The sequence below is a fragment of the Phyllobates terribilis genome, unplaced genomic scaffold, assembly GCF_046119375.1.
Source record: "Phyllobates terribilis strain yellow unplaced genomic scaffold, ASM4611937v1 Scaffold_13__5_contigs__length_258822181, whole genome shotgun sequence".
NCBI lineage: Eukaryota > Metazoa > Chordata > Amphibia > Anura > Dendrobatidae > Phyllobates > Phyllobates terribilis.
In genome coordinates, this window is record NW_027362773.1 from 64,752,904 (window position 1) to 64,896,345 (window position 143,442).

Here is a 143,442-nt window from a genome sequence, read left to right on the forward strand (position 1 = left end):
AATTCTGCTGAAGTTTAAAGATGCTTCGGAACTCTTCCATTGTTTTTGTAATTCTACTGAAGTTTAAAAATGCTTCACAACTCTTCCATTGTTCTCGGAATTCCGCTGAAGTTTAAAAATGCTTCGGAACTCTTGCATTGTTCCCGGAATTCTGCTGAAGTTTATAAATGCTTCGGAACTCTTCTATTGTTATCGGAATTCCGCTGAAGTTTAAAAATGCTTCGGAACACTTCCATTGTTCGCAGAATTTCTCTGAAGTTTAAAAATGCTTCGGAACTCTTCCATTGTTCTCGGAATTCCGTGAAGTTTAAAAATGCTTCGAAACTCTTCCATTGTTCTCGGAATCCTGCTCATGTTTAAAAATGCTTCGGAACGCTTCCATTGTTCTCAGAATTCTGCTGAAGTTTAAAAATGCTTCGGAACTCTTCCATTGTTCTCGGAATTCCGCTGAAGTTTAAAAATGCTTCGGAACACTTCCATTGTTCGCAGAATTTCTCTGAAGTTTAAAAATGCTTCTGAACTCTTCCGTTTTTCTCGGAATTCCGTTAAGTTTAAAAATGCTTCGGAACTCTTCCATTGTTCTCAGAATTCTGCTGATGTTTAAAAATGCTTCGGAACTCTTCCATTGTTCTCGTAATCCTGCTGATGTTTAAAAATGCTTTGGAACTCTTCCATTGTTCTCAGAATTCCGCTGAAGTTTAAAAATGCTTTGGATTTCTTCTCTTGTTCTCGAAATTCCACTGACGTTTAAAAGTGCTTCGGAAAACTTCCATTGTTCGCAAAATTCCTCTGAAGTTTAAAAATGCTTTAGAACTTTTCCATTGTTCTCAGAATTATGCTGACGCTTAAAAATGCTTCGGAACTCTTCCATTGTTCTCGTAATCCTGCTGATGTTTAAAAAGGCTTCGGAACTCTTCCATTGTTTTTGTAATTCTACTGAAGTTTAAAAATGCTTCGGAACTCTTCCATTGTTCTCGGAATTTCGCTGAGGTTTAAAAATGCTTCGGAACTCTTCCATTGTTCTCGGAATTCTGCTGACATTTAAAAATGCTTCGGAACTCTTCCATTGTTCTCGGAATTCTGCTGAAGTTTAAAAATGCTTCGGAACTCTTCCATTGTTTTTGTAATTCTACTGAAGTTTAAAAATGCTTCGGAACTCTTCCATTGTTCTCGGAATTTCGCTGAGGTTTAAAAATGCTTCGGAACTCTTCCATTGTTCTCGGAATTCCGCTGAAGTGTAAAAATGCTTCCGAACTCTTCCATTTTTCTCGGAATTCCGCTGACATTTAAAAATGCTTCGGAACTCTTCCATTGTTCTCGGAATTCTGCTGAAGTTTAAAAATGCTTCGGAATTCTTCCATTGTTTTTGGAATTCTACTGAAGTTTAAATATGCTTCGGAACTCTTCCATTGTTATCGGAATTCTACTGACATTTAAAAATGCTTCGGAACTCTACAATTGTTCTCGGAATTCCGCTGAAGTTTAAAAATGCTTCGGAACTCTTCCATTGTTCTCGGAATTCTGCTGACATTTAAAAATGCTTCGGAACTCTTCCATTGTTCTCGGAATTCTGCTGAAGTTTAAAAATGCTTCGGAACTCTTCCATTGTTTTTGTAATTCTACTGAAGTTTAAAAATGCTTCGGAACTCTTCCATTGTTCTCGGAATTCTACTGAAGTTTAAAAATGCTTCACAACTCTTCCATTGTTCTCGGAATTCCGCTGAAGTTTAAAAATGCTTCGGAACTCTTGCATTGTTCCCGGAATTCTGCTGAAGTTTATAAATGCTTCGGAACTCTTCTATTGTTATCGGAATTCCGCTGAAGTTTAAAAATGCTTCGGAACACTTCCATTGTTCGCAGAATTTCTCTGAAGTTTAAAAATGCTTCGGAACTCTTCCATTGTTCTCGGAATTCCGTGAAGTTTAAAAATGCTTCGAAACTCTTCCATTGTTCTCGGAATCCTGCTCATGTTTAAAAATGCTTCGGAACGCTTCCATTGTTCTCAGAATTCTGCTGAAGTTTAAAAATGCTTCGGAACTCTTCCATTGTTCTCGGAATTCCGCTGAAGTTTAAAAATGCTTCGGAACACTTCCATTGTTCGCAGAATTTCTCTGAAGTTTAAAAATGCTTCTGAACTCTTCGGTTTTTCTCGGAATTCCGTTAAGTTTAAAAATGCTTCGGAACTCTTCCATTGTTCTCAGAATTCTGCTGATGTTTAAAAATGCTTCGGAACTCTTCCATTGTTCTCGTAATCCTGCTGATGTTTAAAAATGCTTTGGAACTCTTCCATTGTTCTCAGAATTCCGCTGAAGTTTAAAAATGCTTTGGATTTCTTCTCTTGTTCTCGAAATTCCACTGACGTTTAAAAGTGCTTCGGAAAACTTCCATTGTTCGCAAAATTCCTCTGAAGTTTAAAAATGCTTTAGAACTTTTCCATTGTTCTCAGAATTATGCTGACGCTTAAAAATGCTTCGGAACTCTTCCATTGTTCTCGTAATCCTGCTGATGTTTAAAAAGGCTTCGGAACTCTTCCATTGTTTTTGTAATTCTACTGAAGTTTAAAAATGCTTCGGAACTCTTCCATTGTTCTCGGAATTTCGCTGAGGTTTAAAAATGCTTCGGAACTCTTCCATTGTTCTCGGAATTCCGCTGAAGTGTAAAAATGCTTCGGAACTCTTCCATTTTTCTCGGAATTCCGCTGACATTTAAAAATGCTTCGGAACTCTTCCATTGTTCTCGGAATTCTGCTGAAGATTAAAAATGCTTCGGAACTCTTCCATTGTTTTTGGAATTCTACTGAAGTTTAAATATGCTTCGGAACTCTTCCATTGTTATCGGAATTCTACTGACATTTAAAAATTCTTCGGAACTCTACAATTGTTCTCGGAATTCCGCTGAAGTTTAAAAATGCTTCGGAACTCTTCCATTGTTCTCGGAATTCTGCTGACATTTAAAAATGCTTCGGAACTCTTCCATTGTTCTCGTAATTCTGCTGAAGTTTAAAAATGCTTCGGAACTCTTCCATTGTTTTTGTAATTCTACTGAAGTTTAAAAATGCTTCGGAACTCTTCCATTGTTTTTGTAATTCTACTGAAGTTTAAAAATGCTTCGGAACTCTTCCATTGTTCTCGGAATTCTACTGAAGTTTAAAAATGCTTCACAACTTTTCCATTGTTCTCGGAATTCCGCTGAAGTTTAAAAATGCTTCGGAACTCTTGCATTGTTCCCGGAATTCTGCTGAAGTTTATAAATGCTTCGGAACTCTTCCATTGTTATCGGAATTCCGCTGAAGTTTAAAAATGCTTCGGAACACTTCCATTGTTCGCAGAATTTCTCTGAAGTTTAAAAATGCTTCGGAACTCTTCCATTGTTCTCGGAATTCCGTGAAGTTTAAAAATGCTTCGAAACTCTTCCATTGTTCTCGGAATCCTGCTCATGTTTAAAAATGCTTCGGAACGCTTCCATTGTTCTCAGAATTCTGCTGAAGTTTAAAAATGCTTCGGAACTCTTCCATTGTTCTCAGAATCCCTTTGATGTTTAAAAATGCTTTGGAATTCTTCCATTGTTCTGGGAATTCAGCTGGAGTTTAAAAATGCTTCGGAACTCTTCCATTATTCTTGGAATTCCGCTGAAGTTAAAAATGCTTCGGAACTCTTCCATTGTTCTCAGAATTCCGATGATGTTTAAAAATGATTCGGAACTCTTCCATTGTTCTCGGAATTCTGCTGACATTTAAAAATGCTTCGGAACTCTTCCATTGTTCTCGGAATTCTGCTGAAGTTTAAAAATGCTTCGGAACTCTTCCATTGTTCTCGGAATTTTGCTGAAGTTTAAAAATGCTTCGGAACTCTTCCATTGTTCTCAGAATTCTGCTGACGTTTAAAAATGCTTCGGAACGCTTCCATTGTTCTCGGAATCCTGCTGATGTTTAAAAATGCTTCGGAACTCTTCCATTGTTCTCAGAATTCTGCTGAAGTTTAAAAATGCTTCGGAACTCTTCCATTGTTCGCAAAATTCTGCTGACGATAGAAATGCTTCGGAACTCTTGCATTGTTCACGGAATTCTACTGAAGTTTATAAATGCTTCGGAACTCTTCCATTGTTCTCGGAATTCCGCTGAAGTTTAAAAATGCTTCGGAAGACTTCCATTGTTCGCAGAATTTCTCTGAAGTTTAAAAATGCTTCTGAACTCTTCCGTTTTTCTCGGAATTCCGTTAAGTTTAAAAATGCTTCGGAACTCTTCCATTGTTCTCAGAATTCTGCTGATGTTTAAAAATGCTTCGGAACTCTTCCATTGTTCTCGTAATCCTGCTGATGTTTAAAAATGCTTCGGAACTCTTCCATTGTTCTCAGAATCCCTTTGATGTTTAAAAATGCTTCGGAATTCTTAAATTGTTCTGGGAATTCCGCTGAAGTTTAAAAATGCTTCGGAACTCTTCCATTATTCTCGGAATTCCGCTGAAATTTAAAAATGCTTCAGAACCCTTCCATTGTTCTCGGAATTCCGCTGAAGTTTAAAAATGCTTCGGAACTCTTCCATTGTTCTCGGAATTCCGCTGAAGTTTAAAAATGCTTTGGATTTCTTCTCTTGTTCTCGAAATTCCACTGACGTTTAAAAGTGCTTCGGAAAACTTCCATTGTTCGCAGAATTCCTCTGAAGTTTAAAAATGCTTTAGAACTTTTCCATTGTTCTCTTAATTCCGTGTAGTTTAAAAATGCTTCGGAACTCTTCCATTGTTCTCAGAATTATGCTGACGCTTAAAAATGCTTCGGAACTCTTCCATTGTTCTCGTAATCCTGCTGATGTTTAAAAAGGCTTCGGAACTCGTCCATTGTTCTCGGAATTCCGCTGAAGTTTAAAAATGCTTCGGAACTCTTCCATTGTTCCCGGATGTCCGTAGAAGTTTAAAAATGCTTCGTAATTCTTAAATTGTTTTCGGAATTCCGCTGAAGTTTAAAAATGCTTCGGAACTCTTTCATTGTTCTCAGAATTCTGCTAACGTTTAAAAATGCTTCAGAACACTTCCATTGTTCTCAGAATTCCCTGAAGTTTAAAAATGCTTCGGAACTCTTCCATTGTTCTCAGAATTATGCTGACGCTTAAAAATGCTTCGGAACTCTTCCATTGTTTTTGTAATTCTACTGAAGTTTAAAAATGCTTCGGAACTCTTCCATTGTTCTCGGAATTTCGCTGAGGTTTAAAAATGCTTCGGAACTCTTCCATTGTTCTCGGAATTCCGCTGAAGTGTAAAAATGCTTCCGAACTCTTCCATTTTTCTCGGAATTCCGCTGACATTTAAAAATGCTTCGGAACTCTTCCATTGTTCGCAGAATTTCTCTGAAGTTTAAAAATGCTTCGGAACTCTTCCATTGTTCTCGGAATTCCGTGAAGTTTAAAAATGCTTCGAAACTCTTCCATTGTTCTCGGAATTCCGCTGAAGTTTAAAAATGCTTCGGAACTCTTGCATTGTTCCCGGAATTCTGCTGAAGTTTATAAATGCTTCGGAACTCTTCTATTGTTATCGGAATTCCGCTGAAGTTTAAAAATGCTTCGGAACACTTCCATTGTTCGCAGAATTTCTCTGAAGTTTAAAAATGCTTCGGAACTCTTCCATTGTTCTCGGAATTCCGTGAAGTTTAAAAATGCTTCGAAACTCTTCCATTGTTCTCGGAATCCTGCTCATGTTTAAAAATGCTTCGGAACGCTTCCATTGTTCTCAGAATTCTGCTGAAGTTTAAAAATGCTTCGGAACTCTTCCATTGTTCTCGGAATTCCGCTGAAGTTTAAAAATGCTTCGGAACACTTCCATTGTTCGCAGAATTTCTCTGAAGTTTAAAAATGCTTCTGAACTCTTCCGTTTTTCTCGGAATTCCGTTAAGTTTAAAAATGCTTCGGAACTCTTCCATTGTTCTCAGAATTCTGCTGATGTTTAAAAATGCTTCGGAACTCTTCCATTGTTCTCGTAATCCTGCTGATGTTTAAAAATGCTTTGGAACTCTTCCATTGTTCTCAGAATTCCGCTGAAGTTTAAAAATGCTTTGGATTTCTTCTCTTGTTCTCGAAATTCCACTGACGTTTAAAAGTGCTTCGGAAAACTTCCATTGTTCGCAAAATTCCTCTGAAGTTTAAAAATGCTTTAGAACTTTTCCATTGTTCTCAGAATTATGCTGACGCTTAAAAATGCTTCGGAACTCTTCCATTGTTCTCGTAATCCTGCTGATGTTTAAAAAGGCTTCGGAACTCTTCCATTGTTTTTGTAATTCTACTGAAGTTTAAAAATGCTTCGGAACTCTTCCATTGTTCTCGGAATTTCGCTGAGGTTTAAAAATGCTTCGGAACTCTTCCATTGTTCTCGGAATTCTGCTGACATTTAAAAATGCTTCGGAACTCTTCCATTGTTCTCGGAATTCTGCTGAAGTTTAAAAATGCTTCGGAACTCTTCCATTGTTTTTGTAATTCTACTGAAGTTTAAAAATGCTTCGGAACTCTTCCATTGTTCTCGGAATTTCGCTGAGGTTTAAAAATGCTTCGGAACTCTTCCATTGTTCTCGGAATTCCGCTGAAGTGTAAAAATGCTTCCGAACTCTTCCATTTTTCTCGGAATTCCACTGACATTTAAAAATGCTTCGGAACTCTTCCATTGTTCTCGGAATTCTGCTGAAGTTTAAAAATGCTTCGGAACTCTTCCATTGTTTTTGGAATTCTACTGAAGTTTAAATATGCTTCGGAACTCTTCCATTGTTATCGGAATTCTACTGACATTTAAAAATGCTTCGGAACTCTACAATTGTTCTCGGAATTCCGCTGAAGTTTAAAAATGCTTCGGAACTCTTCCATTGTTCTCGGAATTCTGCTGACATTTAAAAATGCTTCGGAACTCTTCCATTGTTCTCGGAATTCTGCTGAAGTTTAAAAATGCTTCGGAACTCTTCCATTGTTTTTGTAATTCTACTGAAGTTTAAAAATGCTTCGGAACTCTTCCATTGTTCTCGGAATTCTACTGAAGTTTAAAAATGCTTCACAACTCTTCCATTGTTCTCGGAATTCCGCTGAAGTTTAAAAATGCTTCGGAACTCTTGCATTGTTCCCGGAATTCTGCTGAAGTTTATAAATGCTTCGGAACTCTTCTATTGTTATCGGAATTCCGCTGAAGTTTAAAAATGCTTCGGAACACTTCCATTGTTCGCAGAATTTCTCTGAAGTTTAAAAATGCTTCGGAACTCTTCCATTGTTCTCGGAATTCCGTGAAGTTTAAAAATGCTTCGAAACTCTTCCATTGTTCTCGGAATCCTGCTCATGTTTAAAAATGCTTCGGAACGCTTCCATTGTTCTCAGAATTCTGCTGAAGTTTAAAAATGCTTCGGAACTCTTCCATTGTTCTCGGAATTCCGCTGAAGTTTAAAAATGCTTCGGAACACTTCCATTGTTCGCAGAATTTCTCTGAAGTTTAAAAATGCTTCTGAACTCTTCGGTTTTTCTCGGAATTCCGTTAAGTTTAAAAATGCTTCGGAACTCTTCCATTGTTCTCAGAATTCTGCTGATGTTTAAAAATGCTTCGGAACTCTTCCATTGTTCTCGTAATCCTGCTGATGTTTAAAAATGCTTTGGAACTCTTCCATTGTTCTCAGAATTCCGCTGAAGTTTAAAAATGCTTTGGATTTCTTCTCTTGTTCTCGAAATTCCACTGACGTTTAAAAGTGCTTCGGAAAACTTCCATTGTTCGCAAAATTCCTCTGAAGTTTAAAAATGCTTTAGAACTTTTCCATTGTTCTCAGAATTATGCTGACGCTTAAAAATGCTTCGGAACTCTTCCATTGTTCTCGTAATCCTGCTGATGTTTAAAAAGGCTTCGGAACTCTTCCATTGTTTTTGTAATTCTACTGAAGTTTAAAAATGCTTCGGAACTCTTCCATTGTTCTCGGAATTTCGCTGAGGTTTAAAAATGCTTCGGAACTCTTCCATTGTTCTCGGAATTCCGCTGAAGTGTAAAAATGCTTCGGAACTCTTCCATTTTTCTCGGAATTCCGCTGACATTTAAAAATGCTTCGGAACTCTTCCATTGTTCTCGGAATTCTGCTGAAGATTAAAAATGCTTCGGAACTCTTCCATTGTTTTTGGAATTCTACTGAAGTTTAAAAATGCTTCGGAACTCTTCCATTGTTTTTGGAATTCTACTGAAGTTTAAATATGCTTCGGAACTCTTCCATTGTTATCGGAATTCTACTGACATTTAAAAATTCTTCGGAACTCTACAATTGTTCTCGGAATTCCGCTGAAGTTTAAAAATGCTTCGGAACTCTTCCATTGTTCTCGGAATTCTGCTGACATTTAAAAATGCTTCGGAACTCTTCCATTGTTCTCGTAATTCTGCTGAAGTTTAAAAATGCTTCGGAACTCTTCCATTGTTTTTGTAATTCTACTGAAGTTTAAAAATGCTTCGGAACTCTTCCATTGTTTTTGTAATTCTACTGAAGTTTAAAAATGCTTCGGAACTCTTCCATTGTTCTCGGAATTCTACTGAAGTTTAAAAATGCTTCACAACTTTTCCATTGTTCTCGGAATTCCGCTGAAGTTTAAAAATGCTTCGGAACTCTTGCATTGTTCCCGGAATTCTGCTGAAGTTTATAAATGCTTCGGAACTCTTCCATTGTTATCGGAATTCCGCTGAAGTTTAAAAATGCTTCGGAACACTTCCATTGTTCGCAGAATTTCTCTGAAGTTTAAAAATGCTTCGGAACTCTTCCATTGTTCTCGGAATTCCGTGAAGTTTAAAAATGCTTCGAAACTCTTCCATTGTTCTCGGAATCCTGCTCATGTTTAAAAATGCTTCGGAACGCTTCCATTGTTCTCAGAATTCTGCTGAAGTTTAAAAATGCTTCGGAACTCTTCCATTGTTCTCAGAATCCCTTTGATGTTTAAAAATGCTTTGGAATTCTTCCATTGTTCTGGGAATTCAGCTGGAGTTTAAAAATGCTTCGGAACTCTTCCATTATTCTTGGAATTCCGCTGAAGTTAAAAATGCTTCGGAACTCTTCCATTGTTCTCAGAATTCCGATGATGTTTAAAAATGATTCGGAACTCTTCCATTGTTCTCGGAATTCTGCTGACATTTAAAAATGCTTCGGAACTCTTCCATTGTTCTCGGAATTCTGCTGAAGTTTAAAAATGCTTCGGAACTCTTCCATTGTTCTCGGAATTTTGCTGAAGTTTAAAAATGCTTCGGAACTCTTCCATTGTTCTCAGAATTCTGCTGACGTTTAAAAATGCTTCGGAACGCTTCCATTGTTCTCGGAATCCTGCTGATGTTTAAAAATGCTTCGGAACTCTTCCATTGTTCTCAGAATTCTGCTGAAGTTTAAAAATGCTTCGGAACTCTTCCATTGTTCGCAAAATTCTGCTGACGATAGAAATGCTTCGGAACTCTTGCATTGTTCACGGAATTCTACTGAAGTTTATAAATGCTTCGGAACTCTTCCATTGTTCTCGGAATTCCGCTGAAGTTTAAAAATGCTTCGGAAGACTTCCATTGTTCGCAGAATTTCTCTGAAGTTTAAAAATGCTTCTGAACTCTTCCGTTTTTCTCGGAATTCCGTTAAGTTTAAAAATGCTTCGGAACTCTTCCATTGTTCTCAGAATTCTGCTGATGTTTAAAAATGCTTCGGAACTCTTCCATTGTTCTCGTAATCCTGCTGATGTTTAAAAATGCTTCGGAACTCTTCCATTGTTCTCAGAATCCCTTTGATGTTTAAAAATGCTTCGGAATTCTTAAATTGTTCTGGGAATTCCGCTGAAGTTTAAAAATGCTTCGGAACTCTTCCATTATTCTCGGAATTCCGCTGAAATTTAAAAATGCTTCAGAACCCTTCCATTGTTCTCGGAATTCCGCTGAAGTTTAAAAATGCTTCGGAACTCTTCCATTGTTCTCGGAATTCCGCTGAAGTTTAAAAATGCTTTGGATTTCTTCTCTTGTTCTCGAAATTCCACTGACGTTTAAAAGTGCTTCGGAAAACTTCCATTGTTCGCAGAATTCCTCTGAAGTTTAAAAATGCTTTAGAACTTTTCCATTGTTCTCTTAATTCCGTGTAGTTTAAAAATGCTTCGGAACTCTTCCATTGTTCTCAGAATTATGCTGACGCTTAAAAATGCTTCGGAACTCTTCCATTGTTCTCGTAATCCTGCTGATGTTTAAAAAGGCTTCGGAACTCGTCCATTGTTCTCGGAATTCCGCTGAAGTTTAAAAATGCTTCGGAACTCTTCCATTGTTCCCGGATGTCCGTAGAAGTTTAAAAATGCTTCGTAATTCTTAAATTGTTTTCGGAATTCCGCTGAAGTTTAAAAATGCTTCGGAACTCTTTCATTGTTCTCAGAATTCTGCTAACGTTTAAAAATGCTTCAGAACACTTCCATTGTTCTCAGAATTCCCTGAAGTTTAAAAATGCTTCGGAACTCTTCCATTGTTCTCGGAATTCCGCTGAAGTGTAAAAATGCTTCGGAACTCTTCCATTTTTCTCGGAATTCCGCTGACATTTAAAAATGCTTCGGAACTCTTCCATTGTTCTCGGAATTCTGCTGAAGTTTAAAAATGCTTCGGAACTCTTCCATTGTTTTTGTAATTCTACTGAAGTTTAAAAATGCTTCGGAACTCTTCCATTGTTCTCGGAATTTCGCTGAGGTTTAAAAATGCTTCGGAACTCTTCCATTGTTCTCGGAATTCCGCTGAAGTGTAAAAATGCTTCCGAACTCTTCCATTTTTCTCGGAATTCCGCTGACATTTAAAAATGCTTCGGAACTCTTCCATTGTTCGCAGAATTTCTCTGAAGTTTAAAAATGCTTCGGAACTCTTCCATTGTTCTCGGAATTCCGTGAAGTTTAAAAATGCTTCGAAACTCTTCCATTGTTCTCGGAATTCCGCTGAAGTTTAAAAATGCTTCGGAACTCTTGCATTGTTCCCGGAATTCTGCTGAAGTTTATAAATGCTTCGGAACTCTTCTATTGTTATCGGAATTCCGCTGAAGTTTAAAAATGCTTCGGAACACTTCCATTGTTCGCAGAATTTCTCTGAAGTTTAAAAATGCTTCGGAACTCTTCCATTGTTCTCGGAATTCCGTGAAGTTTAAAAATGCTTCGAAACTCTTCCATTGTTCTCGGAATCCTGCTCATGTTTAAAAATGCTTCGGAACGCTTCCATTGTTCTCAGAATTCTGCTGAAGTTTAAAAATGCTTCGGAACTCTTCCATTGTTCTCGGAATTCCGCTGAAGTTTAAAAATGCTTCGGAACACTTCCATTGTTCGCAGAATTTCTCTGAAGTTTAAAAATGCTTCTGAACTCTTCCGTTTTTCTCGGAATTCCGTTAAGTTTAAAAATGCTTCGGAACTCTTCCATTGTTCTCAGAATTCTGCTGATGTTTAAAAATGCTTCGGAACTCTTCCATTGTTCTCGTAATCCTGCTGATGTTTAAAAATGCTTTGGAACTCTTCCATTGTTCTCAGAATTCCGCTGAAGTTTAAAAATGCTTTGGATTTCTTCTCTTGTTCTCGAAATTCCACTGACGTTTAAAAGTGCTTCGGAAAACTTCCATTGTTCGCAAAATTCCTCTGAAGTTTAAAAATGCTTTAGAACTTTTCCATTGTTCTCAGAATTATGCTGACGCTTAAAAATGCTTCGGAACTCTTCCATTGTTCTCGTAATCCTGCTGATGTTTAAAAAGGCTTCGGAACTCTTCCATTGTTTTTGTAATTCTACTGAAGTTTAAAAATGCTTCGGAACTCTTCCATTGTTCTCGGAATTTCGCTGAGGTTTAAAAATGCTTCGGAACTCTTCCATTGTTCTCGGAATTCTGCTGACATTTAAAAATGCTTCGGAACTCTTCCATTGTTCTCGGAATTCTGCTGAATTTTAAAAATGCTTCGGAACTCTTCCATTGTTTTTGTAATTCTACTGAAGTTTAAAAATGCTTCGGAACTCTTCCATTGTTCTCGGAATTTCGCTGAGGTTTAAAAATGCTTCGGAACTCTTCCATTGTTCTCGGAATTCCGCTGAAGTGTAAAAATGCTTCCGAACTCTTCCATTTTTCTCGGAATTCCGCTGACATTTAAAAATGCTTCGGAACTCTTCCATTGTTCTCGGAATTCTGCTGAAGTTTAAAAATGCTTCGGAACTCTTCCATTGTTTTTGGAATTCTACTGAAGTTTAAATATGCTTCGGAACTCTTCCATTGTTATCGGAATTCTACTGACATTTAAAAATGCTTCGGAACTCTACAATTGTTCTCGGAATTCCGCTGAAGTTTAAAAATGCTTCGGAACTCTTCCATTGTTCTCGGAATTCTGCTGACATTTAAAAATGCTTCGGAACTCTTCCATTGTTCTCGGAATTCTGCTGAAGTTTAAAAATGCTTCGGAACTCTTCCATTGTTTTTGTAATTCTACTGAAGTTTAAAAATGCTTCGGAAATCTTCCATTGTTCTCGGAATTCTACTGAAGTTTAAAAATGCTTCACAACTCTTCCATTGTTCTCGGAATTCCGCTGAAGTTTAAAAATGCTTCGGAACTCTTGCATTGTTCCCGGAATTCTGCTGAAGTTTATAAATGCTTCGGAACTCTTCTATTGTTATCGGAATTCCGCTGAAGTTTAAAAATGCTTCGGAACACTTCCATTGTTCGCAGAATTTCTCTGAAGTTTAAAAATGCTTCGGAACTCTTCCATTGTTCTCGGAATTCCGTGAAGTTTAAAAATGCTTCGAAACTCTTCCATTGTTCTCGGAATCCTGCTCATGTTTAAAAATGCTTCGGAACGCTTCCATTGTTCTCAGAATTCTGCTGAAGTTTAAAAATGCTTCGGAACTCTTCCATTGTTCTCGGAATTCCGCTGAAGTTTAAAAATGCTTCGGAACACTTCCATTGTTCGCAGAATTTCTCTGAAGTTTAAAAATGCTTCTGAACTCTTCGGTTTTTCTCGGAATTCTGTTAAGTTTAAAAATGCTTCGGAACTCTTCCATTGTTCTCAGAATTCTGCTGATGTTTAAAAATGCTTCGGAACTCTTCCATTGTTCTCGTAATCCTGCTGATGTTTAAAAATGCTTTGGAACTCTTCCATTGTTCTCAGAATTCCGCTGAAGTTTAAAAATGCTTTGGATTTCTTCTCTTGTTCTCGAAATTCCACTGACGTTTAAAAGTGCTTCGGAAAACTTCCATTGTTCGCAAAATTCCTCTGAAGTTTAAAAATGCTTTAGAACTTTTCCATTGTTCTCAGAATTATGCTGACGCTTAAAAATGCTTCGGAACTCTTCCATTGTTCTCGTAATCCTGCTGATGTTTAAAAAGGCTTCGGAACTCTTCCATTGTTTTTGTAATTCTACTGAAGTTTAAAAATGCTTCGGAACTCTTCCATTGTTCTCGGAATTTCGCTGAGGTTTAAAAATGCTTCGGAACTCTTCCATTGTTCTCGGAATTCCGCTGAAGTGTAAAAATGCTTCGGAACTCTTCCATTTTTCTCGGAATTCCGCTGACATTTAAAAATGCTTCGGAACTCTTCCATTGTTCTCGGAATTCTGCTGAAGATTAAAAATGCTTCGGAACTCTTCCATTGTTTTTGGAATTCTACTGAAGTTTAAAAATGCTTCGGAACTCTTCCATTGTTTTTGGAATTCTACTGAAGTTTAAATATGCTTCGGAACTCTTCCATTGTTATCGGAATTCTACTGACATTTAAAAATTCTTCGGAACTCTACAATTGTTCTCGGAATTCCGCTGAAGTTTAAAAATGCTTCGGAACTCTTCCATTGTTCTCGGAATTCTGCTGACATTTAAAAATGCTTCGGAACTCTTCCATTGTTCTCGTAATTCTGCTGAAGTTTAAAAATGCTTCGGAACTCTTCCATTGTTTTTGTAATTCTACTGAAGTTTAAAAATGCTTCGGAACTCTTCCATTGTTTTTGTAATTCTACTGAAGTTTAAAAATGCTTCGGAACTCTTCCATTGTTCTCGGAATTCTACTGAAGTTTAAAAATGCTTCACAACTTTTCCATTGTTCTCGGAATTCCGCTGAAGTTTAAAAATGCTTCGGAACTCTTGCATTGTTCCCGGAATTCTGCTGAAGTTTATAAATGCTTCGGAACTCTTCCATTGTTATCGGAATTCCGCTGAAGTTTAAAAATGCTTCGGAACACTTCCATTGTTCGCAGAATTTCTCTGAAGTTTAAAAATGCTTCGGAACTCTACCATTGTTCTCGGAATTCCGTGAAGTTTAAAAATGCTTCGAAACTCTTCCATTGTTCTCGGAATCCTGCTCATGTTTAAAAATGCTTCGGAACGCTTCCATTGTTCTCAGAATTCTGCTGAAGTTTAAAAATGCTTCGGAACTCTTCCATTGTTCTCAGAATCCCTTTGATGTTTAAAAATGCTTTGGAATTCTTCCATTGTTCTGGGAATTCAGCTGGAGTTTAAAAATGCTTCGGAACTCTTCCATTATTCTTGGAATTCCGCTGAAGTTAAAAATGCTTCGGAACTCTTCCATTGTTCTCAGAATTCCGATGATGTTTAAAAATGATTCGGAACTCTTCCATTGTTCTCGGAATTCTGCTGACATTTAAAAATGCTTCGGAACTCTTCCATTGTTCTCGGAATTCTGCTGAAGTTTAAAAATGCTTCGGAACTCTTCCATTGTTCTCGGAATTTTGCTGAAGTTTAAAAATGCTTCGGAACTCTTCCATTGTTCTCAGAATTCTGCTGACGTTTAAAAATGCTTCGGAACGCTTCCATTGTTCTCGGAATCCTGCTGATGTTTAAAAATGCTTCGGAACTCTTCCATTGTTCTCAGAATTCTGCTGAAGTTTAAAAATGCTTCGGAACTCTTCCATTGTTCGCAAAATTCTGCTGACGATAGAAATGCTTCGGAACTCTTGCATTGTTCACGGAATTCTACTGAAGTTTATAAATGCTTCGGAACTCTTCCATTGTTCTCGGAATTCCGCTGAAGTTTAAAAATGCTTCGGAACACTTCCATTGTTCGCAGAATTTCTCTGAAGTTTAAAAATGCTTCTGAACTCTTCCGTTTTTCTCTTAATTCCGTTAAGTTTAAAAATGCTTCGGAACTCTTCCATTGTTCTCAGAATTCTGCTGATGTTTAAAAATGCTTCGGAACTCTTCCATTGTTCTCGTAATCCTGCTGATGTTTAAAAATGCTTCGGAACTCTTCCATTGTTCTCAGAATCCCTTTGATGTTTAAAAATGCTTCGGAATTCTTAAATTGTTCTGGGAATTCCGCTGAAGTTTAAAAATGCTTCGGAACTCTTCCATTATTCTCGGAATTCCGCTGAAATTTAAAAATGCTTCAGAACCCTTCCATTGTTCTCGGAATTCCGCTGAAGTTTAAAAATGCTTCGGAACTCTTCCATTGTTCTCGGAATTCCGCTGAAGTTTAAAAATGCTTCGGAACTCTTCCATTGTTCTCAGAATTCTGATAACGTTTAGAAATGCTTCAGAACACTTCCATTGTTCTCAGAATTCTGCTGATGTTTAAAAATGCTTCGGAACTCTTCCATTGTTCGCAGAATTCCTCTGAAGTTTAAAAATGCTTTAGAACTTTTCCATTGTTCTCTTAATTCCGTGTAGTTTAAAAATGCTTCGGATCTCTTCCATTGTTCTCAGAATTATGCTGACGTTTAAAAATGCTTCGGAACTATTCCATTGTTCTCGGAATTCCGCTGATGTTTAAAAATGCTTTGGAACTCTTCCATTGTTCTCAGAATCCCTTTGATGTTTAAAAATGCTTCGGAATTCTTAAATTGTTCTGGGAATTCCGCTGAAGTTTAAAAATGCTTCGGAACTCTTCCATTGTTCTCGGAATTATGCTGAAGTTTAAAAATGCTTCGGAACGCTTCCATTGTTCTCGGAATTTCGCTGAAGTTTAAAAATGCTTCGGAACTCTTCCATTGTTCTCAGAATTCCGCTGAAGTTTAAAAATGCTTTGGATTTCTTCTCTTGTTCTCGAAATTCAACTGACGTTTAAAAGTGCTACGGAAAACTTCCATTGTTCTCAGAATTCCTCTGAAGTTTAAAAATGCTTTAGAACTTTTCCATTGTTCTCTTAATTCCGTGTAGTTTAAAAATGCTTCGGAATTCTTCCATTGTTCTCAGAATTATGCTGACGCTTAAAAATGCTTCGGAACTCTTCCATTGTTCTCGTAATCCTGCTGATGTTTAAAAACTCTTCGGAACTCTTCCATTGTTCTCGGAATTCCGCTGAAGTTTAAAAATGCTTCGGAACTCTTCCATTGTTCCCGGATGTCCGTAGAAGTTTAAAAATGCTTCGTAATTCTTAAATTGTTTTCGGAATTCAACTGAAGTTTAAAAATGCTTCGGAACTCTTTCATTGTTCTCAGAATTCTGCTAACGTTTAAAAATGCTTCAGAACACTTTCATTGTTCTCAGAATTCCCTGAAGTTTAAAAATGCTTCGGAACCCTTCCATTGTTCTCGGAATTCCGCTGAAGTGTAAAAATGCTTCGGAACTCTTCCATTTTTCTCGGAATTCCGCTGACATTTAAAAATGCTTCGGAACTCTTCCATTGTTCTCGGAATTCTGCTGAAGTTTAAAAATGCTTCGGAACTCTTCCATTGTTTTTGGAATTCTACTGAAGTTTAAATATGCTTCGGAACTCTTCCATTGTTATCGGAATTCTACTGACATTTAAAAATGCTTCGGAACTCTACAATTGTTCTCGGAATTCCGCTGAAGTTTAAAAATGCTTTGGAACTCTTCCATTGTTCTCGGAATTCTGCTGACATTTAAAAATGCTTCGGAACTCTTCCATTGTTCTCGGAATTCTGCTGAAGTTTAAAGATGCTTCGGAACTCTTCCATTGTTTTTGTAATTCTACTGAAGTTTAAAAATGCTTCACAACTCTTCCATTGTTCTCGGAATTCCGCTGAAGTTTAAAAATGCTTCGGAACTCTTGCATTGTTCCCGGAATTCTGCTGAAGTTTATAAATGCTTCGGAACTCTTCTATTGTTATCGGAATTCCGCTGAAGTTTAAAAATGCTTCGGAACACTTCCATTGTTCGCAGAATTTCTCTGAAGTTTAAAAATGCTTCGGAACTCTTCCATTGTTCTCGGAATTCCGTGAAGTTTAAAAATGCTTCGAAACTCTTCCATTGTTCTCGGAATCCTGCTCATGTTTAAAAATGCTTCGGAACGCTTCCATTGTTCTCAGAATTCTGCTGAAGTTTAAAAATGCTTCGGAACTCTTCCATTGTTCTCGGAATTCCGCTGAAGTTTAAAAATGCTTCGGAACACTTCCATTGTTCGCAGAATTTCTCTGAAGTTTAAAAATGCTTCTGAACTCTTCCGTTTTTCTCGGAATTCCGTTAAGTTTAAAAATGCTTCGGAACTCTTCCATTGTTCTCAGAATTCTGCTGATGTTTAAAAATGCTTCGGAACTCTTCCATTGTTCTCGTAATCCTGCTGATGTTTAAAAATGCTTTGGAACTCTTCCATTGTTCTCAGAATTCCGCTGAAGTTTAAAAATGCTTTGGATTTCTTCTCTTGTTCTCGAAATTCCACTGACGTTTAAAAGTGCTTCGGAAAACTTCCATTGTTCGCAAAATTCCTCTGAAGTTTAAAAATGCTTTAGAACTTTTCCATTGTTCTCAGAATTATGCTGACGCTTAAAAATGCTTCGGAACTCTTCCATTGTTCTCGTAATCCTGCTGATGTTTAAAAAGGCTTCGGAACTCTTCCATTGTTTTTGTAATTCTACTGAAGTTTAAAAATGCTTCGGAACTCTTCCATTGTTCTCGGAATTTCGCTGAGGTTTAAAAATGCTTCGGAACTCTTCCATTGTTCTCGGAATTCTGCTGACATTTAAAAATGCTTCGGAACTCTTCCATTGTTCTCGGAATTCTGCTGAAGTTTAAAAATGCTTCGGAACTCTTCCATTGTTTTTGTAATTCTACTGAAGTTTAAAAATGCTTCGGAACTCTTCCATTGTTCTCGGAATTTCGCTGAGGTTTAAAAATGCTTCGGAACTCTTCCATTGTTCTCGGAATTCCGCTGAAGTGTAAAAATGCTTCCGAACTCTTCCATTTTTCTCGGAATTCCGCTGACATTTAAAAATGCTTCGGAACTCTTCCATTGTTCTCGGAATTCTGCTGAAGTTTAAAAATGCTTCGGAACTCTTCCATTGTTCTCAGAATTCTGCTGAAGTTTAAAAATGCTTCGGAACTCTTCCATTGTTCTCGGAATTCCGCTGAAGTTTAAAAATGCTTCGGAACACTTCCATTGTTCGCAGAATTTCTCTGAAGTTTAAAAATGCTTCTGAACTCTTCGGTTTTTCTCGGAATTCTGTTAAGTTTAAAAATGCTTCGGAACTCTTCCATTGTTCTCAGAATTCTGCTGATGTTTAAAAATGCTTCGGAACTCTTCCATTGTTCTCGTAATCCTGCTGATGTTTAAAAATGCTTTGGAACTCTTCCATTGTTCTCAGAATTCCGCTGAAGTTTAAAAATGCTTTGGATTTCTTCTCTTGTTCTCGAAATTCCACTGACGTTTAAAAGTGCTTCGGAAAACTTCCATTGTTCGCAAAATTCCTCTGAAGTTTAAAAATGCTTTAGAACTTTTCCATTGTTCTCAGAATTATGCTGACGCTTAAAAATGCTTCGGAACTCTTCCATTGTTCTCGTAATCCTGCTGATGTTTAAAAAGGCTTCGGAACTCTTCCATTGTTTTTGTAATTCTACTGAAGTTTAAAAATGCTTCGGAACTCTTCCATTGTTCTCGGAATTTCGCTGAGGTTTAAAAATGCTTCGGAACTCTTCCATTGTTCTCGGAATTCCGCTGAAGTGTAAAAATGCTTCGGAACTCTTCCATTTTTCTCGGAATTCCGCTGACATTTAAAAATGCTTCGGAACTCTTCCATTGTTCTCGGAATTCTGCTGAAGATTAAAAATGCTTCGGAACTCTTCCATTGTTTTTGGAATTCTACTGAAGTTTAAAAATGCTTCGGAACTCTTCCATTGTTTTTGGAATTCTACTGAAGTTTAAATATGCTTCGGAACTCTTCCATTGTTATCGGAATTCTACTGACATTTAAAAATTCTTCGGAACTCTACAATTGTTCTCGGAATTCCGCTGAAGTTTAAAAATGCTTCGGAACTCTTCCATTGTTCTCGGAATTCTGCTGACATTTAAAAATGCTTCGGAACTCTTCCATTGTTCTCGTAATTCTGCTGAAGTTTAAAAATGCTTCGGAACTCTTCCATTGTTTTTGTAATTCTACTGAAGTTTAAAAATGCTTCGGAACTCTTCCATTGTTTTTGTAATTCTACTGAAGTTTAAAAATGCTTCGGAACTCTTCCATTGTTCTCGGAATTCTACTGAAGTTTAAAAATGCTTCACAACTTTTCCATTGTTCTCGGAATTCCGCTGAAGTTTAAAAATGCTTCGGAACTCTTGCATTGTTCCCGGAATTCTGCTGAAGTTTATAAATGCTTCGGAACTCTTCCATTGTTATCGGAATTCCGCTGAAGTTTAAAAATGCTTCGGAACACTTCCATTGTTCGCAGAATTTCTCTGAAGTTTAAAAATGCTTCGGAACTCTACCATTGTTCTCGGAATTCCGTGAAGTTTAAAAATGCTTCGAAACTCTTCCATTGTTCTCGGAATCCTGCTCATGTTTAAAAATGCTTCGGAACGCTTCCATTGTTCTCAGAATTCTGCTGAAGTTTAAAAATGCTTCGGAACTCTTCCATTGTTCTCAGAATCCCTTTGATGTTTAAAAATGCTTTGGAATTCTTCCATTGTTCTGGGAATTCAGCTGGAGTTTAAAAATGCTTCGGAACTCTTCCATTATTCTTGGAATTCCGCTGAAGTTAAAAATGCTTCGGAACTCTTCCATTGTTCTCAGAATTCCGATGATGTTTAAAAATGATTCGGAACTCTTCCATTGTTCTCGGAATTCTGCTGACATTTAAAAATGCTTCGGAACTCTTCCATTGTTCTCGGAATTCTGCTGAAGTTTAAAAATGCTTCGGAACTCTTCCATTGTTCTCGGAATTTTGCTGAAGTTTAAAAATGCTTCGGAACTCTTCCATTGTTCTCAGAATTCTGCTGACGTTTAAAAATGCTTCGGAACGCTTCCATTGTTCTCGGAATCCTGCTGATGTTTAAAAATGCTTCGGAACTCTTCCATTGTTCTCAGAATTCTGCTGAAGTTTAAAAATGCTTCGGAACTCTTCCATTGTTCGCAAAATTCTGCTGACGATAGAAATGCTTCGGAACTCTTGCATTGTTCACGGAATTCTACTGAAGTTTATAAATGCTTCGGAACTCTTCCATTGTTCTCGGAATTCCGCTGAAGTTTAAAAATGCTTCGGAACACTTCCATTGTTCGCAGAATTTCTCTGAAGTTTAAAAATGCTTCTGAACTCTTCCGTTTTTCTCTTAATTCCGTTAAGTTTAAAAATGCTTCGGAACTCTTCCATTGTTCTCAGAATTCTGCTGATGTTTAAAAATGCTTCGGAACTCTTCCATTGTTCTCGTAATCCTGCTGATGTTTAAAAATGCTTCGGAACTCTTCCATTGTTCTCAGAATCCCTTTGATGTTTAAAAATGCTTCGGAATTCTTAAATTGTTCTGGGAATTCCGCTGAAGTTTAAAAATGCTTCGGAACTCTTCCATTATTCTCGGAATTCCGCTGAAATTTAAAAATGCTTCAGAACCCTTCCATTGTTCTCGGAATTCCGCTGAAGTTTAAAAATGCTTCGGAACTCTTCCATTGTTCTCGGAATTCCGCTGAAGTTTAAAAATGCTTCGGAACTCTTCCATTGTTCTCAGAATTCTGATAACGTTTAGAAATGCTTCAGAACACTTCCATTGTTCTCAGAATTCTGCTGATGTTTAAAAATGCTTCGGAACTCTTCCATTGTTCGCAGAATTCCTCTGAAGTTTAAAAATGCTTTAGAACTTTTCCATTGTTCTCTTAATTCCGTGTAGTTTAAAAATGCTTCGGATCTCTTCCATTGTTCTCAGAATTATGCTGACGTTTAAAAATGCTTCGGAACTATTCCATTGTTCTCGGAATTCCGCTGATGTTTAAAAATGCTTTGGAACTCTTCCATTGTTCTCAGAATCCCTTTGATGTTTAAAAATGCTTCGGAATTCTTAAATTGTTCTGGGAATTCCGCTGAAGTTTAAAAATGCTTCGGAACTCTTCCATTGTTCTCGGAATTATGCTGAAGTTTAAAAATGCTTCGGAACGCTTCCATTGTTCTCGGAATTTCGCTGAAGTTTAAAAATGCTTCGGAACTCTTCCATTGTTCTCAGAATTCCGCTGAAGTTTAAAAATGCTTTGGATTTCTTCTCTTGTTCTCGAAATTCAACTGACGTTTAAAAGTGCTACGGAAAACTTCCATTGTTCTCAGAATTCCTCTGAAGTTTAAAAATGCTTTAGAACTTTTCCATTGTTCTCTTAATTCCGTGTAGTTTAAAAATGCTTCGGAATTCTTCCATTGTTCTCAGAATTATGCTGACGCTTAAAAATGCTTCGGAACTCTTCCATTGTTCTCGTAATCCTGCTGATGTTTAAAAACTCTTCGGAACTCTTCCATTGTTCTCGGAATTCCGCTGAAGTTTAAAAATGCTTCGGAACTCTTCCATTGTTCCCGGATGTCCGTAGAAGTTTAAAAATGCTTCGTAATTCTTAAATTGTTTTCGGAATTCAACTGAAGTTTAAAAATGCTTCGGAACTCTTTCATTGTTCTCAGAATTCTGCTAACGTTTAAAAATGCTTCAGAACACTTTCATTGTTCTCAGAATTCCCTGAAGTTTAAAAATGCTTCGGAACCCTTCCATTGTTCTCGGAATTCCGCTGAAGTGTAAAAATGCTTCGGAACTCTTCCATTTTTCTCGGAATTCCGCTGACATTTAAAAATGCTTCGGAACTCTTCCATTGTTCTCGGAATTCTGCTGAAGTTTAAAAATGCTTCGGAACTCTTCCATTGTTTTTGGAATTCTACTGAAGTTTAAATATGCTTCGGAACTCTTCCATTGTTATCGGAATTCTACTGACATTTAAAAATGCTTCGGAACTCTACAATTGTTCTCGGAATTCCGCTGAAGTTTAAAAATGCTTTGGAACTCTTCCATTGTTCTCGGAATTCTGCTGACATTTAAAAATGCTTCGGAACTCTTCCATTGTTCTCGGAATTCTGCTGAAGTTTAAAGATGCTTCGGAACTCTTCCATTGTTTTTGTAATTCTACTGAAGTTTAAAAATGCTTCACAACTCTTCCATTGTTCTCGGAATTCCGCTGAAGTTTAAAAATGCTTCGGAACTCTTGCATTGTTCCCGGAATTCTGCTGAAGTTTATAAATGCTTCGGAACTCTTCTATTGTTATCGGAATTCCGCTGAAGTTTAAAAATGCTTCGGAACACTTCCATTGTTCGCAGAATTTCTCTGAAGTTTAAAAATGCTTCGGAACTCTTCCATTGTTCTCGGAATTCCGTGAAGTTTAAAAATGCTTCGAAACTCTTCCATTGTTCTCGGAATCCTGCTCATGTTTAAAAATGCTTCGGAACGCTTCCATTGTTCTCAGAATTCTGCTGAAGTTTAAAAATGCTTCGGAACTCTTCCATTGTTCTCGGAATTCCGCTGAAGTTTAAAAATGCTTCGGAACACTTCCATTGTTCGCAGAATTTCTCTGAAGTTTAAAAATGCTTCTGAACTCTTCCGTTTTTCTCGGAATTCCGTTAAGTTTAAAAATGCTTCGGAACTCTTCCATTGTTCTCAGAATTCTGCTGATGTTTAAAAATGCTTCGGAACTCTTCCATTGTTCTCGTAATCCTGCTGATGTTTAAAAATGCTTTGGAACTCTTCCATTGTTCTCAGAATTCCGCTGAAGTTTAAAAATGCTTTGGATTTCTTCTCTTGTTCTCGAAATTCCACTGACGTTTAAAAGTGCTTCGGAAAACTTCCATTGTTCGCAAAATTCCTCTGAAGTTTAAAAATGCTTTAGAACTTTTCCATTGTTCTCAGAATTATGCTGACGCTTAAAAATGCTTCGGAACTCTTCCATTGTTCTCGTAATCCTGCTGATGTTTAAAAAGGCTTCGGAACTCTTCCATTGTTTTTGTAATTCTACTGAAGTTTAAAAATGCTTCGGAACTCTTCCATTGTTCTCGGAATTTCGCTGAGGTTTAAAAATGCTTCGGAACTCTTCCATTGTTCTCGGAATTCTGCTGACATTTAAAAATGCTTCGGAACTCTTCCATTGTTCTCGGAATTCTGCTGAAGTTTAAAAATGCTTCGGAACTCTTCCATTGTTTTTGTAATTCTACTGAAGTTTAAAAATGCTTCGGAACTCTTCCATTGTTCTCGGAATTTCGCTGAGGTTTAAAAATGCTTCGGAACTCTTCCATTGTTCTCGGAATTCCGCTGAAGTGTAAAAATGCTTCCGAACTCTTCCATTTTTCTCGGAATTCCGCTGACATTTAAAAATGCTTCGGAACTCTTCCATTGTTCTCGGAATTCTGCTGAAGTTTAAAAATGCTTCGGAATTCTTCCATTGTTTTTGGAATTCTACTGAAGTTTAAATATGCTTCGGAACTCTTCCATTGTTATCGGAATTCTACTGACATTTAAAAATGCTTCGGAACTCTACAATTGTTCTCGGAATTCCGCTGAAGTTTAAAAATGCTTCGGAACTCTTCCATTGTTCTCGGAATTCTGCTGACATTTAAAAATGCTTCGGAACTCTTCCATTGTTCTCGGAATTCTGCTGAAGTTTAAAAATGCTTCGGAACTCTTCCATTGTTTTTGTAATTCTACTGAAGTTTAAAAATGCTTCGGAACTCTTCCATTGTTCTCGGAATTCTACTGAAGTTTAAAAATGCTTCACAACTCTTCCATTGTTCTCGGAATTCCGCTGAAGTTTAAAAATGCTTCGGAACTCTTGCATTGTTCCCGGAATTCTGCTGAAGTTTATAAATGCTTCGGAACTCTTCTATTGTTATCGGAATTCCGCTGAAGTTTAAAAATGCTTCGGAACACTTCCATTGTTCGCAGAATTTCTCTGAAGTTTAAAAATGCTTCGGAACTCTTCCATTGTTCTCGGAATTCCGTGAAGTTTAAAAATGCTTCGAAACTCTTCCATTGTTCTCGGAATCCTGCTCATGTTTAAAAATGCTTCGGAACGCTTCCATTGTTCTCAGAATTCTGCTGAAGTTTAAAAATGCTTCGGAACTCTTCCATTGTTCTCGGAATTCCGCTGAAGTTTAAAAATGCTTCGGAACACTTCCATTGTTCGCAGAATTTCTCTGAAGTTTAAAAATGCTTCTGAACTCTTCGGTTTTTCTCGGAATTCCGTTAAGTTTAAAAATGCTTCGGAACTCTTCCATTGTTCTCAGAATTCTGCTGATGTTTAAAAATGCTTCGGAACTCTTCCATTGTTCTCGTAATCCTGCTGATGTTTAAAAATGCTTTGGAACTCTTCCATTGTTCTCAGAATTCCGCTGAAGTTTAAAAATGCTTTGGATTTCTTCTCTTGTTCTCGAAATTCCACTGACGTTTAAAAGTGCTTCGGAAAACTTCCATTGTTCGCAAAATTCCTCTGAAGTTTAAAAATGCTTTAGAACTTTTCCATTGTTCTCAGAATTATGCTGACGCTTAAAAATGCTTCGGAACTCTTCCATTGTTCTCGTAATCCTGCTGATGTTTAAAAAGGCTTCGGAACTCTTCCATTGTTTTTGTAATTCTACTGAAGTTTAAAAATGCTTCGGAACTCTTCCATTGTTCTCGGAATTTCGCTGAGGTTTAAAAATGCTTCGGAACTCTTCCATTGTTCTCGGAATTCCGCTGAAGTGTAAAAATGCTTCGGAACTCTTCCATTTTTCTCGGAATTCCGCTGACATTTAAAAATGCTTCGGAACTCTTCCATTGTTCTCGGAATTCTGCTGAAGATTAAAAATGCTTCGGAACTCTTCCATTGTTTTTGGAATTCTACTGAAGTTTAAAAATGCTTCGGAACTCTTCCATTGTTTTTGGAATTCTACTGAAGTTTAAATATGCTTCGGAACTCTTCCATTGTTATCGGAATTCTACTGACATTTAAAAATTCTTCGGAACTCTACAATTGTTCTCGGAATTCCGCTGAAGTTTAAAAATGCTTCGGAACTCTTCCATTGTTCTCGGAATTCTGCTGACATTTAAAAATGCTTCGGAACTCTTCCATTGTTCTCGTAATTCTGCTGAAGTTTAAAAATGCTTCGGAACTCTTCCATTGTTTTTGTAATTCTACTGAAGTTTAAAAATGCTTCGGAACTCTTCCATTGTTTTTGTAATTCTACTGAAGTTTAAAAATGCTTCGGAACTCTTCCATTGTTCTCGGAATTCTACTGAAGTTTAAAAATGCTTCACAACTTTTCCATTGTTCTCGGAATTCCGCTGAAGTTTAAAAATGCTTCGGAACTCTTGCATTGTTCCCGGAATTCTGCTGAAGTTTATAAATGCTTCGGAACTCTTCCATTGTTATCGGAATTCCGCTGAAGTTTAAAAATGCTTCGGAACACTTCCATTGTTCGCAGAATTTCTCTGAAGTTTAAAAATGCTTCGGAACTCTTCCATTGTTCTCGGAATTCCGTGAAGTTTAAAAATGCTTCGAAACTCTTCCATTGTTCTCGGAATCCTGCTCATGTTTAAAAATGCTTCGGAACGCTTCCATTGTTCTCAGAATTCTGCTGAAGTTTAAAAATGCTTCGGAACTCTTCCATTGTTCTCAGAATCCCTTTGATGTTTAAAAATGCTTTGGAATTCTTCCATTGTTCTGGGAATTCAGCTGGAGTTTAAAAATGCTTCGGAACTCTTCCATTATTCTTGGAATTCCGCTGAAGTTAAAAATGCTTCGGAACTCTTCCATTGTTCTCAGAATTCCGATGATGTTTAAAAATGATTCGGAACTCTTCCATTGTTCTCGGAATTCTGCTGACATTTAAAAATGCTTCGGAACTCTTCCATTGTTCTCGGAATTCTGCTGAAGTTTAAAAATGCTTCGGAACTCTTCCATTGTTCTCGGAATTTTGCTGAAGTTTAAAAATGCTTCGGAACTCTTCCATTGTTCTCAGAATTCTGCTGACGTTTAAAAATGCTTCGGAACGCTTCCATTGTTCTCGGAATCCTGCTGATGTTTAAAAATGCTTCGGAACTCTTCCATTGTTCTCAGAATTCTGCTGAAGTTTAAAAATGCTTCGGAACTCTTCCATTGTTCGCAAAATTCTGCTGACGATAGAAATGCTTCGGAACTCTTGCATTGTTCACGGAATTCTACTGAAGTTTATAAATGCTTCGGAACTCTTCCATTGTTCTCGGAATTCCGCTGAAGTTTAAAAATGCTTCGGAAGACTTCCATTGTTCGCAGAATTTCTCTGAAGTTTAAAAATGCTTCTGAACTCTTCCGTTTTTCTCGGAATTCCGTTAAGTTTAAAAATGCTTCGGAACTCTTCCATTGTTCTCAGAATTCTGCTGATGTTTAAAAATGCTTCGGAACTCTTCCATTGTTCTCGTAATCCTGCTGATGTTTAAAAATGCTTCGGAACTCTTCCATTGTTCTCAGAATCCCTTTGATGTTTAAAAATGCTTCGGAATTCTTAAATTGTTCTGGGAATTCCGCTGAAGTTTAAAAATGCTTCGGAACTCTTCCATTATTCTCGGAATTCCGCTGAAATTTAAAAATGCTTCAGAACCCTTCCATTGTTCTCGGAATTCCGCTGAAGTTTAAAAATGCTTCGGAACTCTTCCATTGTTCTCGGAATTCCGCTGAAGTTTAAAAATGCTTCGGAACTCTTCCATTGTTCTCAGAATTCTGATAACGTTTAGAAATGCTTCAGAACACTTCCATTGTTCTCAGAATTCTGCTGATGTTTAAAAATGCTTCGGAACTCTTCCATTGTTCGCAGAATTCCTCTGAAGTTTAAAAATGCTTTAGAACTTTTCCATTGTTCTCTTAATTCCGTGTAGTTTAAAAATGCTTCGGATCTCTTCCATTGTTCTCAGAATTATGCTGACGTTTAAAAATGCTTCGGAACTATTCCATTGTTCTCGGAATTCCGCTGATGTTTAAAAATGCTTTGGAACTCTTCCATTGTTCTCAGAATCCCTTTGATGTTTAAAAATGCTTCGGAATTCTTAAATTGTTCTGGGAATTCCGCTGAAGTTTAAAAATGCTTCGGAACTCTTCCATTGTTCTCGGAATTATGCTGAAGTTTAAAAATGCTTCGGAACGCTTCCATTGTTCTCGGAATTTCGCTGAAGTTTAAAAATGCTTCGGAACTCTTCCATTGTTCTCAGAATTCCGCTGAAGTTTAAAAATGCTTTGGATTTCTTCTCTTGTTCTCGAAATTCAACTGACGTTTAAAAGTGCTACGGAAAACTTCCATTGTTCTCAGAATTCCTCTGAAGTTTAAAAATGCTTTAGAACTTTTCCATTGTTCTCTTAATTCCGTGTAGTTTAAAAATGCTTCGGAATTCTTCCATTGTTCTCAGAATTATGCTGACGCTTAAAAATGCTTCGGAACTCTTCCATTGTTCTCGTAATCCTGCTGATGTTTAAAAACTCTTCGGAACTCTTCCATTGTTCTCGGAATTCCGCTGAAGTTTAAAAATGCTTCGGAACTCTTCCATTGTTCCCGGATGTCCGTAGAAGTTTAAAAATGCTTCGTAATTCTTAAATTGTTTTCGGAATTCAACTGAAGTTTAAAAATGCTTCGGAACTCTTTCATTGTTCTCAGAATTCTGCTAACGTTTAAAAATGCTTCAGAACACTTTCATTGTTCTCAGAATTCCCTGAAGTTTAAAAATGCTTCGGAACCCTTCCATTGTTCTCGGAATTCCGCTGAAGTGTAAAAATGCTTCGGAACTCTTCCATTTTTCTCGGAATTCCGCTGACATTTAAAAATGCTTCGGAACTCTTCCATTGTTCTCGGAATTCTGCTGAAGTTTAAAAATGCTTCGGAACTCTTCCATTGTTTTTGGAATTCTACTGAAGTTTAAATATGCTTCGGAACTCTTCCATTGTTATCGGAATTCTACTGACATTTAAAAATGCTTCGGAACTCTACAATTGTTCTCGGAATTCCGCTGAAGTTTAAAAATGCTTCGGAACTCTTCCATTGTTCTCGGAATTCTGCTGACATTTAAAAATGCTTCGGAACTCTTCCATTGTTCTCTGAATTCTGCTGAAGTTTAAAGATGCTTCGGAACTCTTCCATTGTTTTTGTAATTCTACTGAAGTTTAAAAATGCTTCACAACTCTTCCATTGTTCTCGGAATTCCGCTGAAGTTTAAAAATGCTTCGGAACTCTTGCATTGTTCCCGGAATTCTGCTGAAGTTTATAAATGCTTCGGAACTCTTCTATTGTTATCGGAATTCCGCTGAAGTTTAAAAATGCTTCGGAACACTTCCATTGTTCGCAGAATTTCTCTGAAGTTTAAAAATGCTTCGGAACTCTTCCATTGTTCTCGGAATTCCGTGAAGTTTAAAAATGCTTCGAAACTCTTCCTTTGTTCTCGGAATCCTGCTCATGTTTAAAAATGCTTCGGAACGCTTCCATTGTTCTCAGAATTCTGCTGAAGTTTAAAAATGCTTCGGAACTCTTCCATTGTTCTCGGAATTCCGCTGAAGTTTAAAAATGCTTCGGAACACTTCCATTGTTCGCAGAATTTCTCTGAAGTTTAAAAATGCTTCTGAACTCTTCCGTTTTTCTCGGAATTCCGTTAAGTTTAAAAATGCTTCGGAACTCTTCCATTGTTCTCAGAATTCTGCTGATGTTTAAAAATGCTTCGGAACTCTTCCATTGTTCTCGTAATCCTGCTGATGTTTAAAAATGCTTTGGAACTCTTCCATTGTTCTCAGAATTCCGCTGAAGTTTAAAAATGCTTTGGATTTCTTCTCTTGTTCTCGAAATTCCACTGACGTTTAAAAGTGCTTCGGAAAACTTCCATTGTTCGCAAAATTCCTCTGAAGTTTAAAAATGCTTTAGAACTTTTCCATTGTTCTCAGAATTATGCTGACGCTTAAAAATGCTTCGGAACTCTTCCATTGTTCTCGTAATCCTGCTGATGTTTAAAAAGGCTTCGGAACTCTTCCATTGTTTTTGTAATTCTACTGAAGTTTAAAAATGCTTCGGAACTCTTCCATTGTTCTCGGAATTTCGCTGAGGTTTAAAAATGCTTCGGAACTCTTCCATTGTTCTCGGAATTCTGCTGACATTTAAAAATGCTTCGGAACTCTTCCATTGTTCTCGGAATTCTGCTGAAGTTTAAAAATGCTTCGGAACTCTTCCATTGTTTTTGTAATTCTACTGAAGTTTAAAAATGCTTCGGAACTCTTCCATTGTTCTCGGAATTTCGCTGAGGTTTAAAAATGCTTCGGAACTCTTCCATTGTTCTCGGAATTCCGCTGAAGTGTAAAAATGCTTCCGAACTCTTCCATTTTTCTCGGAATTCCGCTGACATTTAAAAATGCTTCGGAACTCTTCCATTGTTCTCGGAATTCTGCTGAAGTTTAAAAATGCTTCGGAACTCTTCCATTGTTTTTGGAATTCTACTGAAGTTTAAATATGCTTCGGAACTCTTCCATTGTTATCGGAATTCTACTGACATTTAAAAATGCTTCGGAACTCTACAATTGTTTTAGGAATTCCGCTGAAGTTTAAAAATGCTTCGGAACTCTTCCATTGTTCTCGGAATTCTGCTGACATTTAAAAATGCTTCGGAACTCTTCCATTGTTCTTGGAATTCTGCTGAAGTTTAAAAATGCTTCGGAACTCTTCCATTGTTTTTGTAATTCTACTGAAGTTTAAAAATGCTTCGGAACTCTTCCATTGTTCTCGGAATTCTACTGAAGTTTAAAAATGCTTCACAACTCTTCCATTGTTCTCGGAATTCCGCTGAAGTTTAAAAATTCTTCGGAACTCTTGCATTGTTCCCGGAATTCTGCTGAAGTTTATAAATGCTTCGGAACTCTTCTATTGTTATCGGAATTCCGCTGAAGTTTAAAAATGCTTCGGAACACTTCCATTGTTCGCAGAATTTCTCTGAAGTTTAAAAATGCTTCGGAACTCTTCCATTGTTCTCGGAATTCCGTGAAGTTTAAAAATGCTTCGAAACTCTTCCATTGTTCTCGGAATCCTGCTCATGTTTAAAAATGCTTCGGAACGCTTCCATTGTTCTCAGAATTCTGCTGAAGTTTAAAAATGCTTCGGAACTCTTCCATTGTTCTCGGAATTCCGCTGAAGTTTAAAAATGCTTCGGAACACTTCCATTGTTCGCAGAATTTCTCTGAAGTTTAAAAATGCTTCTGAACTCTTCCGTTTTTCTCGGAATTCCGTTAAGTTTAAAAATGCTTCGGAACTCTTCCATTGTTCTCAGAATTCTGCTGATGTTTAAAAATGCTTCGGAACTCTTCCATTGTTCTCGTAATCCTGCTGATGTTTAAAAATGCTTTGGAACTCTTCCATTGTTCTCAGAATTCCGCTGAAGTTTAAAAATGCTTTGGATTTCTTCTCTTGTTCTCGAAATTCCACTGACGTTTAAAAGTGCTTCGGAAAACTTCCATTGTTCGCAAAATTCCTCTGAAGTTTAAAAATGCTTTAGAACTTTTCCATTGTTCTCAGAATTATGCTGACGCTTAAAAATGCTTCGGAACTCTTCCATTGTTCTCGTAATCCTGCTGATGTTTAAAAAGGCTTCGGAACTCTTCCATTGTTTTTGTAATTCTACTGAAGTTTAAAAATGCTTCGGAACTCTTCCATTGTTCTCGGAATTTCGCTGAGGTTTAAAAATGCTTCGGAACTCTTCCATTGTTCTCGGAATTCCGCTGAAGTGTAAAAATGCTTCGGAACTCTTCCATTTTTCTCGGAATTCCGCTGACATTTAAAAATGCTTCGGAACTCTTCCATTGTTCTCGGAATTCTGCTGAAGATTAAAAATGCTTCGGAACTCTTCCATTGTTTTTGGAATTCTACTGAAGTTTAAAAATGCTTCGGAACTCTTCCATTGTTTTTGGAATTCTACTGAAGTTTAAATATGCTTCGGAACTCTTCCATTGTTATCGGAATTCTACTGACATTTAAAAATGCTTCGGAACTCTACAATTGTTCTCGGAATTCCGCTGAAGTTTAAAAATGCTTCGGAACTCTTCCATTGTTCTCGGAATTCTGCTGACATTTAAAAATGCTTCGGAACTCTTCCATTGTTCTCGTAATTCTGCTGAAGTTTAAAAATGCTTCGGAACTCTTCCATTGTTTTTGTAATTCTACAGAAGTTTAAAAATGCTTCGGAACTCTTCCATTGTTTTTGTAATTCTACTAAAGTTTAAAAATGCTTCGGAACTCTTCCATTGTTCTCGGAATTCTACTGAAGTTTAAAAATGCTTCACAACTCTTCCATTGTTCTCGGAATTCCGCTGAAGTTTAAAAATGCTTCGGAACTCTTGCATTGTTCCCGGAATTCTGCTGAAGTTTATAAATGCTTCGGAACTCTTCCATTGTTATCGGAATTCCGCTGAAGTTTAAAAATGCTTCGAAACTCTTCCATTGTTCTCGGAATCCTGCTCATGTTTAAAAATGCTTCGGAACGCTTCCATTGTTCTCAGAATTCTGCTGAAGTTTAAAAATGCTTCGGAACTCTTCCATTGTTCTCAGAATCCCTTTGATGTTTAAAAATGCTTTGGAATTCTTCCATTGTTCTGGGAATTCAGCTGGAGTTTAAAAATGCTTCGGAACTCTTCCATTATTCTTGGAATTCCGCTGAAGTTAAAAATGCTTCGGAACTCTTCCATTGTTCTCAGAATTCCGATGATGTTTAAAAATGATTCGGAACTCTTCCATTGTTCTCGGAATTCTGCTGACATTTAAAAATGCTTCGGAACTCTTCCATTGTTCTCGGAATTCTGCTGAAGTTTAAAAATGCTTCGGAACTCTTCCATTGTTCTCGGAATTTTGCTGAAGTTTAAAAATGCTTCGGAACTCTTCCATTGTTCTCAGAATTCTGCTGACGTTTAAAAATGCTTCGGAACGCTTCCATTGTTCTCGGAATCCTGCTGATGTTTAAAAATGCTTCGGAACTCTTCCATTGTTCTCAGAATTCTGCTGAAGTTTAAAAATGCTTCGGAACTCTTCCATTGTTCGCAAAATTCTGCTGACGATAGAAATGCTTCGGAACTCTTGCATTGTTCTCGGAATTCTACTGAAGTTTATAAATGCTTCGGAACTCTTCCATTGTTCTCGGAATTCCGCTGAAGTTTAAAAATGCTTCGGAACACTTCCATTGTTCGCAGAATTTCTCTGAAGTTTAAAAATGCTTCTGAACTCTTCCGTTTTTCTCGGAATTCCGTTAAGTTTAAAAATGCTTCGGAACTCTTCCATTGTTCTCAGAATTCTGCTGATGTTTAAAAATGCTTCGGAACTCTTCCATTGTTCTCGTAATCCTGCTGATGTTTAAAAATGCTTCGGAATTCTTAAATTGTTCTGGGAATTCCGCTGAAGTTTAAAAATGCTTCGGAACTCTTCCATTATTCTCGGAATTCCGCTGAAATTTAAAAATGCTTCAGAACCCTTCCATTGTTCTCGGAATTCCGCTGAAGTTTAAAAATGCTTCGGAACTCTTCCATTGTTCTCGGAATTCCGCTGAAGTTTAAAAATGCTTCGGAACTCTTCCATTGTTCTCAGAATTCTGATAACGTTTAGAAATGCTTCAGAACACTTCCATTGTTCTCAGAATTCTGCTGATGTTTAAAAATGCTTCGGAACTCTTCCATTGTTCGCAGAATTCCTCTGAAGTTTAAAAATGCTTTAGAACTTTTCCATTGTTCTCTTAATTCCGTGTAGTTTAAAAATGCTTCGGATCTCTTCCATTGTTCTCAGAATTATGCTGACGTTTAAAAATGCTTCGGAACTATTCCATTGTTCTCGGAATTCCGCTGATGTTTAAAAATGCTTTGGAACTCTTCCATTGTTCTCAGAATCCCTTTGATGTTTAAAAATGCTTCGGAATTCTTAAATTGTTCTGGGAATTCCGCTGAAGTTTAAAAATGCTTCGGAACTCTTCCATTGTTCTCGGAATTATGCTGAAGTTTAAAAATGCTTCGGAACGCTTCCATTGTTCTCGGAATTTCGCTGAAGTTTAAAAATGCTTCGGAACTCTTCCATTGTTCTCAGAATTCCGCTGAAGTTTAAAAATGCTTTGGATTTCTTCTCTTGTTCTCGAAATTCAACTGACGTTTAAAAGTGCTACGGAAAACTTCCATTGTTCGCAGAATTCCTCTGAAGTTTAAAAATGCTTTAGAACTTTTCCATTGTTCTCTTAATTCCGTGTAGTTTAAAAATGCTTCGGAATTCTTCCATTGTTCTCAGAATTATGCTGACGCTTAAAAATGCTTCGGAACTCTTCCATTGTTCTCGTAATCCTGCTGATGTTTAAAAACTCTTCGGAACTCTTCCATTGTTCTCGGAATTCCGCTGAAGTTTAAAAATGCTTCGGAACTCTTCCATTGTTCCCGGATGTCCGTAGAAGTTTAAAAATGCTTCGTAATTCTTAAATTGTTTTCGGAATTCCACTGAAGTTTAAAAATGCTTCGGAACTCTTTCATTGTTCTCAGAATTCTGCTAACGTTTAAAAATGCTTCAGAACACTTTCATTGTTCTCAGAATTCCCTGAAGTTTAAAAATGCTTCGGAACCCTTCCATTGTTCTCGGAATTCCGCTGAAGTGTAAAAATGCTTCGGAACTCTTCCATTTTTCTCGGAATTCCGCTGACATTTAAAAATGCTTCGGAACTCTTCCATTGTTCTCGGAATTCTGCTGAAGTTTAAAAATGCTTCGGAACTCTTCCATTGTTTTTGGAATTCTACTGAAGTTTAAATATGCTTCGGAACTCTTCCATTGTTATCGGAATTCTACTGACATTTAAAAATGCTTCGGAACTCTACAATTGTTCTCGGAATTCCGCTGAAGTTTAAAAATGCTTCGGAACTCTTCCATTGTTCTCGGAATTTTGCTGAAGTTTAAAAATGCTTCGGAACTCTTCCATTGTTCTCAGAATTCTGCTGACGTTTAAAAATGCTTCGGAACGCTTCCATTGTTCTCGGAATCCTGCTGATGTTTAAAAATGCTTCGGAACTCTTCCATTGTTCTCAGAATTCTGCTGAAGTTTAAAAATGCTTCGGAACTCTTCCATTGTTCGCAAAATTCTGCTGACGATAGAAATGCTTCGGAACTCTTGCATTGTTCTCGGAATTCTACTGAAGTTTATAAATGCTTCGGAACTCTTCCATTGTTCTCGGAATTCCGCTGAAGTTTAAAAATGCTTCGGAACACTTCCATTGTTCGCAGAATTTCTCTGAAGTTTAAAAATGCTTCTGAACTCTTCCGTTTTTCTCGGAATTCCGTTAAGTTTAAAAATGCTTCGGAACTCTTCCATTGTTCTCAGAATTCTGCTGATGTTTAAAAATGCTTCGGAACTCTTCCATTGTTCTCGTAATCCTGCTGATGTTTAAAAATGCTTCGGAACTCTTCCATTGTTCTCAGAATCACTTTGATGTTTAAAAATGCTTCGGAATTCTTAAATTGTTCTGGGAATTCCGCTGAAGTTTAAAAATGCTTCGGAACTCTTCCATTATTCTCGGAATTCCGCTGAAATTTAAAAATGCTTCAGAACCCTTCCATTGTTCTCGGAATTCCGCTGAAGTTTAAAAATGCTTCGGAACTCTTCCATTGTTCTCGGAATTCCGCTGAAGTTTAAAAATGCTTCGGAACTCTTCCATTGTTCTCAGAATTCTGATAACGTTTAGAAATGCTTCAGAACACTTCCATTGTTCTCAGAATTCTGCTGATGTTTAAAAATGCTTCGGAACTTTTCCATTGTTCGCAGAATTCCTCTGAAGTTTAAAAATGCTTTAGAACTTTTCCATTGTTCTCTTAATTCCGTGTAGTTTAAAAATGCTTCGGATCTCTTCCATTGTTCTCAGAATTATGCTGACGTTTAAAAATGCTTCGGAACTATTCCATTGTTCTCGGAATTCCGCTGATGTTTAAAAATGCTTTGGAACTCTTCCATTGTTCTCAGAATCCCTTTGATGTTTAAAAATGCTTCGGAATTCTTAAATTGTTCTGGGAATTCCGCTGAAGTTTAAAAATGCTTCGGAACTCTTCCATTGTTCTCGGAATTTTGCTGAAGTTTAAAAATGCTTCGGAACTCTTCCATTGTTCTCAGAATTCTGCTGACGTTTAAAAATGCTTCGGAACGCTTCCATTGTTCTCGGAATCCTGCTGATGTTTAAAAATGCTTCGGAACTCTTCCATTGTTCTCAGAATTCTGCTGAAGTTTAAAAATGCTTCGGAACTCTTCCATTGTTCGCAAAATTCTGCTGACGATAGAAATGCTTCGGAACTCTTGCATTGTTCTCGGAATTCTACTGAAGTTTATAAATGCTTCGGAACTCTTCCATTGTTCTCGGAATTCCGCTGAAGTTTAAAAATGCTTCGGAACACTTCCATTGTTCGCAGAATTTCTCTGAAGTTTAAAAATGCTTCTGAACTCTTCCGTTTTTCTCGGAATTCCGTTAAGTTTAAAAATGCTTCGGAACTCTTCCATTGTTCTCAGAATTCTGCTGATGTTTAAAAATGCTTCGGAACTCTTCCATTGTTCTCGTAATCCTGCTGATGTTTAAAAATGCTTCGGAACTCTTCCATTGTTCTCAGAATCACTTTGATGTTTAAAAATGCTTCGGAATTCTTAAATTGTTCTGGGAATTCCGCTGAAGTTTAAAAATGCTTCGGAACTCTTCCATTATTCTCGGAATTCCGCTGAAATTTAAAAATGCTTCAGAACCCTTCCATTGTTCTCGGAATTCCGCTGAAGTTTAAAAATGCTTCGGAACTCTTCCATTGTTCTCGGAATTCCGCTGAAGTTTAAAAATGCTTCGGAACTCTTCCATTGTTCTCAGAATTCTGATAACGTTTAGAAATGCTTCAGAACACTTCCATTGTTCTCAGAATTCTGCTGATGTTTAAAAATGCTTCGGAACTTTTCCATTGTTCGCAGAATTCCTCTGAAGTTTAAAAATGCTTTAGAACTTTTCCATTGTTCTCTTAATTCCGTGTAGTTTAAAAATGCTTCGGATCTCTTCCATTGTTCTCAGAATTATGCTGACGTTTAAAAATGCTTCGGAACTATTCCATTGTTCTCGGAATTCCGCTGATGTTTAAAAATGCTTTGGAACTCTTCCATTGTTCTCAGAATCCCTTTGATGTTTAAAAATGCTTCGGAATTCTTAAATTGTTCTGGGAATTCCGCTGAAGTTTAAAAATGCTTCGGAACTCTTCCATTGTTCTCGGAATTTTGCTGAAGTTTAAAAATGCTTCGGAACTCTTCCATTGTTCTCAGAATTCTGCTGACGTTTAAAAATGCTTCGGAACGCTTCCATTGTTCTCGGAATCCTGCTGATGTTTAAAAATGCTTCGGAACTCTTCCATTGTTCTCAGAATTCTGCTGAAGTTTAAAAATGCTTCGGAACTCTTCCATTGTTCGCAAAATTCTGCTGACGATAGAAATGCTTCGGAACTCTTGCATTGTTCTCGGAATTCTACTGAAGTTTATAAATGCTTCGGAACTCTTCCATTGTTCTCGGAATTCCGCTGAAGTTTAAAAATGCTTCGGAACACTTCCATTGTTCGCAGAATTTCTCTGAAGTTTAAAAATGCTTCTGAACTCTTCCGTTTTTCTCGGAATTCCGTTAAGTTTAAAAATGCTTCGGAACTCTTCCATTGTTCTCAGAATTCTGCTGATGTTTAAAAATGCTTCGGAACTCTTCCATTGTTCTCGTAATCCTGCTGATGTTTAAAAATGCTTCGGGACTCTTCCATTGTTCTCAGAATCCCTTTGATGTTTAAAAATGCTTCGGAATTCTTAAATTGTTCTGGGAATTCCGCTGAAGTTTAAAAATGCTTCGGAACTCTTCCATTATTCTCGGAATTCCGCTGAAATTTAAAAATGCTTCAGAACCCTTCCATTGTTCTCGGAATTCCGCTGAAGTTTAAAAATGCTTCGGAACTCTTCCATTGTTCTCGGAATTCCGCTGAAGTTTAAAAATGCTTCGGAACTCTTCCATTGTTCTCAGAATTCTGATAACGTTTAGAAATGCTTCAGAACACTTCCATTGTTCTCAGAATTCTGCTGATGTTTAAAAATGCTTCGGAACTCTTCCATTGTTCGCAGAATTCCTCTGAAGTTTAAAAATGCTTTAGAACTTTTCCATTGTTCTCTTAATTCCGTGTAGTTTAAAAATGCTTCGGATCTCTTCCATTGGTCTCAGAATTATGCTGACGTTTAAAAATGCTTCGGAACTATTCCATTGTTCTCGGAATTCCGCTGATGTTTAAAAATGCTTTGGAACTCTTCCATTGTTCTCAGAATCCCTTTGATGTTTAAAAATGCTTCGGAATTCTTAAATTGTTCTGGGAATTCCGCTGAAGTTTAAAAATGCTTCGGAACTCTTCCATTGTTCTCGGAATTATGCTGAAGTTTAAAAATGCTTCGGAACGCTTCCATTGTTCTCGGAATTTCGCTGAAGTTTAAAAATGCTTCGGAACTCTTCCATTGTTCTCAGAATTCCGCTGAAGTTTAAAAATGCTTTGGATTTCTTCTCTTGTTCTCGAAATTCAACTGACGTTTAAAAGTGCTACGGAAAACTTCCATTGTTCGCAGAATTCCTCTGAAGTTTAAAAATGCTTTAGAACTTTTCCATTGTTCTCTTAATTCCGTGTAGTTTAAAAATGCTTCGGAATTCTTCCATTGTTCTCAGAATTATGCTGACGCTTAAAAATGCTTCGGAACTCTTCCATTGTTCTCGTAATCCTGCTGATGTTTAAAAACTCTTCGGAACTCTTCCATTGTTCTCGGAATTCCGCTGAAGTTTAAAAATGCTTCGGAACTCTTCCATTGTTCCCGGATGTCCGTAGAAGTTTAAAAATGCTTCGTAATTCTTAAATTGTTTTCGGAATTCCACTGAAGTTTAAAAATGCTTCGGAACTCTTTCATTGTTCTCAGAATTCTGCTAACGTTTAAAAATGCTTCAGAACACTTTCATTGTTCTCAGAATTCCCTGAAGTTTAAAAATGCTTCGGAACCCTTCCATTGTTCTCGGAATTCCGCTGAAGTGTAAAAATGCTTCGGAACTCTTCCATTTTTCTCGGAATTCCGCTGACATTTAAAAATGCTTCGGAACTCTTCCATTGTTCTCGGAATTCTGCTGAAGTTTAAAAATGCTTCGGAACTCTTCCATTGTTTTTGGAATTCTACTGAAGTTTAAATATGCTTCGGAACTCTTCCATTGTTATCGGAATTCTACTGACATTTAAAAATGCTTCGGAACTCTACAATTGTTCTCGGAATTCCGCTGAAGTTTAAAAATGCTTCGGAACTCTTCCATTGTTCTCGGAATTCTGCTGACATTTAAAAATGCTTCGGAACTCTTCCATTGTTCTCGTAATTCTGCTGAAGTTTAAAAATGCTTCGGAACTCTTCCATTGTTTTTGTAATTCTACTGAAGTTTAAAAATGCTTCGGAACTCTTCCATTGTTTTTGTAATTCTACTGAAGTTTAAAAATGCTTCGGAACTCTTCCATTGTTCTCGGAATTCTACTGAAGTTTAAAAATGCTTCACAACTCTTCCATTGTTCTCGGAATTCCGCTGAAGTTTAAAAATGCTTCGGAACTCTTGCATTGTTCCCGGAATTCTGCTGAAGTTTATAAATGCTTCGGAACTCTTCCATTGTTATCGGAATTCCGCTGAAGTTTAAAAATGCTTCGGAACACTTCCATTGTTCGCAGAATTTCTCTGAAGTTTAAAAATGCTTCGGAACTCTTCCATTGTTCTCGGAATTCCGTGAAGTTTAAAAATGCTTCGAAACTCTTCCATTGTTCTCGGAATCCTGCTCGTGTTTAAAAATGCTTCGGAACGCTTCCATTGTTCTCAGAATCCCTTTGATGTTTAAAAATGCTTTGGAATTCTTCCATTGTTCTGGGAATTCAGCTGGAGTTTAAAAATGCTTCGGAACTCTTCCATTATTCTTGGAATTCCGCTGAAGTTAAAAATGCTTCGGAACTCTTCCATTGTTCTCAGAATTCTGCTGAAGTTTAAAAATGCTTCGGAACTCTTCCATTGTTCGCAAAATTCTGCTGACGATAGAAATGCTTCGGAACTCTTGCATTGTTCTCGGAATTCTACTGAAGTTTATAAATGCTTCGGAACTCTTCCATTGTTCTCGGAATTCCGCTGAAGTTTAAAAATGCTTCGGAACACTTCCATTGTTCGCAGAATTTCTCTGAAGTTTAAAAATGCTTCTGAACTCTTCCGTTTTTCTCGGAATTCCGTTAAGTTTAAAAATGCTTCGGAACTCTTCCATTGTTCTCAGAATTCTGCTGATGTTTAAAAATGCTTCGGAACTCTTCCATTGTTCTCGTAATCCTGCTGATGTTTAAAAATGCTTCGGAACTCTTCCATTGTTCTCAGAATCCCTTTGATGTTTAAAAATGCTTCGGAATTCTTAAATTGTTCTGGGAATTCCGCTGAAGTTTAAAAATGCTTCGGAACTCTTCCATTATTCTCGGAATTCCGCTGAAATTTAAAAATGCTTCAGAACCCTTCCATTGTTCTCGGAATTCCGCTGAAGTTTAAAAATGCTTCGGAACTCTTCCATTGTTCTCGGAATTCCGCTGAAGTTTAAAAATGCTTCGGAACTCTTCCATTGTTCTCAGAATTCTGATAACGTTTAGAAATGCTTCACAACACTTCCATTGTTCTCAGAATTCTGCTGATGTTTAAAAATGCTTCGGAACTCTTCCATTGTTCGCAGAATTCCTCTGAAGTTTAAAAATGCTTTAGAACTTTTCCATTGTTCTCTTAATTCCGTGTAGTTTAAAAATGCTTCGGATCTCTTCCATTGTTCTCAGAATTATGCTGACGTTTAAAAATGCTTCGGAACTATTCCATTGTTCTCGGAATTCCGCTGATGTTTAAAAATGCTTTGGAACTCTTCCATTGTTCTCAGAATCCCTTTGATGTTTAAAAATGCTTCGGAATTCTTAAATTGTTCTGGGAATTCCGCTGAAGTTTAAAAATGCTTCGGAACTCTTCCATTTTTCTCGGAATTATGCTGAAGTTTAAAAATGCTTCGGAACGCTTCCATTGTTCTCGGAATTTTGCTGAAGTTTAAAAATGCTTCGGAACTCTTCCATTGTTCTCAGAATTCCGCTGAAGTTTAAAAATGCTTTGGATTTCTTCTCTTGTTCTCGAAATTCAACTGACGTTTAAAAGTGCTACGGAAAACTTCCATTGTTCGCAGAATTCCTATGAAGTTTAAAAATGCTTTAGAACTTTTCCATTGTTCTCTTAATTCCGTGTAGTTTAAAAATGCTTCGGAATTCTTCCATTGTTCTCAGAATTATGCTGACGCTTAAAAATGCTTCGGAACTCTTCCATTGTTCTCGTAATCCTGCTGATGTTTAAAAACTCTTCGGAACTCTTCCATTGTTCTCGGAATTCCGCTGAAGTTTAAAAATGCTTCGGAACTCTTCCATTGTTCCCGGATGTCCGTAGAAGTTTAAAAATGCTTCGTAATTCTTAAATTGTTTTCGGAATTCCACTGAAGTTTAAAAATGCTTCGGAACTCTTTCATTGTTCTCAGAATTCTGCTAACGTTTAAAAATGCTTCAGAACACTTTCATTGTTCTCAGAATTCCCTGAAGTTTAAAAATGCTTCGGAACCCTTCCATTGTTCTCGGAATTCCGCTGAAGTGTAAAAATGCTTCGGAACTCTTCCATTTTTCTCGGAATTCCGCTGACATTTAAAAATGCTTCGGAACTCTTCCATTGTTCTCGGAATTCTGCTGAAGTTTAAAAATGCTTCGGAACTCTTCCATTGTTTTTGGAATTCTACTGAAGTTTAAATATGCTTCGGAACTCTTCCATTGTTATCGGAATTCTACTGACATTTAAAAATGCTTCGGAACTCTTCAATTGTTCTCGGAATTCCGCTGAAGTTTAAAAATGCTTCGGAACTCTTCCATTGTTCTCGGAATTCTGCTGACATTTAAAAATGCTTCGGAACTCTTCAATTGTTCTCGGAATTCCGCTGAAGTTTAAAAATGCTTCGGAACTCTTCCATTGTTCCCGGAATTCTGCTGAAGTTTATAAATGCTTCGGAACTCTTCTATTGTTATCGGAATTCCGCTGAAGTTTAAAAATGCTTCGGAACACTTCCATTGTTCGCAGAATTTCTCTGAAGTTTAAAAATGCTTCGGAACTCTTCCATTGTTCTCGGAATTCCGTGAAGTTTAAAAATGCTTCGAAACTCTTCCATTGTTCTCGGAATCCTGCTCATGTTTAAAAATGCTTCGGAACGCTTCCATTGTTCTCAGAATTCTGCTGAAGTTTAAAAATGCTTCGGAACTCTTCCATTGTTCTCAGAATTCTGATAACGTTTAGAAATGCTTCAGAACACTTCCATTGTTCTCAGAATTCTGCTGATGTTTAAAAATGCTTCGGAACTCTTCCATTGTTCGCAGAATTCCTCTGAAGTTTAAAAATGCTTTAGAACTTTTCCATTGTTCTCTTAATTCCGTGTAGTTTAAAAATGCTTCGGATCTCTTCCATTGGTCTCAGAATTATGCTGACGTTTAAAAATGCTTCGGAACTATTCCATTGTTCTCGGAATTCCGCTGATGTTTAAAAATGCTTTGGAACTCTTCCATTGTTCTCAGAATCCCTTTGATGTTTAAAAATGCTTCGGAATTCTTAAATTGTTCTGGGAATTCCGCTGAAGTTTAAAAATGCTTCGGAACTCTTCCATTGTTCTCGGAATTATGCTGAAGTTTAAAAATGCTTCGGAACGCTTCCATTGTTCTCGGAATTTCGCTGAAGTTTAAAAATGCTTCGGAACTCTTCCATTGTTCTCAGAATTCCGCTGAAGTTTAAAAATGCTTTGGATTTCTTCTCTTGTTCTCGAAATTCAACTGACGTTTAAAAGTGCTACGGAAAACTTCCATTGTTCGCAGAATTCCTCTGAAGTTTAAAAATGCTTTAGAACTTTTCCATTGTTCTCTTAATTCCGTGTAGTTTAAAAATGCTTCGGAATTCTTCCATTGTTCTCAGAATTATGCTGACGCTTAAAAATGCTTCGGAACTCTTCCATTGTTCTCGTAATCCTGCTGATGTTTAAAAACTCTTCGGAACTCTTCCATTGTTCTCGGAATTCCGCTGAAGTTTAAAAATGCTTCGGAACTCTTCCATTGTTCCCGGATGTCCGTAGAAGTTTAAAAATGCTTCGTAATTCTTAAATTGTTTTCGGAATTCCACTGAAGTTTAAAAATGCTTCGGAACTCTTTCATTGTTCTCAGAATTCTGCTAACGTTTAAAAATGCTTCAGAACACTTTCATTGTTCTCAGAATTCCCTGAAGTTTAAAAATGCTTCGGAACCCTTCCATTGTTCTCGGAATTCCGCTGAAGTGTAAAAATGCTTCGGAACTCTTCCATTTTTCTCGGAATTCCGCTGACATTTAAAAATGCTTCGGAACTCTTCCATTGTTCTCGGAATTCTGCTGAAGTTTAAAAATGCTTCGGAACTCTTCCATTGTTTTTGGAATTCTACTGAAGTTTAAATATGCTTCGGAACTCTTCCATTGTTATCGGAATTCTACTGACATTTAAAAATGCTTCGGAACTCTTCAATTGTTCTCGGAATTCCGCTGAAGTTTAAAAATGCTTCGGAACTCTTCCATTGTTCTCGGAATTCTGCTGACATTTAAAAATGCTTCGGAACTCTTCAATTGTTCTCGGAATTCCGCTGAAGTTTAAAAATGCTTCGGAACTCTTCCATTGTTCCCGGAATTCTGCTGAAGTTTATAAATGCTTCGGAACTCTTCTATTGTTATCGGAATTCCGCTGAAGTTTAAAAATGCTTCGGAACACTTCCATTGTTCGCAGAATTTCTCTGAAGTTTAAAAATGCTTCGGAACTCTTCCATTGTTCTCGGAATTCCGTGAAGTTTAAAAATGCTTCGAAACTCTTCCATTGTTCTCGGAATCCTGCTCATGTTTAAAAATGCTTCGGAACGCTTCCATTGTTCTCAGAATTCTGCTGAAGTTTAAAAATGCTTCGGAACTCTTCCATTGTTCTCGGAATTCCGCTGAAGTTTAAAAATGCTTCGGAACACTTCCATTGTTCGCAGAATTTCTCTGAAGTTTAAAAATGCTTCTGAACTCTTCCGTTTTTCTCAGAATTCCGTTAAGTTTAAAAATGCTTCGGAACTCTTCCATTGTTCTCAGAATTCTGCTGATGTTTAAAAATGCTTCGGAACTCTTCCATTGTTCTCGTAATCCTGCTGATGTTTAAAAATGCTTTGGAACTCTTCCATTGTTCTCAGAATTCCGCTGAAGTTTAAAAATGCTTTGGATTTCTTCTCTTGTTCTCGAAATTCCACTGACGTTTAAAAGTGCTTCGGAAAACTTCCATTGTTCGCAAAATTCCTCTGAAGTTTAAAAATGCTTTAGAACTTTTCCATTGTTCTCAGAATTATGCTGACGCTTAAAAATGCTTCGGAACTCTTCCATTGTTCTCGTAATCCTGCTGATGTTTAAAAAGGCTTCGGAACTCTTCCATTGTTTTTGTAATTCTACTGAAGTTTAAAAATGCTTCGGAACTCTTCCATTGTTCTCGGAATTTCGCTGAGGTTTAAAAATGCTTCGGAACTCTTCCATTGTTCTCGGAATTCCGCTGAAGTGTAAAAATGCTTCGGAACTCTTCCATTTTTCTCGGAATTCCGCTGACATTTAAAAATGGTTCGGAACTCTTCCATTGTTTTTGGAATTCTACTGAAGTTTAAATATGCTTCGGAACTCTTCCATTGTTATCGGAATTCTACTGACATTTAAAAATGCTTCGGAACTCTACAATTGTTCTCGGAATTCCGCTGAAGTTTAAAAATGCTTCGGAACTCTTCCATTGTTCTCGGAATTCTGCTGACATTTAAAAATGCTTCGGAACTCTTCCATTGTTCTCGTAATTCTGCTGAAGTTTAAAAATGCTTCGGAACTCTTCCATTGTTTTTGTAATTCTACTGAAGTTTAAAAATGCTTCGGAACTCTTCCATTGTTTTTGTAATTCTACTGAAGTTTAAAAATGCTTCGGAACTCTTCCATTGTTCTCGGAATTCTACTGAAGTTTAAAAATGCTTCACAACTCTTCCATTGTTCTCGGAATTCCGCTGAAGTTTAAAAATGCTTCGGAACTCTTGCATTGTTCCCGGAATTCTGCTGAAGTTTATAAATGCTTCGGAACTCTTCCATTGTTATCGGAATTCCGCTGAAGTTTAAAAATGCTTCGGAACACTTCCATTGTTCGCAGAATTTCTCTGAAGTTTAAAAATGCTTCGGAACTCTTCCATTGTTCTCGGAATTCCGTGAAGTTTAAAAATGCTTCGAAACTCTTCCATTGTTCTCGGAATCCTGCTCGTGTTTAAAAATGCTTCGGAACGCTTCCATTGTTCTCAGAATCCCTTTGATGTTTAAAAATGCTTTGGAATTCTTCCATTGTTCTGGGAATTCAGCTGGAGTTTAAAAATGCTTCGGAACTCTTCCATTATTCTTGGAATTCCGCTGAAGTTAAAAATGCTTCGGAACTCTTCCATTGTTCTCAGAATTCTGCTGAAGTTTAAAAATGCTTCGGAACTCTTCCATTGTTCGCAAAATTCTGCTGACGATAGAAATGCTTCGGAACTCTTGCATTGTTCTCGGAATTCTACTGAAGTTTATAAATGCTTCGGAACTCTTCCATTGTTCTCGGAATTCCGCTGAAGTTTAAAAATGCTTCGGAACACTTCCATTGTTCGCAGAATTTCTCTGAAGTTTAAAAATGCTTCTGAACTCTTCCGTTTTTCTCGGAATTCCGTTAAGTTTAAAAATGCTTCGGAACTCTTCCATTGTTCTCAGAATTCTGCTGATGTTTAAAAATGCTTCGGAACTCTTCCATTGTTCTCGTAATCCTGCTGATGTTTAAAAATGCTTCGGAACTCTTCCATTGTTCTCAGAATCCCTTTGATGTTTAAAAATGCTTCGGAATTCTTAAATTGTTCTGGGAATTCCGCTGAAGTTTAAAAATGCTTCGGAACTCTTCCATTATTCTCGGAATTCCGCTGAAATTTAAAAATGCTTCAGAACCCTTCCATTGTTCTCGGAATTCCGCTGAAGTTTAAAAATGCTTCGGAACTCTTCCATTGTTCTCGGAATTCCGCTGAAGTTTAAAAATGCTTCGGAACTCTTCCATTGTTCTCAGAATTCTGATAACGTTTAGAAATGCTTCACAACACTTCCATTGTTCTCAGAATTCTGCTGATGTTTAAAAATGCTTCGGAACTCTTCCATTGTTCGCAGAATTCCTCTGAAGTTTAAAAATGCTTTAGAACTTTTCCATTGTTCTCTTAATTCCGTGTAGTTTAAAAATGCTTCGGATCTCTTCCATTGTTCTCAGAATTATGCTGACGTTTAAAAATGCTTCGGAACTATTCCATTGTTCTCGGAATTCCGCTGATGTTTAAAAATGCTTTGGAACTCTTCCATTGTTCTCAGAATCCCTTTGATGTTTAAAAATGCTTCGGAATTCTTAAATTGTTCTGGGAATTCCGCTGAAGTTTAAAAATGCTTCGGAACTCTTCCATTTTTCTCGGAATTATGCTGAAGTTTAAAAATGCTTCGGAACGCTTCCATTGTTCTCGGAATTTTGCTGAAGTTTAAAAATGCTTCGGAACTCTTCCATTGTTCTCAGAATTCCGCTGAAGTTTAAAAATGCTTTGGATTTCTTCTCTTGTTCTCGAAATTCAACTGACGTTTAAAAGTGCTACGGAAAACTTCCATTGTTCGCAGAATTCCTATGAAGTTTAAAAATGCTTTAGAACTTTTCCATTGTTCTCTTAATTCCGTGTAGTTTAAAAATGCTTCGGAATTCTTCCATTGTTCTCAGAATTATGCTGACGCTTAAAAATGCTTCGGAACTCTTCCATTGTTCTCGTAATCCTGCTGATGTTTAAAAACTCTTCGGAACTCTTCCATTGTTCTCGGAATTCCGCTGAAGTTTAAAAATGCTTCGGAACTCTTCCATTGTTCCCGGATGTCCGTAGAAGTTTAAAAATGCTTCGTAATTCTTAAATTGTTTTCGGAATTCCACTGAAGTTTAAAAATGCTTCGGAACTCTTTCATTGTTCTCAGAATTCTGCTAACGTTTAAAAATGCTTCAGAACACTTTCATTGTTCTCAGAATTCCCTGAAGTTTAAAAATGCTTCGGAACCCTTCCATTGTTCTCGGAATTCCGCTGAAGTGTAAAAATGCTTCGGAACTCTTCCATTTTTCTCGGAATTCCGCTGACATTTAAAAATGCTTCGGAACTCTTCCATTGTTCTCGGAATTCTGCTGAAGTTTAAAAATGCTTCGGAACTCTTCCATTGTTTTTGGAATTCTACTGAAGTTTAAATATGCTTCGGAACTCTTCCATTGTTATCGGAATTCTACTGACATTTAAAAATGCTTCGGAACTCTTCAATTGTTCTCGGAATTCCGCTGAAGTTTAAAAATGCTTCGGAACTCTTCCATTGTTCTCGGAATTCTGCTGACATTTAAAAATGCTTCGGAACTCTTCAATTGTTCTCGGAATTCCGCTGAAGTTTAAAAATGCTTCGGAACTCTTCCATTGTTCCCGGAATTCTGCTGAAGTTTATAAATGCTTCGGAACTCTTCTATTGTTATCGGAATTCCGCTGAAGTTTAAAAATGCTTCGGAACACTTCCATTGTTCGCAGAATTTCTCTGAAGTTTAAAAATGCTTCGGAACTCTTCCATTGTTCTCGGAATTCCGTGAAGTTTAAAAATGCTTCGAAACTCTTCCATTGTTCTCGGAATCCTGCTCATGTTTAAAAATGCTTCGGAACGCTTCCATTGTTCTCAGAATTCTGCTGAAGTTTAAAAATGCTTCGGAACTCTTCCATTGTTCTCAGAATTCTGATAACGTTTAGAAATGCTTCAGAACACTTCCATTGTTCTCAGAATTCTGCTGATGTTTAAAAATGCTTCGGAACTCTTCCATTGTTCGCAGAATTCCTCTGAAGTTTAAAAATGCTTTAGAACTTTTCCATTGTTCTCTTAATTCCGTGTAGTTTAAAAATGCTTCGGATCTCTTCCATTGGTCTCAGAATTATGCTGACGTTTAAAAATGCTTCGGAACTATTCCATTGTTCTCGGAATTCCGCTGATGTTTAAAAATGCTTTGGAACTCTTCCATTGTTCTCAGAATCCCTTTGATGTTTAAAAATGCTTCGGAATTCTTAAATTGTTCTGGGAATTCCGCTGAAGTTTAAAAATGCTTCGGAACTCTTCCATTGTTCTCGGAATTATGCTGAAGTTTAAAAATGCTTCGGAACGCTTCCATTGTTCTCGGAATTTCGCTGAAGTTTAAAAATGCTTCGGAACTCTTCCATTGTTCTCAGAATTCCGCTGAAGTTTAAAAATGCTTTGGATTTCTTCTCTTGTTCTCGAAATTCAACTGACGTTTAAAAGTGCTACGGAAAACTTCCATTGTTCGCAGAATTCCTCTGAAGTTTAAAAATGCTTTAGAACTTTTCCATTGTTCTCTTAATTCCGTGTAGTTTAAAAATGCTTCGGAATTCTTCCATTGTTCTCAGAATTATGCTGACGCTTAAAAATGCTTCGGAACTCTTCCATTGTTCTCGTAATCCTGCTGATGTTTAAAAACTCTTCGGAACTCTTCCATTGTTCTCGGAATTCCGCTGAAGTTTAAAAATGCTTCGGAACTCTTCCATTGTTCCCGGATGTCCGTAGAAGTTTAAAAATGCTTCGTAATTCTTAAATTGTTTTCGGAATTCCACTGAAGTTTAAAAATGCTTCGGAACTCTTTCATTGTTCTCAGAATTCTGCTAACGTTTAAAAATGCTTCAGAACACTTTCATTGTTCTCAGAATTCCCTGAAGTTTAAAAATGCTTCGGAACCCTTCCATTGTTCTCGGAATTCCGCTGAAGTGTAAAAATGCTTCGGAACTCTTCCATTTTTCTCGGAATTCCGCTGACATTTAAAAATGCTTCGGAACTCTTCCATTGTTCTCGGAATTCTGCTGAAGTTTAAAAATGCTTCGGAACTCTTCCATTGTTTTTGGAATTCTACTGAAGTTTAAATATGCTTCGGAACTCTTCCATTGTTATCGGAATTCTACTGACATTTAAAAATGCTTCGGAACTCTTCAATTGTTCTCGGAATTCCGCTGAAGTTTAAAAATGCTTCGGAACTCTTCCATTGTTCTCGGAATTCTGCTGACATTTAAAAATGCTTCGGAACTCTTCAATTGTTCTCGGAATTCCGCTGAAGTTTAAAAATGCTTCGGAACTCTTCCATTGTTCCCGGAATTCTGCTGAAGTTTATAAATGCTTCGGAACTCTTCTATTGTTATCGGAATTCCGCTGAAGTTTAAAAATGCTTCGGAACACTTCCATTGTTCGCAGAATTTCTCTGAAGTTTAAAAATGCTTCGGAACTCTTCCATTGTTCTCGGAATTCCGTGAAGTTTAAAAATGCTTCGAAACTCTTCCATTGTTCTCGGAATCCTGCTCATGTTTAAAAATGCTTCGGAACGCTTCCATTGTTCTCAGAATTCTGCTGAAGTTTAAAAATGCTTCGGAACTCTTCCATTGTTCTCGGAATTCCGCTGAAGTTTAAAAATGCTTCGGAACACTTCCATTGTTCGCAGAATTTCTCTGAAGTTTAAAAATGCTTCTGAACTCTTCCGTTTTTCTCAGAATTCCGTTAAGTTTAAAAATGCTTCGGAACTCTTCCATTGTTCTCAGAATTCTGCTGATGTTTAAAAATGCTTCGGAACTCTTCCATTGTTCTCGTAATCCTGCTGATGTTTAAAAATGCTTTGGAACTCTTCCATTGTTCTCAGAATTCCGCTGAAGTTTAAAAATGCTTTGGATTTCTTCTCTTGTTCTCGAAATTCCACTGACGTTTAAAAGTGCTTCGGAAAACTTCCATTGTTCGCAAAATTCCTCTGAAGTTTAAAAATGCTTTAGAACTTTTCCATTGTTCTCAGAATTATGCTGACGCTTAAAAATGCTTCGGAACTCTTCCATTGTTCTCGTAATCCTGCTGATGTTTAAAAAGGCTTCGGAACTCTTCCATTGTTTTTGTAATTCTACTGAAGTTTAAAAATGCTTCGGAACTCTTCCATTGTTCTCGGAATTTCGCTGAGGTTTAAAAATGCTTCGGAACTCTTCCATTGTTCTCGGAATTCCGCTGAAGTGTAAAAATGCTTCGGAACTCTTCCATTTTTCTCGGAATTCCGCTGACATTTAAAAATGGTTCGGAACTCTTCCATTGTTTTTGGAATTCTACTGAAGTTTAAATATGCTTCGGAACTCTTCCATTGTTATCGGAATTCTACTGACATTTAAAAATGCTTCGGAACTCTACAATTGTTCTCGGAATTCCGCTGAAGTTTAAAAATGCTTCGGAACTCTTCCATTGTTCTCGGAATTCTGCTGACATTTAAAAATGCTTCGGAACTCTTCCATTGTTCTCGTAATTCTGCTGAAGTTTAAAAATGCTTCGGAACTCTTCCATTGTTTTTGTAATTCTACTGAAGTTTAAAAATGCTTCGGAACTCTTCCATTGTTTTTGTAATTCTACTGAAGTTTAAAAATGCTTCGGAACTCTTCCATTGTTCTCGGAATTCTACTGAAGTTTAAAAATGCTTCACAACTCTTCCATTGTTCTCGGAATTCCGCTGAAGTTTAAAAATGCTTCGGAACTCTTGCATTGTTCCCGGAATTCTGCTGAAGTTTATAAATGCTTCGGAACTCTTCCATTGTTATCGGAATTCCGCTGAAGTTTAAAAATGCTTCGGAACACTTCCATTGTTCGCAGAATTTCTCTGAAGTTTAAAAATGCTTCGGAACTCTTCCATTGTTCTCGGAATTCCGTGAAGTTTAAAAATGCTTCGAAACTCTTCCATTGTTCTCGGAATCCTGCTCGTGTTTAAAAATGCTTCGGAACGCTTCCATTGTTCTCAGAATCCCTTTGATGTTTAAAAATGCTTTGGAATTCTTCCATTGTTCTGGGAATTCAGCTGGAGTTTAAAAATGCTTCGGAACTCTTCCATTATTCTTGGAATTCCGCTGAAGTTAAAAATGCTTCGGAACTCTTCCATTGTTCTCAGAATTCTGCTGAAGTTTAAAAATGCTTCGGAACTCTTCCATTGTTCGCAAAATTCTGCTGACGATAGAAATGCTTCGGAACTCTTGCATTGTTCTCGGAATTCTACTGAAGTTTATAAATGCTTCGGAACTCTTCCATTGTTCTCGGAATTCCGCTGAAGTTTAAAAATGCTTCGGAACACTTCCATTGTTCGCAGAATTTCTCTGAAGTTTAAAAATGCTTCTGAACTCTTCCGTTTTTCTCGGAATTCCGTTAAGTTTAAAAATGCTTCGGAACTCTTCCATTGTTCTCAGAATTCTGCTGATGTTTAAAAATGCTTCGGAACTCTTCCATTGTTCTCGTAATCCTGCTGATGTTTAAAAATGCTTCGGAACTCTTCCATTGTTCTCAGAATCCCTTTGATGTTTAAAAATGCTTCGGAATTCTTAAATTGTTCTGGGAATTCCGCTGAAGTTTAAAAATGCTTCGGAACTCTTCCATTATTCTCGGAATTCCGCTGAAATTTAAAAATGCTTCAGAACCCTTCCATTGTTCTCGGAATTCCGCTGAAGTTTAAAAATGCTTCGGAACTCTTCCATTGTTCTCGGAATTCCGCTGAAGTTTAAAAATGCTTCGGAACTCTTCCATTGTTCTCAGAATTCTGATAACGTTTAGAAATGCTTCACAACACTTCCATTGTTCTCAGAATTCTGCTGATGTTTAAAAATGCTTCGGAACTCTTCCATTGTTCGCAGAATTCCTCTGAAGTTTAAAAATGCTTTAGAACTTTTCCATTGTTCTCTTAATTCCGTGTAGTTTAAAAATGCTTTGGATCTCTTCCATTGTTCTCAGAATTATGCTGACGTTTAAAAATGCTTCGGAACTATTCCATTGTTCTCGGAATTCCGCTGATGTTTAAAAATGCTTTGGAACTCTTCCATTGTTCTCAGAATCCCTTTGATGTTTAAAAATGCTTCGGAATTCTTAAATTGTTCTGGGAATTCCGCTGAAGTTTAAAAATGCTTCGGAACTCTTCCATTTTTCTCGGAATTATGCTGAAGTTTAAAAATGCTTCGGAACGCTTCCATTGTTCTCGGAATTTTGCTGAAGTTTAAAAATGCTTCGGAACTCTTCCATTGTTCTCAGAATTCCGCTGAAGTTTAAAAATGCTTTGGATTTCTTCTCTTGTTCTCGAAATTCAACTGACGTTTAAAAGTGCTACGGAAAACTTCCATTGTTCGCAGAATTCCTATGAAGTTTAAAAATGCTTTAGAACTTTTCCATTGTTCTCTTAATTCCGTGTAGTTTAAAAATGCTTCGGAATTCTTCCATTGTTCTCAGAATTATGCTGACGCTTAAAAATGCTTCGGAACTCTTCCATTGTTCTCGTAATCCTGCTGATGTTTAAAAACTCTTCGGAACTCTTCCATTGTTCTCGGAATTCCGCTGAAGTTTAAAAATGCTTCGGAACTCTTCCATTGTTCCCGGATGTCCGTAGAAGTTTAAAAATGCTTCGTAATTCTTAAATTGTTTTCGGAATTCCACTGAAGTTTAAAAATGCTTCGGAACTCTTTCATTGTTCTCAGAATTCTGCTAACGTTTAAAAATGCTTCAGAACACTTTCATTGTTCTCAGAATTCCCTGAAGTTTAAAAATGCTTCGGAACCCTTCCATTGTTCTCGGAATTCCGCTGAAGTGTAAAAATGCTTCGGAACTCTTCCATTTTTCTCGGAATTCCGCTGACATTTAAAAATGCTTCGGAACTCTTCCATTGTTCTCGGAATTCTGCTGAAGTTTAAAAATGCTTCGGAACTCTTCCATTGTTTTTGGAATTCTACTGAAGTTTAAATATGCTTCGGAACTCTTCCATTGTTATCGGAATTCTACTGACATTTAAAAATGCTTCGGAACTCTTCAATTGTTCTCGGAATTCCGCTGAAGTTTAAAAATGCTTCGGAACTCTTCCATTGTTCTCGGAATTCTGCTGACATTTAAAAATGCTTCGGAACTCTTCAATTGTTCTCGGAATTCCGCTGAAGTTTAAAAATGCTTCGGAACTCTTCCATTGTTCCCGGAATTCTGCTGAAGTTTATAAATGCTTCGGAACTCTTCTATTGTTATCGGAATTCCGCTGAAGTTTAAAAATGCTTCGGAACACTTCCATTGTTCGCAGAATTTCTCTGAAGTTTAAAAATGCTTCGGAACTCTTCCATTGTTCTCGGAATTCCGTGAAGTTTAAAAATGCTTCGAAACTCTTCCATTGTTCTCAGAATCCTGCTCATGTTTAAAAATGCTTCGGAACGCTTCCATTGTTCTCAGAATTCTGCTGAAGTTTAAAAATGCTTCGGAACTCTTCCATTGTTCTCGGAATTCCGCTGAAGTTTAAAAATGCTTCGGAACACTTCCATTGTTCGCAGAATTTCTCTGAAGTTTAAAAATGCTTCTGAACTCTTCCGTTTTTCTCAGAATTCCGTTAAGTTTAAAAATGCTTCGGAACTCTTCCATTGTTCTCAGAATTCTGCTGATGTTTAAAAATGCTTCGGAACTCTTCCATTGTTCTCGTAATCCTGCTGATGTTTAAAAATGCTTTGGAACTCTTCCATTGTTCTCAGAATTCCGCTGAAGTTTAAAAATGCTTTGGATTTCTTCTCTTGTTCTCGAAATTCCACTGACGTTTAAAAGTGCTTCGGAAAACTTCCATTGTTCGCAAAATTCCTCTGAAGTTTAAAAATGCTTTAGAACTTTTCCATTGTTCTCAGAATTATGCTGACGCTTAAAAATGCTTCGGAACTCTTCCATTGTTCTCGTAATCCTGCTGATGTTTAAAAAGGCTTCGGAACTCTTCCATTGTTTTTGTAATTCTACTGAAGTTTAAAAATGCTTCGGAACTCTTCCATTGTTCTCGGAATTTCGCTGAGGTTTAAAAATGCTTCGGAACTCTTCCATTGTTCTCGGAATTCCGCTGAAGTGTAAAAATGCTTCGGAACTCTTCCATTTTTCTCGGAATTCCGCTGACATTTAAAAATGGTTCGGAACTCTTCCATTGTTTTTGGAATTCTACTGAAGTTTAAATATGCTTCGGAACTCTTCCATTGTTATCGGAATTCTACTGACATTTAAAAATGCTTCGGAACTCTACAATTGTTCTCGGAATTCCGCTGAAGTTTAAAAATGCTTCGGAACTCTTCCATTGTTCTCGGAATTCTGCTGACATTTAAAAATGCTTCGGAACTCTTCCATTGTTCTCGTAATTCTGCTGAAGTTTAAAAATGCTTCGGAACTCTTCCATTGTTTTTGTAATTCTACTGAAGTTTAAAAATGCTTCGGAACTCTTCCATTGTTTTTGTAATTCTACTGAAGTTTAAAAATGCTTCGGAACTCTTCCATTGTTCTCGGAATTCTACTGAAGTTTAAAAATGCTTCACAACTCTTCCATTGTTCTCGGAATTCCGCTGAAGTTTAAAAATGCTTCGGAACTCTTGCATTGTTCCCGGAATTCTGCTGAAGTTTATAAATGCTTCGGAACTCTTCCATTGTTATCGGAATTCCGCTGAAGTTTAAAAATGCTTCGGAACACTTCCATTGTTCGCAGAATTTCTCTGAAGTTTAAAAATGCTTCGGAACTCTTCCATTGTTCTCGGAATTCCGTGAAGTTTAAAAATGCTTCGAAACTCTTCCATTGTTCTCGGAATCCTGCTCGTGTTTAAAAATGCTTCGGAACGCTTCCATTGTTCTCAGAATCCCTTTGATGTTTAAAAATGCTTTGGAATTCTTCCATTGTTCTGGGAATTCAGCTGGAGTTTAAAAATGCTTCGGAACTCTTCCATTATTCTTGGAATTCCGCTGAAGTTAAAAATGCTTCGGAACTCTTCCATTGTTCTCAGAATTCTGCTGAAGTTTAAAAATGCTTCGGAACTCTTCCATTGTTCGCAAAATTCTGCTGACGATAGAAATGCTTCGGAACTCTTGCATTGTTCTCGGAATTCTACTGAAGTTTATAAATGCTTCGGAACTCTTCCATTGTTCTCGGAATTCCGCTGAAGTTTAAAAATGCTTCGGAACACTTCCATTGTTCGCAGAATTTCTCTGAAGTTTAAAAATGCTTCTGAACTCTTCCGTTTTTCTCGGAATTCCGTTAAGTTTAAAAATGCTTCGGAACTCTTCCATTGTTCTCAGAATTCTGCTGATGTTTAAAAATGCTTCGGAACTCTTCCATTGTTCTCGTAATCCTGCTGATGTTTAAAAATGCTTCGGAACTCTTCCATTGTTCTCAGAATCCCTTTGATGTTTAAAAATGCTTCGGAATTCTTAAATTGTTCTGGGAATTCCGCTGAAGTTTAAAAATGCTTCGGAACTCTTCCATTATTCTCGGAATTCCGCTGAAATTTAAAAATGCTTCAGAACCCTTCCATTGTTCTCGGAATTCCGCTGAACTTTAAAAATGCTTCGGAACTCTTCCATTGTTCTCGGAATTCCGCTGAAGTTTAAAAATGCTTCGGAACTCTTCCATTGTTCTCAGAATTCTGATAACGTTTAGAAATGCTTCACAACACTTCCATTGTTCTCAGAATTCTGCTGATGTTTAAAAATGCTTCGGAACTCTTCCATTGTTCGCAGAATTCCTCTGAAGTTTAAAAATGCTTTAGAACTTTTCCATTGTTCTCTTAATTCCGTGTAGTTTAAAAATGCTTCGGATCTCTTCCATTGTTCTCAGAATTATGCTGACGTTTAAAAATGCTTCGGAACTATTCCATTGTTCTCGGAATTCCGCTGATGTTTAAAAATGCTTTGGAACTCTTCCATTGTTCTCAGAATCCCTTTGATGTTTAAAAATGCTTCGGAATTCTTAAATTGTTCTGGGAATTCCGCTGAAGTTTAAAAATGCTTCGGAACTCTTCCATTTTTCTCGGAATTATGCTGAAGTTTAAAAATGCTTCGGAACGCTTCCATTGTTCTCGGAATTTTGCTGAAGTTTAAAAATGCTTCGGAACTCTTCCATTGTTCTCAGAATTCCGCTGAAGTTTAAAAATGCTTTGGATTTCTTCTCTTGTTCTCGAAATTCAACTGACGTTTAAAAGTGCTACGGAAAACTTCCATTGTTCGCAGAATTCCTATGAAGTTTAAAAATGCTTTAGAACTTTTCCATTGTTCTCTTAATTCCGTGTAGTTTAAAAATGCTTCGGAATTCTTCCATTGTTCTCAGAATTATGCTGACGCTTAAAAATGCTTCGGAACTCTTCCATTGTTCTCGTAATCCTGCTGATGTTTAAAAACTCTTCGGAACTCTTCCATTGTTCTCGGAATTCCGCTGAAGTTTAAAAATGCTTCGGAACTCTTCCATTGTTCCCGGATGTCCGTAGAAGTTTAAAAATGCTTCGTAATTCTTAAATTGTTTTCGGAATTCCACTGAAGTTTAAAAATGCTTCGGAACTCTTTCATTGTTCTCAGAATTCTGCTAACGTTTAAAAATGCTTCAGAACACTTTCATTGTTCTCAGAATTCCCTGAAGTTTAAAAATGCTTCGGAACCCTTCCATTGTTCTCGGAATTCCGCTGAAGTGTAAAAATGCTTCGGAACTCTTCCATTTTTCTCGGAATTCCGCTGACATTTAAAAATGCTTCGGAACTCTTCCATTGTTCTCGGAATTCTGCTGAAGTTTAAAAATGCTTCGGAACTCTTCCATTGTTTTTGGAATTCTACTGAAGTTTAAATATGCTTCGGAACTCTTCCATTGTTATCACAATTCTACTGACATTTAAAAATGCTTCGGAACTCTACAATTGTTCTCGGAATTCCGCTGAAGTTTAAAAATGCTTCGGAACTCTTCCATTGTTCTCGGAATTCTGCTGACATTTAAAAATGCTTCGGAACTCTTCCATTGTTCTCGGAATTCTGCTGAAGTTTAAAGATGCTTCGGAACTCTTCCATTGTTTTTGTAATTCTACTGAAGTTTAAAAATGCTTCACAACTCTTCCATTGTTCTCGGAATTCCGCTGAAGTTTAAAAATGCTTCGGAACTCTTACATTGTTCCGGGAATTCTGCTGAAGTTTATAAATGCTTCGGAACTCTTCCATTGTTATCGGAATTCCGCTGAAGTTTAAAAATGCTTCGGAACACTTCCATTGTTCGCAGAATTTCTCTGAAGTTTAAAAATGCTTCGGAACTCTTCCATTGTTCTCGGAATTCCGTGAAGTTTAAAAATGCTTCGGAACGCTTCCATTGTTATCAGAATTCTGCTGAAGTTTAAAAATGCTTCGGAACTCTTCCATTGTTCTCAGAATCCCTTTGATGTTTAAAAATGCTTCGGAATTCTTCCAGTGTTCTGGGAATTCCGCTGAAGTTTAAAAATGCTTCGGAACTCTTCCATTGTTCTCGGAATTCCGATGACGTTTAAAAATGATTCGGAACTCTTCCATTGTTCTCGGAATTCTGCTGACATTTAAAAATGCTTCGGAACTCTTCCATTGTTCTCGGAATTCTGCTGAAGTTTAAAAATGCTTCGGAACTCTTCCATTGTTCTCGGAATTTCGCTGAAGTTTAAAAATGCTTCGGAACTCTTCCATTGTTCTCAGAATTCTGCTGAAGTTTAAAAATGCTTCGGAACTCTTGCATTGTTCTCGGAATTCTACTGAAGTTTATAAATGCTTCGGAACTCTTCCATTGTTCTCGGAATTCCGCTGAAGTTTAAAACTGCTTCGGAACACTTCCATTGTTCGCAGAATTTCTCTGAAGTTTAAAAATGCTTCTGAACTCTTCCGTTTTTCTCGGAATTCCGTTAAGTTTAAAAATACTTCGGAACTCTTCCATTGTTCTCAGAATTCTGCTGATGTTTAAAAATGCTTCGGAACTCTTCCATTGTTCTCGTAATCCTGCTGATGTTTAAAAATGCTTCGGAACTCTTCCATTGTTCTCAGAATCCCTTTGATGTTTAAAAATGCTTCAGAATTCTTAAATTGTTCTGGGAATTCCGCTGAAGTTTAAAAATGCTTCGGAACTCTTCCATTATTCTCGGAATTCCGCTGAAATTTAAAAATGCTTCGGAACCCTTCCATTGTTCTCGGAATTCCGCTGAAGTTTAAAAATGCTTCGGAACTCTTCCATTGTTCTCGGAATTCCGCTGAAGTTTAAAAATGCTTCGGAACTCTTCCATTGTTCTCAGAATTCTGATAACGTTTAAAAATGCTTCAGAACACTTCCATTGTTCTCAGAATTCTGCTGATGTTTAAAAATGCTTCGGAACTCTTCCATTGTTCTCGGAATTCTGCTGAAGTTTAAAAATGCTTCGGAACTCTTCCTTTGTTCTCGGAATTATGCTGAAGTTTAAAAATGCTTCGGAACGCTTCTATTGTTCTCGGAATTTCGCTGAAGTTTAAAAATGCTTCGGAACTCTTCCATTGTTCGCAGAATTCCTCTGAAGTTTAAAAATGCTTTAGAACTTTTCCATTGTTCTCTTAATTCCGTGTAGTTTACAAATGCTTCGGAACTCTTCCATTGTTCTCGGAATTCTACTGAAGTTTAAAAATGCTTCACAACTCTTCCATTGTTCTCGGAATTCCGCTGAAGTTAAAAATGCTTCGGAACTCTTGCATTGTTCCCGGAATTCTGCTGAAGTTTATAAATGCTTCGGAACTCTTCCATTGTTATCGGAATTCCGCTGAAGTTTAAAAATGCTTCGGAACACTTCCATTGTTCGCAGAATTTCTCTGAAGTTTAAAAATGCTTCGGAACTCTTCCATTGTTCTCGGAATTCCGTGAAGTTTAAAAATGCTTCGAAACTCTTCCATTGTTCTCGGAATCCTGCTCGTGTTTAAAAATGCTTCGGAACGCTTCCATTGTTCTCAGAATCCCTTTGATGTTTAAAAATGCTTTGGAATTCTTCCATTGTTCTGGGAATTCAGCTGGAGTTTAAAAATGCTTCGGAACTCTTCCATTATTCTTGGAATTCCGCTGAAGTTAAAAATGCTTCGGAACTCTTCCATTGTTCTCAGAATTCCGATGATGTTTAAAAATGATTCGGAACTCTTCCATTGTTCTCGGAATTCTGCTGACATTTAAAAATGCTTCGGAACTCTTCCATTGTTCTCGGAATTCTGCTGAAGTTTAAAAATGCTTCGGAACTCTTCCATTGTTCTCGGAATTTTGCTGAAGTTTAAAAATGCTTCGGAACTCTTCCATTGTTCTCAGAATTCTGCTGACGTTTAAAAATGCTTCGGAACGCTTCCATTGTTCTCGGAATCCTGCTGATGTTTAAAAATGCTTCGGAACTCTTCCATTGTTCTCAGAATTCTGCTGAAGTTTAAAAATGCTTCGGAACTCTTCCATTGTTCGCAAAATTCTGCTGACGATAGAAATGCTTCGGAACTCTTGCATTGTTCTCGGAATTCTACTGAAGTTTATAAATGCTTCGGAACTCTTCCATTGTTCTCGGAATTCCGCTGAAGTTTAAAAATGCTTCGGAACACTTCCATTGTTCGCAGAATTTCTCTGAAGTTTAAAAATGCTTCTGAACTCTTCCGTTTTTCTCGGAATTCCGTTAAGTTTAAAAATGCTTCGGAACTCTTCCATTGTTCTCAGAATTCTGCTGATGTTTAAAAATGCTTCGGAACTCTTCCATTGTTCTCGTAATCCTGCTGATGTTTAAAAATGCTTCGGAACTCTTCCATTGTTCTCAGAATCCCTTTGATGTTTAAAAATGCTTCGGAATTCTTAAATTGTTCTGGGAATTCCGCTGAAGTTTAAAAATGCTTCGGAACTCTTCCATTATTCTCGGAATTCCGCTGAAATTTAAAAATGCTTCAGAACCCTTCCATTGTTCTCGGAATTCCGCTGAAGTTTAAAAATGCTTCGGAACTCTTCCATTGTTCTCGGAATTCCGCTGAAGTTTAAAAATGCTTCGGAACTCTTCCATTGTTCTCAGAATTCTGATAACGTTTAGAAATGCTTCACAACACTTCCATTGTTCTCAGAATTCTGCTGATGTTTAAAAATGCTTCGGAACTCTTCCATTGTTCGCAGAATTCCTCTGAAGTTTAAAAATGCTTTAGAACTTTTCCATTGTTCTCTTAATTCCGTGTAGTTTAAAAATGCTTCGGATCTCTTCCATTGTTCTCAGAATTATGCTGACGTTTAAAAATGCTTCGGAACTATTCCATTGTTCTCGGAATTCCGCTGATGTTTAAAAATGCTTTGGAACTCTTCCATTGTTCTCAGAATCCCTTTGATGTTTAAAAATGCTTCGGAATTCTTAAATTGTTCTGGGAATTCCGCTGAAGTTTAAAAATGCTTCGGAATGCTTCCATTGTTCTCGGAATTTTGCTGAAGTTTAAAAATGCTTCGGAACTCTTCCATTGTTCTCAGAATTCCGCTGAAGTTTAAAAATGCTTTGGATTTCTTCTCTTGTTCTCGAAATTCAACTGACGTTTAAAAGTGCTACGGAAAACTTCCATTGTTCGCAGAATTCCTCTGAAGTTTAAAAATGCTTTAGAACTTTTCCATTGTTCTCTTAATTCCGTGTAGTTTAAAAATGCTTCGGAATTCTTCCATTGTTCTCAGAATTATGCTGACGCTTAAAAATGCTTCGGAACTCTTCCATTGTTCTCGTAATCCTGCTGATGTTTAAAAACTCTTCGGAACTCTTCCATTGTTCTCGGAATTCCGCTGAAGTTTAAAAATGCTTCGGAACTCTTCCATTGTTCCCGGATGTCCGTAGAAGTTTAAAAATGCTTCGTAATTCTTAAATTGTTTTCGGAATTCCACTGAAGTTTAAAAATGCTTCGGAACTCTTTCATTGTTCTCAGAATTCTGCTAACGTTTAAAAATGCTTCAGAACACTTTCATTGTTCTCAGAATTCCCTGAAGTTTAAAAATGCTTCGGAACCCTTCCATTGTTCTCGGAATTCCGCTGAAGTGTAAAAATGCTTCGGAACTCTTCCATTTTTCTCGGAATTCCGCTGACATTTAAAAATGCTTCGGAACTCTTCCATTGTTCTCGGAATTCTGCTGAAGTTTAAAAATGCTTCGGAACTCTTCCATTGTTTTTGGAATTCTACTGAAGTTTAAATATGCTTCGGAACTCTTCCATTGTTATCGGAATTCTACTGACATTTAAAAATGCTTCGGAACTCTACAATTGTTCTCGGAATTCCGCTGAAGTTTAAAAATGCTTCGGAACTCTTCCATTGTTCTCGGAATTCTGCTGACATTTAAAAATGCTTCGGAACTCTTCCATTGTTCTCGGAATTCTGCTGAAGTTTAAAGATGCTTCGGAACTCTTCCATTGTTTTTGTAATTCTACTGAAGTTTAAAAATGCTTCACAACTCTTCCATTGTTCTCGGAATTCCGCTGAAGTTTAAAAATGCTTCGGAACTCTTACATTGTTCCGGGAATTCTGCTGAAGTTTATAAATGCTTCGGAACTCTTCCATTGTTATCGGAATTCCGCTGAAGTTTAAAAATGCTTCGGAACACTTCCATTGTTCGCAGAATTTCTCTGAAGTTTAAAAATGCTTCGGAACTCTTCCATTGTTCTCGGAATTCCGTGAAGTTTAAAAATGCTTCGGAACGCTTCCATTGTTATCAGAATTCTGCTGAAGTTTAAAAATGCTTCGGAACTCTTCCATTGTTCTCAGAATCCCTTTGATGTTTAAAAATGCTTCGGAATTCTTCCAGTGTTCTGGGAATTCCGCTGAAGTTTAAAAATGCTTCGGAACTCTTCCATTGTTCTCGGAATTCCGATGACGTTTAAAAATGATTCGGAACTCTTCCATTGTTCTCGGAATTCTGCTGACATTTAAAAATGCTTCGGAACTCTTCCATTGTTCTCGGAATTCTGCTGAAGTTTAAAAATGCTTCGGAACTCTTCCATTGTTCTCGGAATTTCGCTGAAGTTTAAAAATGCTTCGGAACTCTTCCATTGTTCTCAGAATTCTGCTGAAGTTTAAAAATGCTTCGGAACTCTTGCATTGTTCTCGGAATTCTACTGAAGTTTATAAATGCTTCGGAACTCTTCCATTGTTCTCGGAATTCCGCTGAAGTTTAAAAATGCTTCGGAACACTTCCATTGTTCGCAGAATTTCTCTGAAGTTTAAAAATGCTTCTGAACTCTTCCGTTTTTCTCGGAATTCCGTTAAGTTTAAAAATACTTCGGAACTCTTCCATTGTTCTCAGAATTCTGCTGATGTTTAAAAATGCTTCGGAACTCTTCCATTGTTCTCGTAATCCTGCTGATGTTTAAAAATGCTTCGGAACTCTTCCATTGTTCTCAGAATCCCTTTGATGTTTAAAAATGCTTCGGAATTCTTAAATTGTTCTGGGAATTCCGCTGAAGTTTAAAAATGCTTCGGAACTCTTCCATTATTCTCGGAATTCCGCTGAAATTTAAAAATGCTTCGGAACCCTTCCATTGTTCTCGGAATTCCGCTGAAGTTTAAAAATGCTTCGGAACTCTTCCATTGTTCTCGGAATTCCGCTGAAGTTTAAAAATGCTTCGGAACTCTTCCATTGTTTTCAGAATTCTGATAACGTTTAAAAATGCTTCAGAACACTTCCATTGTTCTCAGAATTCTGCTGATGTTTAAAAATGCTTCGGAACTCTTCCATTGTTCTCGGAATTCCGCTGAAGTTTAAAAATGCTTCGGAACTCTTCCTTTGTTCTCGGAATTATGCTGAAGTTTAAAAATGCTTCGGAACGCTTCTATTGTTCTCGGAATTTCGCTGAAGTTTAAAAATGCTTCGGAACTCTTCCATTGTTCGCAGAATTCCTCTGAAGTTTAAAAATGCTTTAGAACTTTTCCATTGTTCTCTTAATTCCGTGTAGTTTACAAATGCTTCGGAACTCTTCCATTGTTCTCAGAATTATGCTGACGCTTAAAAATGCTTCAGAACTCTTCCATTGTTCTCGTAATCCTGCTGATGTTTAAAAAGGCTTCGGAACTCTTCCATTGTTCTCGGAATTCCGCTGAAGTTTAAAAATGCTTCGGAACTCTTCCATTGTTCCCGGATGTCCGTAGAAGTTTAAAAATGCTTCGTAATTCTTAAATTGTTTTCGGAATTCCGCTGAAGTTTAAAAATGCTTCGGAACTCTTTCATTGTTCTCAGAATTCTGCTAACGTTTAAAAATGCTTCAGAACACTTCCATTGTTCTCAGAATTCCCTGAAGTTTAAAAATGCTTCGGAACTCTTCCATTGTTCTCGGAATTCCGCTGAAGTGTAAAAATGCTTCGGAACTCTTCCATTTTTCTCGGAATTCCGCTGACATTTGAAAATGCTTCGGAACTCTTCCATTGTTCTCGGAATTCTGCTGATGTTTAAAAATGCTTCGGAACTCTTCCATTGTTTTTGGAATTCTACTGAAGTTTAAATATGCTTCGGAACTCTTCCATTGTTATCGGAATTCTACTGACATTTAAAAATGCTTCGGAACTCTACAATTGTTCTCGGAATTCCGCTGAAGTTTAAAAATGCTTCGGAACTCTTCCATTGTTCTCGGAATTCTGCTGACATTTAAAAATGCTTCGGAACTCTTCCATTGTTCTCGGAATTCCGCTGAAGTTTAAAAATGCTTCGGAACACTTCCATTGTTCGCAGAATTTCTCTGAAGTTTAAAAATGCTTCGGAACTCTTCCATTGTTATCGGAATTCTACTGACATTTAAAAATGCTTCGGAACTCTTCCATTGTTCTCGGAATTCCGCTGAAGTGTAAAAATGCTTCGGAACTCTTGCATTGTTCCCGGAATTCTGCTGAAGTTTCTAAATGCTTTGGAACTCTTCCATTGTTATCGGAATTCCGCTGAAGTTTAAAAATGCTTCGGAACACTTCCATTGTTCGCAGAATTTCTCTGAAGTTTAAAAATGCTTCGGAACTCTTCCATTGTTCTCGGAATTCCGTGAAGTTGAAAAATGCTTCGAAACTCTTCCATTGTTCTCGGAATCCTGCTCATGTTTAAAAATGCTTCGGAACGCTTCCATTGTTCTCAGAATTCTGCTGAAGTTTAAAAATGCTTCGGAACTCTTCCATTGTTCTCAGAATCCCTTTGATGTTTAAAAATGCTTCGGAATTCTTCCATTGTTCTGGGAATTCTGCTGATGTTTAAAAATGCTTCGGAACTCTTCCATTGTTCTCGGAATTCCGCTGAAGTTTAAAAATGCTTCGGAACTCTTCCTTTGTTCTCGGAATTATGCTGAAGTTTAAAAATGCTTCGGAACGCTTCTATTGTTCTCGGAATTTCGCTGAAGTTTAAAAATGCTTCGGAACTCTTCCATTGTTCGCAGAATTCCTCTGAAGTTTAAAAATGCTTTAGAACTTTTCCATTGTTCTCTTAATTCCGTGTAGTTTACAAATGCTTCGGAACTCTTCCATTGTTCTCAGAATTATGCTGACGCTTAAAAATGCTTCAGAACTCTTCCATTGTTCTCGTAATCCTGCTGATGTTTAAAAAGGCTTCGGAACTCTTCCATTGTTCTCAGAATTCCGCTGAAGTTTAAAAATGCTTCGGAACTCTTCCATTGTTCCCGGATGTCCGTAGAAGTTTAAAAATGCTTCGTAATTCTTAAATTGTTTTCGGAATTCCGCTGAAGTTTAAAAATGCTTCGGAACTCTTTCATTGTTCTCAGAATTCTGCTAACGTTTAAAAATGCTTCAGAACACTTCCATTGTTCTCAGAATTCCCTGAAGTTTAAAAATGCTTCGGAACTCTTCCATTGTTCTCGGAATTCCGCTGAAGTGTAAAAATGCTTCGGAACTCTTCCATTTTTCTCGGAATTCCGCTGACATTTGAAAATGCTTCGGAACTCTTCCATTGTTCTCGGAATTCTGCTGATGTTTAAAAATGCTTCGGAACTCTTCCATTGTTTTTGGAATTCTACTGAAGTTTAAATATGCTTCGGAACTCTTCCATTGTTATCGGAATTCTACTGACATTTAAAAATGCTTCGGAACTCTACAATTGTTCTCGGAATTCCGCTGAAGTTTAAAAATGCTTCGGAACTCTTCCATTGTTCTCGGAATTCTGCTGACATTTAAAAATGCTTCGGAACTCTTCCATTGTTCTCGGAATTCCGCTGAAGTTTAAAAATGCTTCGGAACACTTCCATTGTTCGCAGAATTTCTCTGAAGTTTAAAAATGCTTCGGAACTCTTCCATTGTTATCGGAATTCTACTGACATTTAAAAATGCTTCGGAACTCTTCCATTGTTCTCGGAATTCCGCTGAAGTGTAAAAATGCTTCGGAACTCTTGCATTGTTCCCGGAATTCTGCTGAAGTTTCTAAATGCTTTGGAACTCTTCCATTGTTATCGGAATTCCGCTGAAGTTTAAAAATGCTTCGGAACACTTCCATTGTTCGCAGAATTTCTCTGAAGTTTAAAAATGCTTCGGAACTCTTCCATTGTTCTCGGAATTCCGTGAAGTTGAAAAATGCTTCGAAACTCTTCCATTGTTCTCGGAATCCTGCTCATGTTTAAAAATGCTTCGGAACGCTTCCATTGTTCTCAGAATTCTGCTGAAGTTTAAAAATGCTTCGGAACTCTTCCATTGTTCTCAGAATCCCTTTGATGTTTAAAAATGCTTCGGAATTCTTCCATTGTTCTGGGAATTCCGCTGAAGTTTAAAAATGCTTCGGAATTCTTCCATTGTTCTCGGAATTCCGCTGAAGTTAAAAATGCTTCGGAACTCTTCCATTGTTCTCGGAATTCCGATGACGTTTAAAAATGATTCGGAACTCTTCCATTGTTCTCGGAATTCTGCTGACATTTAAAAATGCTTCGGAACTCTTCCATTGTTCTCGGAATTCTGCTGACATTTAAAAATGCTTCGGAACTCTTCCATTGTTCTCGGAATTCTGCTGAAGTTTAAAAATGCTTCGGCACTCTTCCATTGTTCTCGGAATTTCGCTGAAGTTTAAAAATGCTTCGGAACTCTTCCATTGTTCTCAGAATTCTGCTGACGTTTAAAAATGCTTCGGAACGCTTCCATTGTTCTCGGAATCCTGCTGATGTTTAAAAATGCTTCGGAGCTCTTCCATTGTTCTCAGAATTCTGCTGAAGTTTAAAAATGCTTTAGAACTTTTCCATTGTTCTCTTAATTCCGTGTAGTTTAAAAATGCTTCGGAATTCTTCCATTGTTCTCAGAATTATGCTGACGCTTAAAAATGCTTCGGAACTCTTCCATTGTTCTCGTAATCCTGCTGATGTTTAAAAACTCTTCGGAACTCTTCCATTGTTCTCGGAATTCCGCTGAAGTTTAAAAATGCTTCGGAACTCTTCCATTGTTCCCGGATGTCCGTAGAAGTTTAAAAATGCTTCGTAATTCTTAAATTGTTTTCGGAATTCCACTGAAGTTTAAAAATGCTTCGGAACTCTTTCATTGTTCTCAGAATTCTGCTAACGTTTAAAAATGCTTCAGAACACTTTCATTGTTCTCAGAATTCCCTGAAGTTTAAAAATGCTTCGGAACCCTTCCATTGTTCTCGGAATTCCGCTGAAGTGTAAAAATGCTTCGGAACTCTTCCATTTTTCTCGGAATTCCGCTGACATTTAAAAATGCTTCGGAACTCTTCCATTGTTCTCGGAATTCTGCTGAAGTTTAAAAATGCTTCGGAACTCTTCCATTGTTTTTGGAATTCTACTGAAGTTTAAATATGCTTCGGAACTCTTCCATTGTTATCGGAATTCTACTGACATTTAAAAATGCTTCGGAACTCTACAATTGTTCTCGGAATTCCGCTGAAGTTTAAAAATGCTTCGGAACTCTTCCATTGTTCTCGGAATTCTGCTGACATTTAAAAATGCTTCGGAACTCTTCCATTGTTCTCGGAATTCTGCTGAAGTTTAAAGATGCTTCGGAACTCTTCCATTGTTTTTGTAATTCTACTGAAGTTTAAAAATGCTTCACAACTCTTCCATTGTTCTCGGAATTCCGCTGAAGTTTAAAAATGCTTCGGAACTCTTACATTGTTCCGGGAATTCTGCTGAAGTTTATAAATGCTTCGGAACTCTTCCATTGTTCTCGGAATTCCGCTGAAGTTTAAAAATGCTTCGGAACACTTCCATTGTTCGCAGAATTTCTCTGAAGTTTAAAAATGCTTCGGAACTCTTCCATTGTTCTCGGAATTCCGTGAAGTTTAAAAATGCTTCGGAACGCTTCCATTGTTCTCAGAATCCCTTTGATGTTTAAAAATGCTTCGGAATTCTTAAATTGTTCTGGGAATTCCGCTGAAGTTTAAAAATGCTTCGGAACTCTTCCATTATTCTCGGAATTCCGCTGAAATTTAAAAATGCTTCGGAACCCTTCCATTGTTCTCGGAATTCCGCTGAAGTTTAAAAATGCTTCGGAACTCTTCCATTGTTCTCGGAATTCCGCTGAAGTTTAAAAATGCTTCGGAACTCTTCCATTGTTCTCAGAATTCTGATAACGTTTAAAAATGCTTCAGAACACTTCCATTGTTCTCAGAATTCTGCTGATGTTTAAAAATGCTTCGGAACTCTTCCATTGTTCTCGGAATTCCGCTGAAGTTTAAAAATGCTTCGGAACTCTTCCTTTGTTCTCGGAATTATGCTGAAGTTTAAAAATGCTTCGGAACGCTTCTATTGTTCTCGGAATTTCGCTGAAGTTTAAAAATGCTTCGGAACTCTTCCATTGTTCGCAGAATTCCTCTGAAGTTTAAAAATGCTTTAGAACTTTTCCATTGTTCTCTTAATTCCGTGTAGTTTACAAATGCTTCGGAACTCTTCCATTGTTCTCGGAATTCTACTGAAGTTTAAAAATGCTTCACAACTCTTCCATTGTTCTCGGAATTCCGCTGAAGTTTAAAAATGCTTCGGAACTCTTGCATTGTTCCCGGAATTCTGCTGAAGTTTATAAATGCTTCGGAACTCTTCCATTGTTATCGGAATTCCGCTGAAGTTTAAAAATGCTTCGGAACACTTCCATTGTTCGCAGAATTTCTCTGAAGTTTAAAAATGCTTCGGAACTCTTCCATTGTTCTCGGAATTCCGTGAAGTTTAAAAATGCTTCGAAACTCTTCCATTGTTCTCGGAATCCTGCTCGTGTTTAAAAATGCTTCGGAACGCTTCCATTGTTCTCAGAATCCCTTTGATGTTTAAAAATGCTTTGGAATTCTTCCATTGTTCTGGGAATTCAGCTGGAGTTTAAAAATGCTTCGGAACTCTTCCATTATTCTTGGAATTCCGCTGAAGTTAAAAATGCTTCGGAACTCTTCCATTGTTCTCAGAATTCCGATGATGTTTAAAAATGATTCGGAACTCTTCCATTGTTCTCGGAATTCTGCTGACATTTAAAAATGCTTCGGAACTCTTCCATTGTTCTCGGAATTCTGCTGAAGTTTAAAAATGCTTCGGAACTCTTCCATTGTTCTCGGAATTTTGCTGAAGTTTAAAAATGCTTCGGAACTCTTCCATTGTTCTCAGAATTCTGCTGACGTTTAAAAATGCTTCGGAACGCTTCCATTGTTCTCGGAATCCTGCTGATGTTTAAAAATGCTTCGGAACTCTTCCATTGTTCTCAGAATTCTGCTGAAGTTTAAAAATGCTTCGGAACTCTTCCATTGTTCGCAAAATTCTGCTGACGATAGAAATGCTTCGGAACTCTTGCATTGTTCTCGGAATTCTACTGAAGTTTATAAATGCTTCGGAACTCTTCCATTGTTCTCGGAATTCCGCTGAAGTTTAAAAATGCTTCGGAACACTTCCATTGTTCGCAGAATTTCTCTGAAGTTTAAAAATGCTTCTGAACTCTTCCGTTTTTCTCGGAATTCCGTTAAGTTTAAAAATGCTTCGGAACTCTTCCATTGTTCTCAGAATTCTGCTGATGTTTAAAAATGCTTCGGAACTCTTCCATTGTTCTCGTAATCCTGCTGATGTTTAAAAATGCTTCGGAACTCTTCCATTGTTCTCAGAATCCCTTTGATGTTTAAAAATGCTTCGGAATTCTTAAATTGTTCTGGGAATTCCGCTGAAGTTTAAAAATGCTTCGGAACTCTTCCATTATTCTCGGAATTCCGCTGAAATTTAAAAATGCTTCAGAACCCTTCCATTGTTCTCGGAATTCCGCTGAAGTTTAAAAATGCTTCGGAACTCTTCCATTGTTCTCGGAATTCCGCTGAAGTTTAAAAATGCTTCGGAACTCTTCCATTGTTCTCAGAATTCTGATAACGTTTAGAAATGCTTCACAACACTTCCATTGTTCTCAGAATTCTGCTGATGTTTAAAAATGCTTCGGAACTCTTCCATTGTTCGCAGAATTCCTCTGAAGTTTAAAAATGCTTTAGAACTTTTCCATTGTTCTCTTAATTCCGTGTAGTTTAAAAATGCTTCGGATCTCTTCCATTGTTCTCAGAATTATGCTGACGTTTAAAAATGCTTCGGAACTATTCCATTGTTCTCGGAATTCCGCTGATGTTTAAAAATGCTTTGGAACTCTTCCATTGTTCTCAGAATCCCTTTGATGTTTAAAAATGCTTCGGAATTCTTAAATTGTTCTGGGAATTCCGCTGAAGTTTAAAAATGCTTCGGAACTCTTCCATTTTTCTCGGAATTATGCTGAAGTTTAAAAATGCTTCGGAATGCTTCCATTGTTCTCGGAATTTTGCTGAAGTTTAAAAATGCTTCGGAACTCTTCCATTGTTCTCAGAATTCCGCTGAAGTTTAAAAATGCTTTGGATTTCTTCTCTTGTTCTCGAAATTCAACTGACGTTTAAAAGTGCTACGGAAAACTTCCATTGTTCGCAGAATTCCTCTGAAGTTTAAAAATGCTTTAGAACTTTTCCATTGTTCTCTTAATTCCGTGTAGTTTAAAAATGCTTCGGAATTCTTCCATTGTTCTCAGAATTATGCTGACGCTTAAAAATGCTTCGGAACTCTTCCATTGTTCTCGTAATCCTGCTGATGTTTAAAAACTCTTCGGAACTCTTCCATTGTTCTCGGAATTCCGCTGAAGTTTAAAAATGCTTCGGAACTCTTCCATTGTTCCCGGATGTCCGTAGAAGTTTAAAAATGCTTCGTAATTCTTAAATTGTTTTCGGAATTCCACTGAAGTTTAAAAATGCTTCGGAACTCTTTCATTGTTCTCAGAATTCTGCTAACGTTTAAAAATGCTTCAGAACACTTTCATTGTTCTCAGAATTCCCTGAAGTTTAAAAATGCTTCGGAACCCTTCCATTGTTCTCGGAATTCCGCTGAAGTGTAAAAATGCTTCGGAACTCTTCCATTGTTCTCAGAATTCTGCTGACGTTTAAAAATGCTTTGGAACGCTTCCATTGTTCTCGGAATCCTGCTGATGTTTAAAAATGCTTCGGAGCTCTTCCATTGTTCTCAGAATTCTGCTGAAGTTTAAAAATGCTTTAGAACTTTTCCATTGTTCTCTTAATTCCGTGTAGTTTAAAAATGCTTCGGAATTCTTCCATTGTTCTCAGAATTATGCTGACGCTTAAAAATGCTTCGGAACTCTTCCATTGTTCTCGTAATCCTGCTGATGTTTAAAAACTCTTCGGAACTCTTCCATTGTTCTCGGAATTCCGCTGAAGTTTAAAAATGCTTCGGAACTCTTCCATTGTTCCCGGATGTCCGTAGAAGTTTAAAAATGCTTCGTAATTCTTAAATTGTTTTCGGAATTCCACTGAAGTTTAAAAATGCTTCGGAACTCTTTCATTGTTCTCAGAATTCTGCTAACGTTTAAAAATGCTTCAGAACACTTTCATTGTTCTCAGAATTCCCTGAAGTTTAAAAATGCTTCGGAACCCTTCCATTGTTCTCGGAATTCCGCTGAAGTGTAAAAATGCTTCGGAACTCTTCCATTTTTCTCGGAATTCCGCTGACATTTAAAAATGCTTCGGAACTCTTCCATTGTTCTCGGAATTCTGCTGAAGTTTAAAAATGCTTCGGAACTCTTCCATTGTTTTTGGAATTCTACTGAAGTTTAAATATGCTTCGGAACTCTTCCATTGTTATCGGAATTCTACTGACATTTAAAAATGCTTCGGAACTCTACAATTGTTCTCGGAATTCCGCTGAAGTTTAAAAATGCTTCGGAACTCTTCCATTGTTCTCGGAATTCTGCTGACATTTAAAAATGCTTCGGAACTCTTCCATTGTTCTCGGAATTCTGCTGAAGTTTAAAGATGCTTCGGAACTCTTCCATTGTTTTTGTAATTCTACTGAAGTTTAAAAATGCTTCACAACTCTTCCATTGTTCTCGGAATTCCGCTGAAGTTTAAAAATGCTTCGGAACTCTTACATTGTTCCGGGAATTCTGCTGAAGTTTATAAATGCTTCGGAACTCTTCCATTGTTCTCGGAATTCCGCTGAAGTTTAAAAATGCTTCGGAACACTTCCATTGTTCGCAGAATTTCTCTGAAGTTTAAAAATGCTTCGGAACTCTTCCATTGTTCTCGGAATTCCGTGAAGTTTAAAAATGCTTCGGAACGCTTCCATTGTTATCAGAATTCTGCTGAAGTTTAAAAATGCTTCGGAACTCTTCCATTGTTCTCAGAATCCCTTTGATGTTTAAAAATGCTTCGGAATTCTTCCAGTGTTCTGGGAATTCCGCTGAAGTTTAAAAATGCTTCGGAACTCTTCCATTGTTCTCGGAATTCCGATGACGTTTAAAAATGATTCGGAACTCTTCCATTGTTCTCGGAATTCTGCTGACATTTAAAAATGCTTCGGAACTCTTCCATTGTTCTCGGAATTCTGCTGAAGTTTAAAAATGCTTCGGAACTCTTCCATTGTTCTCGGAATTTCGCTGAAGTTTAAAAATGCTTCGGAACTCTTCCATTGTTCTCAGAATTCTGCTGAAGTTTAAAAATGCTTCGGAACTCTTGCATTGTTCTCGGAATTCTACTGAAGTTTATAAATGCTTCGGAACTCTTCCATTGTTCTCAGAATCCCTTTGATGTTTAAAAATGCTTCGGAATTCTTAAATTGTTCTGGGAATTCCGCTGAAGTTTAAAAATGCTTCGGAACTCTTCCATTATTCTCGGAATTCCGCTGAAATTTAAAAATGCTTCGGAACCCTTCCATTGTTCTCGGAATTCCGCTGAAGTTTAAAAATGCTTCGGAACTCTTCCATTGTTCTCGGAATTCCGCTGAAGTTTAAAAATGCTTCGGAACTCTTCCATTGTTCTCAGAATTCTGATAACGTTTAAAAATGCTTCAGAACACTTCCATTGTTCTCAGAATTCTGCTGATGTTTAAAAATGCTTCGGAACTCTTCCATTGTTCTCGGAATTCCGCTGAAGTTTAAAAATGCTTCGGAACTCTTCCTTTGTTCTCGGAATTATGCTGAAGTTTAAAAATGCTTCGGAACGCTTCTATTGTTCTCGGAATTTCGCTGAAGTTTAAAAATGCTTCGGAACTCTTCCATTGTTCGCAGAATTCCTCTGAAGTTTAAAAATGCTTTAGAACTTTTCCATTGTTCTCTTAATTCCGTGTAGTTTACAAATGCTTCGGAACTCTTCCATTGTTCTCGGAATTCTACTGAAGTTTAAAAATGCTTCACAACTCTTCCATTGTTCTCGGAATTCCGCTGAAGTTTAAAAATGCTTCGGAACTCTTGCATTGTTCCCGGAATTCTGCTGAAGTTTATAAATGCTTCGGAACTCTTCCATTGTTATCGGAATTCCGCTGAAGTTTAAAAATGCTTCGGAACACTTCCATTGTTCGCAGAATTTCTCTGAAGTTTAAAAATGCTTCGGAACTCTTCCATTGTTCTCGGAATTCCGTGAAGTTTAAAAATGCTTCGAAACTCTTCCATTGTTCTCGGAATCCTGCTCGTGTTTAAAAATGCTTCGGAACGCTTCCATTGTTCTCAGAATCCCTTTGATGTTTAAAAATGCTTTGGAATTCTTCCATTGTTCTGGGAATTCAGCTGGAGTTTAAAAATGCTTCGGAACTCTTCCATTATTCTTGGAATTCCGCTGAAGTTAAAAATGCTTCGGAACTCTTCCATTGTTCTCAGAATTCCGATGATGTTTAAAAATGATTCGGAACTCTTCCATTGTTCTCGGAATTCTGCTGACATTTAAAAATGCTTCGGAACTCTTCCATTGTTCTCGGAATTCTGCTGAAGTTTAAAAATGCTTCGGAACTCTTCCATTGTTCTCGGAATCCTGCTGATGTTTAAAAATGCTTCGGAACTCTTCCATTGTTCTCAGAATTCTGCTGAAGTTTAAAAATGCTTCGGAACTCTTCCATTGTTCGCAAAATTCTGCTGACGATAGAAATGCTTCGGAACTCTTGCATTGTTCTCGGAATTCTACTGAAGTTTATAAATGCTTCGGAACTCTTCCATTGTTCTCGGAATTCCGCTGAAGTTTAAAAATGCTTCGGAACACTTCCATTGTTCGCAGAATTTCTCTGAAGTTTAAAAATGCTTCTGAACTCTTCCGTTTTTCTCGGAATTCCGTTAAGTTTAAAAATGCTTCGGAACTCTTCCATTGTTCTCAGAATTCTGCTGATGTTTAAAAATGCTTCGGAACTCTTCCATTGTTCTCGTAATCCTGCTGATGTTTAAAAATGCTTCGGAACTCTTCCATTGTTCTCAGAATCCCTTTGATGTTTAAAAATGCTTCGGAATTCTTAAATTGTTCTGGGAATTCCGCTGAAGTTTAAAAATGCTTCGGAACTCTTCCATTATTCTCGGAATTCCGCTGAAATTTAAAAATGCTTCAGAACCCTTCCATTGTTCTCGGAATTCCGCTGAAGTTTAAAAATGCTTCGGAACTCTTCCATTGTTCTCAGAATTCTGATAACGTTTAGAAATGCTTCACAACACTTCCATTGTTCTCAGAATTCTGCTGATGTTTAAAAATGCTTCGGAACTCTTCCATTGTTCGCAGAATTCCTCTGAAGTTTAAAAATGCTTTAGAACTTTTCCATTGTTCTCTTAATTCCGTGTAGTTTAAAAATGCTTCGGATCTCTTCCATTGTTCTCAGAATTATGCTGACGTTTAAAAATGCTTCGGAACTATTCCATTGTTCTCGGAATTCCGCTGATGTTTAAAAATGCTTTGGAACTCTTCCATTGTTCTCAGAATCCCTTTGATGTTTAAAAATGCTTCGGAATTCTTAAATTGTTCTGGGAATTCCGCTGAAGTTTAAAAATGCTTCGGAACTCTTCCATTTTTCTCGGAATTATGCTGAAGTTTAAAAATGCTTCGGAATGCTTCCATTGTTCTCGGAATTTTGCTGAAGTTTAAAAATGCTTCGGAACTCTTCCATTGTTCTCAGAATTCCGCTGAAGTTTAAAAATGCTTTGGATTTCTTCTCTTGTTCTCGAAATTCAACTGACGTTTAAAAGTGCTACGGAAAACTTCCATTGTTCGCAGAATTCCTCTGAAGTTTAAAAATGCTTTAGAACTTTTCCATTGTTCTCTTAATTCCGTGTAGTTTAAAAATGCTTCGGAATTCTTCCATTGTTCTCAGAATTATGCTGACGCTTAAAAATGCTTCGGAACTCTTCCATTGTTCTCGTAATCCTGCTGATGTTTAAAAACTCTTCGGAACTCTTCCATTGTTCTCGGAATTCCGCTGAAGTTTAAAAATGCTTCGGAACTCTTCCATTGTTCCCGGATGTCCGTAGAAGTTTAAAAATGCTTCGTAATTCTTAAATTGTTTTCGGAATTCCACTGAAGTTTAAAAATGCTTCGGAACTCTTTCATTGTTCTCAGAATTCTGCTAACGTTTAAAAATGCTTCAGAACACTTTCATTGTTCTCAGAATTCCCTGAAGTTTAAAAATGCTTCGGAACCCTTCCATTGTTCTCGGAATTCCGCTGAAGTGTAAAAATGCTTCGGAACTCTTCCATTTTTCTCGGAATTCCGCTGACATTTAAAAATGCTTCGGAACTCTTCCATTGTTCTCGGAATTCTGCTGAAGTTTAAAAATGCTTCGGAACTCTTCCATTGTTTTTGGAATTCTACTGAAGTTTAAATATGCTTCGGAACTCTTCCATTGTTATCGGAATTCTACTGACATTTAAAAATGCTTCGGAACTCTACAATTGTTCTCGGAATTCCGCTGAAGTTTAAAAATGCTTCGGAACTCTTCCATTGTTCTCGGAATTCTGCTGACATTTAAAAATGCTTCGGAACTCTTCCATTGTTCTCGGAATTCTGCTGAAGTTTAAAGATGCTTCGGAACTCTTCCATTGTTTTTGTAATTCTACTGAAGTTTAAAAATGCTTCACAACTCTTCCATTGTTCTCGGAATTCCGCTGAAGTTTAAAAATGCTTCGGAACTCTTACATTGTTCCGGGAATTCTGCTGAAGTTTATAAATGCTTCGGAACTCTTCCATTGTTATCGGAATTCCGCTGAAGTTTAAAAATGCTTCGGAACACTTCCATTGTTCGCAGAATTTCTCTGAAGTTTAAAAATGCTTCGGAACTCTTCCATTGTTCTCGGAATTCCGTGAAGTTTAAAAATGCTTCGGAACGCTTCCATTGTTATCAGAATTCTGCTGAAGTTTAAAAATGCTTCGGAACTCTTCCATTGTTCTCAGAATCCCTTTGATGTTTAAAAATGCTTCGGAATTCTTCCAGTGTTCTGGGAATTCCGCTGAAGTTTAAAAATGCTTCGGAACTCTTCCATTGTTCTCGGAATTCCGATGACGTTTAAAAATGATTCGGAACTCTTCCATTGTTCTCGGAATTCTGCTGACATTTAAAAATGCTTCGGAACTCTTCCATTGTTCTCGGAATTCTGCTGAAGTTTAAAAATGCTTCGGAACTCTTCCATTGTTCTCGGAATTTCGCTGAAGTTTAAAAATGCTTCGGAACTCTTCCATTGTTCTCAGAATTCTGCTGAAGTTTAAAAATGCTTCGGAACTCTTGCATTGTTCTCGGAATTCTACTGAAGTTTATAAATGCTTCGGAACTCTTCCATTGTTCTCGGAATTCCGCTGAAGTTTAAAACTGCTTCGGAACACTTCCATTGTTCGCAGAATTTCTCTGAAGTTTAAAAATGCTTCTGAACTCTTCCGTTTTTCTCGGAATTCCGTTAAGTTTAAAAATACTTCGGAACTCTTCCATTGTTCTCAGAATTCTGCTGATGTTTAAAAATGCTTCGGAACTCTTCCATTGTTCTCGTAATCCTGCTGATGTTTAAAAATGCTTCGGAACTCTTCCATTGTTCTCAGAATCCCTTTGATGTTTAAAAATGCTTCGGAATTCTTAAATTGTTCTGGGAATTCCGCTGAAGTTTAAAAATGCTTCGGAACTCTTCCATTATTCTCGGAATTCCGCTGAAATTTAAAAATGCTTCGGAACCCTTCCATTGTTCTCGGAATTCCGCTGAAGTTTAAAAATGCTTCGGAACTCTTCCATTGTTCTCGGAATTCCGCTGAAGTTTAAAAATGCTTCGGAACTCTTCCATTGTTCTCAGAATTCTGATAACGTTTAAAAATGCTTCAGAACACTTCCATTGTTCTCAGAATTCTGCTGATGTTTAAAAATGCTTCGGAACTCTTCCATTGTTCTCGGAATTCCGCTGAAGTTTAAAAATGCTTCGGAACTCTTCCTTTGTTCTCGGAATTATGCTGAAGTTTAAAAATGCTTCGGAACGCTTCTATTGTTCTCGGAATTTCGCTGAAGTTTAAAAATGCTTCGGAACTCTTCCATTGTTCGCAGAATTCCTCTGAAGTTTAAAAATGCTTCACAACTCTTCCATTGTTCTCGGAATTCCGCTGAAGTTTAAAAATGCTTCGGAACTCTTGCATTGTTCCCGGAATTCTGCTGAAGTTTATAAATGCTTCGGAACTCTTCCATTGTTATCGGAATTCCGCTGAAGTTTAAAAATGCTTCGGAACACTTCCATTGTTCGCAGAATTTCTCTGAAGTTTAAAAATGCTTCGGAACTCTTCCATTGTTCTCGGAATTCCGTGAAGTTTAAAAATGCTTCGAAACTCTTCCATTGTTATCGGAATTCCGCTGAAGTTTAAAAATGCTTCGGAACACTTCCATTGTTCGCAGAATTTCTCTGAAGTTTAAAAATGCTTCGGAACTCTTCCATTGTTCTCGGAATTCCGTGAAGTTTAAAAATGCTTCGGAACTCTTCCATTGTTCTCGGAATTCCGCTGAAGTTTAAAAATGCTTCGGAACTCTTCCATTGTTCTCAGAATTCTGATAACGTTTAAAAATGCTTCAGAACACTTCCATTGTTCTCAGAATTCTGCTGATGTTTAAAAATGCTTCGGAACTCTTCCATTGTTCTCGGAATTCCGCTGAAGTTTAAAAATGCTTCGGAACTCTTCCTTTGTTCTCGGAATTATGCTGAAGTTTAAAAATGCTTCGGAACGCTTCTATTGTTCTCGGAATTTCGCTGAAGTTTAAAAATGCTTCGGAACTCTTCCATTGTTCGCAGAATTCCTCTGAAGTTTAAAAATGCTTTAGAACTTTTCCATTGTTCTCTTAATTCCGTGTAGTTTACAAATGCTTCGGAACTCTTCCATTGTTCTCGGAATTCTACTGAAGTTTAAAAATGCTTCACAACTCTTCCATTGTTCTCGGAATTCCGCTGAAGTTTAAAAATGCTTCGGAACTCTTGCATTGTTCCCGGAATTCTGCTGAAGTTTATAAATGCTTCGGAACTCTTCCATTGTTATCGGAATTCCGCTGAAGTTTAAAAATGCTTCGGAACACTTCCATTGTTCGCAGAATTTCTCTGAAGTTTAAAAATGCTTCGGAACTCTTCCATTGTTCTCGGAATTCCGTGAAGTTTAAAAATGCTTCGAAACTCTTCCATTGTTCTCGGAATCCTGCTCGTGTTTAAAAATGCTTCGGAACGCTTCCATTGTTCTCAGAATCCCTTTGATGTTTAAAAATGCTTTGGAATTCTTCCATTGTTCTGGGAATTCAGCTGGAGTTTAAAAATGCTTCGGAACTCTTCCATTATTCTTGGAATTCCGCTGAAGTTAAAAATGCTTCGGAACTCTTCCATTGTTCTCAGAATTCCGATGATGTTTAAAAATGATTCGGAACTCTTCCATTGTTCTCGGAATTCTGCTGACATTTAAAAATGCTTCGGAACTCTTCCATTGTTCTCGGAATTCTGCTGAAGTTTAAAAATGCTTCGGAACTCTTCCATTGTTCTCGGAATTTTGCTGAAGTTTAAAAATGCTTCGGAACTCTTCCATTGTTCTCAGAATTCTGCTGACGTTTAAAAATGCTTCGGAACGCTTCCATTGTTCTCGGAATCCTGCTGATGTTTAAAAATGCTTCGGAACTCTTCCATTGTTCTCAGAATTCTGCTGAAGTTTAAAAATGCTTCGGAACTCTTCCATTGTTCGCAAAATTCTGCTGACGATAGAAATGCTTCGGAACTCTTGCATTGTTCTCGGAATTCTACTGAAGTTTATAAATGCTTCGGAACTCTTCCATTGTTCTCGGAATTCCGCTGAAGTTTAAAAATGCTTCGGAACACTTCCATTGTTCGCAGAATTTCTCTGAAGTTTAAAAATGCTTCTGAACTCTTCCGTTTTTCTCGGAATTCCGTTAAGTTTAAAAATGCTTCGGAACTCTTCCATTGTTCTCAGAATTCTGCTGATGTTTAAAAATGCTTCGGAACTCTTCCATTGTTCTCGTAATCCTGCTGATGTTTAAAAATGCTTCGGAACTCTTCCATTGTTCTCAGAATCCCTTTGATGTTTAAAAATGCTTCGGAATTCTTAAATTGTTCTGGGAATTCCGCTGAAGTTTAAAAATGCTTCGGAACTCTTCCATTATTCTCGGAATTCCGCTGAAATTTAAAAATGCTTCAGAACCCTTCCATTGTTCTCGGAATTCCGCTGAAGTTTAAAAATGCTTCGGAACTCTTCCATTGTTCTCGGAATTCCGCTGAAGTTTAAAAATGCTTCGGAACTCTTCCATTGTTCTCAGAATTCTGATAACGTTTAGAAATGCTTCACAACACTTCCATTGTTCTCAGAATTCTGCTGATGTTTAAAAATGCTTCGGAACTCTTCCATTGTTCGCAGAATTCCTCTGAAGTTTAAAAATGCTTTAGAACTTTTCCATTGTTCTCTTAATTCCGTGTAGTTTAAAAATGCTTCGGATCTCTTCCATTGTTCTCAGAATTATGCTGACGTTTAAAAATGCTTCGGAACTATTCCATTGTTCTCGGAATTCCGCTGATGTTTAAAAATGCTTTGGAACTCTTCCATTGTTCTCAGAATCCCTTTGATGTTTAAAAATGCTTCGGAATTCTTAAATTGTTCTGGGAATTCCGCTAAAGTTTAAAAATGCTTCGGAACTCTTCCATTTTTCTCGGAATTATGCTGAAGTTTAAAAATGCTTCGGAATGCTTCCATTGTTCTCGGAATTTTGCTGAAGTTTAAAAATGCTTCGGAACTCTTCCATTGTTCTCAGAATTCCGCTGAAGTTTAAAAATGCTTTGGATTTCTTCTCTTGTTCTCGAAATTCAACTGACGTTTAAAAGTGCTACGGAAAACTTCCATTGTTCGCAGAATTCCTCTGAAGTTTAAAAATGCTTTAGAACTTTTCCATTGTTCTCTTAATTCCGTGTAGTTTAAAAATGCTTCGGAATTCTTCCATTGTTCTCAGAATTATGCTGACGCTTAAAAATGCTTCGGAACTCTTCCATTGTTCTCGTAATCCTGCTGATGTTTAAAAACTCTTCGGAACTCTTCCATTGTTCTCGGAATTCCGCTGAAGTTTAAAAATGCTTCGGAACTCTTCCATTGTTCCCGGATGTCCGTAGAAGTTTAAAAATGCTTCGTAATTCTTAAATTGTTTTCGGAATTCCACTGAAGTTTAAAAATGCTTCGGAACTCTTTCATTGTTCTCAGAATTCTGCTAACGTTTAAAAATGCTTCAGAACACTTTCATTGTTCTCAGAATTCCCTGAAGTTTAAAAATGCTTCGGAACCCTTCCATTGTTCTCGGAATTCCGCTGAAGTGTAAAAATGCTTCGGAACTCTTCCATTTTTCTCGGAATTCCGCTGACATTTAAAAATGCTTCGGAACTCTTCCATTGTTCTCGGAATTCTGCTGAAGTTTAAAAATGCTTCGGAACTCTTCCATTGTTTTTGGAATTCTACTGAAGTTTAAATATGCTTCGGAACTCTTCCATTGTTATCGGAATTCTACTGACATTTAAAAATGCTTCGGAACTCTACAATTGTTCTCGGAATTCCGCTGAAGTTTAAAAATGCTTCGGAACTCTTCCATTGTTCTCGGAATTCTGCTGACATTTAAAAATGCTTCGGAACTCTTCCATTGTTCTCGGAATTCTGCTGAAGTTTAAAGATGCTTCGGAACTCTTCCATTGTTTTTGTAATTCTACTGAAGTTTAAAAATGCTTCACAACTCTTCCATTGTTCTCGGAATTCCGCTGAAGTTTAAAAATGCTTCGGAACTCTTACATTGTTCCGGGAATTCTGCTGAAGTTTATAAATGCTTCGGAACTCTTCCATTGTTATCGGAATTCCGCTGAAGTTTAAAAATGCTTCGGAACACTTCCATTGTTCGCAGAATTTCTCTGAAGTTTAAAAATGCTTCGGAACTCTTCCATTGTTCTCGGAATTCCGTGAAGTTTAAAAATGCTTCGGAACGCTTCCATTGTTATCAGAATTCTGCTGAAGTTTAAAAATGCTTCGGAACTCTTCCATTGTTCTCAGAATCCCTTTGATGTTTAAAAATGCTTCGGAATTCTTCCAGTGTTCTGGGAATTCCGCTGAAGTTTAAAAATGCTTCGGAACTCTTCCATTGTTCTCGGAATTCCGATGACGTTTAAAAATGATTCGGAACTCTTCCATTGTTCTCGGAATTCTGCTGACATTTAAAAATGCTTCGGAACTCTTCCATTGTTCTCGGAATTCTGCTGAAGTTTAAAAATGCTTCGGAACTCTTCCATTGTTCTCGGAATTTCGCTGAAGCTTAAAAATGCTTCGGAACTCTTCCATTGTTCTCAGAATTCTGCTGAAGTTTAAAAATGCTTCGGAACTCTTGCATTGTTCTCGGAATTCTACTGAAGTTTATAAATGCTTCGGAACTCTTCCATTGTTCTCGGAATTCCGCTGAAGTTTAAAACTGCTTCGGAACACTTCCATTGTTCGCAGAATTTCTCTGAAGTTTAAAAATGCTTCTGAACTCTTCCGTTTTTCTCGGAATTCCGTTAAGTTTAAAAATACTTCGGAACTCTTCCATTGTTCTCAGAATTCTGCTGATGTTTAAAAATGCTTCGGAACTCTTCCATTGTTCTCGTAATCCTGCTGATGTTTAAAAATGCTTCGGAACTCTTCCATTGTTCTCAGAATCCCTTTGATGTTTAAAAATGCTTCGGAATTCTTAAATTGTTCTGGGAATTCCGCTGAAGTTTAAAAATGCTTCGGAACTCTTCCATTATTCTCGGAATTCCGCTGAAATTTAAAAATGCTTCGGAACCCTTCCATTGTTCTCGGAATTCCGCTGAAGTTTAAAAATGCTTCGGAACTCTTCCATTGTTCTCGGAATTCCGCTGAAGTTTAAAAATGCTTCGGAACTCTTCCATTGTTCTCAGAATTCTGATAACGTTTAAAAATGCTTCAGAACACTTCCATTGTTCTCAGAATTCTGCTGATGTTTAAAAATGCTTCGGAACTCTTCCATTGTTCTCGGAATTCCGCTGAAGTTTAAAAATGCTTCGGAACTCTTCCTTTGTTCTCGGAATTATGCTGAAGTTTAAAAATGCTTCGGAACGCTTCTATTGTTCTCGGAATTTCGCTGAAGTTTAAAAATGCTTCGGAACTCTTCCATTGTTCGCAGAATTCCTCTGAAGTTTAAAAATGCTTTAGAACTTTTCCATTGTTCTCTTAATTCCGTGTAGTTTACAAATGCTTCGGAACTCTTCCATTGTTCTCGGAATTCTACTGAAGTTTAAAAATGCTTCACAACTCTTCCATTGTTCTCGGAATTCCGCTGAAGTTTAAAAATGCTTCGGAACTCTTGCATTGTTCCCGGAATTCTGCTGAAGTTTATAAATGCTTCGGAACTCTTCCATTGTTATCGGAATTCCGCTGAAGTTTAAAAATGCTTCGGAACACTTCCATTGTTCGCAGAATTTCTCTGAAGTTTAAAAATGCTTCGGAACTCTTCCATTGTTCTCGGAATTCCGTGAAGTTTAAAAATGCTTCGAAACTCTTCCATTGTTCTCGGAATCCTGCTCGTGTTTAAAAATGCTTCGGAACGCTTCCATTGTTCTCAGAATCCCTTTGATGTTTAAAAATGCTTTGGAATTCTTCCATTGTTCTGGGAATTCAGCTGGAGTTTAAAAATGCTTCGGAACTCTTCCATTATTCTTGGAATTCCGCTGAAGTTAAAAATGCTTCGGAACTCTTCCATTGTTCTCAGAATTCCGATGATGTTTAAAAATGATTCGGAACTCTTCCATTGTTCTCGGAATTCTGCTGACATTTAAAAATGCTTCGGAACTCTTCCATTGTTCTCGGAATTCTGCTGAAGTTTTAAAATGCTTCGGAACTCTTCCATTGTTCTCGGAATTTTGCTGAAGTTTAAAAATGCTTCGGAACTCTTCCATTGTTCTCAGAATTCTGCTGACGTTTAAAAATGCTTCGGAACGCTTCCATTGTTCTCGGAATCCTGCTGATGTTTAAAAATGCTTCGGAACTCTTCCATTGTTCTCAGAATTCTGCTGAAGTTTAAAAATGCTTCGGAACTCTTCCATTGTTCGCAAAATTCTGCTGACGATAGAAATGCTTCGGAACTCTTGCATTGTTCTCGGAATTCTACTGAAGTTTATAAATGCTTCGGAACTCTTCCATTGTTCTCGGAATTCCGCTGAAGTTTAAAAATGCTTCGGAACACTTCCATTGTTCGCAGAATTTCTCTGAAGTTTAAAAATGCTTCTGAACTCTTCCGTTTTTCTCGGAATTCCGTTAAGTTTAAAAATGCTTCGGAACTCTTCCATTGTTCTCAGAATTCTGCTGATGTTTAAAAATGCTTCGGAACTCTTCCATTGTTCTCGTAATCCTGCTGATGTTTAAAAATGCTTCGGAACTCTTCCATTGTTCTCAGAATCCCTTTGATGTTTAAAAATGCTTCAGAATTCTTAAATTGTTCTGGGAATTCCGCTGAAGTTTAAAAATGCTTCGGAACTCTTCCATTATTCTCGGAATTCCGCTGAAATTTAAAAATGCTTCAGAACCCTTCCATTGTTCTCGGAATTCCGCTGAAGTTTAAAAATGCTTCGGAACTCTTCCATTGTTCTCGGAATTCCGCTGAAGTTTAAAAATGCTTCGGAACTCTTCCATTGTTCTCAGAATTCTGATAACGTTTAGAAATGCTTCACAACACTTCCATTGTTCTCAGAATTCTGCTGATGTTTAAAAATGCTTCGGAACTCTTCCATTGTTCGCAGAATTCCTCTGAAGTTTAAAAATGCTTTAGAACTTTTCCATTGTTCTCTTAATTCCGTGTAGTTTAAAAATGCTTCGGATCTCTTCCATTGTTCTCAGAATTATGCTGACGTTTAAAAATGCTTCGGAACTATTCCATTGTTCTCGGAATTCCGCTGATGTTTAAAAATGCTTTGGAACTCTTCCATTGTTCTCAGAATCCCTTTGATGTTTAAAAATGCTTCGGAATTCTTAAATTGTTCTGGGAATTCCGCTGAAGTTTAAAAATGCTTCGGAACTCTTCCATTTTTCTCGGAATTATGCTGAAGTTTAAAAATGCTTCGGAATGCTTCCATTGTTCTCGGAATTTTGCTGAAGTTTAAAAATGCTTCGGAACTCTTCCATTGTTCTCAGAATTCCGCTGAAGTTTAAAAATGCTTTGGATTTCTTCTCTTGTTCTCGAAATTCAACTGACGTTTAAAAGTGCTACGGAAAACTTCCATTGTTCGCAGAATTCCTCTGAAGTTTAAAAATGCTTTAGAACTTTTCCATTGTTCTCTTAATTCCGTGTAGTTTAAAAATGCTTCGGAATTCTTCCATTGTTCTCAGAATTATGCTGACGCTTAAAAATGCTTCGGAACTCTTCCATTGTTCTCGTAATCCTGCTGATGTTTAAAAACTCTTCGGAACTCTTCCATTGTTCTCGGAATTCCGCTGAAGTTTAAAAATGCTTCGGAACTCTTCCATTGTTCCCGGATGTCCGTAGAAGTTTAAAAATGCTTCGTAATTCTTAAATTGTTTTCGGAATTCCACTGAAGTTTAAAAATGCTTCGGAACTCTTTCATTGTTCTCAGAATTCTGCTAACGTTTAAAAATGCTTCAGAACACTTTCATTGTTCTCAGAATTCCCTGAAGTTTAAAAATGCTTCGGAACCCTTCCATTGTTCTCGGAATTCCGCTGAAGTGTAAAAATGCTTCGGAACTCTTCCATTGTTCTCGGAATTCTGCTGAAGTTTAAAAATGCTTCGGAACTCTTCCATTGTTTTTGTAATTCTACTGAAGTTTAAATATGCTTCGGAACTCTTCCATTGTTATCGGAATTCTACTGACATTTAAAAATGCTTCGGAACTCTACAATTGTTCTCGGAATTCCGCTGAAGTTTAAAAATGCTTCGGAACTCTTCCATTGTTCTCGGAATTCTGCTGACATTTAAAAATGCTTCGGAACTCTTCCATTGTTCTCGGAATTCTGCTGAAGTTTAAAGATGCTTCGGAACTCTTCCATTGTTTTTGTAATTCTACTGAAGTTTAAAAATGCTTCACAACTCTTCCATTGTTCTCGGAATTCCGCTGAAGTTTAAAAATGCTTCGGAACTCTTACATTGTTCCGGGAATTCTGCTGAAGTTTATAAATGCTTCGGAACTCTTCCATTGTTATCGGAATTCCGCTGAAGTTTAAAAATGCTTCGGAACACTTCCATTGTTCGCAGAATTTCTCTGAAGTTTAAAAATGCTTCGGAACTCTTCCATTGTTCTCGGAATTCCGTGAAGTTTAAAAATGCTTCGGAACGCTTCCATTGTTATCAGAATTCTGCTGAAGTTTAAAAATGCTTCGGAACTCTTCCATTGTTCTCAGAATCCCTTTGATGTTTAAAAATGCTTCGGAATTCTTCCAGTGTTCTGGGAATTCCGCTGAAGTTTAAAAATGCTTCGGAACTCTTCCATTGTTCTCGGAATTCCGATGACGTTTAAAAATGATTCGGAACTCTTCCATTGTTCTCGGAATTCTGCTGACATTTAAAAATGCTTCGGAACTCTTCCATTGTTCTCGGAATTCTGCTGAAGTTTAAAAATGCTTCGGAACTCTTCCATTGTTCTCGGAATTTCGCTGAAGTTTAAAAATGCTTCGGAACTCTTCCATTGTTCTCAGAATTCTGCTGAAGTTTAAAAATGCTTCGGAACTCTTGCATTGTTCTCGGAATTCTACTGAAGTTTATAAATGCTTCGGAACTCTTCCATTGTTCTCGGAATTCCGCTGAAGTTTAAAAATGCTTCGGAACACTTCCATTGTTCGCAGAATTTCTCTGAAGTTTAAAAATGCTTCTGAACTCTTCCGTTTTTCTCGGAATTCCGTTAAGTTTAAAAATACTTCGGAACTCTTCCATTGTTCTCAGAATTCTGCTGATGTTTAAAAATGCTTCGGAACTCTTCCATTGTTCTCGTAATCCTGCTGATGTTTAAAAATGCTTCGGAACTCTTCCATTGTTCTCAGAATCCCTTTGATGTTTAAAAATGCTTCGGAATTCTTAAATTGTTCTGGGAATTCCGCTGAAGTTTAAAAATGCTTCGGAACTCTTCCATTATTCTCGGAATTCCGCTGAAATTTAAAAATGCTTCGGAACCCTTCCATTCTTCTCGGAATTCCGCTGAAGTTTAAAAATGCTTCGGAACTCTTCCATTGTTCTCGGAATTCCGCTGAAGTTTAAAAATGCTTCGGAACTCTTCCATTGTTCTCAGAATTCTGATAACGTTTAAAAATGCTTCAGAACACTTCCATTGTTCTCAGAATTCTGCTGATGTTTAAAAATGCTTCGGAACTCTTCCATTGTTCTCGGAATTCCGCTGAAGTTTAAAAATGCTTCGGAACTCTTCCTTTGTTCTCGGAATTATGCTGAAGTTTAAAAATGCTTCGGAACGCTTCTATTGTTCTCGGAATTTCGCTGAAGTTTAAAAATGCTTCGGAACTCTTCCATTGTTCGCAGAATTCCTCTGAAGTTTAAAAATGCTTTAGAACTTTTCCATTGTTCTCTTAATTCCGTGTAGTTTACAAATGCTTCGGAACTCTTCCATTGTTCTCAGAATTATGCTGACGCTTAAAAATGCTTCAGAACTCTTCCATTGTTCTCGTAATCCTGCTGATGTTTAAAAAGGCTTCGGAACTCTTCCATTGTTCTCGGAATTCCGCTGAAGTTTAAAAATGCTTCGGAACTCTTCCATTGTTCCCGGATGTCCGTAGAAGTTTAAAAATGCTTCGTAATTCTTAAATTGTTTTCGGAATTCCGCTGAAGTTTAAAAATGCTTCGGAACTCTTTCATTGTTCTCAGAATTCTGCTAACGTTTAAAAATGCTTCAGAACACTTCCATTGTTCTCAGAATTCCCTGAAGTTTAAAAATGCTTCGGAACTCTTCCATTGTTCTCGGAATTCCGCTGAAGTGTAAAAATGCTTCGGAACTCTTCCATTTTTCTCGGAATTCCGCTGACATTTGAAAATGCTTCGGAACTCTTCCATTGTTCTCGGAATTCTGCTGATGTTTAAAAATGCTTCGGAACTCTTCCATTGTTTTTGGAATTCTACTGAAGTTTAAATATGCTTCGGAACTCTTCCATTGTTATCGGAATTCTACTGACATTTAAAAATGCTTCGGAACTCTACAATTGTTCTCGGAATTCCGCTGAAGTTTAAAAATGCTTCGGAACTCTTCCATTGTTCTCGGAATTCTGCTGACATTTAAAAATGCTTCGGAACTCTTCCATTGTTCTCGGAATTCCGCTGAAGTTTAAAAATGCTTCGGAACACTTCCATTGTTCGCAGAATTTCTCTGAAATTTAAAAATGCTTCGGAACTCTTCCATTGTTATCGGAATTCTACTGACATTTAAAAATGCTTCGGAACTCTTCCATTGTTCTCGGAATTCCGCTGAAGTGTAAAAATGCTTCGGAACTCTTGCATTGTTCCCGGAATTCTGCTGAAGTTTCTAAATGCTTTGGAACTCTTCCATTGTTATCGGAATTCCGCTGAAGTTTAAAAATGCTTCGGAACACTTCCATTGTTCGCAGAATTTCTCTGAAGTTTAAAAATGCTTCGGAACTCTTCCATTGTTCTCGGAATTCCGTGAAGTTGAAAAATGCTTCGAAACTCTTCCATTGTTCTCGGAATCCTGCTCATGTTTAAAAATGCTTCGGAACGCTTCCATTGTTCTCAGAATTCTGCTGAAGTTTAAAAATGCTTCGGAACTCTTCCATTGTTCTCAGAATCCCTTTGATGTTTAAAAATGCTTCGGAATTCTTCCATTGTTCTGGGAATTCCGCTGAAGTTTAAAAATGCTTCGGAATTCTTCCATTGTTCTCGGAATTCCGCTGAAGTTAAAAATGCTTCGGAACTCTTGCATTGTTCTCGGAATTCCGATGACGTTTAAAAATGATTCGGAACTCTTCCATTGTTCTCGGAATTCTGCTGACATTTAAAAATGCTTCGGAACTCTTCCATTGTTCTCGGAATTCTGCTGACATTTAAAAATGCTTCGGAACTCTTCCATTGTTCTCGGAATTCTGCTGAAGTTTAAAAATGCTTCGGCACTCTTCCATTGTTCTCGGAATTTCGCTGAAGTTTAAAAATGCTTCGGAACTCTTCCATTGTTCTCAGAATTCTGCTGACGTTTAAAAATGCTTCGGAACGCTTCCATTGTTCTCGGAATCCTGCTGATGTTTAAAAATGCTTCGGAGCTCTTCCATTGTTCTCAGAATTCTGCTGAAGTTTAAAAATGCTTCGGAACTCTTCCATTGTTCGCAAAATTCTGCTGACGATAGAAATGCTTCGGAACTCTTGCATTGTTCTCGGAATTCTACTGAAGTTTATAAATGCTTCGGAACTCTTCCATTGTTCTCGTAATCCTGCTGATGTTTAAAAATGCTTCGGAACTCTTGCATTGTTCTCAGAATCCCTTTGATGTTTAAAAATGCTTCGGAATTCTTAAATTGTTCTGGGAATTCCGCTGAAGTTTAAAAATGCTTCGGAACTCTTCCATTATTCTCGGAATTCCGCTGAAATTTAAAAATGCTTCGGAACCCTTCCATTGTTCTCGGAATTCCGCTGAAGTTTAAAAATGCTTCGGAACTCTTCCATTGTTCTCAGAATTCTGATAACGTTTAAAAATGCTTCAGAACACTTCCATTGTTCTCAGAATTCTGCTGATGTTTAAAAATGCTTCGGAACTCTTCCATTGTTCTCGGAATTCCGCTGAAGTTTAAAAATGCTTCGGAACTCTTCCATTGTTCTCGGAATTCTGCTGAAGTTTAAATATGCTTCGGAACTCTTCTATTGTTCTCAGAATTCTGCTGATGTTTAAAAATGCTTCGGAACTCTTCCATTGTTCTCGGAATTCCGCTGAAGTTTAAAAATGCTTCGGAACTCTTCCATTGTTCTCGGAATTCTGCTGAAGTTTAAATATGCTTCGGAACTCTTCTATTGTTCTCGGAATTATGCTGAAGTTTAAAAATGCTTCGGAACTCTTCCATTGTTCTCGGAATTTCGCTGAAGTTTAAAAATGCTTCGGAACTCTTCCATTGTTCTCGGAATTATGCTGAAGTTTAAAAATGCTTCGGAACGCTTCCATTGTTCTCGGAATTTCGCTGAAGATTAAAAATGCTTCGGAACTCTTCCATTGTTCTCAGAATTCCGCTGAAGTTTAAAAATGCTTTGGATTTCTTCTCTTGTTCTCGAAATTCCACTGACGTTTAAAAGTGCTTCGGAACACTTCCATTGTTCGCAGAATTCCTCTGAAGTTTAAAAATGCTTTAGAACGTTTCCATTGTTCTCTTAATTCCGTGTAGTTTAAAAATGCTTCGGATCTCTTCCATTGTTCTCAGAATTATGCTGACGTTTAAAAATGCTTCGGAACTATTCCATTGTTCTCGGAATTCCGCTGATGTTTAAAAATGCTTCGGAACTCTTCCATTGTTCTCAGAATCCCTTTGATGTTTAAAAATGCTTCGGAATTCTTAAATTGTTCTGGGAATTTCGCTGAAGTTTAAAAATGCTTCGGAACTCATCCATTGTTCTCGAAATTATGCTGAAGTTTAAAAATGCTTCGGAACGCTTCCATTGTTCTCGGAATTTCGCTGAAGTTTAAAAATGCTTCGGAACTCTTCCATTGTTCTCAGAATTCCGCTGAAGTTTAAAAATGCTTTGGATTTCTTCTCTTGTTCTCGAAATTCCACTGACGTTTAAAAGTGCTTCGGAAAACTTCCATTGTTCGCAGAATTCCTCTGAAGTTTAAAAATGCTTTAGAACTTTTCCATTGTTCTCTTAATTCCGTGTAGTTTAAAAATGCTTCGGAACTCTTCCATTGTTCTCAGAATTATGCTGATGCTTAAAAATGCGTCGGAACTCTTCCATTGTTCTCGTAATCCTGCTGATGTTTAAAAAGGCTTCGGAACTCTTCCATTGTTCTCGGAATTCTACTGACATTTAAAAATGTCTCGGAACTCTTCCATTGTTTTTGTAATTCTACTGAAGTTTAAAAACGCTTCGGAACTCTTCCATTGTTCTCGGAATTCTACTGAAGTTTAAAAATGCTTCACAACTCTTCCATTGTTCTCGGAATTCCGCTGAAGTTTAAAAATGCTTCGGAACTCTTGCATTGTTCCCGGAATTCTGCTGAAGTTTATAAATGCTTCGGAACTCTTCCATTGTTATCGGAATTCCGCTGAAGTTTAAAAATGCTTCGGAACACTTCCATTGTTCGCAGAATTTCTCTGAAGTTTAAAAATGCTTCGGAACTCTTCCATTGTTCTCGGAATTCCGTGAAGTTGAAAAATGCTTTGAAACTCTTCCATTGTTCTCGGAATCCTGCTCATGTTTAAAAATGCTTCGGAACGCTTCCATTGTTCTCAGAATTCTGCTGAAGTTTAAAAATGCTTTGGAACTCTTCCATTGTTCTCAGAATCCCTTTGATGTTTAAAAATGCTTCGGAATTCTTCCATTGTTCTGGGAATTCCGCTGCAGTTTAAAAATGCTTCGGAACTCTTCCATTATTCTCGGAATTCCGCTGAAATTTAAAAATGCTTAGGAACCCTTCCATTGTTCTCGGAATTCCGCTGAAGTTAAAAATGCTTCGGAACTCTTCCATTGTTCTCGGAATTCCGATGACGTTTAAAAATGATTCGGAACTCTTCCATTGTTCTCGGAATTCTGCTGACATTTAAAAATGCTTCGGAACTCTTCCATTGTTCTCGGAATTCTGCTGACATTTAAAAATGCTTCGGAACTCTTCCATTGTTCTCGGAATTCTGCTGAAGTTTAAAAATGCTTCGGAACTCTTCCATTGTTCTCGGAATTTCTCTGAAGTTTAAAAATGCTTCTGAACTCTTCCGTTTTTCTCGGAATTCTGCTGATGTTTAAAAATGCTTCGGAACTCTTCCATTGTTCTCGTAATCCTGCTGATGTTTAAAAATGCTTCGGAACTCTTCCATTGTTCTCAGAATCCCTTTGATGTTTAAAAATGCTTCGGAATTCTTAAATTGTTCTGGGAATTCCGCTGAAGTTTAAAAATGCTTCGGAACTCTTCCATTATTCTCGGAATTCCGCTGAAATTTAAAAATGTTTCGGAACCCTTCCATTGTTCTCGTAATTCCGCTGAAGTTTAAAAATGCTTCGGAACTCTTCCATTGTTCTCGGAATTCCGCTGAAGTTTAAAAATGCTTCGGAACTCTTGCATTGTTCTCGGAATTCTGCTGAAGTTTAAATATGCTTCGGAACTCTTCTATTGTTCTCAGAATTCTGCTGATGTTTAAAAATGCTTCGGAACACTTCCATTGTTCGCAGAATTTCTCTGAAGTTTAAAAATGCTTCGGAACTCTTCCATTGTTCTCGGAATTCCGTGAAGTTGAAAAATGCTTCGAAACTCTTCCATTGTTCTCGGAATCCTGCTCATGTTTAAAAATGCTTCGGAACGCTTCCATTGTTCTCAGAATTCTGCTGAAGTTTAAAAATGCTTCGGAACTCCTCCATTGTTCTCAGAATCCCTTTGATGTTTAAAAATGCTTCGGAATTCTTCCATTGTTCTGGGAATTCCGCTGAAGTTTAAAAAAGCTTCGGAACTCTTCCATTATTCTCGGAATTCCGCTGAAATTTAAAAATGCTTAGGAACCCTTCCATTGTTCTCGGAATTCCGCTGAAGTTAAAAATGCTTCGGAACTCTTCCATTGTTCTCGGAATTCCGATGACGTTTAAAAATGATTCGGAACTCTTCCATTGTTCTCGGAATTCTGCTGACATTTAAAAATGCTTCGGAACTCTTCCATTGTTCTCGGAATTCTGCTGACATTTAAAAATGCTTCGGAACTCTTCCATTGTTCTCGGAATTCTGCTGAAGTTTAAAAATGCTTCGGAACTCTTCCATTGTTCTCGGAATTTCGCTGAAGTTTAAAAATGCTTCGGAACTCTTCCATTGTTCTCAGAATTCTGCTGACGTTTAAAAATGCTTCGGAACGCTTCCATTGTTCTCGGAATCCTGCTGATGTTTAAAAATGCTTCGGAGCTCTTCCATTGTTCTCAGAATTCTGCTGAAGTTTAAAAATGCTTCGGAACTCTTCCATTGTTCGCAAAATTCTGCTGACGATAGAAATGCTTCGGAACTCTTGCATTGTTCTCGGAATTCTACTGAAGTTTATAAATGCTTCGGAACTCTTCCATTGTTCTCGTAATCCTGCTGATGTTTAAAAATGCTTCGGAACTCTTGCATTGTTCTCAGAATCCCTTTGATGTTTAAAAATGCTTCGGAATTCTTAAATTGTTCTGGGAATTCCGCTGAAGTTTAAAAATGCTTCGGAACTCTTCCATTATTCTCGGAATTCCGATGACGTTTAAAAATGCTTCGGAACTCTTCCATTGTTCTCGGAATTCTGCTGACATTTAAAAATGCTTCGGAACTCTTCCATTGTTCTCGGAATTCTGCTGAAGTTTAAAAATGCTTCGGAACTCTTCCATTGTTCTCGGAATTTCTCTGAAGTTTAAAAATGCTTCTGAACTCTTCCGTTTTTCTCGGAATTCTGCTGATGTTTAAAAATGCTTCGGAACTCTTCCATTGTTCTCGTAATCCTGCTGATGTTTAAAAATGCTTCGGAACTCTTCCATTGTTCTCAGAATCCCTTTGATGTTTAAAAATGCTTCGGAATTCTTAAATTGTTCTGGGAATTCCGCTGAAGTTTAAAAATGCTTCGGAACTCTTCCATTATTCTCGGAATTCCGCTGAAATTTAAAAATGCTTCGGAACCCTTCCATTGTTCTCGTAATTCCGCTGAAGTTTAAAAATGCTTCGGAACTCTTCCATTGTTCTCGGAATTCCGCTGAAGTTTAAAAATGCTTCGGAACTCTTCCATTGTTCTCGGAATTCTGCTGAAGTTTAAATATGCTTCGGAACTCTTCTATTGTTCTCAGAATTCTGCTGATGTTTAAAAATGCTTCGGAACTCTTCCATTGTTCTCGGAATTCCGCTGAAGTTTAAAAATGCTTCGGAACTCTTCCATTGTTCCCGGATGTCCGTAGAAGTTTAAAAATGCTTCGTAATTCTTAAATTGTTTTCGGAATTCCGCTGAAGTTTAAAAATGCTTCGGAACTCTTTCATTGTTCTCAGAATTCTGCTAACGTTTAAAAATGCTTCAGAACACTTCCATTGTTCTCAGAATTCCCTGAAGTTTAAAAATGCTTCGGAACTCTTCCATTGTTCTCGGAATTCCGCTGAAGTGTAAAAATGCTTCGGAACTCTTCCATTTTTCTCGGAATTCCGCTGACATTTGAAAATGCTTCGGAACTCTTCCATTGTTCTCGGAATTCTGCTGATGTTTAAAAATGCTTCGGAACTCTTCCATTGTTTTTGTAATTCTACTGAAGTTTAAAAATGCTTCGGAACTCTTCCATTGTTCTCGGAATTTCGCTGAGGTTTAAAAATGCTTGGGAACTCTACCATTGTTCTCGGAATTCCGCTGAAGTGTAAAAATGCTTCGGAACTCTTCCATTGTTCTCGGAATTCTGCTGAAGTTTAAAAATGCTTCGGAACTCTTCCATTGTTTTTGGAATTAAACTGAAGTTTAAATATGCTTCGGAACTCTTCCATTGTTATCGGAATTCTACTGACATTTAAAAATGCTTCGGAACTCTTCCATTGTTCTCGGAATTCCGCTGAAGTGTAAAAATGCTTCGGAACTCTTGCATTGTTCCCGGAATTCTGCTGAAGTTTCTAAATGCTTCGGAACTCTTCCATTGTTATCGGAATTCCGCTGAAGTTTAAAAATGCTTCGGAACACTTCCATTGTTCGCAGAATTTCTCTGAAGTTTAAAAATGCTTCGGAACTCTTCCATTGTTCTCGGAATTCCGTGAAGTTGAAAAATGCTTCGAAACTCTTCCATTGTTCTCGGAATCCTGCTCATGTTTAAAAATGCTTCGGAACGCTTCCATTGTTCTCAGAATTCTGCTGAAGTTTAAAAATGCTTCGGAACTCTTCCATTGTTCTCAGAATCCCTTTGATGTTTAAAAATGCTTCGGAATTCTTCCATTGTTCTGGGAATTCCGCTGAAGTTTAAAAATGCTTCGGAACTCTTCCATTATTCTCGGAATTCCGCTGAAATTTAAAAATGCTTAGGAACCCTTCCATTGTTCTCGGAATTCCGCTGAAGTTAAAAATGCTTCGGAACTCTTCCATTGTTCTCGGAATTCCGATGACGTTTAAAAATGATTCGGAACTCTTCCATTGTTCTCGGAATTCTGCTGACATTTAAAAATGCTTCGGAACCCTTCCATTGTTCTCGAAATTCTGCTGACATTTAAAAATGCTTCGGAACTCTTCCATTGTTCTCGGAATTCTGCTGAAGTTTAAAAATGCTTCGGAACTCTTCCATTGTTCTCGGAATTTCGCTGAAGTTTAAAAATGCTTCGGAACTCTTCCATTGTTCTCAGAATTCTGCTGACGTTTAAAAATGCTTCGGAACGCTTCCATTGTTCTCGGAATCCTGCTGATGTTTAAAAATGCTTCGGAGCTCTTCCATTGTTCTCAGAATTCTGCTGAAGTTTAAAAATGCTTCGGAACTCTTCCATTGTTCGCAAAATTCTGCTGACGATAGAAATGCTTCGGAACTCTTGCATTGTTCTCGGAATTCTACTGAAGTTTATAAATGCTTCGGAACTCTTCCATTGTTCTCGTAATCCTGCTGATGTTTAAAAATGCTTCGGAACTCTTGCATTGTTCTCAGAATCCCTTTGATGTTTAAAAATGCTTCGGAATTCTTAAATTGTTCTGGGAATTCCCCTGAAGTTTAAAAATGCTTCGGAACTCTTCCATTATTCTCGGAATTCCGCTGAAATTTAAAAATGCTTCGGAACCCTTCCATTGTTCTCGGAATTCCGCTGAAGTTTAAAAATGCTTCGGAACTCTTCCATTGTTCTCAGAATTCTGATAACGTTTAAAAATGCTTCGGAACTATTCCATTGTTCTCGGAATTCCGCTGATGTTTAAAAATGCTTCGGAACTCTTCCATTGTTCTCGGAATTCCGCTGAAGTTTAAAAATGCTTCGGAACTCTTCCATTGTTCTCGGAATTCTGCTGAAGTTTAAATATGCTTCGGAACTCTTCTAATGTTCTCAGAATTCTGCTGATGTTTAAAAATGCTTCGGAACTCTTCCATTGTTCTCGGAATTCCGCTGAAGTTTAAAAATGCTTCGGAACTCTTCCATTGTTCTCGGAATTCTGCTGAAGTTTAAATATGCTTCGGAACTCTTCTATTGTTCTCAGAATTATGCTGAAGTTTAAAAATGCTTCGGAACTCTTCCATTGTTCTCGGAATTTCGCTGAAGTTTAAAAATGCTTCGGAACTCTTCCATTGTTCTCGGAATTATGCTGAAGTTTAAAAATGCTTCGGAACGCTTCCATTGTTCTCGGAATTTCGCTGAAGATTAAAAATGCTTCGGAACTCTTCCATTGTTCTCGGAATTTCTCTGAAGTTTAAAAATGCTTCGGAACTCTTCCATTGTTCTCGGAATTTCTCTGAAGTTTAAAAATGCTTCTGAACTCTTCCGTTTTTCTCGGAATTCTGCTGATGTTTAAAAATGCTTCGGAACTCTTCCATTGTTCTCGTAATCCTGCTGATGTTTAAAAATGCTTCGGAACTCTTCCATTGTTCTCAGAATCCCTTTGATGTTTAAAAATGCTTCGGAACTCTTCCATTGTTCTCGGAATTTCTCTGAAGTTTAAAAATGCTTCTGAACTCTTCCGTTTTTCTCAGAATTCTGCTGATGTTTAAAAATGCTTCGGAACCCTTCAATTGTTCTCGGAATTCCGCTGAAGTTTAAAAATGCTTCGGAACTCTTCCATTGTTCTCGGAATTCCGCTGAAGTTTAAAAATGCTTCGGAACTCTTCCATTGTTCTCAGAATTCTGATAACGTTTAAAAATGCTTCAGAACACTTCCATTGTTCTCAGAATTCTGCTGATGTTTAAAAATGCTTCGGAACTCTTCCATTGTTCTCGGAATTATGCTGAAGTTTAAATATGCTTCGGAACTCTTCTATTGTTCTCAGAATTCTGCTGATGATTAAAAATGCTTCAGAACACTTCCATTGTTCTCAGAATTCCGCTGATGTTTAAAAATGCTTCGGAAATCTTCCATTGTTCTCGGAATTCCGCTGAAGTTTAAAAATGCTTCGGAACTCTTCCATTGTTCTCGGAATTCTGATAACGTTTAAAAATGCTTCAGAACACTTCCATTGTTCTCAGAATTCTGCTGATGTTTAAAAATGCTTCGGAACTCTTCCATTGTTCTCGGAATTCCGCTGAAGTTTAAAAATGCTTCGGAACTCTTCTATTCTTCTCAGAATTCTGCTGATGTTTAAAAATGCTTCGGAACTCTTCCATTGTTCTCGGAATTCCGCTGAAGTTTAAAAATGCTTCGGAACTCTTCCATTGTTCTCAGAATTCTGATAACGTTTAAAAATGCTTCAGAACACTTCCATTGTTCTCAGAATTCTGCTGATGTTTAAAAATGCTTCGGAACTCTTCCATTGTTCTCGGAATTCCGCTGAAGTTTAAAAATGCTTCGGAACTCTTCCATTGTTCTCGGAATTCTGCTGAAGTTTAAATATGCTTCGGAACTCTTCTATTGTTCTCAGAATTCTGCTGATGTTTAAAAATGCTTCGGAACTCTTCCATTGTTCTCGGAATTCCGCTGAAGTTTAAAAATGCTTCGGAACTCTTCCATTGTTCTCGGAATTCTGCTGAAGTTTAAATATGTTTCGGAACTCTTATATTGTTCTCGGAATTATGGTGAAGTTTAAAAATGCTTCGGAACTCTTCCATTGTTCTCGGAATTTCGCTGAAGTTTAAAAATGCTTCGGAACTCTTCCATTGTTCTCGGAATTATGCTGAAGTTTAAAAATGCTTCGGAACTCTTCCATTGTTCTCAGAATTCCGCTGAAGTTTAAAAATGCTTTGGATTTCTTCTCTTGTTCTCGAAATTCCACTGACGTTTAAAAGTGCTTCTGAATACTTCCATTGTTCGCAGAATTCCTCTGAAGTTTAAAAATGCTTTAGAACTTTTCCATTGTTCTCTTAATTCCGTGTAGTTTAAAAATGCTTCGCAACTCTTCCATTGTTCTCAGAAGTATGCTGACGTTTAAAAATGCTTCTGAACTATTCCATTGTTCTCGGAATTCCGCTGATGTTTAAAAATGCTTTGGAACTCTTCCATTGTTCTCGGAATACTGCTGAAGTTTAGAAATGCTTCGGAACTCTTCCATTGTTCTCGGAATTCCGCTGAAGTTTAAAAATGCTTCGGAACTCTTCTATTGTTCTCAGAATTCTGCTGATGTTTAAAAATGCTTCGGAACTCTTCCATTGTTCTCGGAATTCTGATAATGTTTAAAAATGCTTCAGAACACTTCCATTGTTCTCAGAATTCTGCTGATGTTTAAAAATGCTTCGGAACTCTTCCATTGTTCTCGGAATTCCGCTGAAGTTTAAAAATGCTTCGGAACTCTTCTATTCTTCTCAGAATTCTGCTGATGTTTAAAAATGCTTCGGAACTCTTCCATTGTTCTCGGAATTCCGCTGAAGTTTAAAAATGCTTCGGAACTCTTCCATTGTTCTCAGAATTCTGATATCGTTTAAAAATGCTTCAGAACACTTCCATTGTTCTCAGAATTCTGCTGATGTTTAAAAATGCTTCGGAACTCTTCCATTGTTCTCGGAATTCCGCTGAAGTTTAAAAATGCTTCGGAACTCTTCCATTGTTCTCGGAATTCTGCTGAAGTTTAAATATGCTTCGGAACTCTTCTATTGTTCTCAGAATTCTGCTGATGTTTAAAAATGCTTCGGAACTCTTCCATTGTTCTCGGAATTCCGCTGAAGTTTAAAAATGCTTCGGAACTCTTCCATTGTTCTCGGAATTCTGCTGAAGTTTAAATATGTTTCGGAACTCTTATATTGTTCTCGCAATTATGGTGAAGTTTAAAAATGCTTCGGAACTCTTCCATTGTTCTCGGAATTTCGCTGAAGTTTAAAAATGCTTCGGAACACTTCCATTGTTCTCGGAATTATGCTGAAGTTTAAAAATTCTTTGGATCTCTTCCATTGTTCTCAGAATTCCGCTGAAGTTTAAAAATGCTTTGGATTTCTTCTCTTGTACTCGAAATTCCACTGACGTTTAAAAGTGATTCGGAACACTTCCATTGTTCTCAGAATTCCGCTGAAGTTTAAAAATGCTTTGGATTTCTTCTCTTGTTCTCGAAATTCCACTGACGTTTAAAAGTGCTTCTGAATACTTCCATTGTTCGCAGAATTCCTCTGAAGTTTAAAAATGCTTTAGAACTTTTCCATTGTTCTCTTAATTCCGTGTAGTTTAAAAATGCTTCGGAACTCTTCCATTGTTCTCAGAATTATGCTGACGTTTAAAAATGCTTCTGAACTATTCCATTGTTCTCGGAATTCCGCTGATGTTTAAAAATGCTTTGGAACTCTTCCATTGTTCTCGGAATACTGCTGAAGTTTAAAAATGCTTCGGAACTCTTCCATTGTTCTCGGAATTCCGCTGAAGTTTAAAAATGCTTCGGAACTCTTCTATTGTTCTCAGAATTCTGCTGATGTTTAAAAATGCTTCGGAACTCTTCCATTGTTCTCGGAATTCTGATAACGTTTAAAAATGCTTCGGAACTCTTCCATTGTTCTCAGAATTCTGCTGAAGTTTAAATATGCTTCGGAACTCTTATATTGTACTCGGAATTATGCTGAAGTTTAAAAATGCTTCGGAACTCTTCCATTGTTCTCGGAATTTCGCTGAAGTTTAAAAATGCTTCGGAACTCTTCCATTGTTCTCGGAATTATGCTGAAGTTTAAAAATGCTTCGGAACGCTTCCATTGTTCTCGGAATTTCGCTGAAGTTTAAAAATGCTTCGGAACTCTTCCATTGTTCTCAGAATTCAGCTGAAGTTTAAAAATGCTTTGGATTTCTTCTCTTGTTCTCGAAATTCCACTGACGTTTAAAAGTGCTTCTGAACACTTCCATTGTTCGCAGAATTCCTCTGAAGTTTAAAAATGCTTTAGAACTTTTCCATTGTTCTCTTAATTCCGTGTAGTTTAAAAATGCTTCGGAACTCTTCCATTGTTCTTAGAATTATGCTGACGTTTAAAAATGCTTCGGAACTCTTCCATTGTTCTCGGAATTCCGCTGAAGTTTAAAAATGCTTCGGAACTCTTCTATTGTTCTCAGAATTCTGCTGATGTTTAAAAATGCTTCGGAACTCTTCCATTGTTCTCGGAATTCCGCTGAAGTTTAAAAATGCTTCGGAACTCTTCCATTGTTCTCAGAATTCTGATAACGCTTAAAAATGCTTCAGAACACTTCCATTGTTCTCAGAATTCTGCTGATGTTTAAAAATGCTTCGGAACTCTTCCATTGTTCTCGGAATTCCGCTGAAGTTTAAAAATGCTTCGGAACTCTTCCATTGTTCTCGGAATTCTGCTGAAGTTTAAATTTGCTTCGGAACTCTTCTATTGTTCTCAGAATTCTGCTGATGTTTAAAAATGCTTCGGAACTCTTCCATTGTTCTCGGAATTCCGCTGAAGTTTAAAAATGCTTCGGAACTCTTCCATTGTTCTCGGAATTCCGCTGAAGTTTAAAAATGCTTCGGAACTCTTCCATTGTTCTCGGAATTATGCTGAAGTTTAAAAATGCTTCGGAACTCTTCCATTGTTCTCGGAATTTCGCTGAAGTTTAAAAATGCTTCGGAACTCTTCCATTGTTCTCGGAATTATGCTGAAGTTTAAAAATGCTTCGGAACGCTTCCATTGTTCTCGGAATTTCGCTGAAGTTTAAAAATGCTTCGGAACTCTTCCATTGTTCTCAGAATTCCGCTGAAGTTTAAAAATGCTTTTGATTTCTTCTCTTGTTCTCGAAATTCCACTGACGTTTAAAAGTGCTTCTGAACACTTCCATTGTTCGCAGAATTCCTCTGAAGTTTAAAAATGCTTTAGAACTTTTCCATTGTTCTCTTAATTCCGTGTAGTTTAAAAATGCTTCGGAACTCTTCCATTTTTCTTAGAATTATGCTGACGTTTAAAAATGCTTCTGAACTATTCCATTGTTCTCGGAATTCCGCTGATGTTTAAAAATGCTTTGGAACTCTTCCATTGTTCTCGGAATACTGCTGAAGTTTAGAAATGCTTCGGAACTCTTCCATTGTTCTCGGAATTCCGCTGAAGTTTAAAAATGCTTCGGAACTCTTCTATTGTTCTCAGAATTCTGCTGATGTTTAAAAATGCTTCGGAACTCTTCCATTGTTCTCGGAATTCTGATAACGTTTAAAAATGCTTCAGAACACTTCCATTGTTCTCAGAATTCTGCTGATGTTTAAAAATGCTTCGGAACTCTTCCATTGTTCTCGGAATTCCGCTGAAGTTTAAAAATGCTTCGGAACTCTTCTATTCTTCTCAGAATTCTGCTGATGTTTAAAAATGCTTCGGAACTCTTCCATTGTTCTCGGAATTCCGCTGAAGTTTAAAAATGCTTCGGAACTCTTCCATTGTTCTCAGAATTCTGATAACGTTTAAAAATGCTTCAGAACACTTCCATTGTTCTCAGAATTCTGCTGATGTTTAAAAATGCTTCGGAACTCTTCCATTGTTCTCGGAATTCCGCTGAAGTTTAAAAATGCTTCGGAACTCTTCCATTGTTCTCGGAATTCTGCTGAAGTTTAAATATGCTTCGGAACTCTTCTATTGTTCTCAGAATTCTGCTGATGTTTAAAAATGCTTCGGAACTCTTCCATTGTTCTCGGAATTCCGCTGAAGTTTAAAAATGCTTCGGAACTCTTCCATTGTTCTCGGAATTCTGCTGAAGTTTAAATATGTTTCGGAACTCTTATATTGTTCTCGGAATTATGGTGAAGTTTAAAAATGCTTCGGAACTCTTCCATTGTTCTCGGAATTTCGCTGAAGTTTAAAAATGCTTCGGAACTCTTCCATTGTTCTCGGAATTATGCTGAAGTTTAAAAATGCTTCGGAACTCTTCCATTGTTCTCAGAATTCCGCTGAAGTTTAAAAATGCTTTGGATTTCTTCTCTTGTTCTCGAAATTCCACTGACGTTTAAAAGTGCTTCTGAATACTTCCATTGTTCGCAGAATTCCTCTGAAGTTTAAAAATGCTTTAGAACTTTTCCATTGTTCTCTTAATTCCGTGTAGTTTAAAAATGCTTCGGAACTCTTCCATTGTTCTCAGAATTATGCTGACGTTTAAAAATGCTTCTGAACTAATCCATTGTTCTCGGAATTCCGCAGATGTTTAAAAATGCTTCGGAACTCTTCCATTGTTCTCGGAATTCTGATAACGTTTAAAAATGCTTCAGAACACTTCCATTGTTCTCAGAATTCTGCTGATGTTTAAAAATGCTTCGGAACTCTTCCATTGTTCTCGGAATTCCGCTGAAGTTTAAAAATGCTTCGGAACTCTTCTATTCTTCTCAGAATTCTGCTGATGTTTAAAAATGCTTCGGAACTCTTCCATTGTTCTCGGAATTCCGCTGAAGTTTAAAAATGCTTCGGAACTCTTCCATTGTTCTCAGAATTCTGATATCGTTTAAAAATGCTTCAGAACACTTCCATTGTTCTCAGAATTCTGCTGATGTTTAAAAATGTTTCGGAACTCTTCCATTGTTCTCGGAATTTCGCTGAAGTTTAAAAATGCTTCGGAACTCTTCCATTGTTCTCAGAATTCCGCTGAAGTTTAAAAATGCTTTGGATTTCTTCTCTTGTTCTCGAAATTCCACTGACGTTTAAAAGTGCTTCTGAACACTTCCATTGTTCGCAGAATTCCTCTGAAGTTTAAAAATGCTTTAGAACTTTTCCATTGTTCTCTTAATTCCGTGTAGTTTAAAAATGCTTCGGAACTCTTCCATTTTTCTTAGAATTATGCTGACGTTTAAAAATGCTTCTGAACTATTCCATTGTTCTCGGAATTCCGCTGATGTTTAAAAATGCTTTGGAACTCTTCCATTGTTCTCGGAATACTGCTGAAGTTTAGAAATGCTTCGGAACTCTTCCATTGTTCTCGGAATTCCGCTGAAGTTTAAAAATGCTTCGGAACTCTTCTATTGTTCTCAGAATTCTGCTGATGTTTAAAAATGCTTCGGAACTCTTCCATTGTTCTCAGAATTCTGATAACGTTTAAAAATGCTTCAGAACACTTCCATTGTTCTCAGAATTCTGCTGATGTTTAAAAATGCTTCGGAACTCTTCCATTGTTCTCGGAATTCCGCTGAAGTTTAAAAATGCTTCGGAACTCTTCTATTCTTCTCAGAATTCTGCTGATGTTTAAAAATGCTTCGGAACTCTTCCATTGTTCTCGGAATTCCGCTGAAGTTTAAAAATGCTTCGGAACTCTTCCATTGTTCTCAGAATTCTGATAACGTTTAAAAATGCTTCAGAACACTTCCATTGTTCTCAGAATTCTGCTGATGTTTAAAAATGCTTCGGAACTCTTCCATTGTTCTCGGAATTCCGCTGAAGTTTAAAAATGCTTCGGAACTCTTCCATTGTTCTCGGAATTCTGCTGAAGTTTAAATATGCTTCGGAACTCTTCTATTGTTCTCAGAATTCTGCTGATGTTTAAAAATGCTTCGGAACTCTTCCATTGTTCTCGGAATTCCGCTGAAGTTTAAAAATGCTTCGGAACTCTTCCATTGTTCTCGGAATTCTGCTGAAGTTTAAATATGTTTCGGAACTCTTATATTGTTCTCGGAATTATGGTGAAGTTTAAAAATGCTTCGGAACTCTTCCATTGTTCTCGGAATTTCGCTGAAGTTTAAAAATGCTTCGGAACTCTTCCATTGTTCTCGGAATTATGCTGAAGTTTAAAAATGCTTCGGAACTCTTCCATTGTACTCAGAATTCCGCTGAAGTTTAAAAATGCTTTGGATTTCTTCTCTTGTTCTCGAAATTCCACTGACATTTAAAAGTGCTTCTGAATACTTCCATTGTTCGCAGAATTCCTCTGAAGTTTAAAAATGCTTTAGAACTTTTCCATTGTTCTCTTAATTCCGTGTAGTTTAAAAATGCTTCGGAACTCTTCCATTGTTCTCAGAATTATGCTGACGTTTAAAAATGCTTCTGAACTATTCCATTGTTCTCGGAATTCCGCTGATGTTTAAAAATGCTTTGGAACTCTTCCATTGTTCTCGGAATACTGCTGAAGTTTAGAAATGCTTCGGAACTCTTCCATTGTTCTCGGAATTCCGCTGAAGTTTAAAAATGCTTCGGAACTCTTCTATTGTTCTCAGAATTCTGCTGATGTTTAAAAATGCTTCGGAACTCTTCCATTGTTCTCGGAATTCTGATAACGTTTAAAAATGCTTCAGAACACTTCCATTGTTCTCAGAATTCTGCTGATGTTTAAAAATGCTTCGGAACTCTTCCATTGTTCTCGGAATTCCGCTGAAGTTTAAAAATGCTTCGGAACTCTTCTATTCTTCTCAGAATTCTGCTGATGTTTAAAAATGCTTCGGAACTCTTCCATTGTTCTCGGAATTCCGCTGAAGTTTAAAAATGCTTCGGAACTCTTCCATTGTTCTCAGAAATCTGATATCGTTTAAAAATGCTTCAGAACACTTCCATTGTTCTCAGAATTCTGCTGATGTTTAAAAATGCTTCGGAACTCTTCCATTGTTCTCGGAATTCCGCTGAAGTTTAGAAATGCTTCGGAACTCTTCCATTGTTCTCGGAATTCTGCTGAAGTTTAAATATGCTTCGGAACTCTTCTATTGTTCTCAGAATTCTGCTGATGTTTAAAAATGCTTCGGAACTCTTCCATTGTTCTCGGAATTCCGCTGAAGTTTAAAAATGCTTCGGAACTCTTCCATTGTTCTCGGAATTCTGCTGAAGTTTAAATATGTTTCGGAACTCTTATATTGTTCTCGCAATTATGGTGAAGTTTAAAAATGCTTCGGAACTCTTCCATTGTTCTCGGAATTTCGCTGAAGTTTAAAAATGCTTCGGAACACTTCCATTGTTCTCGGAATTATGCTGAAGTTTAAAAATTCTTTGGAACTCTTCCATTGTTCTCAGAATTCCGCTGAAGTTTAAAAATGCTTTGCATTTCTTCTCTTGTACTCGAAATTCCACTGACGTTTAAAAGTGATTCGGAACACTTCCATTGTTCTCAGAATTCCGCTGAAGTTTAAAAATGCTTTGGATTTCTTCTCTTGTTCTCGAAATTCCACTGACGTTTAAAAGTGCTTCTGAATACTTCCATTGTTCTCAGAATTCCGCTGAAGTTTAAAAATGCTTTGGATTTCTTCTCTTGTTCTCGAAATTCCACTGACGTTTAAAAGTGCTTCTGAATACTTCCATTGTTCGCAGAATTCCTCTGAAGTTTAAAAATGCTTTAGAACTTTTCCATTGTTCTCTTAATTCCGTGTAGTTTAAAAATGCTTCGGAACTCTTCCATTGTTCTCAGAATTATGCTGACGTTTAAAAATGCTTCTGAACTATTCCATTGTTCTCGGAATTCCGCTGATGTTTAAAAATGCTTTGGAACTCTTCCATTGTTCTCGGAATACTGCTGAAGTTTAAAAATGCTTCGGAACTCTTCCATTGTTCTCGGAATTCCGCTGAAGTTTAAAAATGCTTCGGAACTCTTCTATTGTTCTCAGAATTCTGCTGATGTTTAAAAATGCTTCGGAACTCTACCATTGTTCTCGGAATTCTGATAACGTTTAAAAATGCTTCGGAACTCTTCCATTGTTCTCAGAATTCTGCTGAAGTTTAAATATGCTTCGGAACTCTTATATTGTACTCGGAATTATGCTGAAGTTTAAAAATGCTTCGGAACTCTTCCATTGTTCTCGGAATTTCGCTGAAGTTTAAAAATGCTTCGGAACTCTTCCATTGTTCTCGGAATTATGCTGAAGTTTAAAAATGCTTCGGAACGCTTCCATTGTTCTCGGAATTTCGCTGAAGTTTAAAAATGCTTCGGAACTCTTCCATTGTTCTCAGAATTCAGCTGAAGTTTAAAAATGCTTTGGATTTCTTCTCTTGATCTCGAAATTCCACTGACGTTTAAAAGTGCTTCTGAACACTTCCATTGTTCGCAGAATTCCTCTGAAGTTTAAAAATGCTTTAGAACTTTTCCATTGTTCTCTTAATTCCGTGTAGTTTAAAAATGCTTCGGAACTCTTCCATTGTTCTTAGAATTATGCTGACGTTTAAAAATGCTTCTGAACTATTCCATTGTTCTCGGAATTCCGCTGATGTTTAAAAATGCTTTGGATCTCTTCCATTGTTCTCGGAATACTGCTGAAGTTTAGAAATGCTTCGGAACTCTTCCATTGTTCTCGGAATTCCGCTGAAGTTTAAAAATGCTTCGGAACTCTTCTATTGTTCTCAGAATTCTGCTGATGTTTAAAAATGCTTCGGAACTCTTCCATTGTTCTCGGAATTCTGATAACGTTTAAAAATGCTTCAGAACACTTCCATTGTTCTCAGAATTCTGCTGATGTTTAAAAATGCTTCGGAACTCTTCCATTGTTCTCGGAATTCCGCTGAAGTTTAAAAATGCTTCGGAACTCTTCTATTCTTCTCAGAATTCTGCTGATGTTTAAAAATGCTTCGGAACTCTTCCATTGTTCTCGGAATTCCGCTGAAGTTTAAAAATGCTTCGGAACTCTTCCATTGTTCTCAGAATTCTGATAACGCTTAAAAATGCTTCAGAACACTTGCATTGTTCTCAGAATTCTGCTGATGTTTAAAAATGCTTCGGAACTCTTCCATTGTTCTCGGAATTCCGCTGAAGTTTAAAAATGCTTCGGAACTCTTCCATTGTTCTCGGAATTCTGCTGAAGTTTAAATATGCTTCGGAACTCTTCTATTGTTCTCAGAATTCTGCTGATGTTTAAAAATGCTTCGGAACTCTTCCATTGTTCTCGGAATTCCGCTGAAGTTTAAAAATGCTTCGGAACTCTTCCATTGTTCTCGGAATTCCGCTGAAGTTTAAAAATGCTTCGGAACTCTTCCATTGTTCTCGGAATTCCGCTGAAGTTTAAAAATGCTTCGGAACTCTTCCATTGTTCTCGGAATTTCGCTGAAGTTTAAAAATGCTTCGGAACTCTTCCATTGTTCTCGGAATTATGCTGAAGTTTAAAAATGCTTCGGAACGCTTCCATTGTTCTCGGAATTTCGCTGAAGTTTAAAAATGCTTCGGAACTCTTCCATTGTTCTCAGAATTCCGCTGAAGTTTAAAAATGCTTTTGATTTCTTCTCTTGTTCTCGAAATTCCACTGACGTTTAAAAGTGCTTCTGAACACTTCCATTGTTCGCAGAATTCCTCTGAAGTTTAAAAATGCTTTAGAACTTTTCCATTGTTCTCTTAATTCCGTGTAGTTTAAAAATGCTTCGGAACTCTTCCATTTTTCTTAGAATTATGCTGACGTTTAAAAATGCTTCTGAACTATTCCATTGTTCTCGGAATTCCGCTGATGTTTAAAAATGCTTTGGAACTCTTCCATTGTTCTCGGAATACTGCTGAAGTTTAGAAATGCTTCGGAACTCTTCCATTGTTCTCGGAATTCCGCTGAAGTTTAAAAATGCTTCGGAACTCTTCTATTGTTCTCAGAATTCTGCTGATGTTTAAAAATGCTTCGGAACTCTTCCATTGTTCTCGGAATTCTGATAACGTTTAAAAATGCTTCAGAACACTTCCATTGTTCTCAGAATTCTGCTGATGTTTAAAAATGCTTCGGAACTCTTCCATTGTTCTCGGAATTCCGCTGAAGTTTAAAAATGCTTCGGAACTCTTCTATTCTTCTCAGAATTCTGCTGATGTTTAAAAATGCTTCGGAACTCTTCCATTGTTCTCGGAATTCCGCTGAAGTTTAAAAATGCTTCGGAACTCTTCCATTGTTCTCAGAATTCTGATAACGTTTAAAAATGCTTCAGAACACTTCCATTGTTCTCAGAATTCTGCTGATGTTTAAAAATGCTTCGGAACTCTTCCATTGTTCTCGGAATTCCGCTGAAGTTTAAAAATGCTTCGGAACTCTTCCATTGTTCTCGGAATTCTGCTGAAGTTTAAATATGCTTCGGAACTCTTCTATTGTTCTCAGAATTCTGCTGATGTTTAAAAATGCTTCGGAACTCTTCCATTGTTCTCGGAATTCCGCTGAAGTTTAAAAATGCTTCGGAACTCTTCCATTGTTCTCGGAATTCTGCTGAAGTTTAAATATGTTTCGGAACTCTTATATTGTTCTCGGAATTATGGTGAAGTTTAAAAATGCTTCGGAACTCTTCCATTGTTCTCGGAATTTCGCTGAAGTTTAAAAATGCTTCGGAACTCTTCCATTGTTCTCGGAATTATGCTGAAGTTTAAAAATGCTTCGGAACTCTTCCATTGTTCTCGAAATTCCACTGACGTTTAAAAGTGCTTCTGAATACTTCCATTGTTCGCAGAATTCCTCTGAAGTTTAAAAATGCTTTAGAACTTTTCCATTGTTCTCTTAATTCCGTGTAGTTTAAAAATGCTTCGGAACTCTTCCATTGTTCACAGAATTATGCTGACGTTTAAAAATGCTTCTGAACTATTCCATTGTTCTCGGAATTCCGCAGATGTTTAAAAATGCTTTGGAACTCTTCCATTGTTCTCGGAATACTGCTGAAGTTTAGAAATGCTTCGGAACTCTTCTATTGTTCTCAGAATTCTGCTGATGTTTAAAAATGCTTCGGAACTCTTCCATTGTTCTCGGAATTCTGATAACGTTTAAAAATGCTTCAGAACACTTCCATTGTTCTCAGAATTCTGCTGATGTTTAAAAATGCTTCGGAACTCTTCCATTGTTCTCGGAATTCCGCTGAAGTTTAAAAATGCTTCGGAACTCTTCTATTCTTCTCAGAATTCTGCTGATGTTTAAAAATGCTTCGGAACTCTTCCATTGTTCTCGGAATTCCGCTGAAGTTTAAAAATGCTTCGGAACTCTTCCATTGTTCTCAGAATTCTGATATCGTTTAAAAATGCTTCAGAACACTTCCATTGTTCTCAGAATTCTGCTGATGTTTAAAAATGCTTCGGAACTCTTCCATTGTTCTCGGAATTCCGCTGAAGTTTAAAAATGCTTCGGAACTCTTCCATTGTTCTCGGAATTCTGCTGAAGTTTAAATATGCTTCGGAACTCTTCTATTGTTCTCGGAATTATGCTGAAGTTTAAAAATTCTTTGGAACTCTTCCATTGTTCTCAGAATTCCGCTGAAGTTTAAAAATGCTTTGGATTTCTTCTCTTGTACTCGAAATTCCACTGACGTTTAAAAGTGATTCGGAACACTTCCATTGTTCTCAGAATTCCGCTGAAGTTTAAAAATGCTTTGGATTTCTTCTCTTGTTCTCGAAATTCTACTGACGTTTAAAAGTGCTTCTGAATACTTCCATTGTTCGCAGAATTCCTCTGAAGTTTAAAAATGCTTTAGAACTTTTCCATTGTTCTCTTAATTCCGTGTAGTTTAAAAATGCTTCGGAACTCTTCCATTGTTCTCAGAATTATGCTGACGTTTAAAAATGCTTCTGAACTATTCCATTGTTCTCGGAATTCCGCTGATGTTTAAAAATGCTTTGGAACTCTTCCATTGTTCTCGGAATACTGCTGAAGTTTAAAAATGCTTCGGAACTCTTCCATTTTTCTCGGAATTCCGCTGAAGTTTAAAAATGCTTCGGAACTCTTCTATTGTTCTCAGAATTCTGCTGATGTTTAAAAATGCTTCGGAACTCTTCCATTGTTCTCGGAATTCTGATAACGTTTAAAAATGCTTCGGAACTCTTCCATTGTTCTCAGAATTCTGCTGAAGTTTAAATATGCTTCGGAACTCTTATATTGTACTCGGAATTATGCTGAAGTTTAAAAATGCTTCGGAACTCTTCCATTGTTCTCGGAATTTCGCTGAAGTTTAAAAATGCTTCGGAACTCTTCCATTGTTCTCGGAATTATGCTGAAGTTTAAAAATGCTTCGGAACGCTTCCATTGTTCTCGGAATTTCGCTGAAGTTTAAAAATGCTTCGGAACTCTTCCATTGTTCTCAGAATTCAGCTGAAGTTTAAAAATGCTTTGGATTTCTTCTCTTGTTCTCGAAATTCCACTGACGTTTAAAAGTGCTTCTGAACACTTCCATTGTTCGCAGAATTCCTCTGAAGTTTAAAAATGCTTTAGAACTTTTCCATTGTTCTCTTAATTCCGTGTAGTTTAAAAATGCTTCGGAACTCTTCCATTGTTCTTAGAATTATGCTGACGTTTAAAAATGCTTCGGAACTCTTCCATTGTTCTCGGAATTCCGCTGAAGTTTAAAAATGCTTCGGAACTCTTCTATTGTTCTCAGAATTCTGCTGATGTTTAAAAATGCTTCGGAACTCTTCTATTGTTCTCAGAATTCTGCTGATGTTTAAAAATGCTTCGGAACTCTTCCATTGTTCTCGGAATTCCGCTGAAGTTTAAAAATGCTTCGGAACTCTTCCATTGTTCTCAGAATTCTGATAACGCTTAAAAATGCTTCAGAACACTTCCATTGTTCTCAGAATTCTGCTGATGTTTAAAAATGCTTCGGAACTCTTCCATTGTTCTCGGAATTCCGCTGAAGTTTAAAAATGCTTCGGAACTCTTCCATTGTTCTCGGAATTCTGCTGAAGTTTAAATATGCTTCGGAACTCTTCTATTGTTCTCAGAATTCTGCTGATGTTTAAAAATGCTTCGGAACTCTTCCATTGTTCTCGGAATTCCGCTGAAGTTTAAAAATGCTTCGGAACGCTTCCATTGTTCTCGGAATTCCGCTGAAGTTTAAAAATGCTTCGGAACTCTTCCATTGTTCTCGGAATTATGCTGAAGTTTAAAAATGCTTCGGAACTCTTCCATTGTTCTCGGAATTTCGCTGAAGTTTAAAAATGCTTCGGAACTCTTCCATTGTTCTCGGAATTATGCTGAAGTTTAAAAATGCTTCGGAACTATTCCATTGTTCTCGGAATTCCGCTGATGTTTAAAAATGCTTTGGAACTCTTCCATTGTTCTCGGAATACTGCTGAAGTTTAGAAATGCTTCGGAACTCTTCCATTGTTCTCGGAATTCCGCTGAAGTTTAAAAATGCTTCGGAACTCTTCTATTGTTCTCAGAATTCTGCTGATGTTTAAAAATGCTTCGGAACTCTTCCATTGTTCTCGGAATTCTGATAACGTTTAAAAATGCTTCAGAACACTTCCATTGTTCTCAGAATTCTGCTGATGTTTAAAAATGCTTCGGAACTCTTCCATTGTTCTCGGAATTCCGCTGAAGTTTAAAAATGCTTCGGAACTCTTCTATTCTTCTCAGAATTCTGCTGATGTTTAAAAATGCTTCGGAACTCTTCTATTGTTCTCGGAATTCCGCTGAAGTTTAAAAATGCTTCGGAACTCTTCCATTGTTCTCGGAATTCTGCTGAAGTTTAAATATGTTTCGGAACTCTTATATTGTTCTCGGAATTATGGTGAAGTTTAAAAATGCTTCGGAACTCTTCCATTGTTCTCGGAATTTCGCTGAAGTTTAAAAATGCTTCGGAACTCTTCCATTGTTCTCGGAATTATGCTGAAGTTTAAAAATGCTTCGGAACTCTTCCATTGTTCTCAGAATTCCGCTGAAGTTTAAAAATGCTTTGGATTTCTTCTCTTGTTCTCGAAATTCCACTGACGTTTAAAAGTGCTTCTGAATACTTCCATTGTTCGCAGAATTCCTCTGAAGTTTAAAAATGCTTTAGAACTTTTCCATTGTTCTCTTAATTCCGTGTAGTTTAAAAATGCTTCGGAACTCTTCCATTGTTCTCAGAATTATGCTGACGTTTAAAAATGCTTCTGAACTATTCCATTGTTCTCGGAATTCCGCAGATGTTTAAAAATGCTTCGGAACTCTTCCATTGTTCTCGGAATTCTGATAACGTTTAAAAATGCTTCAGAACACTTCCATTGTTCTCAGAATTCTGCTGATGTTTAAAAATGCTTCGGAACTCTTCCATTGTTCTCGGAATTCCGCTGAAGTTTAAAAATGCTTCGGAACTCTTCTATTCTTCTCAGAATTCTGCTGATGTTTAAAAATGCTTCGGAACTCTTCCATTGTTCTCGGAATTCCGCTGAAGTTTAAAAATGCTTCGGAACTCTTCCATTGTTCTCAGAATTCTGATATCGTTTAAAAATGCTTCAGAACACTTCCATTGTTCTCAGAATTCTGCTGATGTTTAAAAATGCTTCGGAACTCTTCCATTGTTCTCGGAATTTCGCTGAAGTTTAAAAATGCTTCGGAACTCTTCCATTGTTCTCAGAATTCCGCTGAAGTTTAAAAATGCTTTGGATTTCTTCTCTTGTTCTCGAAATTCCACTGACGTTTAAAAGTGCTTCTGAACACTTCCATTGTTCGCAGAATTCCTCTGAAGTTTAAAAATGCTTTAGAACTTTTCCATTGTTCTCTTAATTCCGTGTAGTTTAAAAATGCTTCGGAACTCTTCCATTTTTCTTAGAATTATGCTGACGTTTAAAAATGCTTCTGAACTATTCCATTGTTCTCGGAATTCCGCTGATGTTTAAAAATGCTTTGGAACTCTTCCATTGTTCTCGGAATACTGCTGAAGTTTAGAAATGCTTCGGAACTCTTCCATTGTTCTCGGAATTCCGCTGAAGTTTAAAAATGCTTCGGAACTCTTCTATTGTTCTCAGAATTCTGCTGATGTTTAAAAATGCTTCGGAACTCTTCCATTGTTCTCGGAATTCTGATAACGTTTAAAAATGCTTCAGAACACTTCCATTGTTCTCAGAATTCTGCTGATGTTTAAAAATGCTTCGGAACTCTTCCATTGTTCTCGGAATTCCGCTGAAGTTTAAAAATGCTTCGGAACTCTTCTATTCTTCTCAGAATTCTGCTGATGTTTAAAAATGCTTCGGAACTCTTCCATTGTTCTCGGAATTCCGCTGAAGTTTAAAAATGCTTTAGAACTTTTCCATTGTTCTCTTAATTCCGTGTAGTTTAAAAATGCTTCGGAACTCTTCCATTGTTCTCAGAATTATGCTGACGTTTAAAAATGCTTCTGAACTATTCCATTGTTCTCGGAATTCCGCAGATGTTTAAAAATGCTTCGGAACTCTTCCATTGTTCTCGGAATTCTGATAACGTTTAAAAATGCTTCAGAACACTTCCATTGTTCTCAGAATTCTGCTGATGTTTAAAAATGCTTCGGAACTCTTCCATTGTTCTCGGAATTCCGCTGAAGTTTAAAAATGCTTCGGAACTCTTCTATTCTTCTCAGAATTCTGCTGATGTTTAAAAATGCTTCGGAACTCTTCCATTGTTCTCGGAATTCCGCTGAAGTTTAAAAATGCTTCGGAACTCTTCCATTGTTCTCAGAATTCTGATATCGTTTAAAAATGCTTCAGAACACTTCCATTGTTCTCAGAATTCTGCTGATGTTTAAAAATGCTTCGGAACTCTTCCATTGTTCTCGGAATTTCGCTGAAGTTTAAAAATGCTTCGGAACTCTTCCATTGTTCTCAGAATTCCGCTGAAGTTTAAAAATGCTTTGGATTTCTTCTCTTGTTCTCGAAATTCCACTGACGTTTAAAAGTGCTTCTGAACACTTCCATTGTTCGCAGAATTCCTCTGAAGTTTAAAAATGCTTTAGAACTTTTCCATTGTTCTCTTAATTCCGTGTAGTTTAAAAATGCTTCGGAACTCTTCCATTTTTCTTAGAATTATGCTGACGTTTAAAAATGCTTCTGAACTATTCCATTGTTCTCGGAATTCCGCTGATGTTTAAAAATGCTTTGGAACTCTTCCATTGTTCTCGGAATACTGCTGAAGTTTAGAAATGCTTCGGAACTCTTCCATTGTTCTCGGAATTCCGCTGAAGTTTAAAAATGCTTCGGAACTCTTCTATTGTTCTCAGAATTCTGCTGATGTTTAAAAATGCTTCGGAACTCTTCCATTGTTCTCGGAATTCTGATAACGTTTAAAAATGCTTCAGAACACTTCCATTGTTCTCAGAATTCTGCTGATGTTTAAAAATGCTTCGGAACTCTTCCATTGTTCTCGGAATTCCGCTGAAGTTTAAAAATGCTTCGGAACTCTTCTATTCTTCTCAGAATTCTGCTGATGTTTAAAAATGCTTCGGAACTCTTCCATTGTTCTCGGAATTCCGCTGAAGTTTAAAAATGCTTCGGAACTCTTCCATTGTTCTCAGAATTCTGATAACGTTTAAAAATGCTTCAGAACACTTCCATTGTTCTCAGAATTCTGCTGATGTTTAAAAATGCTTCGGAACTCTTCCATTGTTCTCGGAATTCCGCTGAAGTTTAAAAATGCTTCGGAACTCTTCCATTGTTCTCGGAATTCTGCTGAAGTTTAAATATGCTTCGGAACTCTTCTATTGTTCTCAGAATTCTGCTGATGTTTAAAAATGCTTCGGAACTCTTCCATTGTTCTCGGAATTCCGCTGAAGTTTAAAAATGCTTCGGAACTCTTCCATTGTTCTCGGAATTCTGCTGAAGTTTAAATATGTTTCGGAACTCTTATATTGTTCTCGGAATTATGGTGAAGTTTAAAAATGCTTCGGAACTCTTCCATTGTTCTCGGAATTTCGCTGAAGTTTAAAAATGCTTCGGAACTCTTCCATTGTTCTCGGAATTATGCTGAAGTTTAAAAATGCTTCGGAACTCTTCCATTGTTCTCAGAATTCCGCTGAAGTTTAAAAATGCTTTGGATTTCTTCTCTTGTTCTCGAAATTCCACTGACGTTTAAAAGTGCTTCTGAATACTTCCATTGTTCGCAGAATTCCTCTGAAGTTTAAAAATGCTTTAGAACTTTTCCATTGTTCTCTTAATTCCGTGTAGTTTAAAAATGCTTCGGAACTCTTCCATTGTTCTCAGAATTATGCTGACGTTTAAAAATGCTTCTGAACTATTCCATTGTTCTCGGAATTCCGCTGATGTTTAAAAATGCTTTGGAACTCTTCCATTGTTCTCGGAATACTGCTGAAGTTTAGAAATGCTTCGGAACTCTTCCATTGTTCTCGGAATTCCGCTGAAGTTTAAAAATGCTTCGGAACTCTTCTATTCTTCTCAGAATTCTGCTGATGTTTAAAAATGCTTCGGAACTCTTCCATTGTTCTCGGAATTCTGATAACGTTTAAAAATGCTTCAGAACACTTCCATTGTTCTCAGAATTCTGCTGATGTTTAAAAATGCTTCGGAACTCTTCCATTGTTCTCGGAATTCCGCTGAAGTTTAAAAATGCTTCGGAACTCTTCTATTCTTCTCAGAATTCTGCTGATGTTTAAAAATGCTTCGGAACTCTTCCATTGTTCTCGGAATTCCGCTGAAGTTTAAAAATGCTTCGGAACTCTTCCATTGTTCTCAGAATTCTGATATCGTTTAAAAATGCTTCAGAACACTTCCATTGTTCTCAGAATTCTGCTGATGTTTAAAAATGCTTCGGAACTCTTCCATTGTTCTCGGAATTCCGCTGAAGTTTAAAAATGCTTCGGAACTCTTCCATTGTTCTCGGAATTCTGCTGAAGTTTAAATATGCTTCGGAACTCTTCTATTGTTCTCAGAATTCTGCTGATGTTTAAAAATGCTTCGGAACTCTTCCATTGTTCTCGGAATTCCGCTGAAGTTTAAAAATGCTTCGGAACTCTTCCATTGTTCTCGGAATTCTGCTGAAGTTTAAATATGTTTCGGAACTCTTATATTGTTCTCGCAATTATGGTGAAGTTTAAAAATGCTTCGGAACTCTTCCATTGTTCTCGGAATTTCGCTGAAGTTTAAAAATGCTTCGGAACACTTCCATTGTTCTCGGAATTATGCTGAAGTTTAAAAATTCTTTGGAACTCTTCCATTGTTCTCAGAATTCCGCTGAAGTTTAAAAATGCTTTGGATTTCTTCTCTTGTACTCGAAATTCCACTGACGTTTAAAAGTGATTCGGAACACTTCCATTGTTCTCAGAATTCCGCTGAAGTTTAAAAATGCTTTGGATTTCTTCTCTTGTTCTCGAAATTCCACTGACGTTTAAAAGTGCTTCTGAATACTTCCATTGTTCGCAGAATTCCTCTGAAGTTTAAAAATGCTTTAGAACTTTTCCATTGTTCTCTTAATTCCGTGTAGTTTAAAAATGCTTCGGAACTCTTCCATTGTTCTCAGAATTATGCTGACGTTTAAAAATGCTTCTGAACTATTCCATTGTTCTCGGAATTCCGCTGATGTTTAAAAATGCTTTGGAACTCTTCCATTGTTCTCGGAATACTGCTGAAGTTTAAAAATGCTTCGGAACTCTTCCATTGTTCTCGGAATTCCGCTGAAGTTTAAAAATGCTTCGGAACTCTTCTATTGTTCTCAGAATTCTGCTGATGTTTAAAAATGCTTCGGAACTCTACCATTGTTCTCGGAATTCTGATAACGTTTAAAAATGCTTCGGAACTCTTCCATTGTTCTCAGAATTCTGCTGAAGTTTAAATATGCTTCGGAACTCTTATATTGTACTCGGAATTATGCTGAAGTTTAAAAATGCTTCGGAACTCTTCCATTGTTCTCGGAATTTCGCTGAAGTTTAAAAATGCTTCGGAACTCTTCCATTGTTCTCGGAATTATGCTGAAGTTTAAAAATGCTTCGGAACGCTTCCATTGTTCTCGGAATTTCGCTGAAGTTTAAAAATGCTTCGGAACTCTTCCATTGTTCTCAGAATTCAGCTGAAGTTTAAAAATGCTTTGGATTTCTTCTCTTGTTCTCGAAATTCCACTGACGTTTAAAAGTGCTTCTGAACACTTCCATTGTTCGCAGAATTCCTCTGAAGTTTAAAAATGCTTTAGAACTTTTCCATTGTTCTCTTAATTCCGTGTAGTTTAAAAATGCTTCGGAACTCTTCCATTGTTCTTAGAATTATGCTGACGTTTAAAAATGCTTCTGAACTATTCCATTGTTCTCGGAATTCCGCTGATGTTTAAAAATGCTTTGGATCTCTTCCATTGTTCTCGGAATACTGCTGAAGTTTAGAAATGCTTCGGAACTCTTCCATTGTTCTCGGAATTCCGCTGAAGTTTAAAAATGCTTCGGAACTCTTCTATTGTTCTCAGAATTCTGCTGATGTTTAAAAATGCTTCGGAACTCTTCCATTGTTCTCGGAATTCTGATAACGTTTAAAAATGCTTCAGAACACTTCCATTGTTCTCAGAATTCTGCTGATGTTTAAAAATGCTTCGGAACTCTTCCATTGTTCTCGGAATTCCGCTGAAGTTTAAAAATGCTTCGGAACTCTTCTATTCTTCTCAGAATTCTGCTGATGTTTAAAAATGCTTCGGAACTCTTCCATTGTTCTCGGAATTCCGCTGAAGTTTAAAAATGCTTCGGAACTCTTCCATTGTTCTCAGAATTCTGATAACGCTTAAAAATGCTTCAGAACACTTCCATTGTTCTCAGAATTCTGCTGATGTTTAAAAATGCTTCGGAACTCTTCCATTGTTCTCGGAATTCCGCTGAAGTTTAAAAATGCTTCGGAACTCTTCCATTGTTCTCGGAATTCTGCTGAAGTTTAAATATGCTTCGGAACTCTTCTATTGTTCTCAGAATTCTGCTGATGTTTAAAAATGCTTCGGAACTCTTCCATTGTTCTCGGAATTCCGCTGAAGTTTAAAAATGCTTCGGAACTCTTCCATTGTTCTCGGAATTCCGCTGAAGTTTAAAAATGCTTCGGAACTCTTCCATTGTTCTCGGAATTATGCTGAAGTTTAAAAATGCTTCGGAACTCTTCCATTGTTCTCGGAATTTCACTGAAGTTTAAAAATGCTTCGGAACTCTTCCATTGTTCTCGGAATTATGCTGAAGTTTTAAAATGCTTCGGAACGCTTCCATTGTTCTCGGAATTTCGCTGAAGTTTAAAAATGCTTCGGAACTCTTCCATTGTTCTCAGAATTCCGCTGAAGTTTAAAAATGCTTTTGATTTCTTCTCTTGTTCTCGAAATTCCACTGACGTTTAAAAGTGCTTCTGAACACTTCCATTGTTCGCAGAATTCCTCTGAAGTTTAAAAATGCTTTAGAACTTTTCCATTGTTCTCTTAATTCCGTGTAGTTTAAAAATGCTTCGGAACTCTTCCATTTTTCTTAGAATTATGCTGACGTTTAAAAATGCTTCTGAACTATTCCATTGTTCTCGGAATTCCGCTGATGTTTAAAAATGCTTTGGAACTCTTCCATTGTTCTCGGAATACTGCTGAAGTTTAGAAATGCTTCGGAACTCTTCCATTGTTCTCGGAATTCCGCTGAAGTTTAAAAATGCTTCGGAACTCTTCTATTCTTCTCAGAATTCTGCTGATGTTTAAAAATGCTTCGGAACTCTTCCATTGTTCTCGGAATTCCGCTGAAGTTTAAAAATGCTTCGGAACTCTTCCATTGTTCTCAGAATTCTGATAACGTTTAAAAATGCTTCAGAACACTTCCATTGTTTTCAGAATTCTGCTGATGTTTAAAAATGCTTCGGAACTCTTCCATTGTTCTCGGAATTCCGCTGAAGTTTAAAAATGCTTCGGAACTCTTCCATTGTTCTCGGAATTCTGCTGAAGTTTAAATATGCTTCGGAACTCTTCTATTGTTCTCAGAATTCTGCTGATGTTTAAAAATGCTTCGGAACTCTTCCATTGTTCTCGGAATTCCGCTGAAGTTTAAAAATGCTTCGGAACTCTTCCATTGTTCTCGGAATTCTGCTGAAGTTTAAATATGCTTCGGAACTCTTCTATTGTTCTCAGAATTCTGCTGATGTTTAAAAATGCTTCGGAACGCTTCCATTGTTCTCGGAATTTCGCTGAAGTTTAAAAATGCTTCGGAACTCTTCCATTGTTCTCAGAATTCAGCTGAAGTTTAAAAATGCTTTGGATTTCTTCTCTTGTTCTCGAAATTCCACTGACGTTTAAAAGTGCTTCTGAACACTTCCATTGTTCGCAGAATTCCTCTGAAGTTTAAAAATGCTTTGGATTTCTTCTCTTGTTCTCGAAATTCCACTGACGTTTAAAAGTGCTTCTGAACACTTCCATTGTTCGCAGAATTCCTCTGAAGTTTAAAAATGCTTTAGAACTTTTCCATTGTTCTCTTAATTCCGTGTAGTTTAAAAATGCTTCGGAACTCTTCCATTGTTCTTAGAATTATGCTGACGTTTAAAAATGCTTCTGAACTATTCCATTGTTCTCGGAATTCCGCTGATGTTTAAAAATGCTTTGGAACTCTTCCATTGTTCTCGGAATACTGCTGAAGTTTAGAAATGCTTCGGAACTCTTCCATTGTTCTCGGAATTCCGCTGAAGTTTAAAAATGCTTCGGAACTCTTCTATTGTTCTCAGAATTCTGCTGATGTTTAAAAATGCTTCGGAACTCTTCCATTGTTCTCGGAATTCTGATAACGTTTAAAAATGCTTCAGAACACTTCCATTGTTCTCAGAATTCTGCTGATGTTTAAAAATGCTTCGGAACTCTTCCATTGTTCTCGGAATTCCGCTGAAGTTTAAAAATGCTTCGGAACTCTTCTATTCTTCTCAGAATTCTGCTGATGTTTAAAAATGCTTCGGAACTCTTCCATTGTTCTCGGAATTCCGCTGAAGTTTAAAAATGCTTCGGAACTCTTCCATTGTTCTCAGAATTCTGATAACGTTTAAAAATGCTTCAGAACACTTCCATTGTTCTCAGAATTCTGCTGATGTTTAAAAATGCTTCGGAACTCTTCCATTGTTCTCGGAATTCCGCTGAAGTTTAAAAATGCTTCGGAACTCTTCCATTGTTCTCGGAATTCTGCTGAAGTTTAAATATGCTTCGGAACTCTTCTATTGTTCTCAGAATTCTGCTGATGTTTAAAAATGCTTCGGAACTCTTCCATTGTTCTCGGAATTCTGATAACGTTTAAAAATGCTTCAGAACACTTCCATTGTTCTCAGAATTCTGCTGATGTTTAAAAATGCTTCGGAACTCTTCCATTGTTCTCGGAATTCCGCTGAAGTTTAAAAATGCTTCGGAACTCTTCTATTCTTCTCAGAATTCTGCTGATGTTTAAAAATGCTTCGGAACTCTTCCATTGTTCTCGGAATTCCGCTGAAGTTTAAAAATGCTTCGGAACTCTTCCATTGTTCTCAGAATTCTGATAACGTTTAAAAATGCTTCAGAACACTTCCATTGTTCTCAGAATTCTGCTGATGTTTAAAAATGCTTCGGAACTCTTCCATTGTTCTCGGAATTCCGCTGAAGTTTAAAAATGCTTCGGAACTCTTCCATTGTTCTCGGAATTCTGCTGAAGTTTAAATATGCTTCGGAACTCTTCTATTGTTCTCAGAATTCTGCTGATGTTTAAAAATGCTTCGGAACTCTTCCATTGTTCTCGGAATTCCGCTGAAGTTTAAAAATGCTTCGGAACTCTTCCATTGTTCTCGGAATTCTGCTGAAGTTTAAATATGTTTCGGAACTCTTATATTGTTCTCGGAATTATGGTGAAGTTTAAAAATGCTTCGGAACTCTTCCATTGTTCTCGGAATTTCGCTGAAGTTTAAAAATGCTTCGGAACTCTTCCATTGTTCTCGGAATTATGCTGAAGTTTAAAAATGCTTCGGAACTCTTCCATTGTTCTCAGAATTCCGCTGAAGTTTAAAAATGCTTCGGAACTCTTCCATTGTTCTCGGAATTCCGCTGAAGTTTAAAAATGCTTCGGAACTCTTCTATTCTTCTCAGAATTCTGCTGATGTTTAAAAATGCTTCGGAACTCTTCCATTGTTCTCGGAATTCCGCTGAAGTTTAAAAATGCTTCGGAACTCTTCCATTGTTCTCGGAATTCTGCTGAAGTTTAAATATGCTTCGGAACTCTTCTATTGTTCTCAGAATTCTGCTGATGTTTAAAAATGCTTCGGAACTCTTCCATTGTTCTCGGAATTCCGCTGAAGTTTAAAAATGCTTCGGAACTCTTCCATTGTTCTCGGAATTCTGCTGAAGTTTAAATATGTTTCGGAACTCTTATATTGTTCTCGGAATTATGGTGAAGTTTAAAAATGCTTCGGAACTCTTCCATTGTTCTCGGAATTTCGCTGAAGTTTAAAAATGCTTCGGAACTCTTCCATTGTTCTCGGAATTATGCTGAAGTTTAAAAATGCTTCGGAACTCTTCCATTGTTCTCAGAATTCCGCTGAAGTTTAAAAATGCTTTGGATTTCTTCTCTTGTTCTCGAAATTCCACTGACGTTTAAAAGTGCTTCTGAATACTTCCATTGTTCGCAGAATTCCTCTGAAGTTTAAAAATGCTTTAGAACTTTTCCATTGTTCTCTTAATTCCGTGTAGTTTAAAAATGCTTCGGAACTCTTCCATTGTTCTCAGAATTATGCTGACGTTTAAAAATGCTTCTGAACTATTCCATTGTTCTCGGAATTCCGCTGATGTTTAAAAATGCTTTGGAACTCTTCCATTGTTCTCGGAATACTGCTGAAGTTTAAAAATGCTTCGGAACTCTTCCATTGTTCTCGGAATTCCGCTGAAGTTTAAAAATGCTTCGGAACTCTTCTATTGTTCTCAGAATTCTGCTGATGTTTAAAAATGCTTCGGAACTCTTCCATTGTTCTCGGAATTCTGATAACGTTTAAAAATGCTTCGGAACTCTTCCATTGTTCTCAGAATTCTGCTGAAGTTTAAATATGCTTCGGAACTCTTATATTGTACTCGGAATTATGCTGAAGTTTAAAAATGCTTCGGAACTCTTCCATTGTTCTCGGAATTTCGCTGAAGTTTAAAAATGCTTCGGAACTCTTCCATTGTTCTCGGAATTATGCTGAAGTTTAAAAATGTTTCGGAACGCTTCCATTGTTCTCGGAATTTCGCTGAAGTTTAAAAATGCTTCGGAACTCTTCCATTGTTCTCAGAATTCAGCTGAAGTTTAAAAATGCTTTGGATTTCTTCTCTTGTTCTTGAAATTCCACTGACGTTTAAAAGTGCTTCTGAACACTTCCATTGTTCGCAGAATTCCTCTGAAGTTTAAAAATGCTTTAGAACTTTTCCATTGTTCTCTTAATTCCGTGTAGTTTAAAAATGCTTCGGAACTCTTCCATTGTTCTCAGAATTATGCTGACGTTTAAAAATGCTTCGGAACTTTTCCATTGTTCTCGGAATTCCGCTGATATTTAAAAATGCTTTGGAACTCTTCCATTGTTCTCGGAATACTGCTGTAGTTTAGAGATGCTTCGGAACTCTTCCATTGTTCTCGGAATTCCGCTGAAGTTTAAAAATGCTTCGGAACTCTTCTATTGTTCTCAGAATTCTGCAGATGTTTAAAAATGCTTCGGAACTCTTCCATTGTTCTCGGAATTCCGCTGAAGTTTAAAAATGCTTCGGAACTCTTCCATTGTTCTCGGAATTCCGCTGAAGTTTAAAAATGCTTCGGAACTCTTCCATTGTTCTCGGAATTCTGCTGAAGTTTAAAAATGCTTCGGAACTCTTCCATTGTTCTCAGAATTCCGCTGAAGTTTAAAAATGCTTTGGATTTCTTCTCTTGTTCTCGAAATTCCACTGACGTTTAAAAGTGCTTCTGAACACTTCCATTGTTCGCAGAATTCCTCTGAAGTTTAAAAATGCTTTAGAACTTTTCCATTGTTCTCTTAATTCCGTGTAGTTTAAAAATGCTTCGGAACTCTTCCATTGTTCTCAGAATTCTGCTGAAGTTTAAATATGCTTCGGAACTCTTCTATTGTTCTCAGAATTCTGCTGATGTTTAAAAATGCTTCGGAACTCTTACATTGTTCTCGGAATTCCGCTGAAGTTTAAAAATGCTTCGGAACTCTTCCATTGTTCTCAGAATTCTGATAACGCTTAAAAATGCTTCAGAACACTTCCATTGTTCTCAGAATTCTGCTGATGTTTAAAAATGCTTCGGAACTCTTCCATTGTTCTCGGAATTCCGCTGAAGTTTAAAAATGCTTTGGAACTCTTCCATTGTTCTCGGAATTCTGCTGAAGTTTAAATATGCTTCGGAACTCTTCTATTGTTCTCAGAATTCTGCTGATGTTTAAAAATGCTTCGGAACTCTTCCATTGTTCTCGGAATTCCGCTGAAGTTTAAAAATGCTTCGGAACTCTTCCATTGTTCTCGGAATTCCGCTGAAGTTTAAAAATGCTTCGGAACTCTTCCATTGTTCTCGGAATTATGCTGAAGTTTAAAAATGCTTCGGAACTCTTCCATTGTTCTCGGAATTTCGCTGAAGTTTAAAAATGCTTCGGAACTCTTCCATTGTTCTCGGAATTATGCTGAAGTTTAAAAATGCTTCGGAACGCTTCCATTGTTCTCGGAATTTCGCTGAAGTTTAAAAATGCTTCGGAACTCTTCCATTGTTCTCAGAATTCCGCTGAAGTTTAAAAATGCTTTTGATTTCTTCTCTTGTTCTCGAAATTCCACTGACGTTTAAAAGTGCTTCTGAACACTTCCATTGTTCGCAGAATTCCTCTGAAGTTTAAAAATGCTTTAGAACTTTTCCATTGTTCTCTTAATTCCGTGTAGTTTAAAAATGCTTCGGAACGCTTCCATTTTTCTTAGAATTATGCTGACGTTTAAAAATGCTTCTGAACTATTCCATTGTTCTCGGAATTCCGCTGATGTTTAAAAATGCTTTGGAACTCTTCCATTGTTCTCGGAATACTGCTGAAGTTTAGAAATGCTTCGGAACTCTTCCATTGTTCTCGGAATTCCGCTGAAGTTTAAAAATGCTTCGGAACTCTTCTATTGTTCTCAGAATTCTGCTGATGTTTAAAAATGCTTCGGAACTCTTCCATTGTTCTCGGAATTCTGATAACGTTTAAAAATGCTTCAGAACACTTCCATTGTTCTCAGAATTCTGCTGATGTTTAAAAATGCTTCGGAACTCTTCCATTGTTCTCGGAATTCCGCTGAAGTTTAAAAATGCTTCGGAACTCTTCTATTCTTCTCAGAATTCTGCTGATGTTTAAAAATGCTTCGGAACTCTTCCATTGTTCTCGGAATTCCGCTGAAGTTTAAAAATGCTTCGGAACTCTTCCATTGTTCTCAGAATTCTGATAACGTTTAAAAATGCTTCAGAACACTTCCATTGTTCTCAGAATTCTGCTGATGTTTAAAAATGCTTCGGAACTCTTCCATTGTTCTCGGAATTCCGCTGAAGTTTAAAAATGCTTCGGAACTCTTCCATTGTTCTCGGAATTCTGCTGAAGTTTAAATATGCTTCGGAACTCTTCTATTGTTCTCAGAATTCTGCTGATGTTTAAAAATGCTTCGGAACTCTTCCATTGTTCTCGGAATTCCGCTGAAGTTTAAAAATGCTTCGGAACTCTTCCATTGTTCTCGGAATTCTGCTGAAGTTTAAATATGTTTCGGAACTCTTATATTGTTCTCGGAATTATGGTGAAGTTTAAAAATGCTTCGGAACTCTTCCATTGTTCTCGGAATTTCGCTGAAGTTTAAAAATGCTTCGGAACTCTTCCATTGTTCTCGGAATTATGCTGAAGTTTAAAAATGCTTCGGAACTCTTCCATTGTTCTCAGAATTCCGCTGAAGTTTAAAAATGCTTTGGATTTCTTCTCTTGTTCTCGAAATTCCACTGACGTTTAAAAGTGCTTCTGAATACTTCCATTGTTCGCAGAATTCCTCTGAAGTTTAAAAATGCTTTAGAACTTTTCCATTGTTCTCTTAATTCCGTGTAGTTTAAAAATGCTTCGGAACTCTTCCATTGTTCTCAGAATTATGCTGACGTTTAAAAATGCTTCTGAACTATTCCATTGTTCTCGGAATTCCGCAGATGTTTAAAAATGCTTTGGAACTCTTCCATTGTTCTCGGAATACTGCTGAAGTTTAGAAATGCTTCGGAACTCTTCCATTGTTCTCGGAATTCCGCTGAAGTTTAAAAATGCTTCGGAACTCTTCTATTGTTCTCAGAATTCTGCTGATGTTTAAAAATGCTTCGGAACTCTTCCATTGTTCTCGGAATTCTGATAACGTTTAAAAATGCTTCAGAACACTTCCATTGTTCTCAGAATTCTGCTGATGTTTAAAAATGCTTCGGAACTCTTCCATTGTTCTCGGAATTCCGCTGAAGTTTAAAAATGCTTCGGAACTCTTCTATTCTTCTCAGAATTCTGCTGATGTTTAAAAATGCTTCGGAACTCTTCCATTGTTCTCGGAATTCCGCTGAAGTTTAAAAATGCTTCGGAACTCTTCCATTGTTCTCAGAATTCTGATATCGTTTAAAAATGCTTCAGAACACTTCCATTGTTCTCAGAATTCTGCTGATGTTTAAAAATGCTTCGGAACTCTTCCATTGTTCTCGGAATTCTGCTGAAGTTTAAATATGCTTCGGAACTCTTCTATTGTTCTCGGAATTATGCTGAAGTTTAAAAATTCTTTGGAACTCTTCCATTGTTCTCAGAATTCCGCTGAAGTTTAAAAATGCTTTGGATTTCTTCTCTTGTACTCGAAATTCCACTGACGTTTAAAAGTGATTCGGAACACTTCCATTGTTCTCAGAATTCCGCTGAAGTTTAAAAATGCTTTGGATTTCTTCTCTTGTTCTCGAAATTCCACTGACGTTTAAAAGTGCTTCTGAATACTTCCATTGTTCGCAGAATTCCTCTGAAGTTTAAAAATGCTTTAGAACTTTTCCATTGTTCTCTTAATTCCGTGTAGTTTAAAAATGCTTCGGAACTCTTCCATTGTTCTCAGAATTATGCTGACGTTTAAAAATGCTTCTGAACTATTCCATTGTTCTCGGAATTCCGCTGATGTTTAAAAATGCTTTGGAACTCTTCCATTGTTCTCGGAATACTGCTGAAGTTTAAAAATGCTTCGGAACTCTTCCATTGTTCTCGGAATTCCGCTGAAGTTTAAAAATGCTTCGGAACTCTTCTATTGTTCTCAGAATTCTGCTGATGTTTAAAAATGCTTCGGAACTCTTCCATTGTTCTCGGAATTCTGATAACGTTTAAAAATGCTTCGGAACTCTTCCATTGTTCTCAGAATTCTGCTGAAGTTTAAATATGCTTCGGAACTCTTATATTGTACTCGGAATTATGCTGAAGTTTAAAAATGCTTCGGAACTCTTCCATTGTTCTCGGAATTTCGCTGAAGTTTAAAAATGCTTCGGAACTCTTCCATTGTTCTCGGAATTATGCTGAAGTTTAAAAATGCTTCGGAACGCTTCCATTGTACTCGGAATTTCGCTGAAGTTTAAAAATGCTTCGGAACTCTTCCATTGTTCTCAGAATTCAGCTGAAGTTTAAAAATGCTTTGGATTTCTTCTCTTGTTCTCGAAATTCCACTGACGTTTAAAAGTGCTTCTGAACATTTCCATTGTTCGCAGAATTCCTCTGAAGTTTAAAAATGCTTTAGAACTTTTCCATTGTTCTCTTAATTCCGTGTAGTTTAAAAATGCTTCGGAACTCTTCCATTGTTCTCAGAATTATGCTGACGTTTAAAAATGCTTCGGAACTTTTCCATTGTTCTCGGAATTCCGCTGATATTTAAAAATGCTTTGGAACTCTTCCATTGTTCTCGGAATACTGCTGTAGTTTAGAAATGCTTCGGAACTCTTCCATTGTTCTCGGAATTCCGCTGAAGTTTAAAAATGCTTCGGAACTCTTCTATTGTTCTCAGAATTCTGCTGATGTTTAAAAATGCTTCGGAACTCTTCCATTGTTCTCGGAATTCCGCTGAAGTTTAAAAATGCTTCGGAACTCTTCCATTGTTCTCGGAATTCCGCTGAAGTTTAAAAATGCTTCGGAACTCTTCCATTGTTCTCGGAATTCTGCTGAAGTTTAAAAATGCTTCGGAACTCTTCCATTGTTCTCAGAATTCCGCTGAAGTTTAAAAATGCTTTGGATTTCTTCTCTTGTTCTCGAAATTCCACTGACGTTTAAAAGTGCTTCTGAACACTTCCATTGTTCGCAGAATTCCTCTGAAGTTTAAAAATGCTTTAGAACTTTTCCATTGTTCTCTTAATTCCGTGTAGTTTAAAAATGCTTCGGAACTCTTCCATTGTTCTCAGAATTCTGCTGAAGTTTAAATATGCTTCGGAACTCTTCTATTGTTCTCAGAATTCTGCTGATGTTTAAAAATGCTTCGGAACTCTTCCATTGTTCTCGGAATTCTGATAACGTTTAAAAATGCTTCAGAACACTTCCATTGTTCTCAGAATTCTGCTGATGTTTAAAAATGCTTCGGAACTCTTCCATTGTTCTCGGAATTCCGCTGATGTTTAAAAATGCTTTGGAACTCTTCCATTGTTCTCGGAATTCCGCTGAAGTTTAAATATGTTTCGGAGCTCTTCCATTGTTCTCGGAATTCCGCTGAAGTTTAAAAATGCTTCGGAACTCTTCCATTGTTCCCGGAATTCCGCAGAAGTTTAAAAATGTTTCGGAACTCTGCCATTGTTATCGGATTTCTGCTGACATTTAAAAATGCTTCGGAACTCTTCCATTGTTCTCGGAATTCCGCTGAAGTTTAAAAATGCTTTGGAACTCTTCCATTGTTCTCAGAATTCTGCTGAAGTTTAAATATGCTTCGGAACTCTTCTATTGTTCTCAGAATTCTGCTGATGTTTAAAAATGCTTCGGAACTCTTCCATTGTTCTCGGAATTCCGCTGAAGTTTAAAAATGCTTCGGAACTCTTCCATTGTTCTCAGAATTCTGCTGAAGTTTAAATATGCTTCGGAACTCTTATATTGTACTCGGAATTATGCTGAAGTTTAAAAATGCTTCGGAACTCTTCCATTGTTCTCGGAATTTCGCTGAAGTTTAAAAATGCTTCGGAACTCTTCCATTGTTCTCGGAATTATGCTGAAGTTTAAAAATGCTTCGGAACGCTTCCATTGTTCTCGGAATTTCGCTGAAGTTTAAAAATGCTTCGAAACTCTTCCATTGTTCTCAGAATTCAGCTGAAGTTTAAAAATGCTTTGGATTTCTTCTCTTGTTCTCGAAATTCCACTGACGTTTAAAAGTGCTTCTGAACACTTCCATTGTTCGCAGAATTCCTCTGAAGTTTAAAAATGCTTTGGATTTCTTCTCTTGTTCTCGAAATTCCACTGACGTTTAAAAGTGCTTCTGAACACTTCCATTGTTCGCAGAATTCCTCTGAAGTTTAAAAATGCTTTAGAACTTTTCCATTGTTCTCTTAATTCCGTGTAGTTTAAAAATGCTTCGGAACTCTTCCATTGTTCTTAGAATTATGCTGACGTTTAAAAATGCTTCTGAACTATTCCATTGTTCTCGGAATTCCGCTGATGTTTAAAAATGCTTTGGAACTCTTCCATTGTTCTCGGAATACTGCTGAAGTTTAGAAATGCTTCGGAACTCTTCCATTGTTCTCGGAATTCCGCTGAAGTTTAAAAATGCTTCGGAACTCTTCTATTGTTCTCAGAATTCTGCTGATGTTTAAAAATGCTTCGGAACTCTTCCATTGTTCTCGGAATTCTGATAACGTTTAAAAATGCTTCAGAACACTTCCATTGTTCTCAGAATTCTGCTGATGTTTAAAAATGCTTCGGAACTCTTCCATTGTTCTCGGAATTCCGCTGAAGTTTAAAAATGCTTCGGAACTCTTCCATTGTTCTCAGAATTCTGATAACGTTTAAAAATGCTTCAGAACACTTCCATTGTTCTCAGTATTCTGCTGATGTTTAAAAATGCTTCGGAACTCTTCCATTGTTCTCGGAATTCCGCTGAAGTTTAAAAATGCTTCGGAACTCTTCCATTGTTCTCGGAATTCTGCTGAAGTTTAAATATGCTTCGGAACTCTTTAATTGTTCTCAGAATTCTGCTGATGTTTAAAAATGCTTCGGAACTCTTCCATTGTTCTCGGAATTCCGCTGAAGTTTAAAAATGCTTCGGAACTCTTCTATTGTTCTCAGAATTCTGCTGATGTTTAAAAATGCTTCGGAACTCTTCCATTGTTCTCGGAATTCTGATAACGTTTAAAAATGCTTCAGAACACTTCCATTGTTCTCAGAATTCTGCTGATGTTTAAAAATGCTTCGGAACTCTTCCATTGTTCTCGGAATTCTGATAACGTTTAAAAATGCTTCAGAACACTTCCATTGTTCTCAGAATTCTGCTGATGTTTAAAAATGCTTCGGAACTCTTCCATTGTTCTCGGAATTCCGCTGAAGTTTAAAAATGCTTCGGAACTCTTCTATTCTTCTCAGAATTCTGCTGATGTTTAAAAATGCTTCGGAACTCTTCCATTGTTCTCGGAATTCCGCTGAAGTTTAAAAATGCTTCGGAACTCTTCCATTGTTCTCAGAATTCTGATAACGTTTAAAAATGCTTCAGAACACTTCCATTGTTCTCAGAATTCTGCTGATGTTTAAAAATGCTTCGGAACTCTTCCATTGTTCTCGGAATTCCGCTGAAGTTTAAAAATGCTTCGGAACTCTTCCATTGTTCTCGGAATTCTGCTGAAGTTTAAATATGCTTCGGAACTCTTCTATTGTTCTCAGAATTCTGCTGATGTTTAAAAATGCTTCGGAACTCTTCCATTGTTCTCGGAATTCCGCTGAAGTTTAAAAATGCTTCGGAACTCTTCCATTGTTCTCGGAATTCTGCTGAAGTTTAAATATGTTTCGGAACTCTTATATTGTTCTCGGAATTATGGTGAAGTTTAAAAATGCTTCGGAACTCTTCCATTGTTCTCGGAATTTCGCTGAAGTTTAAAAATGCTTCGGAACTCTTCCATTGTTCTCGGAATTATGCTGAAGTTTAAAAATGCTTCGGAACTCTTCCATTGTTCTCAGAATTCCGCTGAAGTTTAAAAATGCTTTGGATTTCTTCTCTTGTTCTCGAAATTCCACTGACGTTTAAAAGTGCTTCTGAATACTTCCATTGTTCGCAGAATTCCTCTGAAGTTTAAAAATGCTTTAGAACTTTTCCATTGTTCTCTTAATTCCGTGTAGTTTAAAAATGCTTCGGAACTCTTCCATTGTTCTCAGAATTATGCTGACGTTTAAAAATGCTTCTGAACTATTCCATTGTTCTCGGAATTCCGCAGATGTTTAAAAATGCTTTGGAACTCTTCCATTGTTCTCGGAATACTGCTGAAGTTTAGAAATGCTTCGGAACTCTTCCATTGTTCTCGGAATTCCGCTGAAGTTTAAAAATGCTTCGGAACTCTTCTATTGTTCTCAGAATTCTGCTGATGTTTAAAAATGCTTCGGAACTCTTCCATTGTTCTCGGAATTCTGATAACGTTTAAAAATGCTTCAGAACACTTCCATTGTTCTCAGAATTCTGCTGATGTTTAAAAATGCTTCGGAACTCTTCCATTGTTCTCGGAATTCCGCTGAAGTTTAAAAATGCTTCGGAACTCTTCTATTCTTCTCAGAATTCTGCTGATGTTTAAAAATGCTTCGGAACTCTTCCATTGTTCTCGGAATTCCGCTGAAGTTTAAAAATGCTTCGGAACTCTTCCATTGTTCTCAGAATTCTGATATCGTTTAAAAATGCTTCAGAACACTTCCATTGTTCTCAGAATTCTGCTGATGTTTAAAAATGCTTCGGAACTCTTCCATTGTTCTCGGAATTCCGCTGAAGTTTAAAAATGCTTCGGAACTCTTCCATTGTTCTCGGAATTCTGCTGAAGTTTAAATATGCTTCGGAACTCTTCTATTGTTCTCGGAATTATGCTGAAGTTTAAAAATTCTTTGGAACTCTTCCATTGTTCTCAGAATTCCGCTGAAGTTTAAAAATGCTTTGGATTTCTTCTCTTGTACTCGAAATTCCACTGACGTTTAAAAGTGATTCGGAACACTTCCATTGTTCTCAGAATTCCGCTGAAGTTTAAAAATGCTTTGGATTTCTTCTCTTGTTCTCGAAATTCCACTGACGTTTAAAAGTGCTTCTGAATACTTCCATTGTTCGCAGAATTCCTCTGAAGTTTAAAAATGCTTTAGAACTTTTCCATTGTTCTCTTAATTCCGTGTAGTTTAAAAATGCTTCGGAACTCTTCCATTGTTCTCAGAATTATGCTGACGTTTAAAAATGCTTCTGAACTATTCCATTGTTCTCGGAATTCCGCTGATGTTTAAAAATGCTTTGGAACTCTTCCATTTTTCTCGGAATACTGCTGAAGTTTAAAAATGCTTCGGAATTCTTCCATTGTTCTCGGAATTCCGCTGAAGTTTAAAAATGCTTCGGAACTCTTCTATTGTTCTCAGAATTCTGCTGATGTTTAAAAATGCTTCGGAACTCTTCCATTGTTCTCGGAATTCTGATAACGTTTAAAAATGCTTCGGAACTCTTCCATTGTTCTCAGAATTCTGCTGAAGTTTAAATATGCTTCGGAACTCTTATATTGTACTCGGAATTATGCTGAAGTTTAAAAATGCTTCGGAACTCTTCCATTGTTCTCGGAATTTCGCTGAAGTTTAAAAATGCTTCGGAACTCTTCCATTGTTCTCGGAATTATGCTGAAGTTTAAAAATGCTTCGGAACGCTTCCATTGTACTCGGAATTTCGCTGAAGTTTAAAAATGCTTCGGAACTCTTCCATTGTTCTCAGAATTCAGCTGAAGTTTAAAAATGCTTTGGATTTCTTCTCTTGTTCTCGAAATTCCACTGACGTTTAAAAGTGCTTCTGAACATTTCCATTGTTCGCAGAATTCCTCTGAAGTTTAAAAATGCTTTAGAACTTTTCCATTGTTCTCTTAATTCCGTGTAGTTTAAAAATGCTTCGGAACTCTTCCATTGTTCTCAGAATTATGCTGACGTTTAAAAATGCTTCGGAACTTTTCCATTGTTCTCGGAATTCCGCTGATATTTAAAAATGCTTTGGAACTCTTCCATTGTTCTCGGAATACTGCTGTAGTTTAGAAATGCTTCGGAACTCTTCCATTGTTCTCGGAATTCCGCTGAAGTTTAAAAATGCTTCGGAACTCTTCTATTGTTCTCAGAATTCTGCTGATGTTTAAAAATGCTTCGGAACTCTTCCATTGTTCTCGGAATTCCGCTGAAGTTTAAAAATGCTTCGGAACTCTTCCATTGTTCTCGGAATTCCGCTGAAGTTTAAAAATGCTTCGGAACTCTTCCATTGTTCTCGGAATTCTGCTGAAGTTTAAAAATGCTTCGGAACTCTTCCATTGTTCTCAGAATTCCGCTGAAGTTTAAAAATGCTTTGGATTTCTTCTCTTGTTCTCGAAATTCCACTGACGTTTAAAAGTGCTTCTGAACACTTCCATTGTTCGCAGAATTCCTCTGAAGTTTAAAAATGCTTTAGAACTTTTCCATTGTTCTCTTAATTCCGTGTAGTTTAAAAATGCTTCGGAACTCTTCCATTGTTCTCAGAATTCTGCTGAAGTTTAAATATGCTTCGGAACTCTTCTATTGTTCTCAGAATTCTGCTGATGTTTAAAAATGCTTCGGAACTCTTCCATTGTTCTCGGAATTCTGATAACGTTTAAAAATGCTTCAGAACACTTCCATTGTTCTCAGAATTCTGCTGATGTTTAAAAATGCTTCGGAACTCTTCCATTGTTCTCGGAATTCCGCTGATGTTTAAAAATGCTTTGGAACTCTTCCATTGTTCTCGGAATTCCGCTGAAGTTTAAATATGTTTCGGAGCTCTTCCATTGTTCTCGGAATTCCGCTGAAGTTTAAAAATGCTTCGGAACTCTTCCATTGTTCCCGGAATTCCGCAGAAGTTTAAAAATGTTTCGGAACTCTGCCATTGTTATCGGATTTCTGCTGACATTTAAAAATGCTTCGGAACTCTTCCATTGTTCTCGGAATTCCGCTGAAGTTTAAAAATGCTTTGGAACTCTTCCATTGTTCTCAGAATTCTGCTGAAGTTTAAATATGCTTCGGAACTCTTCTATTGTTCTCAGAATTCTGCTGATGTTTAAAAATGCTTCGGAACTCTTCCATTGTTCTCGGAATTCCGCTGAAGTTTAAAAATGCTTCGGAACTCTTCCATTGTTCTCAGAATTCTGCTGAAGTTTAAATATGCTTCGGAACTCTTATATTGTACTCGGAATTATGCTGAAGTTTAAAAATGCTTCGGAACTCTTCCATTGTTCTCGGAATTTCGCTGAAGTTTAAAAATGCTTCGGAACTCTTCCATTGTTCTCGGAATTATGCTGAAGTTTAAAAATGCTTCGGAACGCTTCCATTGTTCTCGGAATTTCGCTGAAGTTTAAAAATGCTTCGAAACTCTTCCATTGTTCTCAGAATTCAGCTGAAGTTTAAAAATGCTTTGGATTTCTTCTCTTGTTCTCGAAATTCCACTGACGTTTAAAAGTGCTTCTGAACACTTCCATTGTTCGCAGAATTCCTCTGAAGTTTAAAAATGCTTTGGATTTCTTCTCTTGTTCTCGAAATTCCACTGACGTTTAAAAGTGCTTCTGAACACTTCCATTGTTCGCAGAATTCCTCTGAAGTTTAAAAATGCTTTAGAACTTTTCCATTGTTCTCTTAATTCCGTGTAGTTTAAAAATGCTTCGGAACTCTTCCATTGTTCTTAGAATTATGCTGACGTTTAAAAATGCTTCTGAACTATTCCATTGTTCTCGGAATTCCGCTGATGTTTAAAAATGCTTTGGAACTCTTCCATTGTTCTCGGAATACTGCTGAAGTTTAGAAATGCTTCGGAACTCTTCCATTGTTCTCGGAATTCCGCTGAAGTTTAAAAATGCTTCGGAACTCTTCTATTGTTCTCAGAATTCTGCTGATGTTTAAAAATGCTTCGGAACTCTTCCATTGTTCTCGGAATTCTGATAACGTTTAAAAATGCTTCAGAACACTTCCATTGTTCTCAGAATTCTGCTGATGTTTAAAAATGCTTCGGAACTCTTCCATTGTTCTCGGAATTCCGCTGAAGTTTAAAAATGCTTCGGAACTCTTCTATTCTTCTCAGAATTCTGCTGATGTTTAAAAATGCTTCGGAACTCTTCCATTGTTCTCGGAATTCCGCTGAAGTTTAAAAATGCTTCGGAACTCTTCCATTGTTCTCAGAATTCTGATAACGTTTAAAAATGCTTCAGAACACTTCCATTGTTCTCAGTATTCTGCTGATGTTTAAAAATGCTTCGGAACTCTTCCATTGTTCTCGGAATTCCGCTGAAGTTTAAAAATGCTTCGGAACTCTTCCATTGTTCTCGGAATTCTGATAACGTTTAAAAATGCTTCAGAACACTTCCATTGTTCTCAGAATTCTGCTGATGTTTAAAAATGCTTCGGAACTCTTCCATTGTTCTCGGAATTCCGCTGAAGTTTAAAAATGCTTCGGAACTCTTCTATTCTTCTCAGAATTCTGCTGATGTTTAAAAATGCTTCGGAACTCTTCCATTGTTCTCGGAATTCCGCTGAAGTTTAAAAATGCTTCGGAACTCTTCCATTGTTCTCAGAATTCCGCTGAAGTTTAAAAATGCTTTGGATTTCTTCTCTTGTTCTCGAAATTCCACTGACGTTTAAAAGTGCTTCTGAACACTTCCATTGTTCGCAGAATTCCTCTGAAGTTTAAAAATGCTTTAGAACTTTTCCATTGTTCTCTTAATTCCGTGTAGTTTAAAAATGCTTCGGAACTCTTCCATTGTTCTCAGAATTCTGCTGAAGTTTAAATATGCTTCGGAACTCTTCTATTGTTCTCAGAATTCTGCTGATGTTTAAAAATGCTTCGGAACTCTTCCATTGTTCTCGGAATTCTGATAACGTTTAAAAATGCTTCAGAACACTTCCATTGTTCTCAGAATTCTGCTGATGTTTAAAAATGCTTCGGAACTCTTCCATTGTTCTCGGAATTCCGCTGATGTTTAAAAATGCTTTGGAACTCTTCCATTGTTCTCGGAATTCCGCTGAAGTTTAAATATGTTTCGGAGCTCTTCCATTGTTCTCGGAATTCCGCTGAAGTTTAAAAATGCTTCGGAACTCTTCCATTGTTCCCGGAATTCCGCAGAAGTTTAAAAATGTTTCGGAACTCTGCCATTGTTATCGGATTTCTGCTGACATTTAAAAATGCTTCGGAACTCTTCCATTGTTCTCGGAATTCCGCTGAAGTTTAAAAATGCTTTGGAACTCTTCCATTGTTCTCAGAATTCTGCTGAAGTTTAAATATGCTTCGGAACTCTTCTATTGTTCTCAGAATTCTGCTGATGTTTAAAAATGCTTCGGAACTCTTCCATTGTTCTCGGAATTCCGCTGAAGTTTAAAAATGCTTCGGAACTCTTCCATTGTTCTCAGAATTCTGCTGAAGTTTAAATATGCTTCGGAACTCTTATATTGTACTCGGAATTATGCTGAAGTTTAAAAATGCTTCGGAACTCTTCCATTGTTCTCGGAATTTCGCTGAAGTTTAAAAATGCTTCGGAACTCTTCCATTGTTCTCGGAATTATGCTGAAGTTTAAAAATGCTTCGGAACGCTTCCATTGTTCTCGGAATTTCGCTGAAGTTTAAAAATGCTTCGGAACTCTTCCATTGTTCTCAGAATTCAGCTGAAGTTTAAAAATGCTTTGGATTTCTTCTCTTGTTCTCGAAATTCCACTGACGTTTAAAAGTGCTTCTGAACACTTCCATTGTTCGCAGAATTCCTCTGAAGTTTAAAAATGCTTTGGATTTCTTCTCTTGTTCTCGAAATTTCACTGACGTTTAAAAGTGCTTCTGAACACTTCCATTGTTCGCAGAATTCCTCTGAAGTTTAAAAATGCTTTAGAACTTTTCCATTGTTCTCTTAATTCCGTGTAGTTTAAAAATGCTTCGGAACTCTTCCATTGTTCTTAGAATTATGCTGACGTTTAAAAATGCTTCTGAACTATTCCATTGTTCTCGGAATTCCGCTGATGTTTAAAAATGCTTTGGAACTCTTCCATTGTTCTCGGAATACTGCTGAAGTTTAGAAATGCTTCGGAACTCTTCCATTGTTCTCGGAATTCCGCTGAAGTTTAAAAATGCTTCGGAACTCTTCTATTGTTCTCAGAATTCTGCTGATGTTTAAAAATGCTTCGGAACTCTTCCATTGTTCTCGGAATTCTGATAACGTTTAAAAATGCTTCAGAACACTTCCATTGTTCTCAGAATTCTGCTGATGTTTAAAAATGCTTCGGAACTCTTCCATTGTTCTCGGAATTCCGCTGAAGTTTAAAAATGCTTCGGAACTCTTCTATTCTTCTCAGAATTCTGCTGATGTTTAAAAATGCTTCGGAACTCTTCCATTGTTCTCGGAATTCCGCTGAAGTTTAAAAATGCTTCGGAACTCTTCCATTGTTCTCAGAATTCTGATAACGTTTAAAAATGCTTCAGAACACTTCCATTGTTCTCAGTATTCTGCTGATGTTTAAAAATGCTTCGGAACTCTTCCATTGTTCTCGGAATTCCGCTGAAGTTTAAAAATGCTTCGGAACTCTTCCATTGTTCTCAGAATTCTGCTGAAGTTTAAATATGCTTCGGAACTCTTCTATTGTTCTCAGAATTCTGCTGATGTTTAAAAATGCTTCGGAACTCTTCCATTGTTCTCGGAATTCTGATAACGTTTAAAAATGCTTCAGAACACTTCCATTGTTCTCAGAATTCTGCTGATGTTTAAAAATGCTTCGGAACTCTTCCATTGTTCTCGGAATTCCGCTGATGTTTAAAAATGCTTTGGAACTCTTCCATTGTTCTCGGAATTCCGCTGAAGTTTAAATATGTTTCGGAGCTCTTCCATTGTTCTCGGAATTCCGCTGAAGTTTAAAAATGCTTCGGAACTCTTCCATTGTTCCCGGAATTCCGCAGAAGTTTAAAAATGTTTCGGAACTCTGCCATTGTTATCGGATTTCTGCTGACATTTAAAAATGCTTCGGAACTCTTCCATTGTTCTCGGAATTCCGCTGAAGTTTAAAAATGCTTTGGAACTCTTCCATTGTTCTCAGAATTCTGCTGAAGTTTAAATATGCTTCGGAACTCTTCTATTGTTCTCAGAATTCTGCTGATGTTTAAAAATGCTTCGGAACTCTTCCATTGTTCTCGGAATTCCGCTGAAGTTTAAAAATGCTTCGGAACTCTTCCATTGTTCTCAGAATTCTGCTGAAGTTTAAATATGCTTCGGAACTCTTATATTGTACTCGGAATTATGCTGAAGTTTAAAAATGCTTCGGAACTCTTCCATTGTTCTCGGAATTTCGCTGAAGTTTAAAAATGCTTCGGAACTCTTCCATTGTTCTCGGAATTATGCTGAAGTTTAAAAATGCTTCGGAACGCTTCCATTGTTCTCGGAATTTCGCTGAAGTTTAAAAATGCTTCGGAACTCTTCCATTGTTCTCAGAATTCAGCTGAAGTTTAAAAATGCTTTGGATTTCTTCTCTTGTTCTCGAAATTCCACTGACGTTTAAAAGTGCTTCTGAACACTTCCATTGTTCGCAGAATTCCTCTGAAGTTTAAAAATGCTTTGGATTTCTTCTCTTGTTCTCGAAATTCCACTGACGTTTAAAAGTGCTTCTGAACACTTCCATTGTTCGCAGAATTCCTCTGAAGTTTAAAAATGCTTTAGAACTTTTCCATTGTTCTCTTAATTCCGTGTAGTTTAAAAATGCTTCGGAACTCTTCCATTGTTCTTAGAATTATGCTGACGTTTAAAAATGCTTCTGAACTATTCCATTGTTCTCGGAATTCCGCTGATGTTTAAAAATGCTTTGGAACTCTTCCATTGTTCTCGGAATACTGCTGAAGTTTAGAAATGCTTCGGAACTCTTCCATTGTTCTCGGAATTCCGCTGAAGTTTAAAAATGCTTCGGAACTCTTCTATTGTTCTCAGAATTCTGCTGATGTTTAAAAATGCTTCGGAACTCTTCCATTGTTCTCGGAATTCTGATAACGTTTAAAAATGCTTCAGAACACTTCCATTGTTCTCAGAATTCTGCTGATGTTTAAAAATGCTTCGGAACTCTTCCATTGTTCTCGGAATTCCGCTGAAGTTTAAAAATGCTTCGGAACTCTTCTATTCTTCTCAGAATTCTGCTGATGTTTAAAAATGCTTCGGAACTCTTCCATTGTTCTCGGAATTCCGCTGAAGTTTAAAAATGCTTCGGAACTCTTCCATTGTTCTCAGAATTCTGATAACGTTTAAAAATGCTTCAGAACACTTCCATTGTTCTCAGTATTCTGCTGATGTTTAAAAATGCTTCGGAACTCTTCCATTGTTCTCGGAATTCCGCTGAAGTTTAAAAATGCTTCGGAACTCTTCCATTGTTCTCGGAATTCTGCTGAAGTTTAAATATGCTTCGGAACTCTTCTATTGTTCTCAGAATTCTGCTGATGTTTAAAAATGCTTCGGAACTCTTCCATTGTTCTCGGAATTCCGCTGAAGTTTAAAAATGCTTCGGAACTCTTCTATTGTTCTCAGAATTCTGCTGATGTTTAAAAATGCTTCGGAACTCTTCCATTGTTCTCGGAATTCTGATAACGTTTAAAAATGCTTCAGAACACTTCCATTGTTCTCAGAATTCTGCTGATGTTTAAAAATGCTTCGGAACTCTTCCATTGTTCTCGGAATTCCGCTGAAGTTTAAAAATGCTTCGGAACTCTTCTATTCTTCTCAGAATTCTGCTGATGTTTAAAAATGCTTCGGAACTCTTCCATTGTTCTCGGAATTCCGCTGAAGTTTAAAAATGCTTCGGAACTCTTCCATTGTTCTCAGAATTCTGATAACGTTTAAAAATGCTTCAGAACACTTCCATTGTTCTCAGAATTCTGCTGATGTTTAAAAATGCTTCGGAACTCTTCCATTGTTCTCGGAATTCCGCTGAAGTTTAAAAATGCTTCGGAACTCTTCCATTGTTCTCGGAATTCTGCTGAAGTTTAAATATGCTTCGGAACTCTTCTATTGTTCTCAGAATTCTGCTGATGTTTAAAAATGCTTCGGAACTCTTCCATTGTTCTCGGAATTCCGCTGAAGTTTAAAAATGCTTCGGAACTCTTCCATTGTTCTCGGAATTCTGCTGAAGTTTAAATATGTTTCGGAACTCTTATATTGTTCTCGGAATTATGGTGAAGTTTAAAAATGCTTCGGAACTCTTCCATTGTTCTCGGAATTTCGCTGAAGTTTAAAAATGCTTCGGAACTCTTCCATTGTTCTCGAAATTATGCTGAAGTTTAAAAATGCTTCGGAACTCTTCCATTGTTCTCAGAATTCCGCTGAAGTTTAAAAATGCTTTGGATTTCTTCTCTTGTTCTCGAAATTCCACTGACGTTTAAAAGTGCTTCTGAATACTTCCATTGTTCGCAGAATTCCTCTGAAGTTTAAAAATGCTTTAGAACTTTTCCATTGTTCTCTTAATTCCGTGTAGTTTAAAAATGCTTCGGAACTCTTCCATTGTTCTCAGAATTATGCTGACGTTTAAAAATGCTTCTGAACTATTCCATTGTTCTCGGAATTCCGCAGATGTTTAAAAATGCTTTGGAACTCTTCCATTGTTCTCGGAATACTGCTGAAGTTTAGAAATGCTTCGGAACTCTTCCATTGTTCTCGGAATTCCGCTGAAGTTTAAAAATGCTTCGGAACTCTTCTATTGTTCTCAGAATTCTGCTGATGTTTAAAAATGCTTCGGAACTCTTCCATTGTTCTCGGAATTCTGATAACGTTTAAAAATGCTTCAGAACACTTCCATTGTTCTCAGAATTCTGCTGATGTTTAAAAATGCTTCGGAACTCTTCCATTGTTCTCGGAATTCCGCTGAAGTTTAAAAATGCTTCGGAACTCTTCTATTCTTCTCAGAATTCTGCTGATGTTTAAAAATGCTTCGGAACTCTTCCATTGTTCTCGGAATTCCGCTGAAGTTTAAAAATGCTTCGGAACTCTTCCATTGTTCTCAGAATTCTGATATCGTTTAAAAATGCTTCAGAACACTTCCATTGTTCTCAGAATTCTGCTGATGTTTAAAAATGCTTCGGAACTCTTCCATTGTTCTCGGAATTCCGCTGAAGTTTAAAAATGCTTCGGAACTCTTCCATTGTTCTCGGAATTCTGCTGAAGTTTAAATATGCTTCGGAACTCTTCTATTGTTCTCGGAATTATGCTGAAGTTTAAAAATTCTTTGGAACTCTTCCATTGTTCTCAGAATTCCGCTGAAGTTTAAAAATGCTTTGGATTTCTTCTCTTGTTCTCGAAATTCCACTGACGTTTAAAAGTGCTTCTGAATACTTCCATTGTTCGCAGAATTCCTCTGAAGTTTAAAAATGCTTTAGAACTTTTCCATTGTTCTCTTAATTCCGTGTAGTTTAAAAATGCTTCGGAACTCTTCCATTGTTCTCAGAATTATGCTGACGTTTAAAAATGCTTCTGAACTATTCCATTGTTCTCGGAATTCCGCTGATGTTTAAAAATGCTTTGGAACTCTTCCATTGTTCTCGGAATACTGCTGAAGTTTAAAAATGCTTCGGAACTCTTCCATTGTTCTCGGAATTCCGCTGAAGTTTAAAAATGCTTCGGAACTCTTCTATTGTTCTCAGAATTCTGCTGATGTTTAAAAATGCTTCGGAACGCTTCCATTGTTCTCGGAATTTCGCTGAAGTTTAAAAATGCTTCGGAACTCTTCCATTGTTCTCAGAATTCAGCTGAAGTTTAAAAATGCTTTGGATTTCTTCTCTTGTTCTCGAAATTCCACTGACGTTTAAAAGTGCTTCTGAACATTTCCATTGTTCGCAGAATTCCTCTGAAGTTTAAAAATGCTTTAGAACTTTTCCATTGTTCTCTTAATTCCGTGTAGTTTAAAAATGCTTCGGAACTCTTCCATTGTTCTCAGAATTATGCTGACGTTTAAAAATGCTTCGGAACTCTTCCATTGTTCTCGGAATTCTGCTGAAGTTTAAATATGCTTCGGAACTCTTCTATTGTTCTCGGAATTATGCTGAAGTTTAAAAATTCTTTGGAACTCTTCCATTGTTCTCAGAATTCCGCTGAAGTTTAAAAATGCTTTGGATTTCTTCTCTTGTTCTCGAAATTCCACTGACGTTTAAAAGTGCTTCTGAATACTTCCATTGTTCGCAGAATTCCTCTGAAGTTTAAAAATGCTTTAGAACTTTTCCATTGTTCTCTTAATTCCGTGTAGTTTAAAAATGCTTCGGAACTCTTCCATTGTTCTCAGAATTATGCTGACGTTTAAAAATGCTTCTGAACTATTCCATTGTTCTCGGAATTCCGCTGATGTTTAAAAATGCTTTGGAACTCTTCCATTGTTCTCGGAATACTGCTGAAGTTTAAAAATGCTTCGGAACTCTTCCATTGTTCTCGGAATTCCGCTGAAGTTTAAAAATGCTTCGGAACTCTTCTATTGTTCTCAGAATTCTGCTGATGTTTAAAAATGCTTCGGAACGCTTCCATTGTTCTCGGAATTTCGCTGAAGTTTAAAAATGCTTCGGAACTCTTCCATTGTTCTCAGAATTCAGCTGAAGTTTAAAAATGCTTTGGATTTCTTCTCTTGTTCTCGAAATTCCACTGACGTTTAAAAGTGCTTCTGAACATTTCCATTGTTCGCAGAATTCCTCTGAAGTTTAAAAATGCTTTAGAACTTTTCCATTGTTCTCTTAATTCCGTGTAGTTTAAAAATGCTTCGGAACTCTTCCATTGTTCTCAGAATTATGCTGACGTTTAAAAATGCTTCGGAACTTTTCCATTGTTCTCGGAATTCCGCTGATATTTAAAAATGCTTTGGAACTCTTCCATTGTTCTCGGAATACTGCTGTAGTTTAGAAATGCTTCGGAACTCTTCCATTGTTCTCGGAATTCCGCTGAAGTTTAAAAATGCTTCGGAACTCTTCTATTGTTCTCAGAATTCTGCTGATGTTTAAAAATGCTTTGGAACTCTTCCATTGTTCTCGGAATTCCGCTGAAGTTTAAAAATGCTTCGGAACTCTTCCATTGTTCTCGGAATTCCGCTGAAGTTTAAAAATGCTTCGGAACTCTTCCATTGTTCTCGGAATTCTGCTGAAGTTTAAAAATGCTTCGGAACTCTTCCATTGTTCTCAGAATTCCGCTGAAGTTTAAAAATGCTTTGGATTTCTTCTCTTGTTCTCGAAATTCCACTGACGTTTAAAAGTGCTTCTGAACACTTCCATTGTTCGCAGAATTCCTCTGAAGTTTAAAAATGCTTTAGAACTTTTCCATTGTTCTCTTAATTCCGTGTAGTTTAAAAATGCTTCGGAACTCTTCCATTGTTCTCAGAATTCTGCTGAAGTTTAAATATGCTTCGGAACTCTTCTATTGTTCTCAGAATTCTGCTGATGTTTAAAAATGCTTCGGAACTCTTCCATTGTTCTCGGAATTCTGATAACGTTTAAAAATGCTTCAGAACACTTCCATTGTTCTCAGAATTCTGCTGATGTTTAAAAATGCTTCGGAACTCTTCCATTGTTCTCGGAATTCCGCTGATGTTTAAAAATGCTTTGGAACTCTTCCATTGTTCTCGGAATTCCGCTGAAGTTTAAATATGTTTCGGAGCTCTTCCATTGTTCTCGGAATTCCGCTGAAGTTTAAAAATGCTTCGGAACTCTTCCATTGTTCTCAGAATTCTGCTGAAGTTTAAATATGCTTCGGAACTCTTATATTGTACTCGGAATTATGCTGAAGTTTAAAAATGCTTCGGAACTCTTCCATTGTTCTCGGAATTTCGCTGAAGTTTAAAAATGCTTCGGAACTCTTCCATTGTTCTCGGAATTATGCTGAAGTTTAAAAATGCTTCGGAACGCTTCCATTGTTCTCGGAATTTCGCTGAAGTTTAAAAATGCTTCGAAACTCTTCCATTGTTCTCAGAATTCAGCTGAAGTTTAAAAATGCTTTGGATTTCTTCTCTTGTTCTCGAAATTCCACTGACGTTTAAAAGTGCTTCTGAACATTTCCATTGTTCGCAGAATTCCTCTGAAGTTTAAAAATGCTTTAGAACTTTTCCATTGTTCTCTTAATTCCGTGTAGTTTAAAAATGCTTCGGAACTCTTCCATTGTTCTCAGAATTATGCTGACGTTTAAAAATGCTTCTGAACTTTTCCATTGTTCTCGGAATTCCGCTGATATTTAAAAATGCTTTGGAACTCTTCCATTGTTCTCGGAATACTGCTGTAGTTTAGAAATGCTTCGGAACTCTTCCATTGTTCTCGGAATTCCGCTGAAGTTTAAAAATGCTTCGGAACTCTTCTATTGTTCTCAGAATTCTGCTGATGTTTAAAAATGCTTCGGAACTCTTCCATTGTTCTCGGAATTCCGCTGAAGTTTAAAAATGCTTCGGAACTCTTCCATTGTTCTCGGAATTCCGCTGAAGTTTAAAAATGCTTCGGAACTCTTCCATTGTTCTCGGAATTCTGCTGAAGTTTAAAAATGCTTCGGAACTCTTCCATTGTTCTCAGAATTCCGCTGAAGTTTAAAAATGCTTTGGATTTCTTCTCTTGTTCTCGAAATTCCACTGACGTTTAAAAGTGCTTCTGAACACTTCCATTGTTCGCAGAATTCCTCTGAAGTTTAAAAATGCTTTAGAACTTTTCCATTGTTCTCTTAATTCCGTGTAGTTTAAAAATGCTTCGGAACTCTTCCATTGTTCTCAGAATTCTGCTGAAGTTTAAAAATGCTTCGGAACTCTTCCATTGTTCTCGGAATTCTGATAACGTTTAAAAATGCTTCAGAACACTTCCATTGTTCTCAGAATTCTGCTGATGTTTAAAAATGCTTCGGAACTCTTCCATTGTTCTCGGAATTCCGCTGATGTTTAAAAATGCTTTGGAACTCTTCCATTGTTCTCGGAATTCCGCTGAAGTTTAAATATGTTTCGGAGCTCTTCCATTGTTCTCGGAATTCCGCTGAAGTTTAAAAATGCTTCGGAACTCTTCCATTGTTCTCAGAATTCTGCTGAAGTTTAAATATGCTTCGGAACTCTTATATTGTACTCGGAATTATGCTGAAGTTTAAAAATGCTTCGGAACTCTTCCATTGTTCTCGGAATTTCGCTGAAGTTTAAAAATGCTTCGGAACTCTTCCATTGTTCTCGGAATTATGCTGAAGTTTAAAAATGCTTCGGAACGCTTCCATTGTTCTCGGAATTTCGCTGAAGTTTAAAAATGCTTCGAAACTCTTCCATTGTTCTCAGAATTCAGCTGAAGTTTAAAAATGCTTTGGATTTCTTCTCTTGTTCTCGAAATTCCACTGACGTTTAAAAGTGCTTCTGAACACTTCCATTGTTCGCAGAATTCCTCTGAAGTTTAAAAATGCTTTGGATTTCTTCTCTTGTTCTCGAAATTCCACTGACGTTTAAAAGTGCTTCTGAACACTTCCATTGTTCGCAGAATTCCTCTGAAGTTTAAAAATGCTTTAGAACTTTTCCATTGTTCTCTTAATTCCGTGTAGTTTAAAAATGCTTCGGAACTCTTCCATTGTTCTTAGAATTATGCTGACGTTTAAAAATGCTTCTGAACTATTCCATTGTTCTCGGAATTCCGCTGATGTTTAAAAATGCTTTGGAACTCTTCCATTGTTCTCGGAATACTGCTGAAGTTTAGAAATGCTTCGGAACTCTTCCATTGTTCTCGGAATTCCGCTGAAGTTTAAAAATGCTTCGGAACTCTTCTATTGTTCTCAGAATTCTGCTGATGTTTAAAAATGCTTCGGAACTCTTCCATTGTTCTCGGAATTCTGATAACGTTTAAAAATGCTTCAGAACACTTCCATTGTTCTCAGAATTCTGCTGATGTTTAAAAATGCTTCGGAACTCTTCCATTGTTCTCGGAATTCCGCTGAAGTTTAAAAATGCTTCGGAACTCTTCTATTCTTCTCAGAATTCTGCTGATGTTTAAAAATGCTTCGGAACTCTTCCATTGTTCTCGGAATTCCGCTGAAGTTTAAAAATGCTTCGGAACTCTTCCATTGTTCTCAGAATTCTGATAACGTTTAAAAATGCTTCAGAACACTTCCATTGTTCTCAGTATTCTGCTGATGTTTAAAAATGCTTCGGAACTCTTCCATTGTTCTCGGAATTCCGCTGAAGTTTAAAAATGCTTCGGAACTCTTCCATTGTTCTCGGAATTCTGCTGAAGTTTAAATATGCTTCGGAACTCTTTAATTGTTCTCAGAATTCTGCTGATGTTTAAAAATGCTTCGGAACTCTTCCATTGTTCTCGGAATTCCGCTGAAGTTTAAAAATGCTTCGGAACTCTTCTATTCTTCTCAGAATTCTGCTGATGTTTAAAAATGCTTCGGAACTCTTCCATTGTTCTCGGAATTCCGCTGAAGTTTAAAAATGCTTCGGAACTCTTCCATTGTTCTCAGAATTCCGCTGAAGTTTAAAAATGCTTTGGATTTCTTCTCTTGTTCTCGAAATTCCACTGACGTTTAAAAGTGCTTCTGAACACTTCCATTGTTCGCAGAATTCCTCTGAAGTTTAAAAATGCTTTAGAACTTTTCCATTGTTCTCTTAATTCCGTGTAGTTTAAAAATGCTTCGGAACTCTTCCATTGTTCTCAGAATTCTGCTGAAGTTTAAATAT